The sequence below is a fragment of the Rhinolophus hipposideros genome (assembly GCF_964194185.1).
Source record: "Rhinolophus hipposideros genome assembly, chromosome: 23".
NCBI classification, from domain to species: domain Eukaryota; kingdom Metazoa; phylum Chordata; class Mammalia; order Chiroptera; family Rhinolophidae; genus Rhinolophus; species Rhinolophus hipposideros.
The window spans coordinates 39,578,958-39,716,403 of record NC_138069.1 but is presented as its reverse complement, the minus strand read 5'-3'; the positions used below and the strand labels follow the sequence as shown (position 1 = coordinate 39,716,403).

Genomic DNA, 137,446 nt, shown 5'->3' with positions numbered 1-137,446 from the left:
TCACAGGCAGAGAGCCACCCCTCCCTTGAGACAGATTCTGACAATTCACTTTAGCACCTGTGCAAAGAGCCATGTGGTAGTGGGAAGAGCATGGGGATGGGAGGCGAAAGGCATGCGTTCCACTTGCAGCCCATCCCTGTGGCCTTGAGTAAGCAGCATAGCCTGGCGGGGTCTTAGTTTCCTGCTCTGTCCACAGAGTGTTGGAGCAGGGTCCAGGCTCACATACCCCCATGCCTCTAGGGCCCAGCGGTTAGCACATGAGTGAAGCCACCAGTTTAGCAGGCAGGGAGTGGTGTCACCAGTGTCACCAGTGAGCACAAGTCCATTTAGAACCCGACTACAGTATCGTGTTGTAATGCCACCCCGGGGTTACCAGGTCTGCTGCTTTTCCGAGGCGTTCTGTGAAATCTCCTGCTTTTCCAGTGTTTAAAAACAAATTTGGCTGTGGTGCTGATTGCACAACTCTGTGAACTGTGAAAGCCATTGAATTGTCCGCTTCAGTGGGTAAACTGGATGGTATAGGGATTCCATCTTGGTAAGGCTGTTACAAACTCTCTCAGAAGCTTTCTAAAAGTATTCAGCCTTAAAAACGAATGAAGTACTCATCTGTGCTGCAGCATAGATGAACCTCGAAAACTGTGCAAAGTGAAAGAAGCCAGTCCCCAAAGGCCACCTATGACTCCATTTATATGAAATATCCAGAACAAGCAAAAGCAGATTGGTGGTTGCCAGCGTGGGAGGAGGTGGGGGACGGGAGATGGAGAGTGACTGGTGTTTCCTTCGGGGCTAATGAAAATGTTTGGAACCAGAGAGTGGTGCTTCGTGTACAACATGGTGAATGTACTAAATGCCAATGAACTGTATACGCTTAGGAATGGTTAATTTTATGTAATGTGAATGTCACCTCAATTTTTTAAAGTTTTCTTAAATACTCTGCTAGCCAAATAAAACATATCCGTAGGCTGAACTGGGCCCAGTAGTTGCTGGATTTTATTCTCACTAAGGTCTCCTCTATCTCTCAGATCCCATATTTCCAGAGACCAAAATGTCACCTCCTGTCAGGGCAGCAGTGACTGGCTGACCGAAGTCTACAGCCAAGAGGAAAGAGGTATTCTGTCTCCTCAAGGCAGAACCTCCCAAAGATAATTCGAGGCCAGAAATAAAAGTCTGCTCGAGCTGGCACCAGGCCAGGGTTTGCCTTTTTTTCTAACTGCCCTTTGCCACAAGGAAAGACAACAAATTGCACGTGTGTGACAGCAAATGGACTTTGTTGACGCGGGCCAACTTTAATTTTTGTGAAGTTAATAATTAGGCTGTCATCCCCCCGCTCCAGAGCAATTAGTGGCCAGCAGGAGGGATGAATGGGCTCTATTATCACAGGAAATTATAAATAGAAGAAAGGGCAGTGTGCATGGCAGCCCTGCACAGTGTCACCCCTGCCCTCTCGCACGCACCAGCATCTCCACAAGCCCCACTGTGTTGACTTGCCTCCGGTTGACAGCTTGAATCCTAGCTGCCATCCAAAAGGGCTCTAAATTCTGCCTCTGTCATCTGAGCCTGACTTTTTACGCTGTCCAGAGCAGGGCCGCGCAGCCCAGCTGAGCAGCAGGAGAGCCAGGGAGAGATAAACGCCTTTGTTTCGGTTGCCTCCCGACTCCAGGGTCTGAAGGTGTCTGGTGCTGAGCAGAAGGAACTGGGCTCGGGCTGACAGGCCAAGGTGTTGGGGACACGGAGTGACAGCCTCCTCAGTGGTTCTCCAGGTCAGAGCAGCAGCCCACCAAACCACAGCCATGGTGGGAGGTAGCTCAGGTTCACACTGGAACCCTTCCTCTGCCAGTCTTGGTTCGACCAACAGCTCAGGCAAGTTCATAACCCCCTCTGCAAACTCATCTATCTATCAGATCAGATCGAAACAGTGTTTGGTAGTTCAAGAAGGAAAAGGATCTGTCATTCTAAGGGAAAAGCAGCAGTCCAAACAATGCAGAAAACAATGACAATGATAGTTAACGTTTATATAATGTTGTCAAAGCACCAGGCACTTTTACTATATTAATCCATGTAAGCCTCCCAAACCGCCTTATGAGACAGGTAGTCTTACTGTCCCCATTTCACAGGTTTGTAAACTAAGGCAGCGAAAAGCTAACTTGCCCAAGTCACACAGCAAGGAGGTAAAATCCAAACCCAGAGACTCCAGCTCAAGCCCATGGTATTAACTACTCTCTATGGCTTACCCTCAGTGGATGAGTGAAGCCGACCAGGGGTGGGAGATGAGAAGGAGTGGTGGGGACTGCTTTTTAGCACCCAGAGTAGGCACATACAGGCACCCAATCACTGTCAAACACTCCCCAAACAGAGTAACAGCAGAGCACCCCTGTTCCAACCAGTTTCCATAGCTACCACACCAACGCTGGGTGCTGGATTCAGCCACAGGCATTGGGGGAGCCACTGCGGTGAGGACCAAAGACCCTCCTCCCTCGCTCACACCAGGAATCAGCTGATGAGCTGCGCTTAGGTGGGGACGATTTGGGTGGGATGCCGGTTTGCTGGGACACAACCAATTAGCAAGAGACGACCCCTCGCCATGCCACAAGGGGGCAGACGCTCGGCATCCCCGGGCATCCATCGCCCACCCCCAGCGCAGGGCTGGGGCTGGAGGCTGACAAATTCCCCCAGGTGCCCCAGCCGGCCCTCGCTGCGGGTTCACTCCAGCACCGGTTGTTGGGGTTGGGAGGCCGTAGCTTAAGAAAACAGTGGACCCACCGAAATATCAGTGCCTGCCGTTAGGGGGCAGTTTTAAACAATCGCGGCTGATCAGGTGAGCCCCCGCAGCCTTTAGGAAGAAAGTGGCCCGTGCTGGTGCGGAAAGGTCTCCAGCATACACCCAATGAGAAAAAGCAAAGTGTGGTCCTGCGTGGAGTAAGACCCCAGCTGTGTACTCTTTAAATAAGTATAAATAATTGCACGTATTATTTGTGTGCTGGTCTATGCCAAAGAAAATTCTGAAGGAAACCCAAGCAGCTGCTTGCAGAATACCTTAGAAAGGGGGCTTTTATTTCTTTCTTTTCAGCTTTTCGGTGCTGTTTGAATTACCTTTTTGCCATTGGGATGTATTAATTATTTTTAATTGATAGGGGCTATCTGAAATTTGGGATTTGTGAAGATTTTGTTTTCTTTTCCTTTTTTTTACACGGTCTTAGCTTTTAACTTAATCAGTGCTGTTTATAAAGGGAGGGAGGCAGTTTAGAGCTTGCTGGTCATGCTTCCTGCTTAGCCCCCAGGGCAGGAGGGCCACCTGGCAGGGCCCCAGCTGTTCCCTCTCCAGGGCAGGGTGCTGGCTCCACCCTGCAGCACCCGGGGACACCCTGAGCTCCTGGGAGTCTGTGGGGACAAAGCCCCAGAGAGCAGTTTCCAGGCTCTCGTTCTCACATAGAAAGGTGCTGGCTCAGGTAGTAAATGGCCATCAACTGTGATTGGATGGCCATCAGCTGTGGCTAGTTGGCCGTTAGCTGTAACCAGTGAGCCATTGGCCACTAATATAACTGCCGTGGCTACGCCAGCAAGAGCGGATTGCAGAGAGGCGGATGACGCCGGCGAGACTATAGTGATATGACTCCCCTATCTATGGCTCCGTGGGTGTTCCTTTTTGGCCTCACCATGTCCTGCGTTCTTATGTGGGGAGCGGGAGCAGAGACCCTGCGTGACTCCCCGCATGACAGAGGCCAACACCATTTGGTTTCCCTAGGCCACCTTTGAGGAACCGGGACATGGGGCTGAGGGCCTCGTGCTTCATTCCCAACTATGAAGCCCCCTGGCCTGCTGACATAAGCCATGGAGCTTCCCAGCAGGGCCTGTGAGTGGAGCTCTAGGAGAAGAGCAGGGCCAGGAGCTATGAATGAACTGGTACGACCTGGGGATTTGCCCACCCAACCTGGGCTCAACGCCATCTCAACAGTTTCATGAGCAGATCAGTGGGGCAGGGTGGGGAGGCAGTCAAATGAGCAAGACTTTTAACAGATTTGACTTTGAACCTGGCTCCTACATCTGACAGCTGGGTGACTTTGGGCCAATGACTTGACCTCTCTGAGCCTCAATTGTCTCATTTGTAAAACACCAGTTACAAAAGTATTGTTATAACATGTAGCATCGACATACACCTAACAAAGAGACTGGCATATAGTAAGCAGGGAATGATAAAAACTGAATCCAGTGAAGCTTCCAGCCTGGTGATTGTTGTCTAATTGCCCTGCATCCATCTCTGAACCAGGTCAGTGTCCCCTCAAGATTGCAGAGGGTATCCTGCTCCTGACTCAACCTTCCACATGAAACCAAAGTCCTCCCAGCCCCCCATCGAGGCACAGACCACACCCCCAACCCTGCAGTTCCACATGTTCTCGCTTGAAGGCGACATCGAGCTTCGGATTTCAACCTGCCAGGAAGGACCCACTCTCCCCAATCCTCCAGCCCCAACTGCCACACAACACAGACCAACAGTACCAGACCTCTCTAAACGCGCAGAGCAGTTCTAGAGACAAAGAAAAGACATGCTACTTCTCACCACAGAATAAAGACATGAAACGTGCTAACCCTAAAAGTGGTATCAGCTGAAAATGTTAACGGATTTCAGAAGGGGACAAAATATAAGGCGGGGGGCCTGGAGGGCTACGAGCATTGCTGCAGACTTCTGTATGAGTAATCAAATAATTACAATAGTAGCTAAGTCGATTACAACACATCTACTTGAATGAACATTTGAAATTCTAACGATAAAGTTTATGCAGCAACTTGGGGTAATTACTTAAATGGAAGAGAGAATATAAATTTGTTCTATATTTGTATTATGTCCCTCTAAAAATTATGTATGCTTGTAGGGAAAGAACAAAAAGAAACAGGAATCCATAAAAACAGGAGTTATTGAGTAACAGGACTATGAGTTGTTTTTTCACATATGCTGTTTTTCATTCATGTTGTTTATTCCTTTTAATATTCAAGGCTGTTGATGGGTGTTGGCGGGATGTAGGGGGGTATAACACAGTCCTGACACTTCTGGTCACAGAAGTCACTGAGTGCCCACAGCAGAGACACTCCTGTGGGGTAAGATGCAAATGGTCTCTAGAGAGAAGCTAAGAAAATGTGCAACTGAAGTCAGGGGACAAGCACTGCTCCACAATTCATTAAAACACATTCAAACATAAGAATGCATGCATTTAATACTTTAGCTCTCGTTACTATGGAAAAGCAGAATTTCAACATGAGGGAAGAGAATGGAAGAAAATGGAAGGACATACTCTTTCATACTAATAAGCCCTTATTTGAGCAGTCCTGGTTTATCTACTGCTTGTGTCACCATAATTATAATTTGCCATTTATTAGGTGCCAACCAGTATAGTGGGAACTTTCTATATGTTTTCCCATTTAATGCCCTCAACAACCTCATGAGATAGTAGGTGTTACTTTCCAACTTTATGGATGGAATTTGGAGGCTACAAGAGATCATTTGCTGGAAGTTGTGTGGCTTGTTAGTGGTCAAGCCAGGATTTGAGCCCCGGTGAGTCCCTTCCCAAAGCCTGTGCTCCCTCTACCCCACACAGCCAGACAGAGGACATGGGCTTGGCCTTAACACCTTGCAAGGGGCAAAAGGTTTCACCAGAGACCCTTCTCTTCATCCTAATGGTGACGTGAGTGACATCTGTGTGCCAACAGGTTTTGGCCATTTTTGTTGCTGGGGTGAAAGCAAAGTGCTTGATTGGCGGGAGGGCAAGGGACGGTCATCGGAGCTGCTTAGGGGGCCTGTCGCCACCCTTTGCTTTCCAGTTGCTCCTTCTCTCTGGTTGTGCTGCCTTTCAGAGGACACAGCCCACCCACATAAAGCCTGAGTCCCCACTTACATGGGAAAGCTCCACAATCAAACAGCTCAATTCAAACCACATTTCCTAGAACTCATGTGAGCAGAGCCTGTGCAAATGGTGTTGGACAATCTGCAAATGTGCTTTAGCATAATTTAGACATAATTTGGGGTGGGGTGGGTTTTAGCTGACGTGTGTATGTAGATGGGTACTAACAAGGGACGCACTGTAATTGTGCCTATTTCACAGGTAAGAAAACCGAAGCTCAGAGATAAGAAGGAGCTTTCCCAAGGCCACTTAGCTGGAACATTGCAACAGACTCCAGAGTCCAAGCTCACAGGAGCCCAAGCTCTCAGCCACTATAATATAATGCCTCTCAATCTGCCAGACTGCTTAGGTGCAAAAAAGAACAAAAAACACAGCAGCCTCTCTGAGCCTCAGGCTCTTCACCTGTAAAATGGACTAATAATAATATCTACCTCAGAGGGTTGTTGTAAGAATTAAATCAGTTAATACATCTAAGGAAATACATAGCCTGCACTCAGTAGATCTTAGCTGTTATTTAATCATTGAGATTATGGAGTCCAGACCTGGAAGGACCAAAATGACCTCATCCAACATCCCTATAACAACTTCCAATATCCACTTAAACTGAGGAGCCATCCTTGCTCCATGAGGCAGTTAGTTCTTTCATTAACACGTTCCGGATTAGAAATGTCTTCCTAATGTATTTGGCTAAATCTGGCTCACACAACATACATCCTCCCCCAGGTCTATTTCTGCCCTGGGAAAGAGACAGAATGAAGCCAGTCCCTCTGACTTGGCAGTGCTTCTGAGCGAGGACAAGCCCACTGCCCGCCCACCAGCCCTCTGGAGCCCTCCCCGCTGTGCCCCCCAGGCCTCCACACCACTCAACATCCTTGCCTCTAAAAGCTCAGAACAGTCTCAGGCGTCCAGCTGGGCCCTGCCACTTCCCTGACCTGGGCTAATATTAATGCGACATGGATCCCCTTTCATCTTCCATTGACAGAACGTGGGATAAGGAGAGAAGGCATGAAAAGTAGAAAACTGAACATCAAAAGGGCAGATGTGTTTGCAGCACTTCTCGGTTTCTTAGCTTCTGGCCACCAACTCATTCTCCCTGACAGTGAAAGCTTTCCTGGGGTGAGACTTTTGTCCTGATTCCTGTTCTAGAGGCTTCTGTGCTGTAACTGTTCTGTTGTAGCACACTCAGGCCCTGTGACCAAACTGGGCAAACAAGGATGGGGTCAAAACACATTTCTGTCCACACAGCCAGGTGTCACGTGGGCCAGACCTGTCTGGAGCCCGAGCCTTCCTCCACCAGCATTCATCATTCTCACCGTGTCCACACCGCATCCAGGGCAGGACCAGGCTCTGGGCCAACTTCCCACAGAAGAGGGGTCGGTCTTTTAAGTACCTTTATCTCCCGAGGCTGCAGGGAGCTGGGACCGCTCAGGGAGCCCTTCCCTCACCAAAGGAAGATGTTTGCGCATGGCAGGAAGGATACCTGGAGGGTTGCTTTCTCGTCTCTGAACTTAATGGGGATTCTTTTTAATGTGTGAAAGTGTTCTGTAAAATTAAAGCTTTCTTCCAAGCCTGAAGCTAAGTGCTTTCCGCTTGGTGCATTCATTCTCTGACCATCTTAGTACTTACCACCATATCGCAATGGTCCATTTACTTGTCTAGGTCTCTTCCTAACATGTAAGTTCCTTGAGGGTCAGAACCTAGCAGTGCCCAGATACAGTAGGTGATCAACCACTATTTGTTGAATGAATTGATGAAATGAATGACTCAATTTAGCATTTCCCATCTGATCCACAGACTGTATTTACAGGAAGCTGCACAGCCCTGCTAAAAGGTGCATCGGGAGACTTTCGATTTCAAGAGGACAGAACAAAGATTTGCTTCTTAGAAACCATAGAAGGACAGGAAACATACACAAATGGCATCGTCAATGAAACAAGGCGACACCTGGAACCCTGAACGCCAATGTATAAAACCACAAGTACCTAGAGAAATGTAAACGAAGCAAGTCAGACTCAAGGGGACCCACACGTGTCCTACAAAACCCCCAAAAGCCTCAGGAAGAGGAGGCATCAAGTTCTCTTAGAACACAGAGGTTGAACAGGGTACAAAAATAGGAATTATTTGAAAGATCTCTTTAAAGAGTACACAGAGTGTCCATCAGCTGATGAATAGATAAACAAAATGTGGTCTAGCCACACAAGGGAATATTATTCAGCCATCAAAAGAAATGAAGGATTCATTCGTGCTACAATATAGAAAAACCTTGAGAATATTAAGCGTAAAAGCCAAACACAAAGATCACATATTGTATGACTCTATTTATGTAAAATATCCAGAATAGGCAAATCCCCAGAGAAAGCGAGTATATTAGTGGCTGCCAGAGAATGGGGGCGGCTTCTCTGGGATGATAAAAATGTTCTGGAGTAAGATAGTGATGATGGTTATACAACCTTGTGAGTATACTAAATGAAACCGAATTATACACTTTAAAGGGATACATTTTGTAATGTGAATTATATCTCTCAAAAAAAAAAAAAGAGTACACAGAGCTTCCAGTCCGCTTCTTCCAATTTAAATATGAACTGAGAGGCAGGAATCACCAGAACGTTGAAGACACCAAAACATACAAAGACAAGAAAGAAACTCAGCAAACAGAGATAATGAAAGGCTCATCAGTGGAACTGAAGAAAAAAACTTCAAAGAATGAGAATCAATATTCTCTGAGTGATAAGGGAGGAAAGATATTGCTCCCATGAAACACGAACAGCCTACCACACAAAAGGAAAAGCAAAAACAAAAACGAAAAAACAAGAAATTTCTCAGAATTGTTTGTTTAATTATTTAATTATTGCCAAAATAAGCAAACCCCTTCAATACCACAATTAAAGATCAAGTTAAGTGTATTTCCCTGAAATGCCCTCCCCCAATAAAAAGTCAAAGAGATGGCAATAAGTAAGACAAGATTTAAAAGAAATTAGGAAATAATTCAGGGAGCCTAACATGAAAAAATCCAAGTTCTAGGAGTTCCAGACAATGAGAGCAAATAAAATGGTGAAATAAAAATTTTCACAAAAATTTTTATTTTTATTAAATTTTCATACAAATTTCACAAAATCATAGGACATGAGTCTCTAGATTTTAAAATCCCTCAAAGTTCCCAGCACAATAATAAATGATAAAATAATTATACCAAGGAACATCATTCTGAAATTTCAGAACAGCAGGGATAAAGAAAAGATACTGAAGCATCCACAGAGGAAAAAAAAACAAGTCACATGCAGAGCAAGGAATAAAATGGTAGCCAATGTCTCAACAGCTAGAGAAAAATGGAGAAATGACTTCAAAATCTCAGGAAAATTGAATTTCAACCTCTGTATCTAGCCAGATTATATAAATCAAGTGAAAAGATTAAAATTAAGACATTTTAAGCATATAAGATCTCAAGAATTCACCTCTTGTACACCCTTCTGAGAAAACTGTTGAAGGATATTCTCCAAGAAAACAAGAAAGGCAAAGGATCAAGGGGAAAAGAAACCAACATGAGAGAAAGCAAAGAGATATAATAGGAAGGAATGAAGGGAGGTTTACAGAACTGTTGAAGAGTGGGACACGACTGGTCAGATATTCAAAGAAAATTCAGCAAGCAAAAAAATTATTAAAGAAAGGAAATTTAATCAGCTTCAACAGTGAACAATGCTTACAAAGTCCAAATAATGTAAATATTGAATAAGAATTTTATAAAACACTTAGATAAATTATATTGGAAGGAAAGAAAAAGAGAAGGAATAAGTGAGCTAAAAATCTTCATCTGCCACAATTGGAAGTCAAGCAATAATGATCAAATCAATAGCTCAATATACATATTATTTGGAAATATGGAAGCAAATGCCAGAATGAGTAGTTAAATGGATTAAAAGATGTTGTTTTGGGGAGAAAGGGATCAGCATTATTGGGCAAGATAATTTTGACAAAATTTTTAAAATTATTTCAAGTGCACTGGTCCTAAAGTCAAGACATTGGTTTGACATGCTTCTGCCACTTCAAAGCTCAGTGACCTTGAGTGAAGTATTTCCCTTCTCTGGCCTCAGTGTCTTCTATGTTAATTGTCCCTACTTAATACATAACAAGGATACAATGTCTTCATAGATGGTTACCTGGCTTGAGCAAACAACTAAGATTTAGGAAATCCTATATTAGGGTGTTAATCTTTTTTAATTTTAATACATGCCTGGAAGGGATAATGATTGTCATCCTTGAGATTCCTACTCTGAGAAGCGGGCCTGGGCAGAAAGCACAGAGAGAGGCAGAACACATAATGGGCATATGGAAGGCCAGCGGGACCCTACACATGGCCACACTGAATGGACCGTTTCCCACGGTGAATTCCAGGGCAGAATTCCATGGGGCATCTTCTTGACCCAAGGTGGTAGCTAAGGCCTGGCGTTGTCCACTTTCACCCAGGACAGGGAGTGAGTCTGCAACCTTCCAGGTACAGTGGAGGAAGCCCCACTCACGACGCACTAGGGCCAGGAGCAAATCCCGCTAAGTAACAGGTTGCATTTTTAAGTAGCTTGCTGAGGTCATCTAGTTCAACCCGAGTGAAATACAACACACCTTTGAAAAACCTCTCTATTTCCTGAAAGAAGATCTAACAAGATAAAACCTTCCCATGTCCTCCAGCGGGTGGGGCCGGGGTGGGGGGAGAGGGGCAGAGAAAATGGGAAGAGGGGCAGTGACAAAGATGGGCCAAGTTAAACAGAGCAGGGTCTTTTAGTCCCTCTGCCCTTAAGTTTGGGACTCTCAGACACGTGGTTCTTCTCTAGGCAACCTGAGATGAGGGGCCTTCCGCACTCTTCATATGCATGTTGGGAAGCTACATATGGGGAGGGAGTGGAGCAGGGGTGGGGGACAGGCCAGAGGGTTCCTAGACTCGAAGACTTCAGGGGATTAGGGAAGTGACAGGCGTCCTGTACAGGGAATGCTGCCAAGCCCCCGCCTCCACCTCCCCCAGGCCCGGGTCCAGCCTTGTCCTACTGCTGAGCCCAGCCTCTCCCCACGTCTCAGTTCACAACTCTGGATGTTTGGGGAGGGGACGGAGGCCTTGGCAGGTCTGGTCCCCACCAACTGCCACCTTGCCGGGTGTGAGCAGAACAGCAGGTGTGCCCAGAAGGAAGGGCAGTTTGCCTATGTTGGCATCTGGCAGCCTCACGCTGCAGCTTCATGATATAAATACAGGGAGTGAAAATAGCTAATCCCAGATAACAGCGGTGTAATCACCCAGCGCCCGGCCTGGAATCCCAGAGAATTTGGAGGGAGCAGCTGCGGGGCTGCCCCCATCAGCAGCCCGTTGCCCCTGGGTGGCCTGGGCTGAGAGTGTGAGCCAGAACAAAGCTGGGGAGTGAAGAGCAACTGGAAGAAAGAGGCCTGATGAAAAACACCTCTAATCGCCACTCTGCCAGGGAAGAGCTGATTTTTCTAGAAGCACCATGAAAATTCTGAGCTCGCCGCGATGGGAACCTGTTATTCCTGCTCTCAGTTGAGACATAGGATGATACACACGGAATCATCTAGGGTCTGTTTGGTTTTTTTCTCTAGCTTCTATTATCATCATTGGTATTGGTGTTGTCCCGTCTGGGAGGAGCGGGGCCTTTCCCGCACTCTCCCCGGATTCTGGCACGGAGCTCCAGGGTGGTCACCTGTGTCTGCCAGTGCCCAGTTCCGACATGCTGGCTGTGGGAGGGGTCACACCACTCCTGTGGTGACCACCAACCCTGTGGGAGAAGCTCCTGGGTGAGCTGCCTTTAACCATTTTGTTCAAAGAAGACCTTTAATTAGGGCTTGCTGAGGTAGTGCAAACAGCGCGGGCCTCCTCTGTCCTTTGCAGTGTGCCCCTAGGTTTCTGGCTGTCCGTTGATGGATAGGCAGTCCCCAGCCGCCACTCATGTCTTTCTTCACACTCTCTATGGTGCATCCTGGCTTCCCACTTGAGCCTCTGAAGGGCCCTGGACATGCAAATCCCTTCTGATGGGTCAGAAGGCACTGTCTCACTCAGACACGATGGCAGACAGGGCCCGACAGCCATGCAGTCAGCTTGGGCTGGGCCGCGGTGGAAGGCACTAAAGGGAACAGGTCACAGAGGGGCTCCGGAGCAAGGGTGGGGACTGTGTCCTCGGTGAGTTTCCAAGGCATCTGATTCCTTGAGGAGCCGTCATTACCATCCTTTGCATATCCAGGAAAAGGGGAGAGGAACATTCTGGAGCAAACCAGAAGGAATGGAAAATGGAACCATTTGGCATCTCTATACAGTCCAAGGGCAGCAGTGACAAGATTCCGCTTGACCACTTTCTAAGAGGCCATCCTCTGATTCTCTAGATTGAAGAACCCAGCTTCCTATGAATGATGTTATTTCTGTTTGGAGTTTCGTACCACTTTGTCACACGAGAGCTTCATATAGTCAACTGCTGATGGAAGTCATATAGGCCAGCCACAAATATTTCTGTGAAAAGCAAAACGTGAGCTGCACAAATCTCTGAGCCCCAGGCCGAAGGTGGCAAATGGAGGGCTGGAAGGTTTGTCCACGTTGGAAGCCCCTCAGCCTCCAAGGAGATGGAGAGCCTGTGGAAAGGGGGGTGTGTAAAGTTGAAATGCCACCCCGGGCCACCACAGGAAGCTCAGCCACCAAGATCAAATTTGAAAAGAATATTGATGACACGGGGAAACGCTTTTAATTTCATATTAAGTGGAAAAATCAGGACAGAAATTGCATATGACATGATCTCAGTTATGTCAAATATATGTATAGAAAGATAATGTAAAGCCACATACTTAAAGCTGTCTGTGCTTTCCGCCACTTAGAAAGATTATGTATTTTTTTCTTCTTTCGCATGAACTCATCATGCGATGGGTTTCTCCCCAATTTCTTTCCCTTCTACAGAAGGGACATTGGACCTGACAATCACCTGTGTATTACACAAACCCACGATCTCCTGGATACGATTGCTTAGGTCAAGGCTGAAGTAAGTTTTCAAGTAAAAAAAAAAAAAAGTGAGTCAATTTATATTAGAATATTAAATAAAAAATAATACAGGTATTGCCTAGTTATGACAACTGAAAACTGTACATTAGGGTTTAATTTTTTTAAAAAAATATCCTTGAAAACTATGTACAAATGTCTGACTTTCGGACTTGGTGGGGATAATCCATTTCCACCCTTGAGATTCCTGCCACAAAAGGGGGATCCACACAGAGTCGGAGAGAGTCAACAAGCATTTGGAAGGCCAGCAGACCCCTAAGCAGACAGCAACACTGAGCTCACTAGCCAACCGCGGGCCACTCCACAAGGCTCGATGTGGACTCCCACCTTGGACCCTGTACTGCTCACCCTCTACTGACTCAGAGGCTGAGATCAAGGATGACAGCTGTAGCCATAACTACAGTGCATCCTAACTATGTCTGAAATCTCTCCAAAACGTTTTTCCCTACACATTTAACAGAAAAGGAGAATGAAAAGAGAAGAGCAACGTCATTCATTGAATGCACACTGTGTTCCAAAAGTCGCAGCAAAGACGGGATGTGTTTCACTTAATGCAGCCTTCACAACAGCTCAAAGATGGAGGTCACCTTCTGCATCTCACAGATGAACAAGCTGAGTCTCAGGGCAGTTAAGCAACTCACTCAAGGTCATTCAGCTAGAAGTGGGCTAGCAAAGGTTCGAATAATCAGGTGAATCTGACACCAAAGCCACCGTGTTGGCACCCAACCACGCTGCATCTTGCCTCTGAAAAGATGGCCATATGCACAGAACGCAATGAGGGCCAAGAGGTTGAGAAGGAATGGGAGTTGATATGGACAGGATTCCGGCTGGTTCGCAGTCTTTCTCAGCAGACGGTTCAGCCTTGGGGAAACACAGGAGCCCCCCAGGAGAAAGCCAGGAAGGAACAGAAGTAAAGGCCACAAAGCAAACACCCAGGGCCACTCTGGGATTAGCTACTTGGGCTACTGCCTACCACTCCAGAACTGAATCCCTTCTGGCCAGTATGTAAATGTGGACTCCACTGCACATGAAATGAACAGGACCAGGTCTTCCATCTCCGCCAGACAGGCAACTCCAGCTGTAATCTAATCGCGCCCCTTGAAGCCCCAGCCAGCAATCTCTTTCCCTCACCCTGTCACAAATGCCATCACATTGCATCACAGATTCCCCTCACACGCACAGCCCCGGCAGGACACTGGGACCTGTCTTGGCCACACATCCACAGATCGGCAGGGTCAGCCCTGGTTCTGCCCAGTGCACGAAGGCCAAAATAAGAGTGAGACCCAGAGGGGCCCCTGCGGGTGGCAGGCCCGGCTGGCTGAGGAAGGTCAGGCTTGGTGGTTTTCTCCTGGCTGAGTCCCGGTGCCTTGCTGGTGTACTCTGTGCGTCTGCTCGGGGACAGTTATTAGGGACACAAACTAAAGAAAAAGAAATAATCCAGGAATGCTTCCTACAATATAACTAGTTAGGAAAAGGGATTTAGAAACTGTATAACAAACCCCACCTGATGGTCCAGACTGAAGTTTCCACTGCTGCCCTGAGTAGCGTATCATGAATGGGCTTGATGCTTAGAAAGTCACAGGACTGCCACACACAAACTGCTTTGGGCACCACCACCCTGGGCTGGGACTCAGCTTAGGCCCTCCCTCCCAAAGAGTTCAGATGTCTCTGCAAAGTGGGGTTAGGATCAGGAACAAAGGGCCTTCTGTACCTTGCGTTCATACAGGTTCCCATGTTTCCATGTAGCTTCTCTCCTTTGCTCGTATGTAGTCTGTGAGGCAAGGAGGCCCCGTGTTATCGTCCTCTTTGGACAAATGAGGAAACAGACGCACGTGGGCACCCGCGGTCCTACATGTAATTCATGACATTGCTGAGACCAGAATAAAATCTGGAAGACTGACCTGTAATAGCAAACTAACTGGGTAATTGAGACCCAGCACCATTCTGCTGAGGACAAACAGAAAAGCTGCAGAATAAGCCAACCCTGGAAGAAATGCATGAATTTTCTTGGAATATAAAAGAGAAGAGGGATATTGCAAAGCTCTGTTACTTCCCCTGGGACATTAAAATGGGGTGAGTATTAGCAGAATCAAAGGCGGTTAAGAAAATTACCCTGCCCCTCTTCTCAGTAAATATGAAAATAAATTATGAAAATAATTATTATTATTTAGAATTAGTCCTAAATAGTGATTGTTTTGCCTCAGATGTGAGGATTTGTCACTAAAGCATACAAAGTAAAAATAAACTGAAAGAAAAATCTATATGTGCTTTTTTAAAGAAGCAGTTTCTTTGGGAGAATTTTGTCTGCCAGAATATCTTTTGAGACAGTAAAGGGGTAAATCCACTGAAGTATTAGATTGATGCAAAAGTAATTGTGGTTTACCAGGTTAAAAATAATTGCAAAAACCTCAGTTACTTTGGCACCAACCTAATGTATTGTCAGCTTACTTTGTTGTCATTTTTTTAACACTTGTTTTATGCTTTTAATAAAACGGATGATTGTTCAGAGTAAAAAACAAAACAAATAAACATACAAACAAACCTGCTTAAAGACACCAGAGAGCTGACAAAAGAATGAAGGATTACCAGCGAGGATCCAAGGAGAAAAAGGAGGCCCACAGTGAGTCCACTCTTTGAACTACTTTGAGACCTGGGGGCATTTGCTAATTCCACAAGGGGCAGCTGAGAGATGGAGTGGCACTTTTGACAGCCTCACGGGGCTAAAGGAGCAGAGATGGAATCTGAAGCCCACCAAGCATAGGACTGGGACTTGGTTTGGGTTTTGGAACTCCAAAAGGACGCTTGCTACAGAAAGGGTGACCCAGAAGTAGATGGGCCCTTGCAAAGACCACAGCTCAGCCTCAAGTATTGTAATCAGATCTGAGTAATTCTGGATGGTTGGTGCCTCAGGAGCCTGGCAGAGGCAAACACTGATCTTCTTAGGAGGAAAATACTATCATCGGAGACTTCAAATTAATTCTGCGAGCAAGTTTGCAAACACAATGCCCAAAACACAGAAAAAAATAATAATAAGGCCCAAAGCATACAAAGCAGTATTTTAAAAACATAAAAAATAGAAAAATCGACAAGCAATAAAAATAGATCCACAGAGGCTCTTGACATTGGAGTTATCAATGGCTTTCCAGTACCTCTGCTTACCATGTTCTAGGAAACAGAAAGATAAAGATAAAACTGAGGCTTTGGGCAGAGAACTAAAAACTATTTGAAAAGAACTAAACGGAAATGTTAGAACTGAAAAATACACTAACTACAATTAACAACTCAAAGGATAGTTTTAGTTTGAAAACAACGGTGAACTATTTTAGATTAAAAGAAATGATCAGAATACAATAGGAGAGACAAATGGATAAGCAATACAGAAAACAGGACAAGAGACAGAAAGGACAGAGTAAGATATAACATGTGTTTATTAAGGGCCCAGAGTGAAGAGAGAGGGAATATGGCCGAAGCAATATGTGAAGAGATAACAGCTGAGAATTTTCCAAAAGTGATGAAAGACATCATCATATCACAGACTCAAGAAGCCCTACAAATCCCAAGCAAGACAAATAAAAAGAGATCACACCTCGGCACGTGGTTTTTTACAAGTCCACTGAAAACCAAAGATGAGGAGAAAATCTTAAAGTAGCTAAAGAACCACCTCCCCCCCCCCAAAAAAAAGATGGATTCCCTTAAAAAGGAGCAAGAATTGGGCATACAGCTGACTTTCCATCAGCAACAATGGAAACCGAATGACAATAAGACTGCATCTTCAATTTACTTAAAGAACTCAGGCCCCCTGAAATAAGTCTAGTTCTCTTCTTAGTGCCCTATGCTGCCACCCAAGGTTTCGTTTCCTGGTGGCTCCTACAGCTGAACAAACCTGAGTTCAAATACTAGCTGTTTGTTTTTAAGCCTATGCTTTCTTTCTCCACAACACAGATACCGTGTTTCCCCAAAAATAAGACTAGGTCTTATATTAATTTTCTCTCCAAAAGATGCATTATGTTGCAGGGATGTCATCCTGAAAAATCATGCTACGGCTTATTTTCCGGATAGGTCTTATTTTCTGGGAAATGCGGTAGTAAAATTTAGAAGAAATTTTATATGAACCATCTGGCACTTAGCAGCTGCTTAACAAAATTGAATCTCTGCCCATCATTTTTTTCCTTCCTCTCTAAGACTCTGGTATCCCGTCAAAGATATTGTTGATAAATTTTGTTCCCCTTCTCTATTTCTTTCTTGTACAAGCTCTAATGATTTGCTGAACCCCAGTTATATTACACATAATAAATTTTCCTGGATCGTGGTCTCACACTCCATCTCACTTTCCTCAATGGTTCTCCTTTCTTGGCCTCTTCCCATCCTTCCTGGTCTGGACCACTCAATTCAAGCCCCTGTAAACCCAGGAGGTGGGGCTCTGGCCACCCCACCTCCTGATAGCCACACACATGAGAGTGAGCACCACTCTTTTCCTGCAGTGATGTATCAGATACCTGACTACCTTAGAGTTGGAACATAGCTGTATTCTAGAAGATCGAAAGTGTGAACTTGACCATGGCAAGTTGCTGCAGGAAGACAGTAGTTCCTACTCAATCACATTATCGTGTGACACCAGTTAACACTTAGTAAGAACCTACCATGGGTCAGCCATTGCATTGAGCATAACAGCTGCAGAGATAAGACATAGTGCCTGTCCCCAAGACACTCCCAGTCTACTGCGGAACAAGCCATTTCAACAAGTTCCCAAATACAGTGTGATATAGTTAGGAGGAGGGGAAAACTAGCTTGAGTAAAGACCAGTTCTGAGCCCTCTTTCCTTTTCCTGCTTAATATCACCCATTGCCATGAGCCCCCTTTCCTTTCCCTGCTTAATATCACCCATTGCCATGGTTTTAAACGCAACCTGTACACTGATAGGCTTGATATTATATCTCCAGCCCAGTCCTATCCACTAAACTCCAGACCCAGATGATAAGTGCCCATTAGAAACCTGTATGTCTATCAGAATATAAAACTTAATGCATCTAAAAGAGAGCTATTGACTTCCTGCCTTGTCTCCCTCCCCTAACTCTCACACACACGTATATACACAAACTAATTTTCTTCATGTCTTCCCCATCCTGGAAAATACTAGTTGCCTAAGCCAGGCACATAAGTACTGAAGTGTTACCCTTAGTTCTTCTCTTTACTTTTCCACCCAAATCAATCCACCAGCATGGCAGTGGGCTCTAATTCCAAAACGATCTTATTTCTCTATTTGAATCTGTTCATTTTCTTCCACCAGAATGTCAACGCTGAAACTTTGTTGTCCTTTTGGGTTTTGCTTGATTTATTTTAACTGCTGCATCCCCAGTTTGTGGAACTGTGGCTGTCATTTAACAGGCCTCCAATAAATATGTGTCACCAGCTAAGGATGTTAGGGAGTGTGGTCACAAGGGAGGTAATATATGAGCAGGGTCTTGAAATTTAAGGAGGTGCTCATCTGCTAGTGAAGGAGGAAGGGAACATCCAGAAGAGGGGCCAGGATGAGCAAAGACAGTGGAGCAATTAAAAAAGCAGAGTGTCAGACTCTGAAGTCAGCTATGCTCAGTATAAATTCTAGCTCAGCCCCTAGCTCTGTGACCTTTCAAAAGCAGTTTCCTGATCTGAGTAAAATGGAACTAATGTTAGTATGTTCCTCACAGGGCTGTCCTGAAAATTAAATGAGAATGGGCACAGCACACTATGAGTATGCCATGAATGGTAGTTTTATTAATATTAACACATGGATAGCTTGTAGCAGTTTTAATAATTTGGTATGGCTAGAATGGGAGCTGCATGAGAAGTTTCTGGGAGATGTGACTAGATGGTCAGGTTGAAAGTCAGAGGATCCTCAAAATTATGTAGCAGCAGTGGCCAAGTGCTCACGGCTCTGCAAATTATTCTGCCACTCAAAGCATTAGGGGATCAGCAAACTCTCACCTCAAGACAGTCAGCTAATATCCAATAACTCTTAGGTATGAGACCTGGTCGATTAATTATCTCCTGCTGCATAGAAAATGACCCTAAATCTTGGCAGCTTAAAACAACAATCAACATTTATGATGTCAGACAGTTTCTATGAGTCAAGATTACAGGAATAGCTTAGCTGGGTCTTTCGGGCTCGGGGTCTCTCATGAGATTGGAGTCAGTTACAGCCATCTGAAGGCTTGCCTGGGGCTGGAAGATTTACTTTCAAGGTTGTTGACATGGCTGGCCAGTTGAAGCTGGCTGTTGGCAGGAAGCATTAGTTACTTGCCATGAAGACCACAGGGCTGCTTGAGTGTCCTCACAACATGGCAGCTAGTTTCCCCCAGAGGAAGCAAGCCAAAAGAGGGCAAGGAGGAAGTCACAACATCTCTTATGACCTGTCATCGGAGGGCACAGTCACTTCTGTAATATGCTATTGGTTACCACGTCAGCCCTATTCATTGTGGGAGGGGACTAGGGGCCTCAGTGCTTCTACATGGGCCCTCTTATCCATCCAGAATACCAGAAATCAAGGAGCAATGGGGCCATCTTGGCCAGTTGTCGAGTGGGACTGAATGTCTCCTCACATCCCAATAGATGGAATCAATTAACCATGCTGAAAGAGAAAGTACAAAAATGGAAAGCAGAAGAATAGGAGTGCTAAAGGAATAAAGTAATAATAATAGTACAATAACAATAATAGTTATTTATTGAGTGCTTCCCTCATACTGGACAAAGGCTAAGATCTCCCCACGTTTTATCTCAGATGACACACAATCAGACCGTGGGCCAGATATGGCTGATGGACCATATCTGGCCCACGGTCTGATTGTGTGAATAAAGTCTTAATGGACCACAGCTACACCCATTCGAATATGTACTGCCTATGGCAACTTGCACCTTCAACAGCAGTTGAGTGGTCATAACAGAAACCAGATGGTCTACAAAGCCAAAAATATTTACTAGCTGGCCCTTTACAGAGAAAGTTGATGAAACTGTGTTCTATCTCATTAAAACCAATAAGAACCCCATAAGGTTAAAAAAAATTAATTGTACAACCCATGAGATGGGCACTGGATTTATCAGGGAGACCACTTCATGGATGGTGCAGATGCCTGACCAATACGCTGTGCACCTCATGCTGAAGTTGAACAATGCTGAATGTCAACTATAATTAGATATGCCAAATATATACATACATATACATACATATATGTGTATACATATATGTGTGTATATATATTTTTTTTTCCACAGGATGTGGGGTACAGCATAAGGAATACAGCCACAGGAATTGTAACAACTATACAAGATGTCAGAGGGGTAGTAGATGGGGGCGGGGGGGTGGTTATCACTTTGTGAGGAGCGTAAATGTCTAGTACATTGCTTTGTACACCTGAAAGTAATTTTTAAAATGTGAGGTAAGTGATATGATTGTCCTCATTTTATAGACAACGAAACGGAGGATCAGATAAGTTAAGTGACTTGCCCAAGACCACGTCTGTCATAAGTAACAAAGCAAGGTTTGTATCGGGCAGCCTGACCTCAGGTTCCACTGGCCTAAGGAACCAGAGAGACTGTTTTTTCTGAGGAGCTGTGTGACCCTGAGCAATGACTTAATTTTTTAATGTCTGACAAACTACTTCACGGGCAAGTCAAATGATAAATACAAAAGTGGAATGAAAAAGCAGCAAATGCTTCCACAGAGGGAATTAGTATTCTGAGCATGTGATGCTAAGGCTTACAGAGGAAGACCTCTGGAAGAAACGCGTAGGGAGAAGTATCTCCGTTATTCCTGCAAAACAGACTACTCAACACTTACCGGTCTAAAGCAACCACAGGCTGTCATTTTTCCTGACTTTGTGGTTTGACCAGGGAGTTCCTCTGCTGGTTCTGCCCAAACTCACTCACGGGGCTGTGCTCGGCGAGGGCAGGGGTCCTGATTTAGACACTGGGAATGTCCAGAGACATCATTGGTGGGTGCTGTTTGCCTCTAGTGGGCAGAAATCAGGGACGCTGCAAAACCTCCTGTGGTACACAGAACAGCCCCCACAACAAGGAAGTATCTGGAAGCCAATGTCCAAGGTGCCGAGGTTGAGAAACCCCAGCTAGAGAAGTCACCTGAGCAGGAGAACTCATGACGCTTTCACTCATGTGTCTTGCATTGGTGCTGGCAGTTGACTAGGGGCCTCAGTTCTCCTCAGGGTGGCCTCTCGTCCTCCCCTAGGCTAGACCCACTTCCTTCCATCATGGTCAGAGTTCCAGAAGAGTGAAGGTGGAGGCTGCACCTTGAGACCTGGGCTCTGGAACTCACTCAAGGTTGCCTCCGTCATATTCTATTGGCCAAAGCACGTCACACAGTCACCCAGACTCTGAACACCTCTGCTGGGGAAGAGCAGCAGTCATACTCAAAGGAATGGGAGGAATGGGAGGAATCTGTAACTATTAAACAATCAATTGCAAGAAATAAGAGTAAATAGGTTTCAGCTCAGGAGACAGCTCTAAGCCAGTGGTTCTCAGAGTGTGGTCCCCGGACCTGCAGCAGGAGCGTCACCGGAGAATTTGTGAGAAACGCAAATTCTCAAGTCCTGTCCAATCCAACTGAAACACAGAATGGCAACCAGCAATCGGTGTGTTAACAAGCCCTCCAATGAGTATGATCCTCTCTCAAGCTTAAGGACGCCTGGCCTCAAGGAAGCAACAGGTCAGACACCTACACGTGCCCAGGACACCGGCTGGAATGTTGGTAGAGGGCAAAACAGCTCTCCGCCTATCCTGCCCACCTCTCCCTGGGTCTCCAGTCACTCACCTGTGGACAAAACTCTGTCTTTAATCATGGAGTTTAGTAAAAATAATCCTTACACTCTCAACAGAAATGTATCAGGGATTAACAAGTGGGCAGGAACCGGAGTGGCAGCTACTGCCCAACAGAGCCTGCAGGCCGGGCAGGGAGGGGAGCGCAGGAAATCCAGCACTGGGCGGGACGGAGGCCAGCCCTTCTCGGCAGCTGGACAGGAGGAGCCGGGGACTTTTTTGATTTTGTTTTTGCTACTAAAAATACTAGCAGGAATAAAAATGTTAATATTCAATAAGATAAATAACTGGGGTTTGTTAAGCTAAAAAAAGACAACCAAACTCGCAGAGCCCATTTAGGAATTTTTATCCTCAGCCCAGAAGTTAAATTTACACCATTGATCAAGTAGTAGAATCAGACAAAACCAGTACTGACGCTGACGGACGGCGGAAAGCACATAGCAGCCTATGAAAGCCCTGTGTTCCAGCACCGCCATGCTCTGCAGCCTTTAGGCAAAGCCAGTGCTAAGACAGTCAGGTTCCCGAGCGACCCTCGAGTCTCCACTGATGACTACGCCTCTTGGTGTTTTGGTTTTGTTTGCTCTGGAAATTACGGAGCCAGCTTGTGACCTGTATACTGTCAGCTGAGGGCGCTACCCAGGGGACACTGAAACCCAAGGCTGTCTCCATGCACCAGGGGAGGACTTACTGCACGCACAGAGCCTAGAACTCACAGCCCCTCCCACCTTCCCCTCCAGGGACCCTCCCGCCCAGAGTCAGCTGGGTCCTCAAGGACACTGAAGGACACTGGCCCCTAACAGTGTCAGTTCCAGTCAAGACGAACGTTACTAGATCCCTGATAAACCATGTAGTCCAACAAAGGAACTCAGTCCTTGTTTAGGACAAAAAAGTCTCAGCGGCCTGAGACAGTCACCATCTCCAGGGCAGGTGCTAACTGGGGCTACTGCAGCTTCCTGGGGATACAGGTTGCGGGAGGGGGGGAGGGGGGAGAGGACTTTACTGGCATTCTAAGTCTTTCTGACCACTGGTCCCATCGTAGCATAGGAGGGGCTGCTTTCCAAGGTAGTGGGTCCCTCTCGCTGGAGTCATGGCAGCAAGAGGGAAGACAGTAACAAGCAATTGCTGGGGCACTACAGGGGGAATTGAGGGACCAAATAAACACAGCTGTTTCCAAACAGGACCCACCATGAGGACGGAAGACTCCTGTACACTCTGTCCTTCTATTTTATGAACTGGGATTCTGCATAAAGCGATCACTTGCAACAAGGGGCCAATTGCTTTAAAACAAATGTACGAAAACAATAAACTGAGTCACTGCTAATGTTCCTTCTAACTTTCAGATTCCAAGGTTCTACGTATTAAGTATCTGTGTGCCCAGAGTATTCGATAATCACCCTCCTGGTAGGAATCTCTAAGATATGAATACATTACACTACCCATAAACAGCCCAACTGAATGCTAATTTCGCCTCCCACTGAAAAATTGAAGTCCTTCTTTTTTGATTTGAGCAGGGGTGGCCGAGCTGTTTCACTCTTCGTCACTATGAGAAAATGGTGATGACATCTTTTTGGCCAGATGGAACTGATGGGAGATTTACGGAGCAGCTGAGAACTGTCAAAGCTAGGCCAGGCAGATCCCACAAGACAATGACCATGGCCTTTTCATCAAGGAGCACGTTGCTTTCTGGAATCCACTAACACAAGAGGATATCTACCATATCTACCCAGTCATCAGCAAGATTATCCCAACACCCCACCAGCTGCTGCCACCCAATCCGGAGGCCTCTGCTTCTGCTCTTGAGGGATGGCATGTGACTGCATGGGAACCCTACCCCTCACCCACCATCACACACACACCCCTACCCCAGTCTGGCACCCACAGCCCTCCCAGAGCGGGAAACCTCATCCAATGCCTCTCGGTTACAGAGATTTCAGAAATTAGTCACAGAGAGGAGGGCGGGAAGACAGTAGAGGTTTCCTGAAGGAACCAGTAACAAGATCTGGGGTGTTTCACCTCAAGGTCACAGCAGCTCATCTTGTCCCTGACTGAACACTGAGTGGTCAAAAAGGAAATCAACCTCTGCAAACCCTATGCCGATGTGTCCACTGTACGAAGGGCTCCCGTGAGGCAGGGCCTCTGGCAGGAAGGCCTCCCATTCCCCAAGCCTTTCTCTTTGGAGATTTTGATCCCTCCCCTACCACCCAGTCTCAGAAGACAGTGCCCTCCAATTTTCAGACAGACGGGAAGGAACTAAAGACCAAAGTCCAGCATTTGTTTGAGACAAGGGTTTAGCCTGGTTTCTGTCCTCATCTTGTAAAACACCCACTATTAAGACGCACACTAGGACCCCTTCTATAGCTCTGGTGCCATGTTCTTCTCGGCACAGGACAGTCCCAGCTTGTACCTTGTGTTGTCCTGGAATCATTCCTGGTATCACTGCCTTTCACTCTCAAAAGTCCTCATTTGGACAATCAACCATAGTCACTCCGCCTTTGGCCCAGTCACCACCTATGCTTTTCAGTAAGAATCTGGAAAACTCCAGCTAGCCCAAGAGATGTGGGGATTTTAAAAGGCCAAAGAGATCAAATATATTTCTATGGAAAAGAAAACCAAAGAGCAGTGACGCACATTAGTTTGTAAAGGGAAAACATGGAAATAAGCCAATGTCCATAACAGGAAATGGTTCAATAAATCAAGGCTTGTCAAATGGAATACTATACATCAATTCAAAAGAAAAAAGTGGACCTATATGTACTGACGTGGAAAGATCTCCAAGGCAGATTGGTGAGAGAAAAAAGCAAACAGTTGATCAATGCAATATGCATATGCCAGTTATCTTTTCTTTGTAATTGTACATATATTGGGGTGCCAAAAGAACGTGTGCAAGTGGACACTTTGGTCAACGTTGCTCAAGCAGTAGTTTGCCGTAATCAGAAGTGTCTGGACACTGATGGTAACCACTTCGAGTACCTCTCGTAATTGCAGAAGTCAAACATGACTTGTATTCATCTTTTGTTGTCGGTATTTATTGAGTATTACTATGTTAATACAGTTTTCCTTCCTTAAAATGTGTATACATTTTTTGGCACCCTCTGTGTGTACACACACACACACAATGCATAGAGAAATGCATGTAGAAAAATGCATAGAAAAGTACTAATAGAAACATAATGGTGCTGACAAAAACTGGTGGAAGACAGGAAATCCAAACACTCAGCCCTCGCTCTGCCCCACTCTCGCGGCGACGGCTCGTCTTTCACAGTACTTATGGATGATGCTAAAAACCAGGCCGTGTCTTGGTAAAGACTGCCTTGTCCCGAGTTAGCCCTGCTTCTAGCTCTCCAAATCAGAGAAAGCCCAGGCTGGCGGGCTTGCTGTGGGGATGCTAACAGAGTTTCTCTCTGCTTCTACCATCTAAGAAATGACATTGGACATCTGGGGGGAAGGTCTTCCCTCAAGGTGAAATCTGCTATCTACTCGTCTTGTTATTTTGTTTACTTGCTTTTTATTCCTCCTTTCCAAATAAACCAAAGATGCAATTCACTGTTTTTAAAAGGGGAGGGCAATTTCCTCAAAGGCATATTCTCAATAGCGAACAATTATTGCTTCCACGTATATAACATCTTGATGAGCCCTTGGAACATCTCAACAAGCAGTGAAGTGGACAGGTAGGTGTGATTGTCCCCATTCTATAAAAAGGACAGAAAAAAAAGGACCGGAAGTGGGAGGATTAAGGGGGGGTGCATTGGAGGGAGAAACTAAAGTTTACCTTACCAAGCCCCCGCTCTGTGCTTGGTCAGGAGCTAGGTAGTGTATGCAGGGATCACAATTTCCAGGACAACCCAGAGAAGGTGGTATTGTAACTCTTCCCTCCTTCGCCCCTGAAGGAAGGGGCTGGCACACTCACAAAGCCAGTGAGAGAGTTATCCCCCTGGACCCCTCTGGGCGTGCTCTCCCCCGGCTTCACACAGCAGAGTTTCCTCTGACACGAAATGATTTACTGCTCACTTCACCCCCGCCCCGCCACATTGAGCTGATTAAAAGAAAGGCTCTCTCACAACAGCTAAACAAGCAGATGAATGTTTTCATCAAAGCTAAATGCCCTTTAATAATCTGATGCCCACGTTCTCCCCTGACACCTGGCCGCTGTCAGTCTCCGTGAGGATGAGAAAGACCAAGCAGTCTCCACCTCCCACACCCACAGCAGCCGCCCAGGCCAGGCGCATTCCCTCAGATGGACGCTGTTTGTTCCCTTGATAGTTCTTCCCTCTCTCCCTTCTTCCCTTCCTTTCTCCCTCATCTCTCCCTCACATCTATCTATCTAGCCAGTGACACTCACACCTCCATCCCATCCATCTTTACCTGGAATCTGAGATGGAAATTTCAAGGAAGGCAGCCCTCTGGGTGTCACCAATCTCTATCTATCTATCTATCTATCTATCTATCTATCTGTCAACTATCTATCTAAATCTCTTTTCTTTCTCATTCTCTCTTTCAGTCTCTGCTATCTATCTATCTATCTATCTATCTATCTATCTATCTATCTATCTGTATGCCTTTCCAACTCTCCTCTCTCAATCTCTTTCCATCTCTCTCTCCATCTCCATCTCCACCTCGCCTCTCTCTCCATCTATCTCTCTTCTCTCGCAATCTGTCTTTTCTCCTTCAATCTCCCTTCCTCTCATCAGGTTCTCTAGGAAAAGCAACCAGCAGCGAAGGCAGCAAAGCAGAATGAAGAGCAACAGATGGACCCTTGTGGGGCAGCCTCCCCAAGGTGCAAGAGAAGTGAGAGCGTGGATGAAGCCAGGAGCCGGGCAGCCTGCGGTAACGATCTGCCCAGATGTCCAGGCAGTTGTGGAAAATCTCCTGGTGCCGCTCTGCCTGCCCCTCTTCAGAGGCAGCAGAAGCCTCTTGCCTCTTAGGAGAGCGGGCGGCTCTCACCGCGGAAACCCGAGAAGATTCAGCACACAGACCCCGGCCCAGCTCTCCAGTCCCCTGAGGCTGCTGCCGCCCGGACAACAACATCCCAGAGAAAAGTGAAAGAACAGTTCTGCTGACAATTAAATTCTACCGTGTTTGCTACGTCCAAGGCTTTCCCTTCCCAGGCAGGTCTGAGCTCCCCGATGTCACCTCCCTTTGTCGTCTCCCCTGAGGGCCTGCGGAGGGAGAGACAAGCAGGTGAACTTGAATGGGGACTGAGGGCATGAATCATGGCCACCAAGAGGACCTGTCCTGTGAAGGAGACGCTGTGTATGCATGTGGACTTGCTATCAAGTCACTGCTCGATGTGTTTTATCAACTGGCAAGTATTTGTTGAACCCTGACAACCTGCAAGAAGTGTGCTAAGAATGTATTCTCTGCCCTCAAATGCCTGAAGACACGGCAATGTGTAGGAAGGCATTTCATACACTGAAAACAGCGTACAGGGGCAAGGCCATGCTATTATTCCGGTTACCACATTATTACGGTTTTCTAGTTCAAGCCACAAAATGGTTTCTCACACCCTGTCTGCTCCCACCCCCACATTCCCCAAGCTCCACAACAGCATACAACCACTCTAGAATTTTTTTAAAGGGGACAGGGGTACAAAAAGAGAAAATGCTGAGGCTCTCCCCTCGGTTTCTGACTGTTTGCAGTTTGGAACTCTGGAGGTAGGGGGCGGGGAGCTCACATTGGAGCCAAAATAAAGACACAATCCAGGTGGAAGGCTTGAGATCATCTTGGATCAACGTTCCTATAGCAGGCTTGTCTGCTTTTCTTCCCTTAAGAGCCTTTTGTTCTCCACCCTGGGACAACTCTGTCACCAATACTACTACTGAAGCCACTGTTTATTAAGCACCTACCACCAAGCAAACAGTATGCTAAGCCATTTTGCTTCGACAACATGCTGGTTATCATTGCTGCATAACAATAGACAATGGACCAAAACATAGTGGTATGAAAACAGCCCTTTCGGTATGTTCATTGACTCTCCGGGTCAGGCATTTGGACAGGACACAGCAGGGATGGCTTGTATCTGCTCGGTGACTTCTGGGCCTCAGCTGTGAAAACTGGACCAGCTGGGCACTGGAATCATCTGGAGGCTTCCGCACTCACAGGTCTGGCCCCTAAGCTGGCATGACTAGAAGGCTGGTTCAGTTGGAACTGTCAATCAGTGTGCCTACAGGTTGCCTCTGCCTGTGGCTTGGGCTCCCTCACAGCATGGTGGCCTCAGGGTACCTCGACTTCTTACAGGATCGCTCAGGATCGCTCACGGCTCCAAGAGCAAGTGTTCCAGCAAATAGGAAAGAAGCTACATGGGCTTTTCTGACCCAGGCACAGAGGTCATAGAGTACCCCTTCTACAGTCTTTCATGGGTTGTATTGGTCAAAGCAAACCTGCCCAGATTCAAAGAGCGAGGATAGAGACCCCATTTCTCATGGCGAGGGGTGTCTAGGACTCTGCAGCTATCTTCTACTGCACTATCTTGTTTAATTTCCTACATAATAATCCTTTGAGGAAGTATGAGTATCACCCCCATCTTACACATGAGGACAGTGAGCTTCAGGGAGATTGAACAAGTCAAGCAACCCTACTCCAGGGCCTGAGCTCCAAATTACTGCCCACAGGACTCACTGCCAGGCATTTCTGATGCCCGCCCTTCTTCAGAATGCTTTCCAAATCCCCCAGCCCAAACCCCACGACCTTTCTTTCCTCACCTCTTTCTGTTGCTTTATGTGCTCCAAATTCCTTTCTGTGTTGGAAGTAGCCAGTGACACTCACACCTCCATCCCATCCATCTTTACCTGGAACCTGAGATGAAAATTCCAAGGAAGGCAGCCCTCCAGGTGTGGCCAATCTCTAATGTCAGCTACCTATGGGTTCTTCGCTACAAGGCCAGAGTAGGAATGGCCTTTGTCCTGGGGAATCCCCACTACCTCAGAACAGCTGCGATGGTGGGCTGGCTCTGGTGCACCCAGCTTTCACTCTGCCATTGGCCCCTGGCTGGTTCTAATTGGGAAACAAAACCCCACCAGTATTTGAGTATCTCCTTTCTTTATTATCATCAGGTGCCTTGAAATAAAAATGAAGATTTTAGGAATACAAATGGGGAAAGGGTATAAATATTGGGGGAGTAAAAAGAAATGAAAAAGCGTTACTACTGGTTAATATAAAGAGCTCATGGAAATCAGTAAGAGAAAAACTAAGATCTCTGTAGATAGTCTGATGATGCAAATGGGTGATACATTTAAGAAAGAAAAATACAAATGGGTTGCAAACATTTAAAAGCAACTAAAATACCTAAAAATAATTATAATATGCTGTTCTCCCCTTATATGTTTGCAAGGATTCTTAAAATGAGAATTCCCAAAATGCTTTCCAGAGGATTGTACAAAGTTGTAGTCATGTTTCAAGAGGAGAGGGGCTCTCGGGCCGGCCCGGTGGCGCAGGCGGTTAGAGCTCCGTGCTCCTAACTCCGAAGGCTGCGGGTTCGATTCCCACATGGGCCAGTGGGCTCTCAACAAAAAACAAAAAAATAAATAAATAAATAAAAAAGAGGAGAGGGGCTCTGCCCAAGCTGCCGTGAGCAGGAAAGACCAACAGGAGGCGGAGGACATTTGGCCATTCGTTCAGAGATGGCATTAAGGTATCCTGTGCACATTCTGCTAGTTTCAACCTAGCACCTGCCACCTATGGCCCACCCTGCAAGAAAACACAGCTAGAGTCTCCCCTCCACTGCCACCATACTTTGGCTATTGATAATAATCAAATTCAGCATTTTTAAATTAAGGCTGAGATCATCTGTTAAGGCCCGCAGAGAGAAGGAAGGCCTAGACCAAGGCCTTAAATAAGAAAATTCAGGAATGCCACCTCCTCTACATGAGGGAGAAAGGTGATGACTTCCCTGACTTAATTTCCCCACAGTAACTACTGTTTGCGTCAATGGAGCCTGATCAATGAGAACCCATGTTTTCCCAAGGCCTGGTCCCCTGGCTACATGGCCGTGGGTGGGCCTCTCTCAGCAGTTGGAGTAATCCAGATGATCCTGGGCAAGTTGGAAGGGAGCAAGTCTGTACTGAAGCCAAGAAGTAATTTCCCCCTCCAGCTTCCCAAGAGAAGGGAACCCTGAGGGCCACCGTGAGGCTGGAAATTAAGGGAGGCTGTCTCCCAGTTACCTAGGCTGTTGGTTTTGTGCACGTGTATGGGGTGAGAGGAGGGAGGGCATTGAAAAGGTTTTGTTGTTGTTATTTGGAGTATTTTTCTCAAAAAGAAAAAAAAAGGCCAGATACAACCGGCTTTGAATATAGACAGAGAAAAATGAGGAGACGTGGGTAACAGTGCCTAGATATGGGAGGAGACCCAGGGCCTACCCGCTGGCTGGTCCTCACACCTAAAAGCACTTCTGGGCAGGGCCTGGCCTGCAGATCTCTGAGGCGGGTTCACCACTGGAAGAGAAAGCCAGCAAGTTGGCCACAGGACCTTCGCAGAGGTTGGAAAACTAACCTCGGGTGGCACCTCTCGGCTGAGCCCTGCCCTCAGCCCCAGCTGGAGTCAGCTTGACTCCAACTTGCAACCCGCTGGGGAGCTGATGCTGCCGGAGGCGAGGATAGCAGCCAGATTCGGGGTCCCACTGAAAGTTAGGGCCCAGGAGCTCGCTCCTCCCCCCAACACCAGTCGCCTGGAGATTGGTGAAACGTCACTTTACCGCAGTGCCAGTGCGAAGGGCAACCTGGCACCTGGCAGACGCTCCCCCAAGCCTGTGGCCCTCTCCAGATGATAAACCTGATCTAACCTACTGTCCAGATCGACTATTTCCATGGTTATAAAACGAAAAAAGGAAAAGAAAGGAAAAGCAAAGGCGCACACCTCACCCACCCCCGCGTTCACCAGAAGGCTGCACCAGACGGGCCCATGTCAGCCCGTCTGTGGGTGTCCTCCAGGGCCGGCTGGGAGCTCTAGGCCCCCCGCACCTTCACCCTGGCCCCCGCCTCTCCCCCCCGGCCACCCGGACCCCTGAAGGGGCTGTGGGGCCTGGCGGAGGGCGCCGCGCCTGACCCTAAGCGGAAGGGCCCCAGTCTGGGTCCTAATGCGGGTGGCGTCTCCCTTGACAGGCGGCGTTTGGGGACAACAGCGGGAACGGGAGATAAGGTGACATACCAGAGCAGATTTGGTGCACGCGCTGATACTCCTCGCCGGACAGGAAACGCGGAGCTATTTAAAAGACCCTATCGATTACTTTATCTTTCCCGGAGGAAAGCTTCTTGCCGAGAGACAAAAGATGTCCCCTACCTAGCGATACGAGGCCCCAGCCCTGCACACGCAGCGGAGACCAGCGCAGGCGAGGCCCGATGAGGGCGCAAGCGGAGCAGACACACCGCAGCGCGCGCAAATGCGGAGCCGAGACCCGCTCCGGCGGGGGCGCAAGGGGGGGGCGGGGGGGGGCGGGGGGGGGCACAAGGCCGGCCTCGGGACGGGCTTCAGTACCCTCTGCAAAATACCTGGCCGTGTGCACGTAAGACACACGCAGAGGAAGTGACTGTGCTCTTATCTGCAAAGCGCACCAGTAAGTACATTGAAAGCGGGTTGCTGGCGGCCGTGAACGTATTTCACAGACACACGTGTGCAGTGGAAACGCTCCCCGGGCTCCTTTGAAGGGCTCGAATGGCCACAACTGTCATGTGTGCACGTACAGTGTGGGCGGGTGTCAGGAAAAGCCCCGAGCGCGCTCGCGCCGTGTTTCAATCCCCGCATCTCGCCCGCCTGCGGGGAGCGCGGGACGCGCGGCAGGTCACCCGCTCGCTGACCCTGCGCTTGCCCTGCAGTCGTGCAGCTCTTTGGCCTTCGGGTCTCTGAGCCTTGGCCCGGGGGCCTCGCTCAGGAAATAGACGGAACCCAACGGCCCAGAATCGAATGGTGTTTCCTGTGTAGCCATTTTTCACCTAGGCGTTCGCAAAGCACTGCCCCCCCGGCCGTGGACACTGCGCTTCGGGGTTTGTTTTTTGGTTTTGGTTCTGGTTCCCCCCACACACCCCCTCCACACACCCGCAGAGCAGGCTGGAAGAGAAGAAGAGGAAGGAAGATGCGGGGGAAGGAAGAGTACTGAGCCTAGGAAGGTCCAGCTGCCCGAGGATCAGCCATGTCCAGCCTCCAGTCAACCCTGACCAGGCCGCGGCAACCAGGACGGAAGCCCCAGGGCCGCCGCCGGGTGTCAGCCCGAGCTGGGGGAGCCGCACCGATCTGCGCCCCGGGAGCCCAGCCGCAGCGCTAGGCCCCGCCAGGCCCTGCGCTCCGGGCAAAGGCAGCAGGCAGCCCGCCCTGCCAGGCTTCTCCTAAACCTGCGCGCCCACACCGGAGGGGTTTCCAAACCCCTGGCTCCGGGAGCTGAACACCTACCCGGCAGGTGTGGACCGGGCCTAGAAAATCCAGTTTTTTCTTCCCGGTATTCCTAATCGCTGTCCACCTGACTCAACCGTCACCTGATTTTTCCAGCTTTGACCTTCCCCGATGGGATCCTGAGGGACTGACTCCCGCGTCTGGATTTCCTCTGCGTCTCTGCGCTGTTTCCCTGTTTCCGCGGATGCAGTTTGCAGCCCCAGGAGGAGGCACGTTCGCGCGGTTGGGAGGCTGGGAGGCAGCGGGAGCAGAGAGGAGAAAGCACGAAATGCCCACGAAACGACGACGGGAGTCTGAAAGCGATTCCCTCCGACCTGACAAACCCTAACACGAGTTTTAAAGCGGGTCACACAGATTGATGCAGGATAAATTTGGTTTTAGCAACATACGCCCCCATAACCATGAGAAAGTGGCTTACACAAAGATACAAACATCAAAACTTGGGCAAAAATGCAAATGTAGTTGCTCAGAAAAAAAACGAATACATAAGGAATCTTAAATTTGCAGGAAATGTCCCTAGAAGGACATATTTTTTAAAAGCTGGTGACCACCTGGGTGGGGGTGGGAATTAACCCAGAAGAGGGAAGGAAACCTTTTCGGGTGATGTTTTTTGTATCTTGATTGTGGTGGTCCTTACAGGGGCTTGTCATGCGTCAAGACTCATTGAACTGCACACTTAAACTGTGTTCATTTTGTTCTAGGTATTATATTATGCCTCAATAAAGTTGATTTTAAAAAATAAAGAAACCCAGTAACAATTTTACTTTTAGGGAAGGGAGCTAAGTGCCTGGGGGAGAGGCGTGGCACACTTTACATTGTGTCTCTTTTTTACATGTTTGTTTTGTTTTTCTGTCGTTGTTTTGGTTTTATAGTGTATTACTTATTCAAAACATATAAGTAGGATATTCGGTGATGTGAATATAATACAATGTTAAGAAAACCCACAAAAGCAGGAAAAGAAGAGGCTTGGACATCCCACTGTAAGGATAAGAAAAAGCACGCGTTGTCCAAGCCCAGAAAATTTTTGGAAGGGGAGATATATCTCTAATGATCAGATTTGTTTTATATGGGTTTTGTTCATGTTTAACACATCAACGAAAAATGAGGACCCAGAACTTTTCCGGGGCTTATGTGTGGTGTAGGTGGCTGTCGTCTCCTCCAGGACACACAGGGAAGGCTGGCCACAGGAGCACTTGACAGAAGACCCTAGGAGCCTAGGAGCCGGAGGGAGGGTTTCCTGCCTGCTGCGCCCCGTCTCCTGCGAACAGAGCGCTCTCCTGCTCTGAGCAAAGACTCGGAGGCTACCTGGTAGGGAGAAGGCCAGACCCCGGGTGCTGGACATTGCTGGCAGGTGGCAGTGGGGCTGCCCAGGGGCCTGACCTGAGCTGGAGGGCGGGTCCCTGGTGGCCTGAGAGGACTGAGGCCGCGCTGCCTTCCTAGACCCAGAACTCTAGAGCCCCTCCCGGCCCATCTCCCCTTGGGGCCAGTGGTTGCAAGGGTCCCATCTGTTTGGGGGAACCACGTATGAAATACCTCCACTTGTTGCTCTAAGAGATAGGGAAGAGTCACTTCTACCTTGTTTAGGACAGGCTGCAGATCTGGTTCAGATTCAGAGCTATTTCAGAGAGGTTTTTTGGAAGCTGGCCTTCAAGAGACAGATAGGTGGACAGTGGGCCAGAGGCGGGGGGTGGGGCCAGGAAAATTAAAAACTGCCAGACTCCTCTGCTGGCCTGCGGTGGGGGGGGTTACCGAGCTGGTGGGCCAGCCTCTCCTGCTGCCCCACTGACAGCATCAGACCCACAGCACCTTCAGGCAAAGCAGCGTTGTAAAAGTGTGAACAAGCTCTCTTCCTAGTCTATACACCTTTGATTTTTAAAGTCGAAGATGAGGGGCAGGGCTCAGAAATACGCATTTTTCACATGTATGCCAGGGGATTCGGCCCTAAATATTTCCACAGCCCCAAGAGTCTCTACCCTTCTCTAAGAGCATCACTTCATTACATTTGGGAAATCCTGATTGGGGTTTATGAAAATCTCTTTAAGGCGATATATGCATATGGTAAACAACAACAACGACAGCAAAAAGACAATTGTCTTTAAGCTGTACTATGAAAAGTGTTATGTTTTATTCCTGACCCTCCCCTCCCCCAGTTCTCTTCCCCAAACGTTTATTACCATTTTGTTTTTCCTTAAAAAAAAAAATCCATAGAACCATATATATGTACATAGGCTCATACTTAAAACACAAATTCTGCAGCTTGTTTTGATAGTTAATGTATCTTAAAATGTATCCATAAGAGTATATAGTATAAGTGAAACTAATTCTTTCTCATGGCTGCTAGCATTCTGTTTTATCAATGAGCATTTTTCTAAGCAGTCCCCTAAGATAGACGGATATATTTTTAATGTTTTGATCCTTTAAAAAATTAAAAATTTCAATGAAAAGACTCTTCTCGTGTGCATATACCTATAGACTAGTCCTAAAAGTGGAAACACCTGTTCAAAAGGCTTATGCGTTTTTAATTTTGATAGTACCAAATTGCTCCAGAGATTTACCAATTTATCCTTCCAATCAACACCGTAAAAGAGTGATGAGGCAGAGTAATTATCAAACACTTTGATGTTTGCCAACCTGATAAGTGAAAACATTTGTCTCTGTGTTTTGATTTGCCTTTTTTTCCCCCCTCTTTTTTTCTTTCTTCTTTTCACCAGCAAGGTTCTGCTATTCGTGGCCAATTTTTAAATTGTTTTCTTGGGTCATTTTCTTATTGATTTACAAGAACTCTTTCCATATTGCGGAAATCAGTTTTTTCTTTTCATTATTTCTAGCATTTAACATATGCATGTTGTTTCTCTTTGAATCTATTAATGGTATTTTTTGCTGAGTACAAGTTTATTTTTATGCCATCAGGTTTATATAATTGATCTTTTATGGTTTCTAGGTCTTTAGTTCTCCTCATCCACCCTCCCAAATACAAAATTATTATGTTAATCATCTATAGCACTTTTATGTTTCACTACTTAGGTTAAAATTTGTAATATCTCTGGAATTCAATATATTTGGTGTGAGAATATTCCATTTTCCTTTTCCTAACATCACTTTCACTATATTTTGAATGTGTAATTGCACTTGAATTGAATATGTAATTCCACACTCCCCAAAATAGCACATCACAATTGGCAGGGACCTTAGTTCCCATCTTACCAGTTTCACTTTGTAGGTTAGATAATCAGTTACATGCCTCTCCTCCCTCTCCCCACTGTCCAGGTGAGTCTAGGTAACAACCTGGGGTGTTTCTCAGAACAGCACAGCACAGCTGGCAGAACCAGAACCCAGTACTTGCCCACAGTCCAGTACTCTTTCTGGTACAATTCTGCCTCCTTCAGAGTCTATGCACCTTGGGCTGTGCAACCCAGTACCCAGTGCATGGTGGGCACCCAGTCAATGCGGGTGAAGGGATGCAGGAAATCAGGCCAATAATGACCAAGCTATGGAGTCACTCGGAGGCTGGCTGGAAGTTCCAGCCCACTCTTTTAGCCTTTCCCCTGACTGCCCCGCCCACACTCATAAATATACACACACAAAATCCACCCCGCAGATCTGCCCTCTGCTCTCCCCTTCTGTGGGCCCTAGGCCCTTCCTATGACTGAGCAACTATGGATAAACAGCCCTTAAAGCAGCCCAGGGAACTTCCTGCTGGTCCCAGGTGTCTAGGACAGGCGACCCTGGGGCAAAAGCCAGATAAGTTGCGGCCTTGGCAACATGAAGATGGTATTTCCAGGGCTCTGATCAGACCGCCCAGAAAGCCGGCCAGCTAAATAATTTGTGGGTCCAATATAAAATGAAAATGTGAAGCCTCTTGTTCAAAACCTATCGAAAATTTTCAGACAGCAACAGCAGAGCACAGGGCCCTTCAGGGAAGGACAGGGTTAATTACAGGGGAGGGGAGAGAAGAGTTCTCCTTAGGACTCTAAAGTTTCAGATTTTAGGTAAAGTGGGCTGGGGGGGGGGGTCATTCATAATTGCCAAAAGGTGGAAATAAACCAAATGTTTCATCAACGAATGAATATAGACACAAAAATATGGTCTATCCAGACAATAGAATATTATTCAGCCATGAAAAGGAATGAAGAACTGATACATGCTACTATGTGGATGAACCTTAAAAACAATACACTAAGTGACAGAAGACAGTCACAAAAGACCTCATAGTATGTGATTCCATTCGTCTGAAGTGTTCAGAATAGGCAAATCTATAGCGGCAGGAAGTAGATTGATTAGGGCCGGGGGAGATGGGAGATGTGGGAGAGGGTTGCGGTTGATGGCTAAAGCCTACAGGTCTCTTTTGGGGGTGATGAAAATGTCCTAAAAATCAATTGTGTGATAGTCACACCACTGTGAAATATACTAAAAATCATTGAATTGAATACTTTAAATGGCTGGGTTGCGTGGTATGTTAATTGCATCTATTATATCTTAATAAAGCTGTTACCAAAAGAAGAAAGGGGAAGGAAGAGGAGCTGGTGGAGGGGGATGGAGGAGGAGGAATCTTAAATTTCTGCTTCTTTCTTTCTCTCAAACGAACCTTATGCGGGAAGCCTGCCTGGCTCTCGCCGGTTTGGGGGAGCCCAGCGTTCCGAATCCAGCAGCCCGGTCTGGTTCTCCAGCTTCGTTGGGGGTTGGGGGGGTGTCTTGCTCCCTCACCGGTTGGCGCGGCTCTAGGAGGCAGCGCCGGGCAACCAAGGGAAACACTCACAACTCTGTAGTCAGTCGTATGTTCAAGACCTGACAATGTCACTTCCCATCTGTCTGACTTCGCGTGAGTCTCTTCACCTCTCTGAGCCTCTTTCCCCTCCACTGAGCGAAGGAGATTAGCCGGTCAGGGAGGACGTAGGGGACAGCGTGTGGCTGCCCCAGGGAACGCTCAAGACGCGGCGCCGCGAGGAGGATGTGGTCCCGGCGGAGCCACAGAGCAAGGCGCGACCCAGGACAGGAAAAACCCGGTCCTCGGAGGCCTCCCGACGCCCAGGAGCCCAGGGCGAGGGCGCCGTCCCGAGTCGCCCCTGCCCCCAGCCCCGGGCCCGGAAGGCAGCCCGAGCGGGAGCCGGGCCGGGAGCCGGGAGCCGGGCCGCAGCCACCGCCTCATCCATCAGCGGGACGAAGAGCAGAGGCGCGCTCTCGGCCCTCTGTTTGCTTTCTCGCCAATTATTGCCGCGCCGCAGCCCCTTTGTTGATACAGTAGTCCGAAAAAGTGCTAATGTTCATTTATCAGGGGGCCCGCCCGGGACTCCCACGAGTTGTGATTCTTCCCAAAATATAAACATGGGGCGAGCGTCCCAGACAGAAACCCCCATCTGTTTCCCCGGCGCGGGCCGAGAGCGAGGCCTTGTTGAAGATAAAGCCGCGGATAACGCCGCCTGTCTCCAATGGACGTCTCCCCGGCGCATTAATGACATTCCCGGTGATAGTTCCAGCTTATCTTTCAATTAATCATATATACCTTTCGCGGCCGGCCCTGCTGATTGCAGGAACCCGGGGCTGGCTCGGGCTGCGCCGATTGCTTTCCAATTAATAATATTTTATGTGCGCAGAAGGCGCTAGAGTCATCCTGGAATTTGGCTCATCGTAAAGCACCAACTCTTTAAAAGGCAAGGAAATAGACGGATAGATTTTCAACCTCTCGTCTCTGCCTCCTTTTGTCTCTCTTGGCCGTTCTCTGGACTGAAGGCTGTTTGTTTGTCCTGCTGCTTTGGCCAAAGCTCGGCTTAGAGAGGAGACGGCCCACATAGATCCGCCGCCCTTGGGAAGGAGGATGTGTCCCTGGAGGGGCTGGAGAATCCAATTCCGACTCCCCCCACCCCCAATTATTGCAACTTCTATTTAAAGAAAACAATTTTTTTTCTTGTTTACTCACTCAGACACAGGACTGTAAATACAAGCTAGAGACTGCTCTTGGACACGTGTCTGCGGAGCCCAGCGTAGGTTGCCCCAATTTCGATTTTGCCTCTACTTATCCGTCTTTTCCGTTTCCTCTCTCCCGCAATGCTAAGGCCTGTTTCAGAGCCAGGGGAAATTATTACGGTATTCACAGGGGGTGCAGGGGGTGGAGAAGTAGCTGATTTTGTCCAAGGAGGGAGGGTCTTCCTCCCTCCCCTTTTCATGACACCTGACCCACAGGTCTGTTGGCCCCGGGAACCCCCATTCCAAAATAGTGATAAATCTTCATCGCCTTGATTTGCAGAGGAAATGCTATTTTTTTTCTACCTACAGAACTATCTCTTAAGAAAAAAAAAAGAAACTGAAAACCAGGGATCCCGGAGGCAGCCTCAGTGCCCCCCATTAAATGGTAATATTTCAGGCGTCGGCTCACACTAATCTTTCAAACTGTCATCGCGAGCCGCCCGGCCAGCCCATTCACTTAGCAGAGCTCCCAGGACCCTCACTCTGAGCTCTTTTCAGCGACATGTTTAATTGAATCGGATGTGGCTCGTTTGCCAGACGTCACCGCCTGGGCGATAGGCATCCTCTCCCACTCCCCAAAAACAATCTTCAAAGGCGAGGCGGGTCGGTTCATTGCAATGACTGTACCATTGGCCAAAAGCCTGGCGAGCAAGGGCCACAGAGAGGCCACTGCTGTGCAGACCCGTCGAGGAACAAGTCGGGTTGGGAGGCTGGGAGGTGGGCGAGCGCAGAGCGTTCCTGGGCCTTGAGAGCTCCCACAGTTGGAAAAGGGCATCTTTTCTCAAACCAAGCTAACGGTCCTAGAACCGCGAATCATCCCTGGCTCCACATCTCGAAGTGAGACTCGGCCGCGGTGGCCGGGCCTGGTGCTGGCGGCTGGCGCCTGGGAGCTGGGGTCGCAGGGCTCCGAGCGTCGGGGACCGCGCGCCTATGCGCTCGTGCTCGGATGGAGGCTCCGCTCTCCCCCTCCCCAGCGTGCAGGCCACAGGAACGTGGGTTTGACGAGAGGCTGGGAAGGTCCCGACGTTGGGCCTACGCTTGACTCCACTTGCGACCTTGCTGGCAGCGCGGCCGGTCAGCTCACTGTCCGGCTTGAGCAGCCTAAGGTTCTCGTTCTGGACAAACTCCACCTTCTCCCCCTGCTTTGTGCGTTTCCGCGGAGCCCTGGGTGCGCGTTTTGGAGCCTGGCTCGGAGCAGGGTCCTTAGCTTGCCTCGGGCCCTGAGCCGCCTTGCTTCTACTCCAAATGCTTCTCCCCTAGTCCTCCACCCGCCCTCTGCAGGGAGCGGAGCCCTCCAAGTCACCGCTCAGCGAGTCCTCGCACCGCCCGTGCCTCCCCCCGCACAAGGTTGGGTCGTAGAAAATCGACGCCTTTTCCCTGACAAGCCTCGCTATCCCGGAGACAGGGTAAGGCAGCGACCTTCACCTGAGGCCATTCTGCCTGCCGGATCCTCTCTGCAATTGTACACAAAATAGAGCGCCTTTCTGCAGGGCTCTGGGGGTGCGGGGAAAGCCTGAAGCTTTCATTAGATCTCCCAAGGTACCCAGAGGATGAGGCCGGTCGGCATAATCTGGCCAGGTAACTTGCCTCCTGAAGCACTGGTACATTTGTTCTACAGAAGGTCCCTACTTTACTGACTCTGGGCTAAAAATTAATACCCCTGCTGCCCCTACCCTTCTCCCATGCGCCTGGCCCAGCCATCCCCAGGGTGATGCATTCGGAGCTGGCTCAGAGACCTCAGAGAAATCCTGGCCACACTGGGCTCATAGGAGCCCCCTACCCTGAAAGCTAAGCCTTGGCTGGGGCCTGGGGCCCTGGGGCTGGCAGAGGCCCGGGGGTAGGGGAAGGAGGGAGGCAGGGATGGCGGATCCCAGAATGGGAGAAACTAGGGGGAGGGAGCTAGGGTGCTCTAGAAGATAGCTTTCCTCTAGGAAGCTGTTTACCAACAGAGGTTTGGGATTTGTTTCATTAATATGGGGAGGGTCATCTCTCTGGGAGGAAGGAGACTGGCAGTGAGGGGCGCCCCCAAAGTTGTGTGTGTAAAAGTCCCATCACTGTAGGACCTGGACAACCCACCCCACCACCACCCACCTTGTCTTCCTTTCTGCTTGACTCACCCAGGAGCCCCCAGGGCCTGGGGTCCCGGGAAAGGGGAGACAACAGGAGCATGACTGGCCCTGTAAACCAAGCCAAACAGAACCTCCAAGTTGTCCAGCAGCTCCCCCTTCTTCCATCACCCCAGTACAACACCCCCTTCTCTTATTCAGACTCTTCCCAGTCAGAACACCTTCAGTAATAAAAATTTTAAGACTCCTGGAAATGAATCCCCTCCCCAGTGCTCCACCCAATCCTTCACTCTCCTATTCTGTTTTGGGTGCTGACAAACATTTCTTCAAATCCCCGATTCTGGCCGTATTCGGATAAGAACCGGGTGGGTCCCTATGAATGCGTCGTGGTGCGGTTTTTAAGCTAAACTGTGGGGAAATCTCAGGCTGCAGGAGCAAAAGGAGAGCCAAGTGTGTCGCGGCCCCTTTAAAAAGCTGAGCAGGATTTTTTTTTTTTTTTTTTTGAGCCGAATGACTATATTAGGTGACACGAAACTGCTCATCGCTCCTGTCAACACGGCCCCCGGCCCAATGGCAGGCTGAGCCCCCCTCCTCCGTCCGGGTCCCGCCTCTCCTGCCCCTGGGCTCCTCGCTACCTGCCTCCGGGCCACAACCCGAGAGGGAAGGCGGGTGCGCGGGCAGCGGGCGGGCAGCGGGCGGCGGGCACCATGCAGAGCGGCTGCCAGGGGCCGTGGGCAGCGCTGCTCTCCGCCGCCCACCTGGTGCTGTGAGAGGCGCGCTGCCACCATGTTCCCCAGCCCTGCGCTCACGCCCACACCGTTCTCGGTCAAAGACATCCTGAACCTGGAGCAGCAGCAGCGCAGCCTGGCCGCCGGGGAGCTCTCGGCGCGCCTGGAGGCCACCCTGGCGCCTGCCTCCTGCATGCTGGCCGCCTTCAAGCCCGAGGCCTACGCGGGGCCGGAGGCCGCGCCGCCCGGCCTCCCGGACCTGCGCGCGGAGCTGGGCCCCGCGCCCTCGCCCGCCAAGGGTGCGCCCACCTTCCCAGCCGCCCCGGCCTTCTACCCGCGCGCCTACGGCGACCCCGACCCCGCCAAGGACCTTCGGGCCGAAAAGAAAGGTGAGGCGGAAACACAAGACTCTTTTCCCTCCTGGGTCACTTTTGTCCCCAAACCCCCCGCTGCCAAAAACTCTGGCCTGAGTGGAGGAGACCCGCGGGCCTGGGCGGAGGGCCGAGCTCGGGGTCTCCGAGTGTGAGAAGCGACGTTGTCACTGGGCCCCCCACACCCCGCGTCCGCGTCCGCAGGTTCAGGGAAAATGCTGGATTGAGACGATTAGAAACGAGAGACAAAGAAATTGTCGTTGTTGTTGGCCCAACAAAGCCTCAGGCGGCAGCGGCCCTGCTCCGAGATCTGTTACGAAGTGGAGCGATCGGTTTGCGGTAGACAGAACAGAGGGAGGAAGAGAGAGTCTCTGTATCAGGGTTGTTGGGGTACTTTTTAAATCTTTTTTGGGTCTTTTTGAGGATCTGAGAAAAACGCTAACCAGAAATGACAACGCGGCACACTAGACATGCTTTTTGCGCAGAATGGAAGGCGCGCACAGGACCGGCCGTAGCCCAACGGCAACCCGCGTTTCTGGGGCTTTTCCTTCTTTGTTCCAGGACAGTGAACCTTTAAGTACTAGGAACTCGGTTTAAAAGTGGGATACGGCGGACTCTCGGGAATCTGACTTAGTAGCTGTATTTTTCCAATACAGTTTTGGACACGGCCAGCTCCGAGAGGTAGTCTCCTGCAAAAAGTTAGAAAATTCCGCGTCTAAAGGCGCGGGGCAGCGGAGAAGGCCGGGGAAGGCGGTGGGATTGCGGCGCACACCATCCCAGGGACTAGTGAGGGCGGGCAGGGAGGCTGGCCCGCCGGAAAGGGGGCGCACTGGGGGCACCTTGGCCCGATGCAGGGTCCCCGGAACCGGGGAGGCCGAGGGCGCTGGGCGAATGGGCCACTGCGAGCCCAGAAAAGATCTTTCTGAGAGTCGAGGGGCGTTTGTGCAGAAGCGGAGGGAAGGCCCGGGAACAGCTGCCCGCCCGCACCGCGGGCTGAAACGCTCGCTACCAATTCCAATGTGAGCCTGCGGCTTCGCAGGTTCCCAGGCCGCCCGCCCACCGCGTGGCTCCCTGGGCTCTGCGCAAACCCGGCGCCCGCTGCGGAGAGCCTTGGATCCCCAAACCAACCCCTCTTGGCCTTCGGTATCTTCGGTTCCTAAATTGTGAGACAACGTGACTGACCCTGAGGTGGGCCTTGGTCTCCCTTCACTTAACTTCTCACACTAAAGCAGCTTTAATCTAATCCACCCCGTGCTGCATCTGGTTATATTTTCTTTGCGTAAAAGAAAGTATAAATCTGAACTTATAAATCACTGTCCATCTCCTGCAGCCGAATGGGAACTACCCAAGGGCAGAGGCCGCTGTTGTTTTGTCCTCCAGTGCCCAGAGCCATGCCTGGCACATAGTAGGCGTCGGATAAATGCTGACTGCAGAGCGCAAACGGAGCCTTCCGTGGCGCCCCGTGCGCGGGGCCCAGGGAGACACGGCCGAGGTGGTGTCCCCGGCCAGGACGGGCGGCACTGACCAGGGCGCATTACCGCCGGCGCTCGTGGCGGGAGCCGCTCTGACCCAGGTCTCTGCCCCTCTGTCCCCAGAGCTGTGCGCGCTGCAGAAGGCGGCGGAACTGGATAAGGCCGAGACCGACCTCGCGGAGCGACCCCGGGCGCGACGGCGAAGGAAGCCGCGCGTGCTCTTCTCGCAGGCGCAGGTCTACGAGCTGGAGCGCCGCTTCAAGCAGCAGAGGTACCTGTCGGCCCCCGAGCGCGACCAGCTGGCCAGCGTGCTGAAGCTCACCTCCACGCAGGTCAAGATCTGGTTCCAGAACCGGCGCTACAAGTGTAAGCGCCAGCGGCAGGACCAGACTCTGGAGCTGGTGGGGCTGCCCCCGCCGCCGCCGCCGCCCGCGCGCAGGATCGCGGTGCCGGTGCTGGTGCGCGACGGCAAACCCTGCCTCGGGGACTCGGCGGCGTCCTACGCGCCCGCCTACGGCGTGGGCCTCAACCCCTACGGCTACAACGCCTACCCCGCCTACCCGGGCTACGGCGGCGCGGCCTGCAGCCCCGGCTACAGCTGCTCGGCGGCCTACCCCGCGGGGCCCTCCCCGGCGCAGGCGGCCACCGCGGCCGCGGCCAACAGCAATTTCGTGAACTTCGGCGTCGGGGACTTGAACGCGGTGCAGAGCCCCGGGATTCCACAGGGCAACGCGGCAGTGTCCACGCTGCACGGCATCCGAGCCTGGTAGGGAAGGGACCTACCTGGGGCGCCCCGGCGGACCCCGTCTCTAGCGAGGGGTGCTGACCCTCGAGGGGAGGGACGGAGGGCCCCGGCCGCGTTTCTGCAGCCCTCGGATTGCACAGTCACTCCCGCAGAGGCGGCGGCGGGGCTTTTCCCGCCCCGCGTGCCTTTGTCCCCACACGGGGGAGTCTGTGGCCGAGTTGCAGTGAGTGGTCCCGCAGCCTGGCGCCCGAGCTGTGGCCCCAGAGCGCACCCCCAACCAGCCGAACACAGGCCCGTTGGGACTGGGAGCCCGTGCGGGCGCCGGGATGCCAGGACCGAGACCCGGCTCCTTTCCCCAGCGTGGGCCAGGCGCCCTGCCGCCGCCCACCCTCCGTATTTATGTTTTTACCTGTCGCTGTAAGAAATGAGAATCCCCTTCCCATTAAAGAGAGTGCGCTGACCCCGCACGTGTGCTTCTTTCAGCTTGCCGCGCTCCAGAAAGGATTCCGGAGGGCAGAGGCCTTTCTGCCGCTGGTCTTGAGTACAGGGCGTAGACATTCACTGAGCAAATCGATAATAAACCATGCTCGGTCCCTTAGTGGGCACTTTCTGGAGTTGTCTCTTATAATCTTCAATAAAATGGAGAAAGGGGGGTGCGTCCTATTTTAAAGTTTAGCGGACTGAGAGTCCTGGAGAGGTTTAATGACTCTCCTCAGGCAAGCAGCCAGTACTGGTAAAACTGAGGTTCGAGTCCCGGTCTCTCTTTAGAGACCAAAGGCACCTGCCCCCAGCTCCCAACTGCACCCCCGTGAACCTTACTATGTGCCGGGTACTGTTCCTGGTGCTGGAATTAAATAGCGAGCAAAGGGACCTGGGCCCTAGGCGAGAGGAGGGCACCGTAACTCATCCTGCTTAGAAAAATGCCTTAGCCCATTTTATAGGGAAAGCTGAGGACCAACGTCCTTGCCACGCTTCCGGGAAATCCCCAGCCCAGCGGTATTCTGGGTGGAAGCGCCTGAGGTCCCCAGGCCTGAATCTCACCAGCTGATGGTTTGGGCTGAGCTCAGAGCCCAGATCCAAATGCTGTACAGGATTTACAAGTGAGAAAACTGAGGCTCAGCTCAATCAAGCTAAAAACCCACTCGCTGTGGGACCTGCCCATTGCACGCATCCTCCTTTCCATCTGGAAAATGGGAATAACAAAAATACCTTGCTCTGAGCCCACCACTCCACAGGGGCTCAGGCCTGACTTCCAGCTCCCACATCCACAGCCCCAGCGCCGGGTGGAACTGGCGGGAGGGAGCCGGGGCTTTGTGTTCCTGAGGAATATGGGTTTTCTGCGGTTTTGCTGGGAAGCGTGGGGCTGAACACTGGGGGTGTGGATGTCAGGTGGGGAGCTCCCGGTCACAACCGAAATATTACTTGTGGCGTTCTGGGACCAGTCGCCCCATCGCGGCTTGTTCTGGTCCTGCCACCGGGGAACAGGAACCATCCCGCTGGTGCAGCGCCGCTGGTGCCTGTTCAATGGGCAGTTCCGGTAAGTGCTGCCCCAGCCTCCCACGGGAGAGGGGGAGATGGCAGGAGATTCTAAGGGGTACCGCTTGCCGAGAGCCACTCAGGGCATGGGGTAGAGGGTGCCCGCAGTCTGCAACGATCTGTGATGGGAAGGAAGGGGGAAGAGCTGAGCTCAGGGCTTGGCTCTAGGCCCGGACTTGAATTCCCTCTGCTAGAAGGTCCAAGGCGGCCTGGCAAGGGCCACGGGGACGGGGCTGTGTTCGGCACAGCCAGGGCAATTGGCCTCCTGGGCCTAGCACTGGGCTGCGAGCCTGGTGTGTGAGTTAAGAGCTCTCTGACCATCTCAGTGATGGCGCTGTGGTTCCATCTCATGGAAGGGCACACTGAGGCTCCCCCACGTCACCAGACCAGCTCTTAAGCCAGCCAGCCGCTCTCCTTCCCGGCATCCCCGACTTGAAGTCTTAGCAGGCAGCCTAACTCATACCACCGCGGGGATCCCTCTACCTGGCACTCATCAACCTTGAAGCTCTTAATCAGATCAGTGTATTTGCCCACATCCCCCTGGGGTCCTGCCCACCTGTGGGTCTTTTTCATCTTACACTAGCCTGCGGTAATATTAGACATAATATTTCTTTCACTGACCTTATACCACGAAGTTTTCTCTGATGCCTTCCTCTTCGTTGTCCTTCAGGGACCAGCTGGGTGATCACAAGGTCTCTCACCAACGAAAATCAATGGCTGGCTGGCAGTTGGGCGTGCCAGATACCAGGATTCCGGCTACATGCTGTACAGGGGCTCTCTAATCTAATTCATCATAATCTGCAAACCAGGAAACTGAGGTTCCATCATTGGTCAAGGTCATACATTTTCTGACTATGGGAAGCGCACCCGCCAAATACTGAAGGGCTGGGGGCCTGTTTAAGAAACGAGAGCCTTTGTCTCTCTCCTAAAGATGCAGAGGGAACTTCTCCCGGCCACTGCGCCCCGCTGACGCCACGCTCTCACCAGTGGGGTGAGGCTCTCAGGCTTGACCTCCAGGCTCATTATGAGACCGTCTGTAGTGCGCGGCGCTCTGGTAAGCGGCCAGACGACTGTTGCCCAGCCGAGGGTGCTGGGTCCCGGAGCCCGAGCGCTAGGGGCACAGGGTCAGAAGTATCCTTTACTAAGGTCACGCCCACGTGGACAGAGCGATCCCTTCCTAAATCAGACCGGTAATATTTGTTTGGTTTTTCAATTATTATGTAAGCGACGGGTGCAGAGTGAGAAACTTAAACCAGTACAGAAAAATGAGAAAAACTACAATTGCGAGCGCCTCCCAGGAGGCAAAATGCGGAGATTGGGGTGACGCTGTAGGGCTCCGAGTGCATGGACGCCAGCGGGCACATAGGAAACCAGTTATATTTAATTAATTTTAAAAAATAAAACAAGCGCACAGAACGGTTTAAAAAAATAAGGAGACATAAACTGTGACGTTAAAAAGAAAAAAGCTGGCCCCCGCAGCTGGGGTGGCGCCCTGCAAGCTGGCAGAGAGCCGCGGGCAGGGGTCCCCAGAATGAGAGGCCATATCCATCCCGCCAGGCCACCGCAGCCCTCCCCACCACGCCCCAATGTCCTCTCACTTCCTTGTATTATTTCCAGCCAGCAGACGCAGGATTTGCCAAATCAGAATAGCTTCTTATTTTGTATAGATTTCCCTTTAAATTGATCCCATGTGTGTATCTCAATACTTGTATTTAAAAGAATGCACAAAACCTGCAGACCCGGAACTTGACAGCAGCCAGAACCCTGCCCTGCTTGTTGGCAAACATACCCTTCCTTTGTTGGGGTCCTTTGCCTCCCCCAGGAAGTATTCCAGGCTCAGGCCAGCACCTCCCATGTCTTGGTAACTTCCCCCCTAGACTGGGCTCCTGGAGAAAGGGGCCAGTGGCTTCAGTTTCACTCATCACTCTCTGAGCATACTGCATTCCAGGCACTGTCCTGAGCTCTTTACAAAGTGAACCCGTCTAGTAATCTTTCACTCCTGAGTTCTGCTGAAGAAATAGATGAATCAATCTTAGGCCCAGAGAGAAGGAGTAACTTGCTCAAGGTCATACAGCTGGTCAGTGCCAGAGCTTAGTTTAAAAGCCAGGCAGTCTGGAGTCTGAGAGCACAGTACCCTCCCACTTCCAGCTCAAAGAGTAGGCACCAAGTCAAATATAATGAATTTGTCAATTGATTAAAGAGTACAGTAATAATACTAGCTAACAATTCTGTGAAGATATCTATGTGTGAGGCATAACACTCCTAGGAGGTAGGGACAATCACTCTTCACGTTGAGGAAAGAAAACAGAGCAAAGAGAAGTGACCCACACAAGACCTCACAATGGGGAGGCATGGCAGCTGGGATTCCAGGGGGGCAGTTTCTCAGGAGAGCATACGAGAGAGGAGAGCGGAGTGGGAAGCGAGTGGCCTGACAGGCTGGTCACTCAGAGCCCACAGGGGCTCCCACCCTGCTGCCACAGCTGCTTGGAATAACAGTACAGGTCACTGCCTAACATCTGTTCGTGCTTACTTTGTGCCAGGCCAGGGCTAAGTGCTGACTCTGCAAATCTCATTCTGTCATTTCCCAAGGAGGAAATGGAAACCCAAAGAAGTTGTGGACACTGCCTACCTGAATGTTCTGGTAGTGGGGACTGGTGAGGGCTGTGCTTGAATCCAGGTGGTTCCCCCAGAGCCCCGGCTCTTCGAATCACTCTCAATGGTTCTCAAACTTGCCCGAAGACAGAAACGGCTGGAGGCTGGGACAAACCCAAACTCCAGTCTGCCCTGGCGCCCTTGAATGGGACTCCATAGGGATGGGGCCAGCAAAACTGAGTTTGTAACCAGGTGATCTCATCATCTGGCGAGGTGGAGAACCGCAACTCACAGAGGCCCCAGGCCCTTCAGGCTCCGGCTCTAGGGGCCCGGGAGCAAGTGGAGTCAGATTTCCCCTCTCCCGGCCCTGCTCTTCCATCTCAGGGTCTCTGTGTGTTTGCTGTGATCCAGTGGCTACAACAGAAGCCAGGCAGCCCAGGGGACGCTGGGAGAGGGGAGGCGGGCAGTGGAAAGAAAGCAGAGGGGTAGAGGTTGGGTGAGGTTCCCTGGACAGCTGTCTCAGGTGGACCATGATGTCACCCCAGGGGCTCATGCAGCCCAGTGCCGGCCAGTGTTGCCTAAGAGAGAAGAGGAATTTGGGGGGATTGCTCAGAGACGTTCATCTGTTCTGCCCAGATCCTAAGCTCTACCCTGGGGTCCCACAGGCAGGGGCATAGGGGCGTAACAGCCCCCCTGGGGGTTTACAGAGTGCCAGGCTTTCCACTGGCCCTCTGTCTACATGAGGTCATCAAAGCCTCGTAATCACTTCATCGTGGACTCCACTTTACAGAGGAAGGTGAGGCTTACAAAGGTTTTTTCATTTGCCCTATTCACAATTAGGAAGCAGCCAAGATGAGTTTCAACACCAAATTCTCTTCTTTCCAGTACACCCCCAACTATCCGTACCCCACCCAAACTCCAACTTGCAGAAACATCATTTGCAGCCCTGGCTCACATTAGCTGTGTCCCTCCCCCCTAACTGGTTTCCTCTGTCCTCAGCTTTTTCGGGGAGCTTTGTCACACAAGCCTGGCACACTCCTACCTCAGGACCTTTCTTTGCACTTGTTCCCTTTGCTTGGCCTGACCTTCCCCCCAGATATCTGCCTGGCGAATGCGTCATCTGTTTCAAGTCTTGACTCAACTGTCACCTTACCATGATATCCACCCTGATTATTTTATTTAATATTGCACCCCTCTACATACTCTGCCAAGCCCTTTATTTCCTCCTTTAGCCCTTCTCACCTTTTAATATACTGTTTTGCTCAGTGATATACCCCAAGCATCTAAAAGAGTGCCTGGCACTTGTAGATACTGTAAAATGTGCTGAATGAATGAATATAAATCACCCAAAAGGGAAAACTAGGCAAGAGAAATGAACAGGAATTTCACAGACCAGGAAGCACAAATGGCCCCAACTTATATAAATGTAGTCAATCTATTCATTAGTTAGCAAAACAAAAAGTCATGATGAGATGCTCTAATTCACCCACCAGACTAGCAAAAACTAGAGTTGTCAGTACCAGAAATTGGGAGAGGAGGCATCTATGGGGACTCTTCCCCTGGAAGAGGTATGACTAAGTACAAAGACTTTCGCAGACAGCCTGGCACAACGGAGTGAAGTTGAATATAAGCCTCTTAGATCCAGTAATCCAACTTCTAGGACTAAAGCCCAGGGACAGTGTATGTGTGCACTTGGAGATGTGTAATTAAGTGCAAAGCAGCCTGCTACACAATAGTATAGACCGGAAACAACTCAAACACCTACCAACAGTTGGATGGGGAAATAAGTTGTAGGAGATTCGCACAGTGGAATATTATACAGCAGTGAAAAATGAAGGTTCTTCCACCACACTCGCCAACATGAATCCATCTCAGAGGTGAATCAATGCTCAAAAGTGAGCAAAAGAAGAGTCATTGAAGTATAGAGACCATGAAGTTCTGTTTAAATAAAGATCAAAATGGGCAAAACAAAGTGTATTTGTTACGATGTGCACACAGATGTCAAAACTATAAAGAAACGCAAGTGAATGAATAACTCAAAATTCAGGTAAAGGTTGCCTCTGGAGAAGAGAAAATGGACAGCAGTGGGTGGGGATTGGGAGGGTGTGGTCATGGCCTATCTCTTTGCCTAGAAGAAGGGGACTCATGAGTTCATTGTATTTTTCTATAAAGTATACACATATATGCTCTTTACGCCATTACAGTACCATTCCAAGTGTGTTTTTAAAAAGTCACATATACTTATAAATTAGAATGCACGACAGATGATTATTTTAGATTATCTCATAACCATTGTTTTCCAACTGTGAAATATTATTTAATCTGCTGCACGCAGAGCCCTTTAAGTCGTATGCCCATGTGGGTCTCCTGACAACTCTGTGAGATTCCAGGTATCACAGAAACTGAGGAAACAGAGGTGAAGTGAACCACAAGAGGCAGCCAGCTTGTAGGGGCCTGACTGAAAACTGGAAGTTACATTTCTCACTCCATCACACCAAACCAGGGGAGGAAGTAGGAGGGGTGGGAAGAAAATACACTAAAACCTGCCTGGCCAATGGTAATCTCGAATTCTATACCAGGCCGGCTACCTTAGGACCTCACATAATTCAAGCCTGGTTTACAATAGGATTAAATGGAAAGTACAATTCACACAACGTCAAGTTTTTGCACTTAAAGGGAAATGATCACTTTCGGTATTGCACCACTTCAAAAAGAATATGACTCAAATTGATATACAATATAAAATATAAACTCTGATTTCTCTTGATTGTAAGTCTTTTACAATGATTATCAGAAACAAAGTCGAAGTTTTAAAATGTAAATATATATGGAGAGAGCAATATGTGGAGGCCCTTTCACTGAGCAGCCTGGAATCTATGAGCTAGAGGTCAAGGCCAGAGCGGGGGAAATCGCCACATTATCCTTCCCAGCAATACTGGTGCTTTGGCTCATTGTCTCCATCGATGGGTGACATTCCTCAGTGGAAGCTCCAGGAGCGCTGGGAGTTTGGAATTCTCAGTGCCTTGAACAGTTCTTAGCGTAACATGGACTAAATATTGACCTCTATGTGCTTTATGTTCATTCTGAGTTTCCTAACCTTGGCCATCATACTACGATGCTCCCAGGCCCCTCCCCCAGGGACTCAGATTCAGTTTGTCCTTCAGGTGAGACCTGGGAAATCAGACTGATCCCAGGGTCTGGGCAACACTGCTTATTGTCCTGTGCTGAAACCTGAATGAATATTTGGGGGCTTCCAGGAACCGAGTTTCTAAGAAGTGGTTAAAAACAAAACAAAACAAAACCCACAACACTGTACTCTCTTTCTCTAAGTATTCATTATCCAAACCACTTCACCTAGGTCTTAGAGAAAAACGAAAGACTTCAGAAAATAAAAATAATCACTAAAGAACTGACCACTTTAAAAAGTAGGCCTCATTTAAACAGCAATTCCATGTCTAGATGCCTACTCTAGAGAAATTCTTACAGGTCTCAGGAGAAACACAGCCATTCAATCAAGTCATTTGTCTCAAGTAGCCTTGAGTGGCAGCCCAGTCAGCCCAGTGCAACTTTATAAGGCCATTCAGTTGTACAACGAAATAATAAATATCCCAAGAGATGTGGGATTTTAATTTTAAATTGGGCAAAGGGCTGGAATAGACATTTCTCCAAAGAAGATATGCAAAAGGACCAACAAGCACATGAAAAGATACTCAACATCATTAGGCATTAGGGAAATGCAAATCAAAACCACAATGAGCTACCACTATACATCCACTAGGGTGGCTACTATAAAAAAAAAAAAAAAGAAAATAACAAGTGTTGGTGATGATGTGGAGCACTAGGAACCCCTGAGAATTACTGATGGGAATATAAAATGGTGCAGGCACTGTGGAAAACAGTATGGCGATTCTTCCCCACACCCACCCAAAAAGAAAGAAACATGGAATAATCATATGATTGAGCAATTCTACATGTGGGTAAACATTTAAAAAAAGCAAAAGCAGGGACTCAAATAGATATGTGTGCAGTCACGTTCCTAGTAGCAGTATTCACAATAGCTAAGGGTTGGAAGCAACCCAAGGGTCTACTGGCAGACGCATGACTAAACAAAATGTGGTATACACATACAGTGAAATAGTATTCAGCCCTAAAGAGGATGGAAGTTTTGACACAGGCTACAACATGGATCAACCTTGACAACATTATGCTCAGTGAAATAAGCCACACACACACACAAAAATACTATATGATTCCACTTACATGACGTCCCTAGAGGAGACAGAAAGCAGAATGGTGATTGGGGAGAGTGGAGTGGGAGTTAGTGTTTGATGGGTACAGAGTTTTAGTTTGGAAAGATGAGAAATTTCTGGAGGTGGATGGTGGTGATGGTTGCACAATAATGTGAATGTGCTTACTGCCACTGAACTGTACACATAAAAATGGTTAAAACTGTAAATTTTATGTTATGTATATTTTATCACAATTTCAAAAGATTAAGTCCCAAAATTTAAAGAAAAAAGGAAGAAAAAGAAAAAATGCAGACTTTCTGGAAGCTGAGGTCTGCAGCTTCCAGAGGAAAGTGTTATTCCATTTACAGCCACGGCAACAGGCAGATGAGGTCCTGGCAGAGTGAGCCCAGTTAACTGAAGAGAGAAACAAATCAAGGAGTGAGGATAGGAAAGATGGTTCCAAGGAGAAAGACAGACTCTCCGGGGATTAAGAGTGACCTTGGGAGATCCGAGATGGCGGAGTAGACCAACACTGTGCCTGCTTCCTTCCACGAACAAATTAAAATTACAACTAAATTATAGAGCAATCAACCTGGAGAAGCAGCTGAAGCCTGGCTGAACAGAAGTTTTATACCCAAGGATATAAAGAAGAAGCTATGTCGAGACTGGTAGGAGGGGCGGAGCCGCAGAACTGGCTAACCTCAAACCTTCATGTGGCAGTTGAGAACCAGGAGGGACATCTCGGCTGCAGAGGTTCCCCCCAGAGGAGCAGGGGACCCTGGGGGACCCCACACCAGCCTCTCCAGCCCAGAGTACAGGTGCCAGGAAGCCCCTACAGCATCTAGCTGTGAAAAATAGTGGGGGTTCCGACCATCTGGGTGGGCTGGGAGGCGGCGGGAAACACAGGTGTCCTCCTAAAAAGCCCGCGCACAGATTCACTCGTTCGCAGGCCTCACCTTGGATTCCAGCGGAGGGACAGTAACTCAGGGGGTGTTGGAGGCATATGGAGGGGCGCGCAGTTGTGGTGTTTCAGGAGGAGGGCTGGAGGACAGTTGGCCTTTTCTCTGTGAGGGATCCTCTTCTCCTGCAGCAGGCAGGCTGGCTTTCCTGGTCTTTCCTGTGCTGAGCCCACCCCCTACACAAACGGCCAAATCTGAATCTGATTGGCCTGGTGAGCCCCACCCGGACTCACTGGGATCCCACCCCACACAGGTGTGTTGCATTTTCTTGCTTCTAGACTGTAAACACTGCGGGGGCAGGGACCGTGCAATCCTGGCAGACGCTTCCTAGGAAGCATCAGACTGCTCTGGCGACATCACGTTGACCCTCACATTAACCCAATGGTAGACACTGTCATTACCTTTGTTTTATAGATAAGGCCAAAGTCTTAGCTCACAGGACACAGAGAATAAGGGGCAAAGCCAGGACTGAACTTGGGACCCAGGCAGGCTGGTCCAGAGCCCATCTTTTTATTCATTGGATTCTACTGCTTATATTTGATTCACCACTGCATGGCACACAGTAGGTGCTCAATAAATATGTGGCATGTGAATAGATGTTATCCAGAGGAGCAGTCACAGGCCTGAAAAGGTGGTGTGTCCTTATTAAAAGAGTGGTACGGCTGCAGAGAGCACAGCTGCATTGGTTAAAACCAAACACCTGGATGAAAATCAAAAAGTGACAACACAAAACTATTTGGGGCCATCTATGGCTCAACTGTCCATCTGTTCCCTGTGCCACCCTGTTCCCATTAAGTGTAAAGCTTGTTAGAACTGAAACCAAGCCCCTCCTTAATAGTTTACAGATGAGGAGAGAGCCACACAGCCTCACTGGAGAATGAGGGCTTTTAAAATTGACAGCGTTTCCCCTCAAGGAAATGAGAATTGTTTGGTCCTTCAGGAAACATCTTCAAAGCCAGAGAACCTGGTTTCAGCACAGCATTTGGCAGAAGCTAATGGTGCCCCGACTCTCACCATCCAGCTGGCTAGGCCGTCTTCTTCCCCGCGTGGGATCAGGGACCGGCTTCCCGCAGCTGTCCAGGCTGTGGGCTGAAATCAAGAGGCTGGAATGACTCCCGTCCGCTCTTTCATCCACAGCCGCTGGGGCCTGCGGTCCAGAGTCAAGTGTGGGGTGAGCCACAGGGGCTTTCGCAGGGGAGGCCTCGCAGCCATTAGCTCCCATGCTCAAACACTTGCTCCTTTTTATGTTCCTAATCTTTTTACCAGAAACACTGAGCATTCTGTTCTGAGCTGTACTAGGAAACTCACCTTGTCAGGGGGCATTGGACGTCAGGGGTTTTCAGCATCACAACAGTCAGGCTGAGCTCTGTGGAGACTTTGCAGCATGGGCAGACGGGGTTAGGACAGCCAGAGGAAAAGAGAGACGGCAGAGCACGATGATGGGGGAACACCAGAAGTCGGCAAGCAGGAACCAGAACGTTCCATTAGATGAAGAAAAACTCCTGGGACCTGTCAAATGTCTTTGCTGTTTGGGAGGCAACCTGACGGGGTACCACAAAAGTGGGGCACTGCTCTTATGAAGAAAAGATGCTTTCCCCTAGATTCAGGACGATGAACCTGGACCACAATGTCTGGCTGTCATTAACACTGACCATCTCTCGTGGGATTATGAGCGTCTGTTTTCTCTCTTCTTTCTGAATTTTTACTATGATCAGATATTTCCTTGGAAAGCTAAAAAACATATATTTTATGTCGATAAACCAAAACAATGTCTGGCTGTCCCTGCACATAGCCCCAGAACAACCCTAACAAGTGCTCAATCAACACAGTATTTGGTAAATGTCCTTCCCTTGCGGGCCAAGGTCAGCCCCTGAGCCGGGGGACCCCTACCCCAGCCTAGTCTCTTGGAGCTGTTTGCAATCAGAATGTCCCTGGGTCACTCTGTCCCTGAGAGCCACTGACCTGAGAGTCAGTGTCCCGGCCTGTCACTTAACCTTCAGGATTTCTTATCCTCAAATGAGGGCGAAAAGACTTACCAGGCAGATTGTGGGCAATGAGTGACCTGATCTGTGGGCAAATACCCATCCAGTGTCCAGCATATGCAAAGCAACTAAAAGCAATCAAAAGTCATGGATTGAACTGGAAACCTGAACTCAAGCGAGCCTATCACTCAAGTCCCGCCTTCACAGTTTCTACAATGTTCATTCACCGCTCCCATGGTTATTTACTTCATATTTTCTGTTAAGTTCACTTTAATCGACTCACGGCTTTTACTCGCCTACTCCTGAACAATAATATCTGTGAAATCACAGCTTTGATATGCCAGATGTATTTCCCAAAGATCCACCAAAATAAGTGCAAAACTATTGAAAACAAAATGTTTTCTGTGTACCATCTAGAACGGTCTCTCACGCCCCCTCCCCCAGACCTGCAAATCACACCATGGGAAATGCTGCCTTACCCCAAGCCGAACTCCTGTCCAGCTTCCAAACTGGGTTGCCCGTGCTCTGGTGACAACACATCAGGGTGAGGCTCAGGGATGAGGTTCCCGAGAGAAGTCACAGAGCCTTGGTCTGACCTGTCCTCTCTGTCTTCTCTGTGTACGTAATTTTCACGAATATTGATGTAATGGCTGGAAAGTTTATACCAGGAGCTCAGAAAAATGTCTCGCTGCTTCTCTGCACCATAACAAGGAGACAGGTTCTGTGCTGGTCCAGACTGACGTCTCTTTTGTCTCACATCAGTTTGGTCTCAGGTGGCCTAGTGTGTGCTGGGGCCAGTTACTTAACTTCTCTGGACCACAGTGCTCTCATCTGTGAAATGGGACTATCGGCACCTACATCACAGAGTTGTTAAGACAATTAATGACAAAATAGAAGTAAAGCTCTTAGCACAGTGCCTGGCACATAGTAGGTGCTCATTCAATATTAGCTCTTACTATTATCATGTGTTGAGAGCCTATTCTGTGTCCCTACCCCTGTGCCAGGGCTAGGAATCCAGCAATCAACACATGTTCCACTGGAGCCCATGGTGTGAAGATGACATGTGGTAGAGCTCTTTCTTATCCCATATATTCACTGTCATCCCACAATCTCATGGACAGAGAGTACATTCCTGGCCCCTGACTCTGGGCTCAGCCATATAACTTGCCTTTGCCAACAGGATGTCAGCAAATGAAACGGCAGCCAAGGCTGGAGGGTTGGCTTGTGTCCCCGTGTGTCTGTTTTCACCGTGAGCAGAGCAAGCCAGGGCTCGCCTGCTGGCTGATGGAGGAGGGGACACACGCATGGAGTGGAGAGGGCCAGCAAGACCAGCCCACCCGCAGCCTACGTCAGCTGGTCCACGAGAGCCACAGAGCTCATCCACTGCTTACTGCCACTGCAGTTCACCAACTTCTTTTGTTATGCAGCCAAACATTGCGATCATGACTAACTGATACAGAGAGAAAGAATTATAAGTAGCGAGTGTGCGACGATACAGCAAATGCGATGATGGCAGAATACCAATTACAGGAGCCGGAATATGAACCCAGGCAGCCTGACTGAAGAACCTCAGCCTGCAGCCTCTGTGGCTCCCTTCTCCTCCCTTGCCCATCCCCTGACGCCCCCGTCCAGGGCTTGGTAAACATTTTGCCAGTGAGTTGACCCAGTGGAGCTCAGGGGCCATCTCTACATGTGTCTCACTCTGAGGCCTTGTCAACCTTCACTGGTTACCTGCAGATCCTCACCCTGAATCTTAGGAAAGGCTCCTGAGGGCTTTGCTTACTGGGGTAAACGCCTGCACTTGGCCAGGATGAGGCCTGTTCCCGTCCCTAAATGTCCGCTCAGCAGCAGTCCCCATCCTCTAATCCCCACGGAACTCAGCCTTGGTGGGCGGACCGGCCACCTCCTATAGCCACAAGGAAGCAGGGCCCATGACTGACCAGTCCTGGGACAAGAAGTTCTGTGGGACCTGTTGTAGGGGGAGTAGAGGGAGGTGCAGGGAGGTCTCCTTCTGGAAGGGGCCGCAGGGTAGTGGCAGAAGCACTGGTTTTAGCACCCACTCACCTACGTTTTTATCCCAGCTCTGCCATCGTGAGACCTTGGGTGCCTTTCTCCTCCTCACTGAGTCTTGATTCCCCGGACTGTAAAATGGAGCTAATAAAGCCCCCACGCCATGTTGTTGGGGGTATAGAATGGGATAATGCAGGTTCTCCACAAATGTCAGCTCCCTTTCCCACTTTTCATGGGCCTCTGTCTCAATCAAGAGACTGGGCTTAAGGCGGTTTCAGTCTGAGGTCCCAAAGCTGGGACTCCTCCCTCACCGGGCGGGTGCAGTTGGAGGTGGGGTGGCAGTGTGGGTAGAGCCCGGCTTCGGACACAGACAGCCCTGGGTACTTACCAGCTCGTGACCTTGGTCAAGACACTTCCCCGTGCCTCAGGTTCTGCTTGTGCGTCCCTGGGGTGCCAAGGTCCTACCTCATGGAGCTGCTGCGAGCACACACTGAGGCAGGGAAGCTCTCACTCAGTGACAGTTAGTAAAGAATTTCATGACCACTGACTGGGCTTTGTATAATGTGGACTGAACAGAAACATACTCTCATGTTTGCTGTGCCTGTTCCCGGGCCAGCAGCCATCCAGTATGACTGCTTCTTGCAAGAGGATTTGCTGACTGTACATGTCACTCTGCTGTCACTGGACCCTGGTGATATTGGCCACCTTGGAGAGTAGAAAGGAAAGGTGTAGTGGGCAAGCCAGGCCTGGAAAGGGGCGGGTTAAGAAGCCTTGCTTGGTCGTGTTTGATCACCACACAGTTGGAAGGAGGGGGCCGAGGTCCCTGCCCTCGGGCTGTTCTATATTTACCACCCACTAGTGTCTCCATGGGCCCGGTGTGCGCTGATCCCTGCCCAGCCTCCCTGGCTCCCAGGGCCACCGTTATCACTGGACACGGACGCCTTATCTCCCAGAAGGCTCAAGCGGCAATTTGCTTTCAGGTTGAAACCTCCACAAGTCAATTTTCAAATGCTATGTGACAGCCTGTGGCTGCGGCCACCTCCCTGGTCCCCTGGACTTTGGTCTCTGCCCCTCCACAGTGGTTCAAAGGGAGCTTTCTGAATCCTTTTCCCTCCAACAAGTCACCATTCATTCATTCATTCATGCATGCATGCACTAGAGCAGGGCTGTCCAAACTGTGGCCCCCTGGCCAACTGCGGCCCACAATCCATTGTTAATTGGCCCACAGCAAATTCCAAAAATATATTTAGTTTACTTAAATAAACCAGGTGAGGGAGGCAATGCGTACTTCACCTCGAGTGAGTGGCCCGGCTGTTTGTGTATTTTACCGCCTATGGCCCTTGGTGAAAAACGATGAAAAAAGTTTGGACACCCCTGCACTAGATCGATGTTTATTGAAACATTGTGCTGGGGGCTGGGAATGTGGTTAATAAGATATAGAAGTTCCCTGTCCTTCTTGGAGCTTATAGTGAATAAAATACTGACATGAGGAAGTGAGGGCTGCCATATGAAGAGACAGGCAGAAAGATGATAAAAAGGGGGGACCACCTTTAGACCGGGCAGTAAACTTATGGTGTAGTTGATGCACTGTGGTTCCCACAGGTCCCCCAGGGCGGAGGAGGGTGGGTGCCCCACTAGTCACCTGGCGAATCCCCCCAGGTTTGGTTCTCAGCCTCATGTTGCTGGCTCAGAGGTTTAGAGCAGCTTCGTGGGAGCGGATCCTTATCCCAGGGGTGCACTTATGTTATCCAAGCTGTACTGATTGAATCGTGTCCCCCATAAAGATATGTGGAGTCCTAACCCCCAGCACTTCAGAATGTGACCTTATTTGAAAACAGGGTCGTTGCTAATGGAATTAGTTAAGATGAGGTCATTAGGGTGAACTTCATCCAATGTCACTGGTGTCCTCACAAAGAGGAAGAACTGGACACAGCGACAGATGTGCACAGAGGGAATACTGTAAAGACACAGAAGGAGAGGACAGCCGTGTGACGATGCAGGCAAAGCTTGGAGTGATGCATTCACAGCCAGGAAATGTCCAAACCTGCCTGCAATCACCAGAAGCTAAAAGAACAAGGAAGGAGGTTCCCCTGGAGCCGTCAGAGGGAGCACGGCCCTGCAGAAACCTTGACTTCAGACTTCGAGCCGTCAGAAAAGTGACGATAATTTTCTGTTGTTTTAAGCCACTTACGCATGCAGCAAATACCTTTTGAGCAACTACTACGTGAGGACACTTTGCTGGGTCCTGGGGACACATCTGGAGGCCTGGGGGCCAGGAGGCGTGCTGGTGCAGGGCCTGGGCCAGAGGTGGCAGGAAAGGTGTTTGTGGGCGAGACTGGAAGCAGAGGCGGGGGAGGGGAGGACCCACTCCTCCCTGATGGACAGAGCTGGGGGCGCTGTGAGGCGAGGCCTCTGGGGGAGCCCCTCCCCGTCCTCTTTCCTGACATGACCCCAGCTTGCTTCTCCAGATGGGAGCAATACAACAGCAAAGGCTTCTGCTTCAGAAACTACCGTCCCGTTCAACAGCTGGTCCTCCCTGAGACTGCCCCACATGACATCAGCTGGAGTTTGGGGTGTCCCTAAAACTCTTCATTCATATTTACCAAGGTGTTTCGGCTCAATCCAGATGTCACAAAGGGCTCACTCCAGGGCCATCAGGTGGGTGTTCCGTTTGCAAGGCAGTGTTTTTGCTCCAGGTTCCTCCAGGCGCCCTTCTCACACCTTTATTGCATGCCTTGCCCAAGTGAAAGCATCTGAGGTTAAGATCTCTGGCTTACTCAGATTACTGTTCATGTTCCAGTTGTCCGTTGCTGTGTAACAAACACCCCAAACTTCGTGGCACAAAACAACCACTTAGCTCTTCTGTGGGTCAAGAATTCAGAGGCGGCTCTGTGTGGGTGACTCATCCCAACTCCATGATGTCTGGGGCCCCCGCTGAGAGATGGACTGGCTGGGGACTGGAAGCATCAGGAGTTTCCTTCTCACTGGCCCGGCGCCCGGGCTGAGATGAGTCAAAGGCTGGCCTCAGCTGGAACTGACAACCCAGGCACCTACACGGGCTTCTCCACATGGCCTGGGCTTCCTCATAGCATGCTGCCCTCAGAGTAACTGAACTTCTGCCATGGCCGCTCAGTTCTCCAAGGGCAACGGTTCCAAAGAAGCAGATGGAAGCTGTACAGGCTTGTGTCCCCTAACCTTGGAAGTCATACAGACTGACCTCCACTGTAGGGCATCGCTCAAAGCTGTTCCAAGCCCATGGACTTTCAAGAAGGACATGGAGCCTCTGGACATACACAGATTCCTCCTCCACAGGAGAGGAAGGGTCAAACACTCTGCAACCACCTTTCAAAACCACCTGAGCCAATTACATCCATTAGGTAGGAGACCAGATGTTCCTCGCGTCTAGGTTTTGGGGTACACCTCACTTGACTGGACGTGCCGGCCGTCCCCTCAAACACAGGATGAGGCCAAACCCACCGGCAGGGACATCACAGCCCTTCATAGCCTGTCCCAGCCTGCATGCCAGACATCTCTTCCTGGCACCTGAGATTTCCCCTGGGACTGGTACATTACTCTCACACAGGGTGCCACCCACTGGCCAGCCACGGGCCTGAGAACCTGTGATGCTCAGAGGGCGACTCTTTCCCAACTCCCAAAGGTGCCATCGAGGCAGGCGGCATCCTGGAATTATTCCTCCAAAGGCTCAGATCCCCAAAGAAATGCAGAAACCCACGTGACTCTCTGGATTCTCGCCTGAGGACACTGTCCCCTCATTCTCTGCTAACGACTCAGCCATCTGTCTTCTTCCCCTGAACTCTGCTCCGCTGGAAGCTACACAGATGCCCCAGCTGGGGCTTCAAAGCCGGGTGGATTGACTGGCCCTAAGCACAGGAATCAGAGCTGCTCGCATTTTCCTAGTGTTCCCGCCCAAATTCATAACTATTCATGGGCACGGACAGCTGAACCATGTCTGCTGCCTTGAAAGGGCCGCCTTTGAAGCCAGCAGTGGGGCACTGAACAAGGGGGAGACAGGGGACCACGGGGGCCACACCTGGAAGGGCCACTCTGTTAAAAGGACCCGTACACACTGCCAGGAGGGCAAGAGGAGAGACAGGAAGAATGCACTCCTGCCGTCAGTGACCTCTGGTCCCCAACAAAATGGATGACCGTGGGAGCAGAGGGGACTAAGCGTCCGGAAACGAAGCCACTTCTCATTTCAGTTGACGAGCTGCAGCCAGACCTCTTCCTAGTCGACAGTGATAACTAGAAGGAAAAGGCCCCTCACTCTTTGGAAGCAGTGGGAGTTCTTTCCTTCCTCCATCCCTCCCTTCATTCATTCACTCATTCATTTGTTCTTTCCATCATTCAACACATAGTCACTGAGAGCCTTTACTGGGCTCAGTGCTGGAGGTGACCAGGTGACGAGGACAACACACCCACCTCCCACCCCCAGCCTCCAGATCATGAGAACAGCCTGAGTTCACATCCAAGAGGTAGAAAGCAGTTTTACCAAAATGGTAATGTTTTTGTGGCAAACTGCCGTAAACAAGAGGGGTTTCAGGCATGCCTCTGTAGGGCTTCGGAAAAAAATTCGCCACCCCTTCATATTATGTATCTCCAATTAAAAAAACAAATCACAAAGGCTAGGAAACATATTTCATGGGAAATTTGAATGACATCTTTTCAAAAATCCAAATGAGAATTTCTTTTTCCAAATGGAACCTTCACCACCGGCTTCAAGCTCACGGCCACCTGTGATCCCCGCTTCAATGATGAAAGCTTTGAATTCTAAACAGTCATCATTGCCAAGAAATGTTGCTTTCACAAGTAAGTAGTTAAAAAAAGGTTTAGGAAGTTTTGTTTTGCCACTTCAAAAATGTACATTAAAACTACATTTTAAGAATCTCTTTTTTCTTTTTTTTGGCAAGTATAATGTAGGAACTTGTTGGGATTTTGACTCCAGTCTCATTTCTTCATATAGTGTGTCAAAATAATGATGAAGAGCCAAACAATAGAACACTCAGGCTTGGTGAGGACGGTTGCCTGCAGGTGGCACGGTTGCCCCTAAAGGGACCCATCAGCCACACCGGCAGAAGTGTCTGTGTGAAGCCGAGACTCAAGCCAGCAGCCCGGAGCTGGGCCTGCCGTGGCACCTGCTCCCATCGTCCTCTCTCCCTGCGTCAGTTCCTACTGCTTCTGAGCACCTGGACACAAGGCCCACCAGCCTCATGGCCCTTGCCAAGTCAGGCAGCAGGGCACTTTGCGGCTGGCTACCGCCATGGATGTCCAGGTGGCAGCATCCCCTTGGCTGCACCCCGCACGCTGCCCAGATCAACACAGGCCACTGAGACTGACAGTGCTCCAGAGACAGACAGTGGCACCACTGGGCCAGCACTGGGCCCCGCCTGCTCCCCTGGGCCTCCCTGAAGTTCGGCTCACAGTCCAGGGGCTCCAGTTGCCCACTCTGCCAGGCTGCCCCAAGGATGGGGGTGTCAGTGTCTGTCTCAGGTACACCTGCGTTTCAAGAGAAGCACACCTGTGTGGCGGGAACAGCTCACATGCTCTGGCATAGAGAGCAAAGCAGAGCACCTCCAAGGAAGCAAACTTTTGCCAGTCTCACTGAAGCCCTGTGTAAGGTTGCACGTGATAGAAGCCCAAGTAAAAGAAGGTCATTTTTGGCTGACCTAAGTAGGAAAACCGGAGATAGTCTAGCTTCAGGTGTGGCTGGATCCAGGGGCTCAAATTATGTCAAAAGGATGCTGTGCCCTTGTCCACTGTCTCTCAGCTCTTCTCTTGGCCAGGCCCCCCAGCAGCTCCAGGATCCCTTCCTATGAGCTTATTGGCCCCAAAGAGAATGCTTCTTTCCAGAGAATTCCAGCAAATATTCCAGGACTAATGCTAGGTGGCCTCGCCTTGGTCATGTGAACAAATCAGTGAGCCAATCATTCTGACCCTCACTGTCCAGGTCACATCTCCAACCCTGGCATTGGGGGTGGGTCAGCTCCACTTTAGCCATGTGAACTGAAGCGGGGAAGGGCAGTTCTCCAAAGGAAAACCAGGGAGCTATTCCCAGGTGAGAATGAATGTAGGGTAGGCAGACAGAGCAGACAAATGCCCAACACAGGACATTTGCCCCTCACCCCTCAAACCAAGGGAAGAGGGACATCACTGCCCTGCTCAAGGGACGGGAGTGGGCTCCTTCTCCCAGACTGCCCCTTGCACAAGCAAATCCCGTACGCACATCTGTGCTTAGCTAGGCCCATTTCCTTACCCCTTCAGCTCTGCTCACCCGTTTCTACCAGTTACATCACTACTAAAAGACAAGAGAAGCAAAGCACTTTTGAGTGTGTTAAAACGCATAAAGGAAAACATTAACCTCGTGAGTGGGGTCTTTCAAGTGAGAAGGAACTGGGTGTATTTTGGTTGGAGGGTTGATAAAATCCTGGATCACTAATGTTATCTGCTCAGGAATCCCTCTGCTATTTGCTTTCAAGGTTTCTTGTTCAGAAAATGGTTAATAATTTGGTCAATGGCTGATGCATTCTTTAGGCCCTGAGGTTACACGACCACATTTGTTCCTGACAGTGGCGGATGGCAACCCTATGCTTGCTGGGTACAAGTGTTTGAAGTCAAGGTGACGTGAAGTAACATGAGCAGCGCGGCTGAAAGATGGCTGTAAACATTATCCTGAAAGCTCACCTTCCGATGTAAATCCATTTTCCAGAAGTAAGATGTTTGCAGTCTCTTTTCTGATCTGGGCTGAGTCAGTGCTGTGAACACACGAGTACAAATTTCTGTTTGAGTCCCGCTTTCAATTCCTTTGGGGAAATGTCCAGAAGTAGGTTTGCTGGGTCATACGTAATTCTCTGTTTAATTTTTTAAGGAAGTGCCATACTGCCTTCCCCAGTAAATCCCTTTGTATTGCTTTGCAAAATGTAAGTCTCCTTTCTCAGCAGCCCCTTCAAGCAGTCTCTCTCTTGCCCATCTCGTCCACATTTCTTGACGGAATGGTCCACGTTCACTACCCGCCTGTGCAAGCTGCCGTCCGCCCTCCCACCCACTGAAACCGCTCTGGGCCGGTCATCAGGGCCCAGGTTTTTCCTCAGACCTCAGCCGCCTGGGCCTGCCTCACCCTCGACACCATGGCCCCTTCTTTCCTTCTCTGCACTTGCCTTCCGGGCCCCTCACTCCCAGCTTCCTCTCCAGTGTTTCTCTCTATGATTCTCTCCTGCTGGTTCCTGTTCACCCAGTGCCCTGGGCATCCCTGTGGGCCAGAGTCAAACACAGAGCCCCCTCCCTCCCTTCCCTTCTCACTCTGAAAGAGACCTCATCTGCCCAGAAGGCATTTACGGGGCACATGTATGTGGACATCCCGGGGTCTGTCCTTTCCCACCTCCCTGACCGCGACCCGACTCTGAGCTCTGCACTCCCCGAGCACTGCGGTCTTTCCACATGAACCTGGTGGAAGCGACCAGAACGGACTGAGGCCCCCCTGATGCCGGAAAAGGTGTGGGGAGCATGACACAGCCTCTCAGCCCGCCCAACAGCCTGCAAGGTAGGTACTTTCAACCTGTCCAGTTTGGTTTGTTTTACATTTTTTGCTTATTAATTAATTTAATCTAATGGCTCATGAACATGTTACCATTGTAAACTGCTGAATAACACAAAGGCATACAGAGTCATAAAAAAAGTCCCCTTGTCCCACCCCCCCCAGCTGCCTCCTTAGAAATAGCTCCACCAATCCCTTCCATTCTGTGTTCACACATGCACACACATATCCAGATAAAAACATGTAGCTTTGTTTCAAATGTGGATGATTTTTCATAAATGCCTTTTGAGTTTGGTTCTGCAGAGTCCTTTGTGCACTTACCATTGTGTCCTAGAGGGCTCCCCACCACTACAGACGTCCCCTCACAGCTTCTTACTCTGCCTTGGACCCCAGGGTGTGGACGTAGCCAAAGGCATCTAAGGACTCCCCAGTGTGTCCAGGAACGGACACCTGTAAAGATTTCTTTGGACTAACACGTAGGAGAGGAATTCCTTGTTGAAAACAACGCACATTCTGTATCTCAATACTTTTTGCCAAATCGCCCTTCTCAGAAGCTCCATCAGCTATCCTCGCCTACAGGAGAACGGGGGTGGCAGCTGTGGCCAGCTGAAGGTTCGCTGTGGTGGCTTGTAGAAATGTTTACCCCAGGTTCACTGGCTGAGTGGAAACCTGGCTGTGATGACCCTGTAGGGAAGGCTGGGGCAGTGTGTCCCATCAGCTCTGCGGGGTCACAGTCCACTAACAGTGTTCAAATGGGCTGGGTATATATAGTACGTCAAACACCCCACCAAATGCAGTGAAAACGTCTTCGTAAAAAGTACAACAACTGGTGTTTAAGAAAACAAGTAGATCAGCTGAAGAAAAGTGTGTCACCTAAGAAACCTAGAAGAGAGGTAGGAGTGACACATAATAAATTCACGACAAAACAAACAAACAAATGAGGAAAATGTCGTATGTTTTGGATACTCTATGGCATTATTTTACGTTGAACGCAGACTCACTTTATGTGTGTTTAATGTTTAAATGCTTGATAGCATGCAGAAACGTTTGATGGGTTGTGTCCAAGTCTCCAAGGCACACTGTGCGTTGGTAGTGATAGTTGGGGAGATGGGGTGGGATCTGGATGGACTGGTAATGCAGTGGGGTCTTTCCCATTTAAAGAAAAGATCGGAGAGCCTGTTGCTGTCTGAAATTCACGACCCAGCATACTTCAGGATTGGGACGATGCTTGTGCCCATTCACCCCTCACCTTTGCCAACATGAATAATCAGCGGTCTTTTTCAGTGTGCTGCTCTAGCGGGCAAGACAGGGTAACCCGTTCTAGTTTCGTGTTGGAGGCTTCGAGTTGAGGTGGAGCCTTTCATCCTTCATTGGCTGTTTGTGTTTCCTGGCTCCTTTGGGGCTTCTGGGTTCACAGACCATCCTGCCTTGTACAGACAGACTCCTCTCTGGGCCATGCCCCCAAACTCCCAGCAACGCACTGCCCACCAGGCTCACCTTTCAGGGGTTCCCAGGGACCCGGACAGGCTCTCCGACAAGCAGCTTCCAGAATTGGCCCACAGGGCAGTTATGCCCATTCTGAGGGCTGTCTGGGTTTCTAAGCTTGGTGAGCCTCTCTCTGGGCTCCCACTGCCTCCCTCCCAACAGACAAGCTCCATCCCGGTGGGCTTGCCCAGGGGAGTGTCCCATAAAACACCAGCTGGCATGGCCACGCTGAGGGGATGCGGCACAAGGGACACGACCAAGGGTACAGGCCAGTCGCCAGGGCCTTTGGGAGAGTTTTCTATACTACCGATGCCACTTGTCATTTGGAAATGCTGTAAGGAGCTGAGAGCCAGGCTCAGCCAGCATGGACCGACTATCTCAGCTATGCCATAGACCCCGACTTTGGTCAGCTTCACTACTGAATGGCAGTCATGGCTGGTGTCTGTAAACTCAGGGGCCCCTCTGAGCAGAGGGCTGGGAGGAGGAACCCCGAGCTCCAGACAGTGCTGGCTTTCTGACTGGCTAAGTGTCTTTCTCCAGAACAGGTCAGAGAAGATAATGACATTTCAGGGTCTCCTGCTCATTAGTGTTCTCGGATGAGAGCAAGTCCCTAATCATGGAACCAAACACGCATACACTTATAATTGAGCAAAAATTTAAAATAAGGAGGAGTGGTGGCGGGGAGGGGGGTCCACACGGTGTGGGGGCTGTAAATGATAAACGTCTAAGTATTACTTTGTCTTGTGCACCTGAAACTAATAAAAAAAATTATTTAAAAAAAGACAAAAGGGGTAAGTATGTATGGAAAGTACCAACAGATGTAACCAAATTAGAATATTTCTAATGGTTCGAAACCAACCTCCACTTTGCACGCACACCCACACTTTATTATAACTATCTATTCTCTTATCTGGAGTAGAATGAAAAGTGTTATTTCCTCTGGTTAAGGTTGACTCAGCCTTGTACAGAGCACTGCTCTCTGGGTTTGTTTGTTTTTTTTAATTTTCATGGTCTAGTAAGAGATGAAGTTATTATGAGATAATGCAGCATTTTGATGAGTCAGCTCTGAGTTTCAATATGAAACATGTTAAGATTCCAGTATACAAATTAGCTGATATTTGCACCACTCTATGTATGTGTATACATAACATTTTTAATGTACTTAATATGAATTTAAAACATTGATATTAAATAAGGGAACTCACTTCCAAAAGAAAAGGTATTATGAGAAATACCATTGATATCCTAATAATAAAAAAAATATATAGGAGGATACAAATATTAAATTTCCTACATGGAGAAAAAAAAGATTTTAAATAATACAAAAAACTTACCCTTAGATTTACTAAACCACTTCTAGTTTGCAAAATGTCCTTATATCCATTTTTTCATTTAATCCTCCCCCAAACCCTGAGTTTTTAGTCTCTTTTTAAAGCTGAGAGGAGCTGAGTCCCAGAGAAGTTTAGGAACTTGCTCAATATCACACAGCTCAGAAATGGCAGAGTCCGAGAACATGAATGGCTGCAGCCGCTGTGGAAAACAGTCTGGCAGTGCCTCAAAGCATCAAATCTAGAATTATCATGTGACCCAGCAACTCCACTCCTAGGTATATACCCAAGAGAAATGAAACCAAGTCTCCACAAAAAATTTTACATAAATGTTCGTAACACAATCACAAGAGCCAAAAAAAGGGTGGCAACAACCCAAAATGACCATCAACAGACAAATGGATAAACAAAATGTGGTCCAACCACACACTGGAATATTATTCAGCCATAGAAAGGAATGCCGTTCTGATACCTGCTACATCGATGAACCTTGAAAATATTACGCCAAGTGAAAGAAGCCAGTCACAAAAGACCATATACTATATGATTTCCATTATAAGAAAGCCTAGAATAAAGAGAGCTCTAGAGATAGAAAACAGATTAGTGGTTGTTTAGGGCTGGGGTGGGAGTGGGAACTTGGGTTTGTTTCTGGACCTTTCTGGGCCTCCATTGCGTCAACTGTAATCACATTACGTGTTGGTAGAATTCCTGGATTGAGTGACATAATGCACAGTACCTGGCATAGCAAGCCCTGAGTAAGTTTATTAACATCATCATCACCTACTGGACTCAAACACCTCACCCATAATGCTTTTGTTCTCATTATAATTGTTTACCGTTAGTTTTCATTTTGCCTACCATTTGCTGTTTCTAAGCAGTCTAAAGGGGTTATCACTTGGGGCTCCCCAGGGCCCCTGGGGCCCCATCTAGGACACTTACCACCTGCTAGCGTACCTGTTTGGCTCCAGGTCTGTCTCCGACGGGCAACGGGCTCCCTAAGGCAGGTGGACTTCCTCTTCTGTCCAGCACCCAGCACAGACTGTAGCCAGAGCACTCACTCGATACGATTCTGGAATGGATTGGGTGGCAGTGGCGGGGGGGGGGGGGGCGCGGTGAGGTCTTTCAGGAAGGCAGCCAGGAGCCTGCGGAGTCCAACAACGCACACCCCCTTGGTCCTCTAATCCACTGGTTCTCCACCTGTTCAGGTGGCAGCAGAGAAGAGCATGGAAGAGGCAGCTCTGGCAAACCAGGAACAGCTTTCTTAGAAACTGTGCAAATTCTGTCCGAAGCACTCATGTTTTTCATACTTGTCAAACTGTCGGATGAAGATGGATTGGCCATTACCTCACATTTCAGTCCGTATTCATTTGCTACTTTATGGATTCAAGTTATCCAGGAGCACTCTGCCAGCAAACAAGATTACAGGTGGAGAAGAGCGAAGGTTTCACAATAATAAAAAAGAGGACATTTTCCATTGAGCTCATTCATGGACGTGTTTTGATGGGTTGGGAAAGTCGGCCAGTTTGCCTGGCCTGCTTGGTTCTGCTCTCAGCCCTTTGTCACTCAGAAACTCTACGCCAACCTGGGGTCCTGATTCCTTCCCAACCCAGGCTCCCTCCTCTTGGCCTAAGCACCATCTCCCCAAAATAAAGCCCCACAGGAAAGGGTAGTGAGGCCCCTGTGCTTTGGTTTGGGAGGAATGAGTGGCCATACGGGTTGTGGTGGGAGAGGTGTGCGAGCTTTGTCCTTTTATCCTCCCAGCACCTCTAAGGGGTCAATGTCATCGGCTGTTCCTGTGTCCTGATGAGGAAAGGACAGAGGGGCGAGCCCTGCCCCGGCCACATGTCCGGGAAGGGGACAAGTAGAACCCAGGCCTCTCTGCCACCAAAGGCCACACTTTGACCACTGGGCACCTCGGTCCACTGAAAATGAAAGTTCCCAATACCTCGGGCCCTGGGCTTTGCTGCTGGGGGCTGAGGGAGGGGGGTTGATAACACCCCCTCCCCTCACCCCAGCCTACAGCCCTTCATTCCGGACAATGTGGCTGAGACTCCTATCTGGTATCTCTTAGATTAGCCCCCAGCTATTTTTATTCTGCCCTTGCTTCGGGAAGAAACACAGCTTGGGCAAACCCTCAAGCAGGGCCCCAGGGGAGGCCATCATCAGCTAAGAAAACATAGCTTATTTTACATTTTACTCTCTGGTTTTCCTTAGAAGCATCTCCACCTTGAGTCACTGGGCCTCCAGCAGGGCCTTCTTAGGTCCCTAAATTCACCAACCCATTGTGCTTTCAGAACAATGTTGACTGGTATCTGTTGAATGAAGTCTCACTTCCCGGGACAGTGAGAAGAGACGTCAGGGAGAGGGGCTTGGTGAAGGGAGAGGGGACCCTGGGGGGGCAGTGGGAGGTGTAAGGGGAGCGGGGAAGCCTGGGCTGTGTGTGGAGGGGGAGGTCAGGGACCGGCAGAGGTGGACAAGTCCAGAGGCTCCTGAATGGAGATGAGGGAGGGGTCCCCCGCTCACATGAGGAGTCCACTGTGGAGACACAACTGTGGAAGCACTGCTGATAACCACGGATGAGCCTGCCTTTGAGAGAACATCTAGAGGGAGAAGAGAGAAGACCTCAGCCAGCACTTCAGGCTGAAAAGAAGATGAAGGAAGAAGATGAAGAAGGAAGAGCAAGCAGTAGTCGCAAGAGGGCTAGAGGCAACTGAGGAGCGTGGTGTCACCAAGCGGGAGGTGCCTGGGGGAAAGGTGGGGGCGACCTCCTCCTGCTGAGCAGCCCGGAGGTAACAGATGACCTCAGCAAGGCTTGTTTGGGGGCGAGTGATGGCAGTAGCAGAAGCCCAACTGCAGTAGACGGGGAGTGGGAGGTGAGGAAGCAGAGATTTGCACAGAAGCTGGGCGGTAAAGAGGAGAAGAAACAGCGGTGGCTCAAGGGGAAGCAAGCTCTTCGGCGTCGTGTCCCAGAGGATCCCCCTCCCTGCAGATCCCCTATGGCACCCAGGGCACAGGCAGGGCTGTCCTCCTGGGTTTTCCGGAAGGACAGGGGCCCTCGTATTAACGTGTAGTCCTCAGGTGCCTCCCACACAGCGGCAACTCGACAAACATTCATGCTTTTGATGACGATGATGAAAGCTACAGATTCTTGAAGATAAAAAAATCTTTTGTTTGGGGGATTAAAATCACCAACTCCCCAAGAAGTCTGACTAGTACGAGCGCCTCCTCGGGCTCTGGGCATTCCTTCTCAGTCATTTGCTGGTTCTTCTCTCTGTCTTTACTTCTTTTTTATATATACTCAAATCTCTGGGTGAGCCCATCCAACCTCGTGGCTTTAAATTCCATCTATATGCCAGAGCCTTCCACATGTACACCCCTAGCCCCGATTGGGGTCCCAAACTCCAGATTACATCGCCTCCTGCCTACCTGGCATCTCGACGTGGGTGTCTGACAGATATCTGAAACCTGATACGTCCAAAACCTAACTCCTCATCTTCCTCCTTTGGTAACTTAGGCCAGAAATCTTGTGTTTTGCTCTCATTCCTTCAAGAATGATGTCCGTTCCTTCAGGAAACCCAATCCAGTTGTTTCTATCTTCAAAATAAATCCAGAATATGACTACCTCTCTCCACGTCTTCTGCTGTCAGCCAGGTACAAGCCACCATCATCTGCCACCTGGATGGCTGCAATGTCCTCCTAACTGGTCTCTCTCTGCTCTACCCTTGTCCCCTTCACTTTGTTATCAACCCATAGTCAGATCAAGTCACCCCTCTGCTCAGAGCCGCCCCTGGCTCCCCATGTCACTCAGAATACAAGGCCACTCCTTCTAGGGACCTACACGGCTTTTTGTGACGTTGCCCCGTGTCTCTCTGACCTGCAGTGTTACTTCTCCTGCACTTCTCACACTCTGCTCCAGCCACGCGGCTTTCCTTGCTATTCCCCAAATACGCCAGTCATGCTCCAGTTCTGCACCCACATGTCATGTGTGTGTTTTTCCCACACCATCAAGCAAGTCTCGGCCACCAGCTGGGTGTCCTACAATTGAACTCAATTCTAACACTGTCCGCCTAGAGAGAGCTTCAGATCCCACAGGTTCAGGGCTCAGTCCCACAAGACTGCCCTCTCCCTCCACTTTAGATGCCAATAGTAAGTTCAGGTTGTCACCTGTGCTTGCGACCAACAGGCAACAGACTGGAGGCCCCTTCCTTGGGTTCAATTAATTTGCTAGAGCAGCTCACAGAATTCAGAGATATTACTTACTAGATCACTGGTTTATTATAAAAGGATATAACTCAGGAAGAGATGGAAGAGATGCATGGAGCAAGGGATAGGGAAGGGATGTAGACGTCCGTGTCCTCTCCAAGCTCACTCTCCTGACACTGTCCCTGAACGTCCACATGTTCATCAACCCAGTTCTCTGAACCTTGTCCTTTTGGGTTTCTATGGAGGCTTCCTTACAAAGGCATGACTGATTCAATCAAGGGCCATTGGTGATTGAGCTCCATTTCCGGTCCCTCTCCCCTCCCCAGAGGTCGGAGGTGGGACTGAAAGTTCCAACCCTCTAATCACAAGGTTGGCTTCTCTGGCAACCAGCCCCCTTCAACAGATCTGATTCGACTTGTTCTCTAGAAAGGACCCTTGGCTGCAGAGTAGAAGAGGAACTACGAGGTGGTACAAAACCAGGGCAAGAAACACAGTGGTATTGAAGGATCTCAATTCCAAATGTGAAGCCTCCAAAAAAACATTTCGATGTGGACCCAAAATTTTTACCTAAATGAAGGACAGTTGCCTTTTGTATCCCAAAAGGGTTATATACACATGCAGGAGAAAGAATACAACTGAAACTTAAAGACGCAAAGAATTAACACAGCTCAAGTGACTACAACAACTCTACAGTTGTGTGTTTTCTAGAGATTCAGAAAGTGATGGGGTAAGTTGAACTGTTTGGTAAGATGTTAAGTTTCTGCCTTCCTGCATCTCCTCTATATGAATTTTTATAAACGAGTTCTACAATGAAGGGAAAACAGCAGCCCACCCCGGGGTGGGGTCCTAAAGCTGCCTCATTAACATCGGACATATTTACCACTCTCCTCACTGAGAATTCCAAAGGTTTTAGGGGCTCTGGACCAGGAACAGCACCAAGACTGAACATACATTTCTTATTACAAATCACAGTATCATAGATGCGTCCACCGTAGGCCTTTGCTCTAGCTGGTCCCTGCATGGAGCCCTCTTCTCTTGGCTGTCCACTTATTAAGAGTGTGTGTGTGTCCCCTCAAGTCAGTGAGGCCACCTCTGACCACGCCTATATACTAGATCCCTATTAGCCTTCTCCACTCCCCCCCAAACACTTACCTTCTAACACAATGAATGTTTGTATGTTAATTGTTTATCATCTGCCCCTTGTCCCCCCCAGACTGTAAGTTCCATGATGATAGGAAGTCTGCTTTGTTCTCTATGTACCCCAAACACAGTGCCTGACACAGAGTAGGTGCTGAGTCAAGACCTGAATGAAAGCTCTCTTGACAGGCTGCTCTATACTTGTAATTCCTGCACTGTCAACTACTTAAAATGTAGCCCACAAGCTTGCCTTACTGTTTAACAGTGAAAATTAAAGTCATTTAGGAAATGTCTTCCAAAAACAAGACATATAAGCTTTGTACATTAAAAAACAAACAAAAAAAACAAAAAACAAGAACAAACCTGGTATCGGTTAAAGAATAAATCCGTAAGAGCATTTCACGTGGACGACTGCGTTCGGCCAGACCACGGAGTGAACGTGAGCACTGCCCCCTCCTGGTGGGACGTGGAGATGGCCGCCTCCTGCACAGCCAGCCCGCCTGGACGACTTTTAACCTGGTGGCTGACTGGGGTTGCGAGATAAATGTTATCCATGACATTTCAGAATGGGTCAAAGTCAACACTATTTTCAGAAGGAGGCAAGTAAAGAGGAGTAGAGGGTCAAAGGGAGAATTTTTAGGGAGTACAGAGCCCACACATTTCCACATTGTAAGGAGGATGTTGACAATTAGCGGGAAGCAGTCAAGAAAAATGTTAAGACAAGAAAATCCTAAGTTGATAACATCCATCTGCTGTCCTTACAGCTGGAATCTGAGCGGGAATTTCCCATCTGTGCTTTATTCTCAGCTTTAATTTGACTATAAATAAGACACATGCGTGCCCCATTTGCACCGAGTGTCTTCTGGGGCCAGAAATTGTTTAAGGATGACGCATATGATGTGTACACACACACACACTTTCACTCAGAACCTACTCATTAAACCAGTTGGTCTGGGGTGTGCAGCCAATCTCTATAACTTGGTCCCATGACGATCTGGCGCTTCAGAACTGAGGCCTTACCTGACCCCTTCCGCTCAAACACATCTAAACAACTAGCTTTCCCTGAGGCCCCTGCTGTTTGCTGCAGGAAACCTGGGGGCCCAGGGTCCTGGAGGTGGCGCCTTGGGAAACCCACTGCTCGGTCAGACAGAAGCTGTTCCTTTCTGGTCTCATTTGATTATCAAGTCCACTCCACGAGCATCTACCTGGACTATTGTGACCACTGTACAGGTGGGAAGATTGAGGCTTAGTGACAAGGGTAACTAGCCCATGCTCATGTGGTCCATTAGTAGTAGAGCGAAGACTCAAAACCCAGTCTTTGAAACCAAGCTTCAAAGTCCACACTCTGTCCGCATTACCCGTCCCAGGGCCTCCGGGGCTATAAATAGTGGGGGAGGCTGGGATTCATGTGCGACGACGTTAGCCAGGCCTATGGCACAGACACTACCATCTCTAGCCCGGCCTATCCTGGCCCTACCCCCTTGGCCTCAACAGAACTCAGGCCCAGACAGGCTTCAGCTTATCACTAGCCTCACTCTCTTTGGTTATATTTAGCTCTGGACCTCAAAAAGAAAGGCGTGGGCCAGCAGAGACACTGCACACCCCAGGCCAGGCTGCTGTGCACAGAAAGAGGTTGTCTGCCTCAGCTTTTTGGATGGCGGGTGGGCCACCTGCAGTGGGGGTTGTTGGCATGCTCCTTCCTTAGCGCGTGTGGGATCTTGTGGGATCTTGTTCATCTTGCTCCTTCGGAGAGGGACCACAGCTGCTTTATCGATGCATTTGTACCAGTCAGCAGTGTCTATCATACACTGCATGTGGCTGTGGCTTCCTACTTCTTTGTTGGATGAACAAGTAAATGATCTACGCTCGTGTCCTACAGCTCCGGACAGCAAACAGAAGCACGCAGGTTCCTGGGGGGATACCTTGTAAACACACATGCACTTCACTGTACTGAATGCAGTCAAGTTTATTCAAGGAATGGACATGAGTTTTCATCATCCTTCTTCCCCACGCTCTCTTCCCTCCAGCAGGTGCGTGTGAAGGCCACAGCAGGAGAGGGAGCCAGAGCAGGATCATCAAATCCCTGAGGGTGGCCTGAGTGCCCAACGGCAGCCACCCACAGTGTACGCTGGTTCTTAAGAGTTCTTGTGTCCCTGTAGGTGTCCTGATGACAGGTCTCCGACCCCTTGCTCTGCTCACCCTTTACAGGGAAACCACCTGCAAAGCCCTGGGGGACTCTCCATCCAGCCTGCTGAGCAGTTGGAGCCGACTGGGGGAGGGGGGCCGGAGCTCAGGAGCGTGACTGGATCCTGACACTGGAGCTTAAAGGGCAGAAGCTGGCAGCTCTCAGATCTTACAAAAATGGAAAGAGCCGCTTTTTTATGATATAGAGAACCGTAGCAAGAAAAAGGGCCAGGGCAAGGAAAATGAGAAGCTTGTCCGTCAGTTCTCGGCGATTATATTTTGTGATGAGCTTCCGTCCCAGCTGGATGGTCCCGGACATAGACTTGAATTCTTCATTGGCATCCAGGATCGTCCGGGAAGAATTGGCTGAAACATAAGAGGGAGGGAGCCTGACTCAGAGACTACAGAGTAGAGAATGCAAAGACGGCTGGGCTGGCTGGGTGCCTGGCGAACAACACGGCACTCGGAAGCAAGTTCCTTGAGCCAGGAGAGAACGCAGAATTGTAAGCTGCGTTCTATTTGTAAGCTGAGGTTCTAGTGGACAAGCCGGCAGCCAATACAGTGAGCGTGTCTCCGGCCAATGATTCCCAAAGTGGCCTGGCCTCTGGGGTTTACCAAGAGCCCTGGATGAAAAGCAGACTCCCAGGCCCCTCTGCTAACCCTGCTGGCACCCTTTCACACGAGCCCCTGGGAGAGCTCCTGCTGGGGAAACGTTTCAATGGGGATGTACTACAGAAACCAAAAGAGAAATGAGAGCAGCATGTCCCACTCTGGGTAAAACCACACTGTCACACAGTGAGGAGCCACACAAGTTAGCCAGCTTCGGGGGGAGGCAGAAAGGGAGGGGCCTGGGACAGGTGCCACGCCAGACTTCCTACTGTAGGCCTGGCTTTACCTAGCGTCTGTATGGCTTCCTCGCTCTGCTGGACCTGCTGGGACATCATCCTGCTGATCCCCATGAGGTTCTCTGTGATGCTGCTGGACGTCTGGGCCAGGCTCTCTTTGGCGGTTTTCCTAGAAGTCCAGAGTGGGAGGAGGGAGTCAATAAAAGCCAGGCTACAAGAAAGCCCCACACGCAGATGAGATCCCATTTTTAATCTATCAAATGAATAGACGCTTTTTAAATGTTCATGGTCAGTGCTGGCAAGGGTGTGCTGAGACCACACTCCCGAAGACCACCAGCGGGCACGTACACTGGTGCTTCCTTCTGGAACAGAGAGAGATACCTTTGCCGTAAGCGGTCTCCTCCCTGGAGAAGTTCTGCTTTCTCTACATTGTCGATAGCCATTTTGCAAGTGAGGTTTGCTTTCCTCCATGAGGCCTGATTGCTGGAATCAGAAGGGTCATGCGTGAGTTTCTGTTGACTCCACCCGGCTGCCAGTCAGCTCAAGTCACAGCAGTCCTTCCTTCAGGCAGGGAGTGATGGGCAAAGGCACCCAGGTGTGGCCCACAGTGCCCATCCCCATCTCCCGCCACTTCCTCCCCTTGGTTGCCCCAGCAACTGCTCCAGCTCTGGCCTCAACCCTCTCATCTGGACCCTGGCCGCCTCCAGGACGTTCCCTCTCCCCCCTCCCCCCCCGGGGCATCCAGAGGGAGCAGTGTAGCCAGGGCACAGCTCTGTTTATAGCCCGGAAAGGCTCCAGATGTCAGGGGAACCTCCAAGCCCCGCCCCCTATGCTGAGCATGAGGCCCGGTCACCTCTCATACTTTACAGTTCTGCACTGTGTGCTGGTTGGTCCTGTTTCGAGAACCATGTCTACGCGCCTTTGTATCACCAGAACAACAGTTTCTGGCCCATTAGTTATTCAGGCAGTGTATGTTTTAAGAAGTAGAAAATCACACAAAGACAGTTTTCCTCATTATTTCTCCAAGGTCTGCTGTTCTTTACATACCACGGACAAACTGTGGACCCCATGAACACACCGCCTCAGCAGGGCCTGAGGAGACGTGGTTTATTTACATTCTTTACCCGCCCTGCCTGCGAGAGACAAGTCCAATTTGTGGGCAGCCCCCTGGCGTTAGCAGCACAGCCTCTGTCCAGGACTATAAAGGTAACTGGGACCCCCAGAGAAGCACACTCAATCTAGAACTCTTATGCAGCTGGCTCAAGTCAACTGCACTAACCCCTGAAATACTTAAAAAGTCAAGCGTGGAGTACAGGAACTAATGGGGCGGTTTTCTAACAGCAGCCCTCCGTGGAAAGTCTTCAGATGAGCTCTCTGCCCCCTGATCAGCAGCTGCTCTGCCATGTCACACCTGATATTTAAAAGGAATCAGTCACGTTTTCAGACTGCTAGCGAGGGAGTTCTGCTGGGCCCTGCAATGCAGAGGTGAACAAGCGACAGTGCCTGACCTCACGGGGCTCCCATTTCTCGGGAAGCAAGACACGCCAGCAAATATTTATGTTCGGTGTGACAAGCACGATCACCCCGCCAGTGCAAGCACTGCGCACACAACCGCCAAAGCACGATTTTACTGCTTTCTCTCCTGCACCTTGCAATTCCACACCACGAACGGCCATTCTCAACTTTAAACCCATGCTGAATTGGTTCTGTCCGCCATTACTTACCATATACTTCATAGGAGGGGCGCTCTTTACTCAGTGTGTATAATCTGATGCTCTTGGTGGCCATGGAAGCAAAAGTCATCATGACACAAAGTATCACTACTAAGCCAAGCACTTGAACACTGGTCGCCACTCACACCCCTCCCTACCTAACTAGCTGCCACCATGCCCACGTCTTTGTCAGTCCATCTGCTCCTGGGGGCTATCAACACAGCTGCTGTCAGCCAGGAAGATGCTGGAGCATTCCTCAAATCAGAAGCAAAGCCACAAATACGGATGTGGCAGAGTTTGACCAATTAATAAGGGCGAAGAGAATGCCTAAGAGGAGAGTGGCCAAGCCGGGGCTTTAAACAAGAAACGATGTGGCTACCAGAGGATTGGATAAGATGATGGAGCCCTCAAATATTTTTGCAATAAAACCCCTCTTATCATTATGGTGCAAAAAGTCAAACGTGAAGGGACGGGTACCGTCTCATGCCATCAGACAATTTTGTTGGCAAAGTCTCCCAATTCAACACCAAGAAATAGCACAATAGCGCAAATACATAATCAAGTAGTAGCACATAGCCGCAATGATAACCTCAATTTTTTTTTTTAATATAACATAAGCTTGTTTGCATTGTTGGTTTCATTTTTTAAGATAAAGTCCCACTCAAAATTTCTTAAATTTTGATCCATCTTAAACAGGTTCACTTTTAAAAGGTAGACTTTTTCTGGCATCTCCTTAGATAAAAAGGACCTGTATTACAATAGCAACCTTTTTTTTTTTTGTAGTTTTGTTTTAAAAACATGAAATACAGTGTAATGTTAAATATGCTTTTGTAAACTATGGCCACTTCCACCTACCCAGTAGCCCCTGCCTGCCCCTCCCTTTGGGAATTACTGATCCAGAGAGAACCTTCAGTCTGTGTATAAATGAAACAATTAAGTTACTAAACCCAGGTTAGGCAAACCCAGGCCCAAACCTCCCAGGAAGCAGGTGGCACAGCAGGTGGCGCAGCAGAGGCCAAGGGCAGGAGGCCAGGCCCCGCCTACCTGAGCATGTGCTTTTTGTGACTCTCCACTTCCTGGAGCAGAACCTGCTTCTCCGACTCTCTGTCTTGCTCTTTAGCCGACTGCTCAAGCTCCTTTGGAAGAAAATAGCTCTATATTAAAATGATTTTATGAGCCAGTATAAAAGCTAGAGAGCACATCTATTTCTAGTGACGTCATACGACAGTACTTGTACACCCTCCTTGAACAGAACACCTAGGAACAACAGGTAACATGGAACAAACATCCTCATAGCTGGTTTGCAAGAAAGTAGGGAAAATCCCAAGACCCCAAAGTGAGGAGGGAATGAAGAGCCAGTGAGGTCAGCCCGGGAGCGGTGCGTGGCTGCCCTGGAGTGGGGGTGCGCTCCTGTAATGCAGCGCATGCCTGAAATGAAAAGGAACAGAAATTATTGAACAGGATCCACCCCTCAGCTCGCAGACCTCATGGGCACAGCAAACTGCTAGATGCTTCTAAATGCTCACTCCCAATCTCAGCCCCTATTTTACTACAGACCGGTGGTACACATTCTGCTGGTGTTAAAGCCCATGTAGGGACAGAAAATGAAGCCCAGGCCACCTGAGGCCAGGAATCAGACTGAGAACACCACAAAGCAGGACCCACACAGGGCTACACCCTCAATGAACAGGTGAACGAGGAAAACATCTGTCAACCAGCACAGAGACAACACGGAAGCTTGTCCTTTTTTGCTGTGGGCTCTGGCTAGAGGGATATGAAACACCTCCCCTGAGAATTTATAACCAGGAAGCTACCCTCATGCTGACCTGGGGTTCAAATTCATCCTCCCTGAGTGGTTCGAGAACCTCCATGAGGAGAAATTAACATGAAAAGTGCTCCCAGGCACGTGATCATCCCAGGAGATCTGGCAAAAGCAAACGCAAAAACCTCCGGAGACTTAGCTTCACGCCAGGCTGCTACACGCACAGATAAGGTCTGCTGGAGAGGACTGCACACAGCCGGAACGCTGAAACCAACGGTCCACCACAGCGAGGGGCCGCAGACGGAAGAGCCAGCAGCCCGAGACCCCCAGATCGTCAGACACGGAATTGCCGACAGACTATCATTAAAGATGGCCCCACAGCTCAGCTCTCAAGTCATGTTTTTTTGTTTACAGATTAAAAGCAAGTTCCAGTTTCAATCAAGCTACTGATGCTAAAACAACACTGTATTCGTTCATTTCTATACTAATTATGTATATACTAATTTGCATTTTGCAGACGCTGGGCAAGAACAAGTGTCTGTGTCCACCATTTCAGTAGCTCGGAGGTGACTTCCAAGTTATGGCCCCAGATATTGCTGAGGTAGAAGAAAAAGGATGTGAACTGGAAAAGTTCCGCAAATGTACTTAGTTAATTTGCATAATTATTTGCTTAAAATCTAGATTTCTTACTAGAATATGAAGTCTGAAAAAGCAGTGCTGTATCTAGTGTTCACTAAATTTACCCCTTGTGCCTGATACGTATTAGGCACCAAATCCTCCAAGGAAAGAATGGATGTATGGGAAGAAGGGAGGCGAAGGAGGGAGGGAAAAATGTACAGTTTCCTCGTGAAAGGTTGCGTGGAAGTTCTCTCTCACAGAAACCCAGGGATAGTTCTGGAAGAAAAGGGGTAAAACAGTTCGCACACAAAGACACTCACACAGATATTTCCACAGTCACTGCCCAGCACTTACTATGTACAGGACACCATATCCTGAGGCTATGGGGCCAATTATTCTCCTAGCATCATCACACAATCTTGTTGCAAATATATAAAGAGGATGTAAGATCTGAAAAAAATCAAACAAATAGATATCTTGTATGTATTTCCAGGTATGAATGTTTAGGAAATACAAATTAAAGCTGGGATGAGGTTACTCATTCACTGTCCACGTGCTCATAGGGCCTCGATTGGTGCCAGAAGGAGCTGATGATGGGGGGCGGGGGATGGACATAATAAATATGTAAATGTACTGGGGAGGTAATTTTCATTAGTGAAGGAAATAAACACTGGGTGAGCAGGCACTTAACAGAAAGAACAAAGAAATACTTGGTGGGTATGGTTGGAGAGTTGAAGTCATGTGAGTTGAAGAAAGAAAGGTCTTTTAGGAAATAAATTAGCTTTAAAAAGCAAAAAAAAAAGAAAAGAAAAAAGAAAAAAAGGGCAATCCAAATAAATGTCCTTTGATAGAGGACTAACTAAAAAAAAATATGGCTATGAAGAAAGAAAGATGAAGCTCCCTAATACTGATATGGAAAGATTTCCAATACATATTGTTAAGTTTTAAAAGGCAGTGTTTTTATATGTTACCTTTTAGATGAGAAATGGGAAAGAAATAACGTTATTTGCCTTTTTTAGTCTCTGAGTAGAGAAAACTATGGAAAGATACATAAGTAACAAACAAAGGTGGTTGGTTACTTGTTTGGAGAACGCAAAAGGGGCATAACTGAGACTTCACTGTATGCCAATATTTACACACATACACATACATATGTATAAACCATGTGAAAGCAACACCCTTTCAAAAAAATTAAAATGATTAAATCAGTGCTAGAGATGGAGGCAGAAAAGACACTACGTTCAGTGACACTGCTGAAATTCTAAAGTGAACTCCTATGACAAAAACTGTGTATTTTCAAAACTGGGCTTGAAAAACACACAGGACATAGACATACTGTTTCTCAGGGTCTAAACGGCCAGTTCTTCTACCAGCTTTGGAACAGACTGTCTTCTTCTGTTAAGGAACAACAGTTGCTGGCTGGCATTTGGGGCCATGCGATATGAAAAGCACAAGTCTTTAAACCTCAGTACCATATGCAGCCAGAGTAGGTGCGCAAGACTCACCCAGAGATGGGCAGATCCACGCCCCCCATTTTACCCTCACCGAAACGGAGGGTAAAACCCTCCGTTTTACCCTCACAGAGGCAGAAACACCCGTACTATTCAAACTGGTACCTCTCCCTTTGTTGTCTTTTGAGATGGCACCTATACCACAGTTAAATTCAAGAGTGTTATATGTGCATATGCTGTGATTGGTCACTACAGAAAACAGAAAGGAAGGGGCTGGGCAAAGCGGCAGCCTGAGAAAAACAACAACCCAGCAGACAATGGTGATGGATTGGAGAGAGTGGGAGAGAAAAGAAAGCAGTTCAAGTGACCTCAGAGTTTTCAAGTTGAAAAATTCCAAGCAAAGACGACGGTGTCCCTGCCCTCCACTTAGCACAGCTGGCAGTGCTCTGCACTCCCAGTTCCTCATTTTCACCTGGACAGCAGCTTAGTACAGTGACTCTCACTGTCTGGACGTCTCCTCAAGAACCTGAACAGCAGCGGTGAGTCCCAGGACCAAGCCCCCTTGATAGTACCCCACTCTCAGCATCTCAGTTCTGCAGCCACTCACCTGGATTCTGTGCCGTAACTGTTGAAACTTCTCTTTCACTTTAGTATTCAATTCAGTCAGTGCACTTAATGGTCCTGAACAATCTCGAATATCCTAGGAGACATCGAAGAGGTGAGGGGCCTTTCTCAAGGCAATGAAATGAAATGATGCTGTCTGTACAGTGAGAGAGCTAGCGTAGACCACCACTAAGGTAGGCCCACGGACGTGATCTCTGCTCTTACCTCTGCGACACAAGAACATCATTTACATTTTTCTCCTCCCTCTTTAAATTAATTTTGAGTAGGTAATATAAAAGAATACAAAGAAACACAACTCTGTCTTGACTTATTAGTTCCTAAAGTTTAACAAAATGCCACCCGACCGGTAGGAAAGGCTTAACGCAGCTTGCGTGTTCAATTAAAATGCACAGCCAAAAGTGATACCATAACTTTAGAGCTTTCCAACTTGAAAATCAGGGTGCTAAATTCCTGGCCTCATAGGACGAGACTGACTTCAATCTGATTCTACAAACCACCTACTGTAAATCACTGTTTATACACATATTCTAGGGGAGACTTAGAATTTGTTTCTGAACATTCAGAATTACGGGAGTCAGGTTTTAGAGCAGGCCCTACAGCCGGACTATGCGAATTCAGATTCTTGCTGCAGCGATTTACTATGTAACCTTGAAAAAGTCACTTGAGTTGTCTGGGCTGGTTTCCTCCTCAACACATTACCTAACTCATAGACCATGGGTGTATGTAAGGTGCTTGGCAGAGGGGCTGGAACACAGTGAGAGTGCAATGAATGCAGTGAATCGCGCTATCATCAACCTTTCTCATCAGCGTCTAGAATTGGTCCGTTTCTTAGCTTATGAATGGGAGAAGGAAGTTCAAGAAGTTTAAATGTTTATATCAAGTTTCCTCATTTGTTCTCCGGCTTACTCATTAAATCACAATTCCTGGCACCATATGCAAAACCACTAATTCGGTTTACTTTGCATCTGGTTTCCGTGGGGAGCCCTACTTTCCTTCACTTTTGGCCTTAGCTCGATGCAAACTCGGAGCCCACGCCTCATGTTTAGTAACATTGGTTGGCAATGGAAACGACTTGCTTCAAACCCGGGTTCACAACTCTTGGTTTCTTTTGCTAACCTCAGGGAACCATTTCTACATTCCTAACTCTCGCCTCTGCCGTGGTTTACTGTACAGCTTTCTGCCTCTAAATGGCGTGAGCCAAAGCTCCTTCAGTCCCCTGAGCAGGGACGACGTCCCTTCTGAAGGCTGCCTTTCCCCGTGCAGGTCCCGGGTTTGCTACCACCTGCCTGCTGATGCGGCGTTGGCACTCGACTCGATCCCCCCATTTCCAGAATCACAACTGCAGCGGAGGTTACATTCAGTCCACCCGCGCCAAGTGGTCTCGGGTGGCACGGGGCACGGGAGCCGGCGGGGCTGGCCGGCAGGGGGCAGGCCTAGGGCCTCCGGGACGCTACCAAAAAGTGGGGCGGGGCCAAGCAGGGTGCTCGGCGGGTGGCGAGGTGGTCCTGGGCGAGGCGACCGCCAGGGGTGCGGACGGGAGGGACCCCGCAAAGGGGAAGCCTGGTCGGGGAGGGGGACACGGGGTGTCCCGGGGGAGGGCGAGCCAGCGGCCCCCGGATGGCAGCTCAAGGCCCACGGTCACGGGGAAGGGATCACAGGGGTCCAGAGAGCAGGGAGCCGGCCTCAGAGCTACCTAGGAGTGCTCGGGGCCCGTCGTGAGTCGTCCCCCAGCTGCGGCCCCGACCAAGGGAGGCGGCGGAGCTCCCCGGACAGCAGCGGGGCTCGGGTTCAGGGCGGCTGGAGCCCAGCAGGGGTCCCGCGGATCAGTACCTGGATGAGCGCCTTCACCTCCAAGTCGAATTTGACAATCTCTTGGTTGCAGATCCGGACGTGGACATCCTGGGCAGCCGCCATGCTGGAGACGCCGACTACGGGCCGCGGCGGTGGCCAAGTGCAAACGCGTTTCGGCCTCTGGGTCTGGCGGCAGCGCCCCCTAGAGACCGGCCCGCGGCGAGCGAGAGTGGCGGCGCCGAGTCGGGGGACTCGTCCTTGACACGGGGGGGGGGGGGGAGGGGGGGCGGGGGGGAACCGGCCTCGATTCTTGGAGTGGTCCTAATAACACGGAGAGGAAGACAAGAGGGAGTATCAAGAACGCTGTCGCGGGGGCCTCTCCCCACCTTCCGCCTGTCTGCCACTGTGATGGTTACAGACTTTTTTTGCATTAGAGAGAAAGAAAAAAAAAAAGACTGGAAGGAAAGTATCGATTAGGATGTCTCCGGAAGGTGGCATTTTAACAATGTTTTTATATTTATTGAAACTTTCTTGTATTTTCCTATTTCACAGTGTACCCACTTCACGTCTCTGTGCCTCAGTTTCCTCAGAGGCCGTCTGGTGGAATCGCAGGGTGGGCTGAGGATTAAACAAGACATGAAAAGCACCACGCACAGTGTAGTCATGCGACACGTGGTAAGAACACAGTGCACCTTGCCGCCTATTATTACACTTTGGGAGCACTTCCTCTGTACCAGGTACTGGTACTGAGTGCTTTATGGGTAGCATCGAACTTCACTCGCGTAACAACCCCATGAGATAGAATTACCCCATTTTACACACGAGGAAATAGGCAAAGAGAATAATAACTTTGCCCGGCGCAAATGGAATTGCCGGGTCCAAGGATACGTGCATTTAAAAATTCTGCGACATGCGACCAAACTGCTCTTCCCAGAGGTCGTATCAGCTTATACTCCCACTAGCGTGTGGTACAAATGCCTGCTTTCCCACGGCCTTGCCAACATAATGTGTTACACTGGGATTTCTGCCAATTTGATTAAGTGAAAAACGCCATCTTTTATTTTGCATGTTTCTTATCACGAATGAGGTTGAGGACTATTTGTATTGACTTATTGTTGGCTCATTTCTCTATTGGGTTGTTGGTCTTTTTCATATCAGTTTCCAGGAGCTTTTTGTGTATTAGGAGGATTAAGCCATTAGCCATGAGCTTTTTTCTTGCTTAGAGAATTTTGAGTTGGCTTATGGTGTTTTTTTGGCCTTAAAGTTTTAAATTTTTTGCTTTATTTTTGTTCCACATAGAATTTACCAGTCTTTATGACTCCTGGATTTGGAATCCAAGTTAAAAAGGCCTTTCCCACCCACAGGAACTGTTTTTATGATTTTTTTTCTTTTTTTTATTTTACATTAGATCTTTACCCATTTTGAAAAGTATGTTGGCTTATGATGTGAGGTGTAGAGCCAACTTAATTTTTTCCAGAGGGTTACCCAGTTTTTCCAACAATATTTTCTGAAGAATCTTTTTCTCACAGGTTCAGGATGCCACATTTACTAAATTCTTATGTTTGAATCTATTTCTGTCGTTAGCCTGTCCATTCATGCACCAAAATGACACTTTCAATTATAGTTTTATGTGTTTCAGTATGTTGGGATTGAACACCCCCTTTTCCTTCCCCAGCATCTCCCACCTATTATTTTCCTCATGTGAACTTAGTTTTGTTTTTAACCCTATTGGGATGGCATTACATTTTTTAATTTAACTTAGGAGAACTGACAGCTTTGTTCTCTTGAACAGTTTCTTAGACTGTTCCTGTTCAAGAACTTGGTCTATCTTTGTTATTTGTTCAAGTTTTCTGTGTCCTTAGTATCTTCAAGTTTTCTTTAGACCTCATTCAGTTAAGTTCATTCCTGGCAATGTTAAAATTAAAACCTTTTATAAATAAATTAATTAAAAAAAAAAATTAAAACCTTTTAAAGAAACTGAAGTTGACATTTTTCGGGTCATACGTTGTGGATCCCCAAACAAAAGCTCCCTATTCGACAGTGAAGAAGCCCGAAGTCTGCAAGTGACAGATCTGCCCATGTGAGCTCGGCACCTTTCACATCATGCTTCTTGCTGGAAATACCTGTGCAATCAACAGTTCCCAATTGCATCTCTCAGCAATTAAAGAAGAAAACACATCTCCCCATTTCTCTACCCTCCGACATATTCCATTCTAACAAAAAGACCCAATTCTAAGCCCGCCAGCTAGCGGCCATCTTTGAGAGATAGGTTTGCAATTTGGTGACCCACTGCTAAACTGCCAACGCTGTTTTGTTCTCCTCCCCTTTACCCACTGATCCTGAGACTAGCTTTTGGTTATTAAATATGTTAGGTTTTGACTTTAGTCCTTTCTGGTTTTCAGATTCTTAAGCCCATTATCTCCATCCTACACAGACATCCATCCAAATATTGCCTGTGACTCGGCCTTAGAGATGAGTATGAATTGTTTCCGAGTGCAGCAAACAGACGGAGTTTGAATTGGAGCTCTGTTATCATATGCTGGGTCTGGGGTGAGAGCCCTTATCTGAGTCTAGTTGATGACCACCCACTTCACTGGGCAATTGAGAGCAGGAGCCGAGTTCTCTGACAGGACAGCACCGAGCAGCGACTTCGTGAATGCCACCCTGGCCATCTAGGACTTTCTCACGCCTTCTTGCTGTTCTGAACCTTCCAGCTGGGACATTAATAAAAGATTTCCCAACTAATGTTTTTGTGGCTAAGGCGCTTTCCTGGCTCTGAAATCAATGTTGCTGAGCAGGGACAACTGAATGACCCATCTAACTGGGTGACACAGGAGGTTTAGTTGCCTAAGGACTAGACAGACCTGGCTCACCCAGCTCCTTCAAGTTCCTAGACCACGAAAGAGGCTCCTGTGAAGAGTGGTCTTGAGGTCAAGTCCTGAAGCACAACCAGTCCATGGGAGGCCATGTCCACTTTGCTTCCTGACGGCCTCAGTGTCACTCAAGGGAAGCAAAAAGGGCTCCTCTTCACGGGTCCAGGCATGTAAGGAACACAAGCCTGTCAATTCTTCTCTAACATAACCCACTGGATGTGGTATCTGCGTCCTTGCAAATAACTCGGCGGTAACACACCTGGAGTCCTTTGCATATGTAACAGCTCTTGTGTTGTTCTGTGGTCCTGTTCGCAGGCCACCTCCCTCAGTAGACTGGAAGTCTCTAGTCTCCTAAGAGCCCAGTACCTACCACAAGTCTTAGCAGAAGGAACAAGTCTGTTTGTTGGCTAAAGGAACTCTCTGCTACAGTGGTCTCCTGACTAAAGGCTCTATGTATGTTCAGCCTAGCTTGAGGACTTAGTTGGAATTATTAAACGCACAAAAACCTACAGATGTTTGAACGAAGAAGAAACTTAATATTTAATTTCCCTCAAAGAAATCACTTGCCCAAAGAATCAGAGGAGAAATAACTATAAACTAAACTATGCTCTAAACTATGAAGAATGCAAGTGTTTTTATCAACAAATAATTCTACATAATAGCTAAGTTTTGCTAAATTACTGGAAGAATCAGCCCAAAATGTCAAAAAAAAAAAAAAAGTTAGCTCTTTGTACACTACACCAAGAGAAGGGGGAGGGTGTGATCCATAGTTCATTGCTGTCTTTAGTTTGGAATTTCTTTGCAGTGGATTTTCTGGAAGAGGAGTTGATGGTTACCTCGGTAAGCAACAGAAAAGCAAGAGACAGAAGGGCAAAAACAGAGGCAAACAATTCAAGAGCTTTTCTTTTCATCTTTTTTTATTTTAAATTACAAAGGATGTTGCATACACTGATGAATCTGTATCTGACTAGAAGTGCTGAGGGCTTGGAAGATGACAGAAAACAAAGGCAACAGCTGAATTGCCTTTTCTTCTGAAAAGAAAAACTGCACAACTATTAACCAACATTTAATAGAATAATTTTTTAACAGCTCATGCGTCAACAAGATAAAATTCTTTCTAGACAAAAGACAAGACTGAATCCAATAAAAAGTTTCATAGCTCCAGTTGAGGGGGGTGGGGAAACAAAACTACAGAATATTTATGATAGCGTTACAAACAGGATCCTACACAGCTATGCGAGAGAGGTTGCCACATTGTATGAACAAATGCTTTGAATTCTTGCCCTTCCGCTCTTGTGACTTATGTGCGGTCAGCCCTCGTATCACTGTTAACCACAAACTCTAGTGATAGGACAAATCCTAGGGAAAGAAGGTTAAAAAAAAAAAAAGCAGGCAGTGGAGTACAGTGTCATAAAAATGTGGTCAAAAGGCAGATACAGTACACACATACACATTTCTGTTATTTGGTTCTGAAAAAAAATAGGGCGAAGGGCAAGACACAGTAATCAGTCCCGCTCCCGTCCCCCCAGAATTCAACGACACCATTGTGTTTACAGTTACGAAAGGCAAACCTAGTTCACCTGAACTTGGCACACCGAAATACCCAACTCGGATGTTCTTGAGTAGTCACCAAGTCTGCAATTCCAAAATACTGTCTGGAAGTAGTTTTAAGGTTCTATTCCCTCACTACTACCCCCAAATCTCTCTTTTCGAAACAAAAAAAAATGGCAATTTGGCATAATTCAATTGCTAGGTGTAGTTTCTACAATTTCAGTCAGTTTACTAAGCATGAGGATTATGCTTCAACACATAACCCCACTTGCCTATGGAAGTGTAAAACTTTCAGTAGTACATTTTCATCATCTTTCCCTAACACGCTTATTCCTTAAAACGAAACAACCATTCCTACAGCTGACATTGTTACATCCCATTGTGTTTGAAATATTAAAAAAACATGGAGTCATCTTCTCATAATGCCCTTATTAAGATTACAAAGATTACAAAAGAATCCACAAGTATTACGGCACTGTGTGAGACTTATTTGTCATGATTCGAGGGAAGAACAAGACTGCAGTTCTGTGCAAAGTTGTGGAAATGGCCTCAGTTCCACGGGAAATGGTATTCCACAATAGACTTCACTAGAAGGATAATTGAAACCTTTTACTTTAACACTGAAAGCATAATTCAATGCATTCTCAAAATTCAAGTTTCAAGATTTGGAGAGATGCTAACATTCTGTTACATAATTGACTATAGAAAATACTTAAACAGAATTTCAGGAAGACTATATAAAGGGAACATAAATTTGTTACTTCCTGTTGAAGGCAACTTGAATTCGTCTCTTAGAAAGTTAACTAAATCTTAGCAGCTAAAATAGTTTTAAATATATGGAATAAAGAAAAGCACATCCATTCTTGACATTTTGGTGAATAAACTAACAGCTTTATTAATGAAGGCAAACATCAGATAATTGTATGAATATTATATATAAAAAAAGAAATCCAAACTAACAGCATTGTGTTTCAAAATTACTGTACTTCTGTTTCTTTTAAAGAGACTTGTCATCTGTTTTATAAAACAAACAAAATGGGTACTCTTCTCCTAAAAAATTCTGGAAAAATGAAATAGTCAATTTCAAGCTGATGAACTGAACACCTCTCTTTAAATGCAGACTATTGCTAAGGAGCAAATAAAGTCAAGCATCAGAAAGAAGATGTCTGACAAATGCATGAACATCAGAAAAAAAGGGATGTAGTAAAATTACTGCTACTCTTTCCCCCTCATATTCAAAGACCATTCAAAACTGGTCTTCCATACAAACATAAAATAACTATAAAGAGAGGGAACTTGAAACCAGACCCATCTGAAATCCTTCATGATGTTTTTATGATAGCTCTGATTCTCTTACTAAAAAGGTCAAAGTGAAAGATTTAGGAAGTGGAAGAGAATGAAGACGTTTTGTTTTAATGTACAAGTAAGGCACAATATAAAGCCACATCATAATGTGTCATGAAGGATCTAGGAAAGGACAAGAATCATACATGGTACAGTAGAACAAGCGGTCATATTGACTGAAAAAGTGTGGCACCCAATTCAAAACTCAGACAAGATCTTATTAACAAGAACAACTGGACAGCATGCTTTCATGTGGAGACAAACTCTATAAAGAATCCAGTGTATCTGAAACGAGGAAGAACGTTTTTTGTTTTTTTGTCTTTTTTGTTTTGTTTTGTTTTTAAGTCATAGTAGTACTAGAGTCAACGTTTATATAATTGCTTTTGGAACAATGGGGTTTATTTGAGGTGAATTCACAATGCCTTCACTTAAAGTAAGATTCTGGACTTCATTATGAACTATCTGTATACCATGTATGAACACAGAAAACCTTTAGAGTGCTCTTCTCTAATGATCTTCACCCAAAAATACATGCCACAATTTCAAAAACAGAACATGTACATTTGTTGGGGTTTTTACATTACCCTTATAAGATTTGCTTGTGTGATACACTAAACATATATATTTTAATGACAATAGAGGAAGCAGATTATTACTGGCATTAAAGTACAACCATTTCTAGACGGTTTTAAATGCCACAGAGTCCCCTGGTTAAAATGTAAAGCTGCACAGCTTGCCTATGTCATCTTTATGATAAAGTTAAAACAGCAAGAGGATTTAACTTTCACTCTACATTTTACCGCCAGGTTTTTATTTAGATCAAGTATCGCTGCAGCATTCTGACCAGCCCAGATTTAGCAGCAAATGGCAGGAATCATATAAAATGCAAATTTTTTTTAACAAAGTGCTTTTCTAAGATATACATACATATATAAATAGGTACAAAATAAAGTGTCAACATTAAAAAGCTCAACTATTTAAAAGCTTTTAACTATTTAACTTAAGTAGTACATATAAAACACTGAAATGCAAGGATATGTAATCTACTAAACAGATTCAAAGTCTTTTTTGAAATGCAAGACCAAAAAATCAAATTCTGGTTTGCAGACAGGAAAAAAGTATCAAAAACCAGAATTCCTAACAGAGCAGCTAGAAAGGGGCAATTTTATAAACCTCGTCAGCTGAATCTATCATGAAGTGATTTTCACCTGATTGCGAAACTGCCATATTTTCGAATACGTTTTAATTTGCCAAACACACTGTCAAAACCTCATATAATTCCAAATTACAAACCTGTGCTTTGCCTTCTCCCACCTAAAAATGAAAACTTTAAACAATGAACTTACAGTCTATTCAACCATCAGATCTGAGCTTATCATCTGTTCAGTGTGAATGCATTAACTAGGTACATTTCCACCAAGCACACTAGGAAATCTGGTGCATCACAGATCCCGATGTCAAAGAAGCATATAGGCATTGTTCACTTGTTTGATTCTAACTGTGTGTTAGAATCAAACCTTTATAAGCGATAGCTTCATGGGCTATTGCTTACAAATGGGGGAGCGGGGGGGAGAATATGTTAAAAGGAAATACACTATATAGACAAAATACAATTAAAGGAAAAATTCTCCAAGGGGTAATGGGGAAATAATTGGAGAAATAGATATTTTCCCAGCATCTAGGTCTGAAATTTTTGGTATTTTTTTCTGGCTAGATAGGATTTTTTTTTTTAATTATAGTTTTTATAGTTTCAGAGTTCAAACCACAAGATTTGAGAATAAAACAGTAAAAGAGACAGGAGGAAAAAATCTGTGGGGAAGGTTTATAATGCTGCCTTGATACAAGAAATTTCTCATCAAGAGGTAAAGCTTTAACATAGTTAAAACACTGACTAATGAAGCTGTTTTATGTGAGCAAAAAAGAGCACCTAAAAACTAAATGTGTTAATATTTCTCGGTTCTAGAAACTAGAAGAAAAATAAGTCACATGTAGGTTTGAAGAAGCTAGTTTGAAAATACCTGTACAAAAATATAAAAATCTATAAATTTTTTTGTTTTTGTTTTAAGCTTGTGTTGATCTTTGAAAATATTACATGCACAATAATACATCAATTGGAAAAGTGGCAACTAAAGAATTAGATATTTTTAGCTTTTCTTTGTCTTTACATATATATACATACATAATACAATAAAAATAATCTGTATTTTGGTTGTTTGGTGGAAGTATACTACAATAAGCTAAATAAACTTTTTAAAATTTCAAGGTCAAAAACTATTTTATCAATAGCTTACTAAAATGAAATATATTAAAATTTCCTACAATAAGTGCAGAAATAAAAAGATTTACAGACACCTAAATGGCCACCAACTTATCTACTATGGAAGCGAACTAGAGGAACAGCAAAATAATATTTGTATGTGTGGATGCTCCTTCTGTAGATAATTGGACCCAAACAGAAATAAAATTCACAGTTCAGTAAGATCCCTAACCCTGACCTTTTCTTTTTTTTTCTCCTTTTATTCATACATTCATACAGTATCATGTAAGCTGTGCAAAACTTTACTTAGACTGGCAGTTTGCCATATATCAGTTGCATTTGTCTTTGGTACAAAAAATAAAACAATCGCAATAATGTGCAAGTATTTGTCTTTTTCCGGTCAAGTACCGAAATATGAGTTTTCTAGAGCCATCTTTTTTTGTTTGTTTTTTGTTTTGTTTTTTATACAATACACAGACTCTGTGGCATATATCTACATTTCAACATAGTCCTATATACATTCAAAAATTTGAAAAAGAGTTGGAACAAAAAAACATTTAAACCCCATAATTTTTCCATCTATATATCTTGTTTATCCTTATTAGGGTTTTCATCATACAAAATATTACCAGTTTTATAGTTTCCCCAAAATACAAGGCACAAAGAATATGCTTTTTTTCTTACTTGCACAGACATTATATATATATTTATATATATATTTATATATACCATATTGAGCTCAGAAAATGAACATCTAATATGGCACACGGGCGTGAGTGCTGGGTTGTGCCATGTACAAGTGAGATTAATGGTTGTGGAAAATGAGAACAAAAAGCAATAATTCTAAAAACAATCTAAACTGACTGTTTAAAAAAAAATGCTTCCTCAATTTTTTTTGTGTGGTTCAGAGCATAAACCTGCCACAATATTTGGCATTTACTAATATCGTCACTCCTCCAACATGTTTTGCTGTAACAGATTTTTGCACTCTGTATCTAAACATTTACTTAAAAGAACGCGTTTCAATTCTGATGCCAGTAGCAGTTGTAACCATGGTTTATGCTCTGAAAATGCAATAATCAAATACTTTGGGTCATGCTTCACTTAATGCTACTTAGTTCTTAAAACAATGTAACCTAATTGTAAATGTTTACATAATGCTAAACTGACATGCAAAACAGAATGAAAATTTACAATGAAGAACATGACAAACTCAGAAACTTCTGACCAGTGGCCCAATGAGGCTGATTACACTTTTGATGATGGTATCCTTAGTCCTACAAGGCCTCCGGTGGGATTGCCTTCTGCGGTCTTCTCTAACACTTGGTTAACAAATTCTGAGGTTTGCCCAGCAACTGGGAGACCTGAGGAAAGGAATAAAAGGCACACTTAGATACAGAAATGGAGAGGGCCCGAATGGAAGGTGAGGACGGAGCAGGAAAATCGGAAGGTCAGGGTGGCCCCCAGAGTGACACTGACCTCAGAGAAGCACTCTGCTCATTGCTACTGCAGTCCAGAAAATAATTCTACCCTCTAGATTAGAGCCTACGATTTTAAGATTAGAAGAGTCAAACCAAAAATAACCATGAAGAACAGTTAAGCAACATTTTAAGTGGGGTAGGTGACAAGTAATAACAGCCCGAAAAAAAATGCAGAGCTTGCAAATTATTAGAGGATACATACAAAAATGAAACTATAATAATGATCAGACAGTGAATGACATAAAAAGGAAAAAGAAAGACATATGAATAGGTCATAACAGATCTTTTGATGACAGAACTAAAACCAAACGTGTATCAAGAATAAATATGAGCTAAACTCACCTGTTAAAGACAAACTCCCAGACTGACTAACAAAGAAAACCCAACTATGTATTATATATAAAAATCTAAGAGTGAATTTTATGGTATGTAAATAAAAAATTAATTAAATCAAAATGTTTTTTTAAAAGAGATGTATCTAATATAAACTGATTCAGAAAGATTGAAAATAAAAGGGTAGGCAAAGGGATACGAAGCAAACATACATAATAAGAAAGCTGCATGCATGATTGTAGTATCAGACAAGATTGAATTCAAGGAAAAGGCTGTAAACAAGACAAAAGAAACATGCCTCATGATGATAAAGACTATAATCTATTATAAAGATTGAGCAGTAATGAATGCTATTCAAACATCCCAGCATTCAAAAGCAAAAACAGAGAAAATATTGGCAGAAACTGAAACACAAGAGGAGGTCTTTCTCAGTTCTACAGAGAGTAAATGGGCACCCCCCACAAAAATAAAAAGGAAAAGAAGACAAGACCTAATTAAGAATATCTAACTGACATTTATTAGAGTTTTAATATAGAACAGAAAATATACCTTCTTTTCAAATGCCCACAAAACATTTAAAATTGTAATCATGTATCAGGTAGCTAAAAAAAAATAAATCTCAATAAATCATAAAAAATAGAATGATAAAACTAGAAAATAATGCCTACTTTTTGGAAAATTTTAAACCTCTCTCAAACAATTCCTAGATCAAAGACTAAATCAAACCTAAAATTTCAAAGTATTCAAAAAACAATTAAAATATGACATCAGAATTTATGAAATACAGCTAAAGTAGCACTTGGAAGACATTTTAAAAGCTTTTAATTGTATTAATGAACAAAAAAGGGGAAAAAAAGAAATGAATTAAGCATTTAACTGAAGAAATTAGAAGAACTGATAAATTCAAGAGCTGGTTCTTTGGGGGGGAATTAGATATACTATAACTGACTCAAGAAATAAAGAACACAAGAGATATTAAATAAGAAATGAAAATGGAGCACTAGCCACTGATACAGAGGAAATTAAAAAACAAAGACAATTTTAATAAATTTTATGGCCTGGAGGAAAGTGGATAGTTTTCTAGGAATTTTTAAATTATCAAAACTGAGTTCAGAAGATATTGTAATCTGACAAATTATCATAGGGCACACAGAAGAAGTTTTCAGAGTTAGTCACAAAAAATACACTGTGCCAGATTGAAGTTTCAAAGAGTATTCTACCAAACCTTTCAGAAAAAGAAACTCCAACGTATTTTAAACTGCTCCGGGGGAATTCTGGGAAGACGGTTATATTGCAGCATAGATTTTTATCTCCTCAATTCCTCACATAAAACAGAGCAATTAAATAGCAAAACCATAAACCCATTGAAAACTTGAACAAGTGACAAAGTATCTCCATGAACCCAAAATTCAAAAGGGTAGGAACAAACTACAAAAAGCTAGAAGACCTACATAGTATTAACAAGGTTGTGTGGATGAGTCAAAAGGAAGTAATGGACCCGAGAACAAAAGAAGTCTAAAATAGCCAATAGGTTCCTCACTGAAGGTACAGGAGGCCAAGGAGAACACCTGAAGCTGTGCGAGGTTTTGTCCAATCGAACAGTGAGTACAGAGTGCAAGTTGCCCACGGTAAGAGGTGAAGGGACTGGAGCAACCTAGCCTCTGTGAACTCAGAAAAATGACCAGCCAGGACTCCCTTGCAGGTCAGGAGTCAGAATTGGTAAGAACCAAAACTGAGCAAGACAGAACAATAAATAGGAAAGAAAAAGATGTCCCGATAAAATGGGGGAGGGGTGCAGAACAAGAAATCTCCAAAAGCAAGCTGCCATGTGCACCAGTGTGATAAGGCTGGCCATGTCACAAGTCCCTCTTCTTGCCCTCACCTGACTGTGGCCTACTGACATTCCAATGCACCAAAGAAACCCCTTCACATCCTCTGCGTTGGCACTCCATCTTGACCCCCATTAAAGCACCTGCCCTGGTTCATGCGTTTCTCTCTCTGTCTCCTCCCCACCCGCACGGTCCGCTGCCTGCTGCTCCCTTAGCACTCCCTCCAGGTGGTCCCACGGTGGCATGCAGTGACTTTGTCTCTCTAGGATAAATTTTCTTTTCCTGCTCCTTTCCTGTGTCCTCTCCTTTGGCTGGATGTGAATGACCATCTCAGGACAAATACAATAAACATTTTTTGTTTACATTAAGTGAAAACAAGATTCTGTGAAGTTTGAAGTTAGAAAAGCTATCCCAAACCAAACTTTCTTTTGAAAATTCAAAAAAACTAATTTCACATACACATGATCAACAGAAAAGTATCAAGGTGAAAATCCAAAAAAAAAAAATCACTGTAAGCCAAAGAAAATAAGAAGATTCCTACAAACACCAAAAGTGTGTCTAAAAGAGATGAATGACCACAAAATGGATGAAAACTATATCCACTATTATTTCTAAATTAACTAAAAGACATTAAAGGAAATGCTATAAGATATGAAAGAACATAATCAGAAATAGAAAATTTCAGAAATAAGGTAACAGAACTCAGAAAAAAATTGGAAAAAAAAAAATTCTTGAAATTAAGGCAAAACTAAAAGGAACACAAGAGCAGCAAATAAACATAAAACACAATGCTTTTAAGAGAAACAGGTGAAAGGGAGAAAGGATTTTAACATGAAAAAGCAATTAAAAGATAAAAAAGATTTGAGAAAAATTTAATATACTTCAGAGAATACTGAAGATGGGCAAAGAAAATCCAGCCCACAAATAATGAGTCCCTAAAGAAGAAAACCAAAGCAAGGGAATAGACCAAGTACTAACCAGATTGGAAGCTACATACTGAAAGAGCACAGTGACATATGAGAAGAGAATATCAACCTAAAATGACTAACTCCAAGACACAGTCTAGTAAAATTACTGAAATTTAAAGAAAAAGAAAAAAATTCTGTCGACACCCAGGCAAAAATAGCAAATGACTTATAAGGAGGGAAAAAAAAGCAATTATTAACTTTTCAATAGCAACATTTAACACCAGAGAAAAAGACAGAACTACATTTAAAATACTCAAAGAAAGAAAATATGAGTCAAGGATGACTTTTAGATATAAAGGGAATACACACACTTAGCTACAAACAAGGCCTTTAAATTAAAAGGTAAGAAGGTAAAAATATTTTTTTCTTATAATACTAAATTCCTCCCTCTACCTAACAAAGGTAGACTGAGAATGATTTCAAAGAACAAGAAAGAAAAGACAGAAATGCCCTGAAAAGACTACATATTAAAATAGCACCAATCCATCTGAACAAAAAATCAAGCAAACTCACCATTACTATTCCGTTTTGCTTAATATTTGCTTAATATTTGAATTAATCTACATAAAGGTAAGAAGGGGTTGCTTAAGAAAATATTAATATTTGGGATCTACTCTTCACCTAAGATTTTTTCCAATGTAAGTATAGTTTTGTTCATGATAAACTTTTGAACTTTCATTGTGTTAATTTTTCATACAAATATATTATTCTTAGTTTTTATTTCTTATATACTTTATTTTTATATGAATTTATGACTCTACTCTTGAATAAAGTAATTCCACAAATAACTGCATATTCATTTCACTGTTCTATCAATATACCCAGTCACTATTTACAAATAATTTTTCAAAGCTTAGCAAAAGGAATTATTAACTATTAATAAGCAATAATCACTGAAATGCCATACTTTTTGGAATACTCAAATAAGAAAATATACCTATTTTCTTAGCAAGTTATATTACAAATAATCCCAGGTTAAGCTATGTTGTGAGTGTGCAATTTAGGCATTGTACTGATTTTAATTGGTTTAGTCATGAAAAACATCTTCAATTTGCTAAAATGTGAATGATGTATTTCAGGAACAATGTGGAAATAAAATTTTTGAAAAAAATCCAAATGAATGTTTAAGATGTAATATGGAAACATGAACTAATCCTCACTGAGTATTGAGAATTTATGTGTTCAGCAGTGTGTCAAGTGCTTTATTTATATGCACTCTTCCCATTCAATCCGCACAACTATCCACATTTTAAAGATGGACAAAATTAGGTTGAGGGAAGTGAAGTCACTTCCTTAGGGTTCTCAAATAGTAAGTGGCAGGGCCAGGATTTGAATCTAGAACTGATTCCAAACATTCTAAATGACTTTAAACGCTACAAGAGCTTTTGTTTTCTGAAAACATAATCTTAATTTCTAGATATGACCAGTAAGGTATTGCTAGAGTCACAGAGAAACCACTAGTGTTTGGTTTTTTTGGGGTTTTTTTTGGTTTTTTGTTTTTGATAAAAAAGACAGAAAAAAAGGCATGCAGAACCTAAAATATCTTAAGAAAATTTTTCAAGACTAAAGATAAAAATATGCAAAAGTATCAAATGTTATACAGAATATCAAGAAAAAGAAATCCGCAGCTAAGCCTACTGGATAAGGCAATTAGAGGGCCACCTGAGAACTACATGGTTCAGAAACTATAATAGAGATGAGTGTTAGATGACAGGGCCAACTGATGACATGTGGGTACAGTGTAAGCAATGCAACTAGGAGAACTTACTTCTACTGCTAGTTCTCCCACTTATTGGTTATATGACTGACTTCCAATCCTTGATTTGTAAAAGCAGGATAATAATACCTTCTTCATAGAATTGTGGAAGTAAATGATTAAACAACCTTAACAGACAGGTCCTAGATCATAGTAAGTATTCAAAAAATGTTAGCTGGTATCCTTTCCTAAGAAATCCCTTTCCCCCCCAGGATTCCTTGTATCTTCTTCTTTGACCTTCAAACATTAAAGCTGTCAAATTTCATGAAACCGGTGGGTCAAAATCTATATGCATTGCTAATTGTACTACTAATGATTCTACATTGCACTTTACATTCAGTATGAACACAATGCTACCAAGAGAAACTAACAATTTCAAAGAAACGTACTAAGTGCATGGAGGTATTTGATATGTATGTATTTTCAATGAAAGAAAATGCAATCGTTTTGATAGCTATGAGAAGTATTTCTGTCTAGAAATAAACTACTCTTGCTCACTCCCTCCATCTAAGCATCCGATTTCTTCATAGCATTTACCACAATTTGCTATTATTTGTTTTTCTGTTTATGCTTTCTCTTCCATTTTTAAACTAAAAGCTTCATAAGAGTAGCAATCAAGTCTCTGTTATACACCCCTATATCCCCCAATACCAGGTACATAGTAGGCACTGAAAAAAATTGTGGAAGGAGTGGATTTATAATAACTGGAAGTCAAAAAAAATTGTCTTAGCAGAAATGTAAAAAAATTCCAAGATATTTACAATTTTAAAAAATAAAGCAAATTATGTTTGTTCTTCTAAAATTCAGGTAAATAACTAATTAAGGATTAAAAAGTGAGCTCTCATTCTTTTAAGTGACCTGATTTAATACATGATCAGCATCCTGGGGAAAAACGAACTAGAAGAAAATTCTCAGGTAACTAAAGTTTACAACTCAACACAATGACTATGTAAGAACCAGTTACAACAGATAGTCTCGGAACAAATATTGTCAAACAAAGAATACATAACCGGCTGACGCCATTTCATGATGCTTCAGGGTTTTCATGGACTGCATCCTGCTGCGATGCCTTTGAGATGCTCCCCATCTGTAAGTGATTTGCTCCCCTGGCACCTAAGCTCCTGGCCTCTAGCCTTCTCAGGTCTCTGCCTATATTAGCTCTCTAGCCTCCCTGTCAGGTATTGCTCCGCCTGACTTCGGGATGCCCACCCTACTTCTCTGTTCTTCCCCACCTTGTATAATCTATACTGGGATGGAAAACCAGACAGCCAGTTTGTTAGAATCCAGTGAAATGCGTTAGCGTCAAGCAAATGGGTAAGTACCTCCACTAAAGTATAAACTGTAGGCCTGACAGCTGAGGGATCTTTATCTTCCCCCGAGAAAGTTAAAGTTGCTAGAAGTTTATCTTCCCTAAGGGTTAAAATTGTTCAGAGACGAGGGCTAAATAAAACACTGTGGTAACCAGCAGTATACGAGATGTTTATGAATGCTGAATCTCAAAAGACAAAAAAACTACTTGTAAAGGAGAATAACTACAATGAGAGCACTTGGCAGTTTTCCCTTGTCCCCTTGAATTATATATCTTATACTACATATTATTATTTGTTATTAATTTATCCAAGATTCTTCTTACCAAGAGTATCTTTAATGAGGATTTCAAGCTTCTGCCCCATGTTGGGTCCTCTCTCCTCTCTTGGACTCTGTACCCGGTTTACAATCTCTTGCTTGATGGAGTTGATTACAAACAATAAATTATCTGTAAGACAGAACAAGGCACTTGGAACGTGTCACCAACATAGAAGAATTTGCTTTTAATTATGTAATAACAAATAGTAAATTAAAAATGGAGAATGTGTAAGAAAACAGTAAGCAGTGGTGGTTATAAGCTTTCTTATTTAAAGAGACTAATATCAAATGATGTACCACTTTTGATAACACACTGTAGATGTGTGTCAATGTCCACTATCCTATAAGCAACTTGCCTTACTTGTCCTCATAGCTTTAAGACCGATGACAGTGTCCGGTATATCGAATTATAAGATCTTAGTAAATGTTTATTACATAAATCAAACAAAGTCCTTCAAAGACAAAAGCTTTAAAAACAAATTTCCCCACCTTAAGAAGCTTAAAGAGAAAGAGGAAAATTAACCATAAGTAAATAGAAGGAGGGAAATAATAAAGATAACAGCAGAAATCAATGAAACAGAACACAAATACATAAGAGAAAGTTAACAAAACTAAAAGCTGGTTCTTTCAAAAGATCAACAAAACTGATACTCCCCTATGGCCCCCATCCCAGCTAGACTGATCAATCACCTGTATCTGGAATGAAAAAGAGGTTATCACTTCAGAATCCAGAACCATTAAAAGGATAATAAGAAAATGCCAAGAAATTTAGTAACCTGGATGTAATGGGCAAATTTCCTGAAAATGCAACTTAAAATTGACACAAGATATGGAAAATCCAAATAGCCTATTTCTAGTAAAGGAATTGAATTTATAAAAAAATATTCCCAAAAGAAAACCCAGAGGTTTTTAATGGCAAATTCTGTCAAATATACAAGGAAGTAATAAGTCAACTCTAACCCATTTTTAAGAGGAAGAAAGATCATGGCCCAATTCATTCTATAAGGCCAGTATAGCCCAAATATCAAAACCTGACAAAGACATTACAAGAAAAGAAAATTACAGACAAATATCCCTCTTCAGTATAGACACAAAAATACTTAAAATATTAAAAACAGACATATTTGAACAGAATCTTATAAAATATTTGCAATAGACTCTAATATAAAAAGGAAAATACACCATAACCATGTGGAATTTATTCTAAGAATGCAAGGTTCACTTAATAGTCAAAAATCAGTTAATGTATTCACCATATTAACAGGTGAGTATGTGATATATTACCAGAAAAAAGAAAGAGAACAAGATGATTGTCCCAATAAATGCAAGCGCCCCTTTACCCCCGCCCAAACTATGTATATGACAATACTCAACACCCATTCATGATAAATAAAACTAGGAAAAGAAGAGAACTTACTCAAAATGATAGAGGTCATCTCATCCACAAAACAGCCTACAGCCAACATCATACACAAAGGTGAAAGGTTTTCCCCCTGAGATTGCAAACAAGGCAATCACCACTTCTATTAATATCTGAGACATTGCAATAAGGCAAGAAAAAGAAATAAAAGGTATAAAGATCAGAATGGAAGAAATAAATCCATCCCTATTTTAAATGATGATTGCTTAAATAGAAAATCCCAAGGCTTCTACATACCTACTACTGGAACTAATAAATTTTGCAAGATAACAAGATAAGGGAGTAATACATAAAATCCATTTTCTATGCATTTATAAGCAGCAAAGAGTTTGAAAATAAAATTTCAAAAATGATTCCATTTACAGCAGTAGCAAAAAATAAAAATGCTCAGGAATCAATCTTGCAAAAGACATTCAAGCACTCTACACTGAAAACTATATAACCAAGGTAGAGAGAAATTAAAGAAGACTTAACTAGACGAAAAGATACCGAGTTCGTAGATTGGAAGACTCCATTTTGTTAAGATGGTAATTCTCTCCAAATCGATCTACAGATTCAAATCAATCCCAATCAAATTTCAGTAAGCTCTTTTGTAAGAAGTGATAAAACTGATTCTAAAATTTATATGGTCATACACGGACCTAGCATAGCCAAAACAACTCTGAAAGAAAAGAACACAATTAGAGGACTAACAAGGATTAATACTACCTTACTTTAAGATTTACTATAAAATACAGTAATCAAGATAGTTTGTATTTAGGTAGACAAATAGATCAATGGAACAGAATGCAGAGTCCAGGAGTAGACCCATACATACATGATCAATTGATTTAACAATGGTACAAAAGCAATCAATAGGGAAAGGAAGCTCTTTTCAATGAATGGCACTTATCAACTGGATTGTCATACGGAAAAAAATGAACATCAACTCTTACTCCACACCATACATAACATTTAGCCTAAAATTTATCATAAACCTAAATATATAACCTAAAACTATACAAATTCTAGGAGAAAACATTTAAGAAAATACTTGCAATTTTGGAGTTGGCCAAATTTCTTAGAACACAAAAAATATGCAACACAAAAAGAAAAATTGACAAATTGAGCTTATTCATTAAAACTTTTGTTCTTTGAAAGATGTCAATGAGCAAACAAAAAGATAAGCCAAAAACTAAAATATTTTAAATAAATATATCAAAGAACTTGTATCTAGAACAACAAACTTTTAGAAGACAAATAAATGTTTAAAATGGCAAAATATTTGAACGGACATTTCACACACACACACAAAATATATGAATAGCCAATAAGCACAGGAAAGATGTTTGATGTCATTAATTAAAGAAATGCAAACAGGCCATAATGAGATACTGCCACACTCCCATTAAGTTGGTTGAAATTAACAAAACTGACCCTACTAAGCATTGGCAAGGGTATGTATGGATCAACTAGAACCCTCCTACACTGTTTTTGAGAGGTACAATGGAAACAGCCACTTTGGGAAATAGTTTGGGGTTTTCTTACAAAGTTAAATATATATACCATCTATACCATGATCCAGCCAATCTACTCCTAGGTATTTAACCAAGAGAAATTAAAACATATGTTCACCCAAACACTTGTATAGGAATATTCACAGCAGCTATTTATAGCCAAAACTAGAAACAACCCAGTATCCATCAACTGAACAGATAAATAAATTATAGTGTATCCAATACAACGGAATACTACTCAGCAATGAAAAGGACCTAACTATTGATACACATAACAACATGGAGAAATTTTAAAATAATTATGCCAGGTGAAAGTAGCCAGGCAGAAAAAGAGAACATATACTAGGAGCCCATTAATATAGAATTTTAGAAAACCCAAATTAATCTATAGTGACAGAGCATAGATTGTGGCTGCCTGGGGATAGGAGTAGATAGAGGGGTAGCTTACAAAGGGGCCTAGGAAACTTTTGGGAGTGATCAAAATGTTCATTATGTTGATTGGTTTCACATGTATATACATATGTCCAAACTAATCAAATTACACTCTTCAAATATGTATAGTTATTATACTTCAATTATACCTCAAAAAAGCTGGGAGGGGGACAACAGATTTTCAATTTCAACATAGAGATCCTACGGCCTAAAATTTCTACGTCCTCAGAGACGCCTTTGAAATCAGTGATTTGTTATTCCTCATCTAGTAATACTGAGAAGAGACCAATCTAGACTGATGTTGAAGAAGAAAGTGAGAAATACCAGGGGTGGGCAGTTTAAAACTACATGCAGGGATGTTATATGTAAAATGTGTCACTAAACAAGGAAAGCATAGCTGATTCCCTATATCAAATGAAACACGAAATGTATGCTGCTTCTGTAAGAGGGAACACCATTTACTCAAATGTAAGTAAGGACATTTATAGGCAGACTGGACTTATGAGGAACAATGAGGTTCCCCTACCCTCAACAGGGAAAAGTAAATAAGGCCACGTTTGAAACAGAAGAAAAAAAAAGAACACTATGAAAATCAAAATTAAAACAGAGCAGAACAGTTCCTCTCAAACCTGGGTAGTGTCCATCCAGTACACTGGGGGCGGGGACGGTAGGCAAAGGGCTCTTACCACCACAAACCTCTGTTAGAAAAAGAGAGGTATCTGGTTCCCAGAAACTGAGGCCAAACATTAAATCTACACACAGATCCCTCCTGCGCTGATTCCATGTTTATCCAAGAAACTTCCAATTTTAATTTTCCTATCTAACTTGTTCAGGGACAAAATACGTCAGACAGGGTGATGGTTATATGTCCACTTAATAAATAGTTCTATTTCTCATTCTGAGTCAACAAATGTACATTTGATTAACAGAACCGCTTCTTGTGAGCCTCGGTATGAGGAACCAGTAGGAGGAGGAGGTTTGGTAGGATAGAGAGGATGAGCAGTATAGCCCTGGGGCCCTGAAGCTAGTCCTTGGAACAGTGCTAGTTGGTAACAAATTAAAAAGGACAACAGAGTACATTTTTCACAAAGCTAATTTTATGCTATGCTGAGATTATGCCTGTCTCAATTTTTAAATGCTAAAATAGCCTTCCTTGTATGAAATTACAGTAACTGCAGATGACATTCTTTTTAATGTCCTCACCTGGCAAAATATAAAGTTGGCAACCTTATAGTTCCCAAGTCCCAAAATCTTGTTCAAATGTCACTGATCTGTGACTCACGAATTCTAGAAACCACTAGGTTAACAGATAGTAAGTGTTCCACAAGGCAGGACAGAGTGACTCTCAGGTATTTAGAGCAATCCAGGGTACCATTCCCTTGAGAGATATACCAGAAACTCTGGGAATAATTTCCAAAATTCCATGTGACAAACTATAAAACAGCATCTCACTGGTTCTGAGATGGCTTCTGAACCAACAGTTGAGGCTGTTCTTGCTCTTTCCTCAAGATTGCAGAAGAAAAGACAGTAAGACAGAAGATATATAAGTGAATGAGAAGATCCCCTTCCTCCGTGCTGACTGGTAAGAAACTGCTACTATTTAAAGACAGGCCTTTGTTTACATGAAAACACCAGAGGCTTTAAGTTAACTTTGGTAACAAGACAATTTTAAGGGAGCCATAAAAACTCAATCTCAGATAGAACACATTCAGAAACACACGTACTCCTGACCCTTACCAACTCCCCAATTGTTCCCCACCCCAGAATATATTCACATCAGACACAAAACGTGTGTGTATATAAAAATGCAAAAATATATAGCCACACAGATGTACGCACTCGTAATTATGGATAAATACATTAACTGAACAACACAGACATAGATGCCAACGTGTGTCCAAAGAAACACAGACCCCGAAGGCTCCCCGTGGCTCACCGTATCTCCCTGCAGTGTGAGCCAGCCGGGTTTTAAAAGAAACATGAATAATGCCCATGGCATTGCAATCATTTTATATAAATATACTCACAGAGCTCAAGATCAAAGGGTTTCAACAGCAAGAAGGAATAATAAGAAATGGGTATATTTCCATTCCAATAAACCAACTATTGTTTTATCTAATTCATTTACCTTGATTAGGGTTCCTGAGTGGCCTTTAATAAATAAAACCATCAGTTCATTTTCTAAGTTGTACACTTCACAGTTGGAAATCCTCTTTTTGCCCTCACAAATGAAAACAAGATAATCGAGATAAAGGATTGAGAAAAAACTGCACAAGGTTTATGAGCACCTATGTGCCAGACATCATGCTGGATGTAAGAAAATCTCTAAAAACAAATAATAATGGATTATTTTGCCACTGTTTCATTTTTAGATACAACTAGCCCAAGAACTACACAGTGAAGAGGACAATTTTACAGACAAAGGAACATGCAAAGGAACATGATGTCAAGTTTAAGAGACAGTAACGGAGCAAGGGGGAAGGAGGGGAGGTTCTTACTACAGATCAAAACCAGAGCTTTCGCAGCCTCCAGGATGCTGTGAAGGGTTCCAGGTGTGAGAATGGGCCGCTCAGCCCAGAAGCACCTCTTCCTATGAGTAGCCTACTCTGTGATATTCCAGGATGCCTTAGAGATGATCATTTTCTCCATGTGCCATGATGTGAAATACTGGGAAGCACTAATCTAAACCAGCAGTTCCCACATATGCGCTAGGATGGTTGTGTTAAGAGTAACTGGGGTGGTGTTAAAAATATAAATCCCTTGGTTCTACTTGCATAGATTCCAATTCAGAGGACCTGAGGAGAAGCCCAGGAATCTGTATGTTAACATGTACGGAGATGATTCCAATGAGCAATAAAATTTGTAAACCAGAGCTCTAAACTATCCACTCACAGGTTAAAATAAACACGAGTCAATAGATCTGGCTAACTCAGCACCAGCACTGTAAAACGGAAGTGAGAAACGACTGTATTCAAAGTGCACGAGCTATTCAGGGAAGACGAGACCTGGCTTGGGGAGCTACAGACGGACACTCACACTGGGAGGAGCACGTGAATGAGGAAGAGCAGAGCTTAATGAATGCGTGAACTTGAAAAGGAGGCTGGCCTAAAATCGGACAGAATAAAGGGAAAGCACACAACAAAACCAAAAAGAGAGTGGTCAGCAAAGTAACAGGAGGTTAATCAAATTCTTAAAAGTTTAGGTTTACCATATTCTGTGTTGAGGCCCCATAATTTCACTTTATTAGCTTCATACTGGGCTTTTTTCTTTAACCGACAAGCCCTGTGAAAGGAAGGAGCAATTAGTTCACTTTTTTTTAAGTGAACATTCAGAATATACTTCTCTTTGCTGCTGTCAGACATTTTCTAATAGCAACCAAAAACCACTGCCTACTGATGTTTATAATAAGTAACTCGGTTACCAAAAAACACAATATAATCATTTATCCAAACTGATTTTTAAAAATTTTAAGCACATATTCAAAAATAAAGCTCTGACCAGTGCACCGAAATAAACAAACAAAACCTGACAATAACAATTGTAGAAGATGTGAAGTAAGTGAAACCCTCATATGTTGCAGGTGGGGATGTAAATTACTGTGGAAAACAGTAATTTTTAAAAATCTTACTTTATTACTTTGGAAATAGCTATTTTGGCAGTTTCTTATAAAATTAAATATATAGTCCTGGGTATTTACCCAAGAGAAATGAGAAAGAGAAATGAAAACTTAGGTTCACATAAACACCTGTAAGCGAGTGTTTATGGTGGCTTCTTTCATAACTGCCAAAAACTAGAAACAACCAAAGTCCTTCAACTGGTGAATGGATACACTGCAGTATACCCCTACCGAGGAATATCAGTCAGCAATAAAAGGAACAAACTATTACTCCTCACAACCACATGGACAAATCGCAAATGCATCACATTCAAAGAACTTGGACTCAAAAGGCTACATATAGTCGGATTCCACCTACATAACATTCTAGAAAATGCAAATCTGCAGGGACAGATAGATACCAGGTCAGTGCTTGTGAGGGCTTCCGGGTAGGAGAAGGGGTTTATCTTTACAAAGAGGCATGAGGAAATTTTTTAAGATGATGAAAACGTTCAATACCTTAATTGTGGTGGTGGTTATATGATTGGATATGTTTGTCAAAACTCATAGAAGTGTACATTAAAAGGGATGAATTTTAATTACTACAGAACAAATACAAAACAAAGCTAAAATGGTAAAATTTTTCATTGTTATACTACGATGGACTTGAGTCCATTCACCTCTCTCCTTTAAAAACTTTTTCCATCAAGCATAAATACTGTTTTACTTTCAAAGGAAAACTTATAAGACTCTCATTGTAGTCTTTATAAAAGTATTTTTCTGAATAAATGGCTGAGGGTCGGATGAGCTTCTCTAAGCGCTCAGGGAACGTCTAAGCTCCCCTTGTAGACATTACTCACACGAGTGAACCTGATTAGCATTTACCTGGAAGCCAGTTTATTTTTTTCCTTCCGTGACCTTGGCCGCGCTGTTAAGGGAAGCTCACTGACTGGAGTCAGATCGCTGATCACCTGGTTCAGTTTTCGTAGCTCACTGCCGATCTGCAATAGTTTCTTAGGATTCGGAGTCAGGTCTTCGACGTCAGTTCTCCGTGACTTCTTTACTGCATATTTTCCTATAGATGGTTTCAAGTAAGTTCAATTAGATCATTTTATTTAAGATACACATTCTACAGCCATATTTTAAAATCACAGTTCTCTCCCCCTACCTCCTTTGCTTTTTCAGAAGTCTCAGAATGTTAACCACCTGGAAGAGCTAATCTCCTCTCCTCCCCACGTGTGACTCTAAGAAATGAGTGTAACGTGGCAGCTCCAGCCTTTTCCAAGTCTTTCTCCACCTTAAGGTTTCCAGCCCTAGTATGAGATTTTTAGTTACGTGCATGTCAGTAATAAGCACCTCAAACGTTGGGGCTGGAGCGCAAGTTCACCTGCACACACTAATCAGGGCTAGGGTATAACAGACAGTCAGAAAAAGAGTTTGAAGATTTTACCCAAACCAAGATGTTTTGATGCTATGATTGAAAATTTGTCACATGTATACGTCTATTCTTGTGTTGGACTCAAAAGTCCAACAAGTAAGGCTTGCCTTTGTTGAAAGCTCTTCTTCGGTTAGTTTGATAAATAACATTGCAAAAGACTCCAGGGGTCCTACCCTGTCACAGCAGGCTCTGTCCTCAGAACTACAACACACAAAACAACTTGTCTAGTACTCTCCACATGCTACCTGGACCTATTTATTGGACCTGTCTTTTCATTTCTAGTAGAAAATTGATCTGAAGGCAAAAACCAGGTTTTTATTCAGTGAGAGACAGTAGAGTACAGACCTGGGTGCTAGTGGAAAGGGAAAACGAGTCACAAATATACTTCTGACAATTCCAGTGTCAAAAATGCTTAGCAACTTAAATCTGTAGCGTGAGTGATTACTAAACTATATATTGAGCACCAAACTTACTAGTGCCCTGCCATTGGGATTGATGTAAAAATATGGAACAGACTTTGGATTAATGTAAAAATAACATTTATACAGAAGAAATTCTATTTAATTCCATCTGCCGGGGTTCCCATTTTGAAATGTAACCTACCTAAGATACAAGTTTCTCCCAACTCCTACTTTCCCACGCTTCTCTCTCTTTTTCTTAAAACTATTCTTCCTTTCTTTTCCTCCCCCTCCTCTTTTTTCCCCCACCACTGTTTTGATCCCAATCTCTTTTTCCCCAACCCTTCTGGTTTATAGCAACTGTTGACAGGTCAGGATTCAGCAGTCTCCTGACCATTTCCTGGGTAGAATAAGTAGAATGAGAAGCGACTAGAAATGAAATTGTTATTACACAGGCCTTTCTCCCTGTTTAGGTGATGGCTCTCAAGACTGGTAAAAGTTATTTGTGAGTGAACAGCAAACAAAGCAGCTCTACTGTTCCCCTCTCCAGTTTCCTAGGAAGGGCTGAACGCCTACAAACAATGATTAAGCATTATGGTTTAGTATCTCTATTTCAACTGATACAAAATATTTGACTGCCACCCCCTCTTACCATGATGCAAGCCATTTTTCTGATACATGTTACTTGGCAAGGTGTCTCGGTTCCATTCAGACGGCCTCAGCATCCTCTCTTGCTGCGATGGTGTGAGCTGTTCACTGTACTCCCAGAAGTACCTTCTCTTACCTCTCTTCCGAGAGGATATTGATGTCATCTCCTTCAAGTCTTCCACGGAATCATTTTCATAGCCTTAAAGGAAAGAGAGCCGCCCCCCCCCAACTTTTAAGTTCCATAAATGTCAATAAACCAATCAGGACAAACAAACAAAAAACCCTTCTATTTGTCACTTGATACATTTCCTTTCATCTGAACACGTCATGGTTTATTATTGTCATGTCAAAGATAATAAACCAGGTCCATAATGTAACTTTTAATATAGAAATCTCATAAGACATTCAGAGATAAAAAAAATATAGATAATCACACTATTTATCTTCCTGGGGTTTCTCTTTGGTTTTTGTAAGTTAGTATATGACACACTTGTTTGTATAATGAAATATAGCTATAGAAATGTCAAAAGCACCATTAGATAAAAGTACTTGGCCACTATACTGAGATTTTAAAATGTCTCCTTTCTAATATTTATGCATCTGAAACATCCCCAGACAGAAGACTGTATCTCTTTCTGGAATGGTATCCTACTAAGCAGAATCTGTGAGGCAGCAGTGGTTTTCGTCCTACCTCCCACCCTACCCCTTTTGTAAAAGTATAAAAATGAAAGTTTTCACCATCAAATTAAATTTTCACTATCAAATTAAAAACTCATTTGCTTAGTCTAACTAATATTTTACTGAAAGGAATTTGCATTTACTTCACTTTTTAAGAAGTTATTTTCCTTGCTAATGAGAAGTTTCAGAAAATACTTCATTCTGAGCTGCTAGAACTACTGGTCAGACCCAATACAGGATGACCTGTGTGTCTCAAACACCCGCAGAGAACGCCCATCTTAGGTGTACTCCATGTATTTAGTGCTAGGTACATGAGGTAGTGCGGATGGGCCGTGCCCAGGGTGTACATAGCCCTACACCTAGCTAGTCAGAAAAAACTGGGCAGTACTGGCCAAGCAAAAATAACCACTTTCCCTCCTAAAAAACATGACTCCTCTGGAACTGACACTAAGAAAATGATGACATCTGTGAGTCTGGGAAAAACATTAGGATTTTACCAGGTTTTCTTCAAATTCAGAATTAAGAATATGATTCCATTTATATTACCTTATGGAAAAGGCAAAACTACAGGGACAAAGTGGTTGCCAGGAGTTGGGGGTGTAGGGAGAGGCTGACTATAAAGGAACATGAGGGAAATGGGGGGGGATTAAATTATTCCGTATCTTGCTTGTGGGGTGGCGGTTACATGACTGCATGTACTTGTCAAAACTCACAGAAGTGTACACTTAAAAGGGGTGAACCCATCCACACAACTCTATATTTGACAGGCTCCCTCAGCTAGCAACTTGTATGCATATATTTCACTTACACAGACTTCATTTGAGACTTATAAGAACCTGGTATAAGAGGTTATTAACCCAATTTACACAAAGAAACATGCTCATGGAGGGTACAAGTGATTTGGCAGAGCCTGGGACTGGCTTAGGTCCCCTGATTCAAGGAGTCTAGCTCCTACTGGGCTTCCCACTTTCCCTGTGCCTATCCAGTTAAAGGTCTAAACGGATTTTTTTTCACATACATTCCACGTTAAATTCAAAGACTCATGAAGATTTCTATTTCTTCTGTCCCACCCAAATTAGTTACCAGTTTTATTTGTTTATGTATATTCCAAAAATGCTTTTTCCAAAAAAAAAAGTATTTAAGGGTGGTCAATTTTCTCTGACCTAATATTTTAATATTTTCTACTAGTATACACCATAAATTCACCCTAACACACACACACACACACACACACACACACACACCCCCCACAATGGATTTGTTAGTTAAGGTCATCTACTTTTCAACACAGAGACTACCACAATCTAGTAGAATGCAGAAAAATTACCTTCCTAGATCCTCGTTCTAGCATTTAAGGTAACTACTGTTTCCCAAAGTATGTTTTGAGGAACACTATACTACAAGATACGCCTTCACCCCCAAGTGAGGTCTATGGTCAGGTAGGTTTCAGCAAGCTCTCACGCGGCATCTGTCTCTTGCCAAGTCACAGCACACATCAGCAGATCAGAAGACAGAAATCCTAACAGCAAGTAAACCTATTCAGCTCTAAGTTCCATGAAGACAGGGACCATGCCTAGTCTGTCCACCTCTGTATGGCCAATCCCTACCATACCTAACACACACAGTGCCTGACACAGAAGGAGATACTCATAAAAAAAAGTGTGTGTTTTTAACAAATCAGTGACTTGTTTACTGCAGCCTTTCCCAAGGAGGCGTTTCCCTACGTTTGATGGATCACCAAACTGATCTAACTCATTCCTTCCGGACATGATTATGCAAAGAAGTCAAAAAGGCTTCTTTATTGCCTAGAATGCCAGACACACGTCTGTGGTTAGTGACGACTACTGCCATGAAGCTGATAAAGTCAATTGTGAAACTGTTTAGGAGGGATTACAAAATAAACTCATTCTGCGGGCCCAATTCTTAGTCTTACAACCATGTAATCCATGACCCCAAGCAGTTGTAGCATGTCCACAGAACAGGCTCTAGTAAAACTTGGGAGCCAGTCCAGAATAAGGACTGAAACTCCATTTTACACCTTTCCCGGAGCTTTGTAGGCTCAGGCACTGTTTTAGGGAACTGCCAAGAACCAGCATCAAGGGACCCAGTCATCACAAAAGGGCCTTTGTAAACTGCTGTGAATTAAACCAATCAACCCATTCTACAACTAGCACTCTGAAGAAACTCTAACTATCCCCACTTTTCTGCTTCAAAGAATTTCCTCCTGCTCTTCTCACCAACAATTCACTTTCGCATTCCTGAAGTTGCTTATTTAGCTCTTTCTTTAAAGAAAAAGGGAAATTTTCATTAGCAAATGTGAATAGAGCCCAAATTACAACCACAAAATTGTGCTTAAAGAATGTCATTCATTCAAGTTTGTGAGAATTGCCCAAGTAATACTAACCAAAGAGGTTTTTTACTTCAAGTCAACTGAAGTGAGTAAATGAAATGCCATCCAAACGTTCAGCATTGTTACACAGTGCCAAAGGGCGGGGGGAGGTCGTGCGGAGCAGAGCACCAGCTAATCCATCTCTGCTTTACAGCAGTGCTGGTTGCTTAACACCAGCAAGAGAATGTGGCATGACAAGACACCAACTGTACCACTGGTTCCCTTCCTCTCATAGTCAAAAGGCTGAGAAAATGGAAATGAGGGTCAGCCTGTCAAGAGGTCTCTCTTCATGGGCCTATTCATCTCTCAACACATTTATCCAGCTGAAACCAAGTCGAAAGATCAAGAATGAATTTAAAGTGGAGTTCCAAGTCAAAGAAAAGCAGAACTACAACCAGAAGTGGGCGAGGCAGTATAGTCCTCGCCTGGTTGGTGATGGTGGGATTCCCTTACTCCTGATTTGTACACTCCTGTGAGTACCAACTAATAAACTGCCTTGGTTATTATCCATCTCCTGTCTGTCTCACCCTTCCGCTACCCTCCTATCCAAGCCTATACACAGACTCAACCAATCGGCTGACGTGCTAGACTTAAGGACTACTCACAGATGGCACTCTGCTCTGCCCATGGGAGGAAACGAAGTAACCTAGCACCAGTTACAGAGACAACTTTCCTTGAAACATCTCAAGGCAGATTATATTAATTTGTTGAGAGAAAACATTGCCCGCTAAGTAGAAAAGACAATTGTTCTACGTAGACTATACAGAGTTCTAAAGTAAACCAAAGAAAAAGCAAAAATCCTTTTCCTCCACATTAAACATAAAGTACCTTTTCCTTACTTGCAACTCCACCCAAGTCAAACAACTGGTTCTACCAAATACCTAAATCGAAGCCTTTGTGTAACAGAAAGATGGCAGTAGAAGGGGCCTTTCAGCAGTAATAGTGCTCCAGCGCCTACAAAACAGCTACTACGCCTTAAAAACCTTTCCAAAAACTACCTACCAATGTTTACACTGCTGGAATCTCCAGCAATCATCACAACAAAAGGGAATAGGGGACTCGGTGACAATTTATAAGGTGTTCTTTTTGTAAATTAGTGTTCTATGTACATGTTACAGTATCAATGTTATTTCTGAAAAAAAATACCTTTTGCTTAAACTTGAAGGTCTCCTCTTCTTTGTGCATTTTAAACTGTGTGCCACTTGGCAACACCGGTTTCATAAATCAACTGCACGAGCCAACAGTGGCAATAGCCCAAGCATGTAAATGCTGAAATGAACCAGTTCCCCACAGGTTTCGTGTTCTTTCTCCCTTTTATTTGTAAGCACTGTATATAAAGACAGCAGAGTCTCCTTCGTGCTCATTCAATTATAGCATGTCTTTTTCTTAAATGGAAAAATGCTGTGCAAATGACAGACGCAGCAGAAACAAAGCAACGGCTCTGTCACATTATCCATTCCGCAGGCTTTGTTGGTTATGGGCGTGAGTAACACAAACCATCCTCCCTGGGCTCACGCCGGGGCTCCTCACCTACCTCCACTGCAACAGGGGGACATGTGCACCAACAGGAATGTTTTTTAAGCCAATCAATTCTTGGCATCTTTGCACAGCTGCTCAAGAGAGGGACAAATCGGGTCACTTAACATAAAATAAATTGAGAAGCAGCTCTCGAGGAATCAGCGTATGAACCACTATAGGAGCAAGGGAGACTGTTTTAGAACTGTCTGAATAGGAAAAAGCAATTCCATATCCAAGCCAACATACTAAGTCTTTTAATCCCCAAACCAAGACAAAGAAAACATCCGCAGCAGAACCTTCTACTTCCCGAGAGCAGGAGAAAGGGCAGCCTGGGCAGCCTGCGAGCATTACAATACCTGGTTCCGAGAAGGTGTCACTGATGTCGTCATCCTTGTCGTCTTCATAGTCCTCTTCTTCCTCCTCCTCCTCCTCGTTTTCGGACAGTTCGTGCTCGCTGCCAAAGCCCTCGTCGTGGTCCTCGTCCTCATCCTCCTCCTCCTCCTCCTCTTCCTCAGGATTGCACTTGCTTGGCTGCTCCCCCAAGTTGTCGGAGACAAAAAGGGAGTAATTGTGCTCTTCTTTTTTCTGGGATGAATCTGAGACCGATGTGCTGGCAGACAGGCTGCTAGTCTCCCCTGCCGCTGCTGACGCAGGGCCCTCCTGGGGCAGGGGACTGAGTAACAGTTCCTGGGTTTCTTTAAAAGGCAAAGCCGGAGTGGCATGACCCTGCAGAGGCTGCGTGCCCTTCTTGTCTGGCCTCTTCGCCAGCGCCCCGCAGGAGCAGGTGTTCTCCTGGGCTGCGTCCGCGCGGGCCTGGCTCAAGGCCGGCCGGCTCTGCGGCGGCGGCGGCGGCTGCACAGGGCTCATCTTTACTTTTGCCTTTTTCACATAGTCCTTACATTCAACATGAACGTTCACCTTCTCGGCGTGATACATGTTGGTCTTCACCAGGATTTGTGTGCTTGACGTGGGTTTACTTGCTTTCTGGACACAGTCTGACAAAGGGACCTCAGCCTGAAGAGTCTTAGAAGAACAAACGGGGGCAGCTGCTCTGCTTGCGATCTTTTTACCAGGGAATGAAGAGGGCAAGGGACTTTGTTTGACACTGAAAAGTGAATCTGGGTAATAAAGGGAATCAGAAACAGACTGGGAGTCCTCGCTATTAAGCTGGGCCAAAGTTGGAGTTTTACTTATGACCTCTTCATCTTGGTAAGGGCTAGAAAAGTCATCGAGACCCAAATAATCCACTTCTTTTGTTCCCCAGATGTCACAGCTGGTTAGTTTGGTGTACTTCGTTAAATCTTCACAGTACGTATCCCACTGTTCCCAGTTTGAGGTTAAAGCGCCCTCGTTATCCAGGACATCTGTGAAAGACTCCAGATTTTCAATGTCTTTGCACTCCTCCAAAGAAAGGAAGTTGTCTCTCGGATTCTGTTGGTAGTTCATCTCTCTGTCCTGAGAAAGGTTTAAAAAAAATTACACACTGTATTTTAGGAAAGAAATATTCACCTCCATCCACTTCCACATATCAAATTGATGAATTAGTACCCCACCTCTGGTCTGTTTTAGTTTAAGATAAAGGCTCCTCAACTTGATACTTTACCATTCCATATGGCATCATTTCCTCGGACAAGAAACAAAAGAGGGAAAATATGTCCCCCGAGGGGCTTAGGTATGGTCCAAATAGCAAGGGCTCTTGTACTTGACTGTAAACACTTTTCCTGAAGAAAAGTTTACATTTCCTGATCTTTGACTTAGAAGGATTTGGAGATCTCCTTAGAAACAAGCTTCAATTACAAAGCAAATAATGAAGATTTTACCTTCATCACAGAAGAATCTGTCTTCTTGAGAAAACTTAAATATATATAGAGAGAGTTGGAACTCAGCCACAGAAGGGTAAGACCTTTGGTAAGACCTTGTAACAACTCTTGGCCATGGGGAATAAAATACTCATGAATAGAGATGTAATTTTTAAAATGTGAGTAAGACTATGCAGCCACTAAAAAGAATGCAGTTAGGCTCTAATGTACTAACATGAAAGGCTGCTTACCATGTATTTTTAGGTTAAAAAAGGTTATAGAATACTGTACCTATAAATATGCCATCCTATTAAAAATATTCATATGATTACATACGCATAGAAAAACTCTGTCAGTAGTAGTTACCCTTGGAGAGAAGGTTTGCAGGGTGGAAGCCCAGGAAGAAAATAAGGAAGTTTTCAGTTTCCCAGTTTGTTTTTGTTGTTTTCATTGTTGCATTACTTTAGGGTTTTTTGTTTTGTTTTTGTTTTTGCTTGTGTTTGTGTGTGTGTGTATTAACAGCTTTATTGAAGTATAATTTACATACTATAAAATTCACCTGTGTTAAGTATACAATTCAATGATAGTAAATTAACGAATTTCTTGTGTTCTTAGTTTTCCAGTTTTTAGATGCTTCTGTGTTGCTTAAGTTGTACGTAATTACAATTATTTTTTAAATGTTTCTCTTAGGAATTGTAAGTGTCTATCTACCTCCAGAACAAACGATAAGTATATCTAGGTATTGCTTAAAATTGCTGTATTTGTCTCACATTCTGTGTCACGTGCCTTGCTCAATGTTATCAGCCTACATTTTTCAGTTGAAAAGTCCTTTAGCATTAGGCATATTAAAAAAGACAGCTTCCCATCCTCATCATAAAAAAACCAGACTTAAAGATATTTAGATAACCTTTCCTTTTACTATTTTCAATGGGTTCATACATCCTTCTAAAATCATTAGACTGATAGTCACAAGAACCAAATCTGTCCTAATCACATCCTTTTTTCTTTTAGTCACTTATAAATACAAACTCTACCACAACCCTTTAACCCCAAATCGAAGCAGAATCCAGGAAAATGTTACTTACCAGTTCATACATGAAATCTGGATCTGAACTGTTTGCTAAGAGATCTGTGCTCATCAGCGTCTGTTCCGAAAACGTGTGGCTTCGAAAGGCGTCCCCAAAAGGCGGATCCATCCCGCTTACACTGGGCTACAACAGGGTGGTGTGAATTTCAGAACATTAACGACTACTTCAAGACCAATTGATTACATGTATGTCCCACCCCCATGTCTACTAACATCATTTTCAGAAAACAACTCTGTGTTTTTTTCTATTGTTTAGTACATTTAAGAGATTTAACTAGCATTAAAGTGTGGGCTTGTATTAGGAAAATAAGATGCTTAAACACAGAAAAAGAAATCGAGTGCCAACTGTTAATAACAAACACCTAACTTCTAAAAACTAAAGCTTATTTAACCACCAGAGTCAGCATACACACTAATGTGTACTTTTATTTGGAGATACATATACACTCTTCAAATCCATCTCTATCTACACTCTCTTTTCTAATTCTCTGAAGTGGAGAATTTCTTGGGTTTCACAAAGGAAGCAGGTCAGTCTAGCTCTGTACTCCTAAGTGAGTCCATTGTCTTATTTCCCAAAACAAGCTGGAAGACAATTTGAGCATCTCTAGTCCAACAAATGCCTCCAGGAACGCGGTGGAGATAGGATCAGCCAAATAGCACAAATCCCCTGGGTGAGACCAGAAACTTGGGCGTGCGCTCAGGAGCCTTAATCCTGATCCCTGACAAGGGTACAATTCATTCTATAATAAATAAGAAAGGAAAACAGACTTGGCACCCAGACTTCCTCCATCCCCCTTTTCCATTTCAACATCTCTACAAATCACTCCAGAGTGAAGGCGGGGCTCACACTCCTAACTAAACTGGCCCAAACAGGGAACGGCCTCCCTGTGAAATCCAACTTGCACGAAAAAAGAAGATGGGAAAGAATAAAAATCCTTTCTTTGCCTTTTTGTTCTTCTGCAAGTTTCTGCCAAAACTTTAAAAAATGGCATTAGTCTATGTACTTGTATTTTTCTATTCATATACCTTCTACCTACCACGGACTATCACACACACTCTCATATCATGTGTTTGTTTGTTTTTTCATTCTATTTCATTCTTTTCTTTCTCTGATTTTCTCCAATCCTACCAGGCTGCAAGCTCAAAATAGGTGTTTTATAGCCCTACATTCAAGTATCAGTAGACAGAAAATTATAAATGTCTAATGACTATGTTGCACACCTGAAACTAATGTAGTATTATATGTCAACTGTAATTGAATTTTTTTCCCAATTTTTTTAAAATAGCAAATTAAACCCTGAGCGGGAAAGAATGCTAAATGAGTATGTGTAGGCCACTTGGCAGGGAGTGTGGGGTGGAGGTAGGCCACCTGTCTTTTTAATAGCAGTGAGCAACTCCCCTTTCTTTGCCTCCGCTGCCTGCCTCCAAGTCACCAAACAGTTCCATCCAGTTGATGATTTCCTGCGCTCACAACATACATAGTTCTGCCTAGCCTGACATAAAACCACCTAAGAATCCCTGTCCTCTCATTATTTCTAGATTGTTCCCCAGCCCTGACCACAAAGAGATGAGGGCTAAGAGGTAACCACTGGAGGAGGAAGGGCAGAAGTTTGGGACTAACTTCTTGCAAAGTGGGGACTAAGAGGGCTTTCATTTATTGTTTCAGTGATTGCCTCAAAACAGAACTGATCGATTCAAAGTAGCAGTATAAACAGATACAATCATTCTTAAGACATGTTTCGTGGGAGGTATAGATATGTGTGTGTATGGGTGTATGTGTACGTGTATGAAAGACAGAGGTTGAAGTCCCTCACCATTTCTTCTTAATTACTTTTAAATTCAACAAGCATGAACGAAAAGGAACTACTGGGAAATAAGGAGAAAATGAGAAGATGGAAATAGGGTTTGTGTGGCAGTTTAATTGTCAGGAGAGTTGGTTTAGCCCTTATAGAGTCAGCAGATCTGTCCACTTTTAACCAACTTTTCATTTACTGTGTTCCCTGTATCAAGCTCATTAAACTTAAAAACTGTAGCAGAGGAGGAAACAGAAGCAGTGGAAGGAAGGATATGTATTCAAAACTAGCTCAAATCTGAAGTAAGATGTCTTAAAAAGGTAGTATGTCAAATTGTGTTAAGAATCAGAGAACTGCAATAAACATAGGGATGCATATATTTTTTCAAATGTAATCAATAATGTAAAGATTATGTAGGGTGTCAGATGGGCACTTGTCTTATTAGGGAAACCACTTCAGAGACGGTGTAGATGCCTGACCACTGCTCTGTACACCTGAGGCTGAAGCTGAATAATACGGAATGTCAAATATAATTTAATATACATACAGCCACAGGAATTGTAACAGCTATACAAGATGTCAGAGGGGTAGTAGATTGGGGCGGGGGGGTAGTTATCACTTTGTGAGGGGTATGAATGTCTAACTATTACATTGTTTTGTACACCTGAAACTAATAAAAAAAAAATCAGGGAACTTACAGAACCAATGGTATTGACTTTCTGTGGTGGGAAAATGTAACGCCTTGCACCTACTCCGTATGATTTACCTGAGGCATTTCCAAGCCCAGATCCTGTGAGTCCGATCCCAAACTTCTTTTTTTTCTCGTTTGTAAATTCCTTTCCAGCTTTACTTTTAATTTCAAGACCAAAGATGATTTTCACAATCAGTGGCAGGTTTCCCCAGAATGCCTTCAATTCAACTGCTTGGATCACTGCTTTTGTTTTTTTTTTAAATAATTTTGTGTGAATCTGTGGAACAAAAACACAAAGTAACTTCACTGAAAATCATTCAAAACAAGCTGACCTTTCAAAAACCAAACATTAACAAAGAATACTTTAAAGGAGTACAAAAATCAAGTGATTACAATATCAAGTAATTGGTCCTAGTACCAACTATTCTATAATTCACCGTTTTTCCCTTTATTTATTTCTAAAACAGGACTGGTCAATAAGCAATTTGCCACATTAAAAAAAAGAAAAAAAAACCTGAAAATTAACATAGGCCCATTTTTCTTGTGATCTGACAGATGTGTTATACTTAACGTTAAAGTAAAGCTCCCATTTACTTTATGTTGCCTATGAGAGAACAATGTCTCACCATTTAATTCCATCTATTGTGTAATCATTACTGCTAAATTAATCAACATCTTAAATTACTCAAAAAGCTACAAGAGCAATGAACACACAGTGGTGCATGATGGAATTTAACATGTCCTCTACATTAAACAAAATCACATTCGTAATGGTATACACATCATTCTTTGAGTTATAAGTGAAAGCTGTCCTTGAAGTAAGAATTATCCCAGTAAGTTTTTAAAAGGGTACGCTAAGGGGGAAACAACAAAGGCTGCTTTGCAATGGTTTTAAGGGTTAAATTAAACAATGATTGCAAATCACTTAGCACAGGGTCTTGACTGTGGGAGAGACCTACATGTTAGCTCCCTTTTCCCTCCTCTGTGAAGGCCTTAATAGAAACTAAATAGCTATATCCATTTCATCATCTTTTCATAGATCAGTGGTCCTCAAAGTGTGACCCCAGGACCAGCAGCGTCAGCATGAACCTGGAAATCTGTTAGAAGTACAAAAGCTTGGGCCCCAGCCCAGACCTACTAAAGCAAAAACTCTGGGAGTGGGGCCCAGCTGTGTGTTTTAACAAAGCCCTCCAGGTGACTCGGACCCTCTCTAAAAGCTGAGAACCACTGCCTACACTGAACTCCTTGTTCTCATTCAGTCTATGTCCAGTATCATTTCTCAGAGTAATGTGAAGAGTCAATTTGAGCTGAGTGGCCGTCTGTAGTCAACACATTCTCTGGGCTAGAAGGTTAGAGTGGCACATTATTTCAATTTCAAAGATCCCTTGCTGAACATATAAGAGATAGTCAACAAGGGATGCAATCATTGTTCCACTTAATTAGATTAATAAACTGACGACCACTTGTATTTCCTGGATCTTCACTGGGCTTTCCCCTCTGGTGGGTTGTCGTTCCGAGCTCTCTGTTCTAGCCTAGGAAACACCATCATCCAGGGCCCAGCCTGGGCCTAGAAATAGAATTAACTACTGCTACAGTCTAAGTGGATCGACCCCAGCTCTGGCCGAGCTTCTCCTGATGTGGCCTCATGCCTTGGTCCTACTGCTGATATGTAATCTCAGTCCTGACTGACTCTTCCTCTGATTCCGTGACAAACAAGGTCAGCTGTCTTTTCTAGATCTAGTACTTAGAGCCCAAAAAGGTATATGATTCAAGTGATGCATTCAACAAAGTGTCCCAGTGTAATTCTGGTCTATAACCTGGATCTGGGGGGAAAGTTTGCTTCTCTGTAAAACCCCAAACTGACCCTTACTGGCAATAGGGTTGAGGACTCGAAAAGAGATTGAGTTCTATTCAACATCTATCTATTTGCATCCACTAAAGATACCATCTACCAACAGTTTGGTTTATCAGGAAAATACTGAACAAACAAACAAACAAACAAAAAAGCCAAAAGCTATCTGTAGCTCTCTCTTGAAAACTATACGAGTACAACATTGGGTGGGTCAACCTTTCTAAGCCTCATTCTTCTCATTTCTCTGGCTACCAAATTTTCCATGCCAGAACACTTCCACTCAAGTATAAATATTTATTTAAAATTGTATTTAGACACTTGGCCTCAAAGCAAACTTCAGTCAATGCAGTTAGCAAAAAGAACACTTATTTGAGAGACAGGAGACCTGGATTCCAGTTTTGATCCCATAATTAAAACTAAACAGACTTATGAACTGGAGCAAATTACTTAGATTATTGCCGTAGCTCCCAGACTGAGGGATTACAATTATTCTCCCTTAACTATGTAATAGGAATGTTATGAGAATGAAATGAGATATTAAATTAGGGTGTAGTACTAAATCTGAAAGGTGATTAATATCAACAGATATATTTTGCCAATGCTTTCTTGTGTCCCATAGCTAGTCCAGCTCAGAAACTCAACATCTGTGACAGCTATTGACAGCGAGGCTGAATGTTTTTAAGACACCCATTCCCGAGAGAGGGTATCCACCATGTAAAGGGCTGAGCTCATTCACCTGGGATAGTTCAAGGTCCTCAGTTTCTTCTAGGGTCTCAGGGAGCAGTGAACAGAAATGGGGGAGGGCCAACTCTACCCCCCTAAGCAGTGGGATCTCTTTTCACTGATAAACTCTTCTGGTCTCTAAAACTAGTGACCCAACTTCACAACAAACTATCCTCATCCCCAACGTTTTGCACCCATTTCCCAGAAACGCTTGTTCGGTACCATTCCAAACATACTGAGAAACAACCATGAACAAAATCCCCCACCTGAAAGTGGAAGAAAATATAACTAATAAAGGCTTCTACAGCAATTACCGCATTACCCGGACTCTTGCATAAGATATACCGCTCCGAAACTATCCCTTACACCAGAGAGCCATCTACACGGGTATGTTAGTGCTTAGATGGCTAAGGAACCTGAGGAGGAAGGTGTAACAACTTGCTTTTCAGGGTGCCTTGACACTTCTTTGGGCTCCCGAATATTCCTCTTTTCCTCAAAGCTTTGATACTAATGTACATAAATAGCAATAACTAATTTCCTACTGTGTGACCTGTGGAATATTTGCTCCAAGGAATGTCAGTTAGATGGTTATTCACAAAAAGGGTTGTTGACGTTTGGAAAACACTGTATTAAACAAAACTGTTATACTGCATTTATGCAGAACTTCTTGGAAACTTTAAGGTGTAAGGCGCATTACCGAGCACCAAGAGATGAATAAAACATGTCATTTCCCAAACTTATTTGATCATAAAATCCTCCACTCTGCCCTCAAGCTGACCTGAAGACTAGTGTTTCTTACCAAAACAAAACAAAAACAAACAAAAAAACTAGGGGAAAGGCTAAATTATTTCCCCTTACTTCCTTTTATTCACAGCTCTGGCTCACCAGTTCCCACCAGTTTTGTTTCTCAAGGGAGAGAAGACTGTGGTCCATCAGAAATAATATTTACCAATAGATTTTCTATCAGGGCTCCTTCAAAACGACTGAATAGCTCCTAGGCACAGGAAGATACTCTGGTAACAGAGAACCAGCTCTCTGAAGCAGTGAGATGGGGCAAATGATTGACTGATAAGCAGCAATGGTACCACTTGAAGACACCAGAGCTTCAATCTCTTTCACAGCCCTTTCCACTGGGTCCTCCTCTTGGTTTTCTTGGTTCTCTGTTTGCAAGTATGCTGAGGCTTATTATGCACATCAGGCAAGGCAAGAGGTAAAGACAGATGACAAGGTCAAAGAACTTCTTACAAAGGCTCTTCTCTGGGACTGCTCAAATCATTCATCCAAATGTTCAGAGCCAAACCCAAGAGCTGACTGGTGTGCCCCAGGCAGTTCACACACATCCAAGAGCTACTCAATTGTGCCCTTTTGAATCTGAGAGTTTCATCTGATCCCTGAGAGTCCACTACAGAAAAAGGTTGACATCAAGAGAAACAGAAACCTCTTTATAAATGTAAATGTCTTAGGAGTAGCAGATACTGTACCTGATGGCTGCAATCCTCGCAGCTCCTGCTTGACCTGACATTGGCTTAGGTCCTGCTCCCTCTCAGTAACTCGAGGAAACTGGTCCCTCACAATGGTAAGCAGCACTCTGAGTCATCCAACGTGCATCAGAGTAGATGCTCAAAACATTTTAACACACCATCAGGACGGTTATTATCCAAAGAAACGAAAAATAACAAGTCTTGCTGAGGATATTGGTGAGAATATGGAAAAACTGGAACCCTTGTGCACTGCTGGTTGGAATGTAACATAGTGCAGCTGGGAAACAGTTTAGCCATTCCTCAGAAAGTTACATAGACTTACTATTAGGTTGGTGCAAAACTAATTGTGGTTTTTGCAATTATTTTCAACCTTTTAAACTGCAATGACTTTAACATCAACTTAATATCATGATCCAGCAATACATGTCTGGATATGCACCCAAAAGAACTGAAAGCAGAGAGTTAAATACATGTACACCCACGCCCAACGCTATTCACAATGGCCCAAAGGTGCAAACAACCCTGGGGGCCACCAACAGATGAATACAAAAGCAAAATGTGGTACATACATACACCAAAATATTATTCAGCCATCAAAATGAAATTCTGATACACGCTACATCATGGGTGAACCTTGAAAACATTATGCCAAGTGAAATAAACCAGACACAAAAGGACAAATATTATATGAGTTCACTGACACGAGGTGCCAGAATAGGCAAATTCAGAAAGATAAAAAGGAGAATAGAGTTACCAGGGGCTGGGAGAGCTAGTGTTTAATGGATACAGAGTTTCTATTTGTGATGATGAGAATGTTCTAGAAATAGACAGTGGTGATAGTTACACAAGATTGCCAATGCAATTAATGCCACTGAATTGTACACTTAAAAATGGTTTAAGTGGAAAATTTGATGTTTATTTTACCAAAATTAAAAATATTTTTAAAAATTTGTGGTAAGAAATGCCAACACATTTATGCTGTTACATAATTAATATATCGTGGTTTATTTTGATCTTTCCTGACCTTTGCTGGTTCACGCTCAACATTCACGTTGTCTTTAAACTGTACCAGATCCACAATGAGGCAGTAACTGCCCTGACCCCTAATTTAAATAAATCATTTCTTTTGAGGCTTAATCCCCAACTAAAGTTAAAGGGAAGAAAGGGAAAAGAGGGGAGAGAAGGGGGGAGATGGAGGGAGAAAGGAAGGACCACTGACTTGGTCATTTCAAAGTCTATCCCATGCGTACACCCCAGAAGACCCCTTGTTTGGCAAGACGGTCCATTGGTTTGCCCAGGCTCCTCAGCAGACCAGACCCACCCACTACAGATCCCATCCATTCTGCTACACTTCGTACGTCCCACTCAATAAGTCCTCTCCGTTTGAAAACTATTCAGCAAAAGACAAGCTGAACAGTCCTTCCCATGCTTACTAAACCAAGCGACTACCTGTTTTATGGTGCAGCAGAAACCAGAGAGCCCCAAATCTCCACACCACTGAGGAAGCAGAGGCAGCCTATGCAAAGCACACAGTGGAGGAAAGGTGAGGCCACGTTCTCCCGGTATTATGTAATATAAACGCTGTGAATACAACTGCCAGTGAATAGCTATTCTCTACCCTTCAACAGCAGTTATCCAAACTCCAAAATTTAGAAAACAGGCAAGTAAACTTGAAACTAGATGGTGATAGTTTATGAGGAATTATTAGCACAAGACCCCCACTATTTATTTTCCAAATCCTAATGCCGCTGGTCTTTAAGGAGGGAAGATAAGGGAAAGAGGAGAGAAATGAGGGCAAAAACATCTCTTTTCCCTCAGATTGGGTGAGGAATGGGCATTTTCCTAGCCAAGCAGTACTTACCATGCATGACCTTATAAACAGAAGTGATTCTTCTGCCATACCACCCAGTGAATTCTGTCCCTGGGTCAATGCAATCGTCGCCTTTTATCCTCACACTCCAAGAGTTTACAGAATATGGGGGATGAGTTAGGTTTGCCACAAAAATTAAAGTAATTGAAACCACATTTTACTGAGAACCCAGAGGAGCTAAGAAAAGGTACTAAATCTCAAAAGTGATCTCTTCTTGGAGTGCTCTCTTGGAAGAAGACACAAGACAGCTCACAATTTTATTCAATTCCTTTCAAAGGTTTCACCCAACTTTAATCTTTGAGCTACAGAAACAACATATGGGAGCTTAATTAAAACACTTCGAGAACCAATAAGGAACACCATTAAAGCAGGTTTTTGGATCAATGTGAGTTGAACGGAAAGAGCTACTTTTTATTTCTGGAAACTATCAACTACAAGATATCAGGGGTTTCTGCAGCCTTGACACCCACCAATTAAGTTGTTCAGGGCACAAGAATAAGAGCATGGGACAATTTTAGACAGAAGCAAAGAATGCATTTCTAACCCCAGTCAGACTTGGTTACCACTGGCAACAAAATATTCAGTTTATATTTGTGTAGCTGTTTACAGATCACAAAGCATATTGCTACACCGTCCTTTCATAAAACAACTTGGTGAAGTAGTTAGAGGAAGTATTAGCATCATTACAACCCCCCACCCTTTGTCCAACCATTTTTACATTAGTAAAAAAAGTTCAGCAAGAATAAGAGATTTGTCCAAGGTCATTCAGTAAATGGATGCCTCTATTCAAACTTATCATCAGAAACCATCTCCACCCTCAGTGCCTCAAAGACCATTTCTAGAGGACATACAAATCTGCATTTTCATCCTAAACACGCAAGCACGAACCCTACCATCTGAGACACAGGTGTTTCCATGTTCGCTCACATGCCGCGACCTCGGACAGAACATGCCACCTCCCCATCCAAACACTGGCTGTTCTGTCAGTAGTTCCATTGCTCTCAGACATCCAGGCATGGAACACTGATCTTAGCCTGGACTCTTTTCCTCATCCTCCCACTCAAGTTTAAATCATGCCTGTTCTCTTTAACACAGATCAACTGACAACTTCCCTTGTAGTGAGCACACATGCATGTTTGATTTGGCCCTTCCCACTTTCTCAACCTTACTTGGACCTCATCATTTTATGTTTACCATTCCAATATTTGCCTACAGATCTTCCTGCCTCCAGCCTCTCCCTCTCCAGTTCTTCTGCCCCATTATAACATTATAAATTATTCTCCCTAAACCACCACATAACAGCACTGTGCTCCTAAGTTTGCAGCAACTCCAAAGCGTCTCTTGGATAATGCTCAAGATCCTCAGACACAATGACACTATCTTCCCAACCCCATCTTCCACTACTCTTCTATAACACTAATATTTGCTTGATCTTTCAATTTCCCCCAAATCCGTGAGGTAATTACAATCCCACTCCACTCCACTAAGGAGCTCCAACAGTGAGACTCTGGCCTTGTATGCCTTTGCTCACAACGTTTTCCCTCTTCCTCATCCTCCCCAACCCTTTGCCTCCACTACCAGATTGTAAAACCTCGGAGAATGACCATTACATCTCCTGTCTATGTCACCACAGTGCACGCCAAAAGCAACACCTTGCCCAGCACACACATCCAGACAAAGCTGCCTGACAATGAACGAGAAATCTCAAGATAACAGGCCCTTCTGAATAAGGAGAGGGGGTGTGAGGTTCTTCATAGACAAAGAGGACATTACAAAGAAGTCAGTCATTTAATATATATTTATTGAGCATCTTTTACGTGCTCTGAAGTATCATGTAGTAGCTTGATAATTTGTGTCTTGGACTACTGTGGTATCATATGGCAAAAATATTTAAAACCGTACTCCTGAACTTTCTTCTAAATTTCCAGGAAGAGTGCTGTTTGAATTTCAGTTAATTTTAAAGACCTGAGATAATTCTAGTTTAGGGAGGAGATCGCAGAGAAAGGACAAGGATTAAAACTTATTTAAACCAAATGAACCCAGGACTGGATTGATATGTTACTCTGGTCTCTCTCTCTCTCTCTCTCTCCCTCTCTCTCTCCCTCTTTCTCTCCCACCGTCCCTCCCCCCCACACACACTTTTAATTAAAACAAAGTATGTAATGCAAGTTGAGGTTGGAATTTTAAAGAACCATTTCATTTTCTGAGCTGTTCAGCAGCAGCGTAAAAGCAGACAGTGTTGAAGGAAAGACCACCCTTGGGCCATAACAACAAGATTCCAGGGAAATATCCATCACAGGACATACCCTAACTTTGGTTCTGTTATGAAGGATCTGGGCTCTTCTACCTCCTTTCTCAGATTTGACACTTCTCAAAAGTAGCATGAATATAGAGACAATTTTGAAATTCCCTTCCAATTCCTTCCTACTCTGTGAAATGGGCACCGGACTACAGAACAGCTGGTACAGAGGTTACGGCACAGGGTTACAAAGAGATGATGAATATAGTTTTGAGGTCATGTCTTTCAACACTGAGAATGGCTGGCTGCCTCTGTGATTCTAATCCTCCTAAAAGACTTCCTCTACGAGAAGCAAACTCTAGATTCAAGATAAAAGGTTTTCCTTTATCATTGAATATTTGGAACTTCATTCCAGAGTCTCCCTTGCCTTCTTTTATTTGTAAATACAGGAATTCCCCTTCTTACTTTGCGAGAATATTGTGCTTCACAATAATATGTAAAGTGTCTAGCCCTGGCACAAAACAAACAATAAATGGTGGCTGATTTTATTTTCAGATTCCTTCCTTGGTATAAGATTTTCCTGGGTTGTTGCTGCTAACTGAAGTTATGAACCCAAACTCAACTCAATCTCTGATTGTCTAAATTCCACACTTAATTATCACAAAAACCCAACTGCCTGGAACGAGGGTGAATAAGGGATACGCAGGCAACACAGGTCATTTAACACCCTGGCCCTGGCTTTATGAGGGTGAACGTCAATTATGCTGGTTTAATCAACAAAAGGATCTTTGGGTTCACAAAGGAATTCACAAAGCTGCAAACCAGTAACCTCTATAGACCATAAAGAATCGGCGGATATATTACAAGGGGAAAGGGCTTCTTCAGAGAGATTATTGCACTTATTGTTCAAACAATTACATATGATTTATCTCTTTTTATAGTTATACTGGCTTCACCATAGTTATACTGGCTTCACCATAGATTTTGGGCAACTCAGGGAATGGACTTATAGAAAATTTATCTTTATATTTATAATACCTTACAGTTTCTAATAAACACACATGCAGTTTGATCTATGCCATACTTGTCTCAATAGGGTTCTGAATAAATCAAACAAAGGAAGCTGACTATTTCAACTGCTGGGAAAACACAGCTTTGACTAGAATCAGCAGCTATCAGACAAGTACAAAGTGTAACAAGAACCTGGTCCGACCCTCCTATCAGACACTCAGAATTCTTATATCCCTCCAATCTGTGGAAAGAATAAAATTCATTTACAGTAACTCATACATTTTAACTTGGGAGTTTGGACAACCAGCAAATTATTATGCTAATATATGACACAGTCCTGACAAGTTCACTTTATCAGGTGTTAAAACAAAAAGACAAAATTAGCTGATTTAAGATTTAAAGCAAAAGTCTCAAACTGTACTGCAGTCACAAATCAATGCCTACATATGGATTTTATTCAGCCCACATGTTAATGTTTCCAAAAAATAAATTTTAATTGTCAGCATTTAAATTGGAAATTTCATATAAAGTTTCTTAATCCTGTTACCAAATGCCACTCTCTTAGGGGAAAAAAAATTAGACGTGACAACATTGGACACAGATTCCCAACAAAATCACTTCAACTGAAATCCGAGTTATCCCTTTAAACTGGCCTGTGCTCTCCAGTTTGCTCCAATCTCCAGCCAGTCCCATTTTACAGATTGGGAATCTAAGCTTAGAGATTCTCAAAACCACAGAGCTAGCAAAAAGTTTGTGAATATAGCTAACTCCAGGACTTGCACTCTTAACCATTCTGCAACATGACCTCCAAATAAAAGGTAGTTAATGTTAAAAGAGATATTTAAAAGACCTGTACATGAAGTTTATACCTGCTTTGTTCACAACAGCCTAAAATCTGTTCACAACAGATCAGAACAGATTAAAATCTGTTCACAACAAATTTAGGCTGTTCACAACTGCCTAAAATCAAATAGCCAAATATCCAATGGACAAAGTGTGGTACATCTATACATAACAAGTATTCAACTGTTACTCAAAAAGACATGAATAAATCTCAAAAGCATTAAGTAAAAGCAGCCAGACTCAAAAGACAACAGATCCTATGACTGCATTTATATGAAATTCCAAAAAGACAAAACCATAGGGATAGAGAGTAAAATTTGAAAACTCGGGGTCAGGGGTGAAGAGGAGCATGAGGAAACTTTTCTCAGTGATGGAAATGTACCGTATCATGACTGCAGAGGTGCTTAGATGACTGCATACATTTGTCACAACTGAAAATTGGATACATTTTATGTAAGTTACACCTCAATAAAGCTGCTCTGAAAAAGAAGTGTTTAGAAAATTCCATAAAAGCACTGAGAAGAGTCTAACCATCTCCACCTGGGAAAGTTTGGGAAAGCTTCGGGAAAAGGTGAGCTTTGAATTGGGATCTCATCATAGAACCATTTTAAGGTGCATAAGAAGCAGAAAACACGGTATATAAGCAGTCATATTCTGCACTGTCATTTATGGGAAGTAGAATCTATGACTACAAAGGAAAATGCTTCATAAAAGGAAAGAGATGGATTGAGATGGATAATTAGTATTTGAATAGGTATCAAAGACAAGTTGATCCTACAAGATTTCCCAAGAGGGAATCACCTCAGACATATATTGTTGTTCATATGCAAAAGAAGCAGATAGTGTGAAAGAAGTTTTGTTTTTAAATAAAGCAAAAGGAAAAGGAAGAATCAAAACGGGGGAAAAGCACCCAAAGGGAATAAAGGTAGGAATGAAGACAAGGAGGTGAAATAAAGACTAGGGGCACACTGGGTCAGAATCAAAGGTACCTTGGTACCGACAGATTAGAAGAGAGAAGGGAAGCGTGTCAGAACTTGATGAGGGATTAAAAGTAAACGTAAAAACTGGGGGAAAAGACCAACCAAAGTCAGAGCTACAGAGAAAAGAGCTAGAGACTTGACAACAGGCCCAGGAGAATTAGTGGACAAGGGGAAAGCAAGAAAGTTCTTTTCTCCTAAATTTTGCAAAGTAGTCTCCTCTCTTGCTTCCATCTGCTCCTTCCCACCCCCAATCTCCCCACCCCCTTCGATGAAGCCCTCTCATACCCAACCCCATCCCACCCGCTTTGCACACTTTTTATACCTCCTCAACTTAACGAGAATGCTTCCTTCACTGGTCTTCAAAACCCAGTTCAAATGCCACCTTTTCTGTGGAGCTTCTCCAACTTTCCCAGGCAGAGTTAGTAGTCCCTCTTCCTTATTTTCAGAACATGTTGTTCTGAACATTATCACAATGTTGAGCTGCAATGTCTGTCTCCTCTACTAGTCTACGGGCAACTCCAAAAGAGGGTTCAATAGTAAGAAGGAAAACGCTTACTAAACAGCAGTTCCAAAAACTGCCAAGCCCACCACATCTTACACAACACGAGTAGGACGCTAGGAGCCTTGCTGTTTGAAGGGATTCTACAAGTCAATCTTTTGAACAAGAGTACATCCAGGGGGGTGGGTGATGAGGGTAAAGGGGATCAAATATATGGTGATGGAAGGAGAACTGACTCTGGGTGGTGAACACACAATGGGATTTATGGACGATGTAATACAGAATTGTACACCTGAAATCTATGTAAATTCACTAACAATTGTCACCCCAATAAAATTAATTAAAAAAAAAAAAAAAAAGAGTACATCCACCCTACCCCTAGTTCTTCCCCAAACCATCCGGGACTTTGTTTGAAGTCTGATTTCTGTAATGCTTTTAATTTTCTCGGTGAATGGCAAACACAATTGAGAAGACAAATTGCATCAGAAATGGCGTGTAGCAAAGGAGTAACTCCTCTAGAAAAGGAGCACCTTAAACTCTCAAAGGCAGAAGACTTTACTGAAGAAAATAAGCATACAACAAGAATCTGAAGAAAACTGGAGCAGGACAAGAAGTCAGCAAGCTCATGACTTTCATGGGAAACTATCAAAGTCAGCAATACCCAAAGATAAATGACAACATGACTTTGTAACAAAAGGTGTGAAAGTGGTTTTGGTGTTAAAAGGACAGAATGACAGGCTGATCAGTTGCTGGGAATAAGAAAGGAGTGACTCATTTAGAAAGTTGTTTAGGGAAGAGTGTTCCAGTATAGATTCTGGAAGAAATGTCATGAACTGGTGAAAAGGCAAACAAGGCTTGGCTGGCGATGGAATGGGGTGGTACTGCAGTCACAAAGAACCACTGCATTCCCCTGCATCAAACTCGAAGTCTAGCCCTCCCCACCGTGGTGAATCAGAATTATTAGCAAGAATGATTTTATAACAGTGCTTCCTTCCAAAAGGGGACCCTGATATACAGATGAACAAGTATCCCAAACCGCTAAGAAATGAGATTCCTCTCACATTTGCCAAGTGTGCCAAGAGCCAAACACAAATCCAAAGGACAAAGGACAAGGTTTTTTTGTGCCTGGAAGGAGTATTCAACAAAGCTAACCAATGGAATTTATCTGACAAAAAAGTTAAAAGCATTCAAGGGATTTTTTGACATCACCAAAATAGCCTCTATCTAAACTTTGTTAAAAAGGGTCAGTTTTTAAATGAAGGCTTTCTGTTTGAGCAGATGGTGATTAATTCCTCCCTTCCAACTAAGAAAAGCCCAACATCTCTACTAACAGCAGATTGGCTTTATTACCTTCCAGATAAACATTTTTTAGCATCATTTATTTAAACAGTTCAGAAGCACTAAAAAGTGTTCAGAGACACAGGGGATATAGAAATAAGAGGCCGACTCTAACCTTAAGGAGCTCACCTGTTAAACGGGTAGATAAATACTCTAGAGTAAGGCAAGTGCTAAAAACATTAGCACTAAGAAGCAATAAAGCCAAGAGAAAATCGAATCCAGATTTGAGAGGTGGATCCAAGCAGCCCAAAGTATTAGCATATTCAAAGTGCAAGAGCTTGAGAACACAACAACAATTTCTCAATATCCCTCTGTGAGATAAAAAATATCATTAATCTTGACCATTACAAATTAATAAACTGAGTTACCCACAGTCACCAAGCCAAACAGTAGGTTAACTAGAACTAGAAACTAGACGATACAGTTTTAGGAGGTTAAAATATGTTCTCCTTTCTAAACTTTCAGACTTGCACTTGAAATCCAGTTCACATCAAAAAAACCGGGATAATATCACATTAAAACAAAGAAGAAAGCTGACAAAATTAAGGATTTGCCTGTGTGACATTTTCAGGTTAAGGCATTTCTGCTTCAGTGGGCAGTCAGCATTACTTGACATTTTCCAAGGAGGTGTGGTGCAACCTGTATCTTTCTGGGTCTGATTTGAAAAAGTATCCTACCCTACTTAGGTAATTCTATAAACATCTCAGGCACTGGCATAATCAATGTGGCTTCCAAATGAATTGTTTAGATAGATAGATAGATAGATAGATAGATAGATAGATAGATAGATAGATAGATAGACATATATATATATACACACGCACGTATAAACACGTATATATACACATATATGTACGTATATATGAGCTAGGTGTGTTGACTAATCACTTGACTAACATCTTGAAACAGCTGTACGAGGTTTTGTAAGGAATGATATGATAAATGCACTTTTCAACTCAATGGGACCATACCCTTGAATATGTTAAGGTTCTTAGGTATCATATCTTAAAGCCAAAGTTTTTTCATTCTGAAAGCATTTCTTAAATAGAACTTAATATTCCAACATTCATTTGAAATGTATTTTCAGGAAAACATCTATTTGCAAATGAAATAAAAACATAGAATACAAGGCTGTCACGTGCTCTAATTCTAAAAATTCTTCAAGGCAGGAGAGATATACCCGACGCACATGCTCAAATATTAGTGTGTGTTTATGTTCTGCAATATGTGAACATCGAAGTCCTCAGAACCCAGTGACTGATGTCAGGAAACAGGGCTTGACCAACTAACTACAGCCTTCAACCACGGGCTGCTCTGGTAAATAAAGTTTTATTGGAATATAGCCCCAAATATATTATCTATGGTTGTTTTCATGCTACAGTTTGCAGAGCTGAGTCATTGTGACAGAAACTATACAGACCACAAAAACCTAAACATTTAAGATTTGACCCTGTACAGAGGAAGCCTGTTGACCCCTACCTTAAAATCGGAACCAATGGTGTGACAAATTTATGTCCAGACTAAGGGTCTATCTACCATGGAAGATGAACTGAAATATAGTGAAAAAGATTTCTGCCCAAAAAACATCCAAGTAGAAACTCACATGGAACAACTGCTGATTCAAAGTCATAAAACTGTCAATCTTTACTAAAAAAATAAACTTTAAAAGCAACCATAAGAAAAACTTTAAAAGCGATTGGTCCTCTTAATCTTTTAAAAACCGCACTGCATTAATAGAATCAACATAAAAGTTCATCGTAGCTATACTGTCACTTGTACTTAGTTAACCACCACCAGGAACCATACTAGTTATTCCTTTACTCCTTACGCTAACATCCAAGAACCCACACACAATGAATGAACTAATAAACTAACTAGGACAAAGTCTTTGTAAAAGTTTTGTTTCCCTTGCCATGACAGACAGAGACTGGAATGGCAAGTGGAGCACACAAGAATCTCTTCTTCTGGATGGATTTAGCCTCTTCTTTGCTTACCAGCTTAAAAACCCCAAAGATGCTAGATCAGTCATATAAAAGAATTGCACCCAAATAAGTTCTCGTGGATCTATTAGCCATTCTTAGAATAAGAGGCAAAAAAATAAGTGAATATTTTTATTTGCTGTTAAAGTTACATTTAAGTACTGACGTCTACCACCTACACAGGGATTATATTTTTACGTATCACTCTTAACAGAACTGTGAATCAACCATGTCAAATTAATAGAGAAATTGATAAATCATTTACCAATTATTTTTTCTCGTTAACAAAATAGTAGACAATGCAAATATCTAAATAATACAGTCAACTCTTGAACAGCGCTTGCATGATGCAGCTGAGGCATGTTCCTACCCCTAAGCGCTTAACCCAAGATGCATCATCACCAACAGCCTGGTACCTTTGACAATACCAATGCAGTCACAGGTTGTAAGTCGATGGTAAATAACATAAAGTTAAAGTAAGCATTTAATAAGGCCAACAGGATGCCAAAACAATTCAAGTACCATTAGTGATTCTGTAACTATTCAAACCATTTCCCCCTTCTTCCGTGGTGTGTCTCCTAACTCTTTTGGATTTAAAAAGACAACTGGAAAAATTATTTAAAGTGCAATCAAGTGACAGTTTACCACAGAGAACAAGATTTACCCAGAAGTCTCATTTTCTGCTTTTTAGAAAGTCAGATCTTGATCCTATTTCTCACCTGCAGGTTATTCGCAAGACAAAGTCCTAAAGAACCTTCAAACCTAACGTAATTTTCACATTACGTTCATTTACACGCGCTACCAATGTGAAGGGGGCAAATTACGACTAGGGGCTGGGGGTGAGAGGCTGATCTTTAAAAGGTATCTTGGTGAAAAAATGGAAACCCCGACAAGCCCTTAACTTTGTCTATTTTCCTAGTCCTGGTTTTCTCGCTGCAAAATCCAGAAAAGCAGAACTTCCTCCTCCCTGTCTGACTCCATCTGAGGCCTGGTGTAGAAATTCAGACCTCTAGTTATCCGAGTACCTGCTTAAGGTAGTCGTAAAGCTCAAGTCCGCTCAGAAACAGCGAGAGGTTTACTATCTTGATTTAGAGGGCAATTACAGGGTTTGGCAGCCGGCTTGTCAGGAAGCGGAGGGCCGAGCAAGAGGGAGAATCCAGAGACTGAGCTCCATCCAGTCCCAGGAACCACCCCCAGGGGCGGCGGGACTGCCCTCGGTACTTCCCTGCCTCCTCTGCTCGGGTGGGGAGAGCGGCGGGTCGGGGTGAGGCTCCCCTGAGCTACTTCCTGGTCCGATCGGACTCGCCTTCGGACACCCGGAGCGCCCCCAGCCCGGCTCCCTCGCCCTTTGCCCTGTCTCCTCCCCTCTCAGGGACCCACCACCACGGGTCCCCTCCCATCTAACATGGCCGCCCCACCCGGCCCACCCCCGACACAGCCTAACCAATTGGGGGACCGCGGCACCGCCCCCCCTACGCCCATTGGCGAGGCTGCCCCCGTCTGCCTGCCCTATTGGACGGCAAGGCCTGCCACTCCGCGTCGAGGGCCCCGCCTCCGAGCAGCTTCAAGCTGCTCTGAGAAGACATATAAACAAATCCCGGGAGGGAGGCCCCTCTTGCCTATCGCTGGGGCGGGGACGGGAAGGGGGAGCAACTACTCCCGAGACACCCCTGCCTGGACCCTCCTACCCCCAGCCAGAGCCTCCCTGTCTCCTGCCAGCCCGGTTCCAACCTTTGTGGCTCCGGCCCTTACTCACACGCCCCTCTCTCTCCTCCTCCCCCGCCAGCCTCGCTTCCCCTCCCTTCCCCGGCCCCTCCCACCCGCTCGCTTCTCTGACAGGCCGGTTGCAGGCAGCCACGGCCCCGGGCTCTGAGGCAGCGGTGAAGGAGCTGGCGGCCCGGCAGGGCGGACGCCCGGTGCTGCCCATCCCTGGCCTAGCCTGCCTCCCGCCTGTGGGTCCCCTGTACCGCCGCCCCGCGCTTTTATATAACTGTCCCGGGCCGAGGGTGGGGGAGGGGGCCTGGAGCCCCCGTGACCGGCAGGCGACAGCCTGCGGCCCGCGCGCCCCCAGACTCGGCCCTGGTCCCGGCCCCCGCCCCGTGCCGGCCCGGCTCAGAGCCCCGGCGCTGCTGCCTCCTAGGCCAGCGGCCCTCCTCCGCCCCCCGCCTGGCTCGTCCCGCAGCCCAAGCCCTTGCGGGCTACGGGCTGCAGGCAGCGGCGCTCACCTGTGGGTGTGGGGTGGCTCAGGGGCTGGGTCCGGTTCCGCTGCAGGGGCCGCGGCCCCTCTCCATGCTGCCTCGGGTTTGTTTTGTTTATGTCCTTCCTGACGGGTTCCCGGAAATCGCGTGACTCGCCCCCCTCACGTGGGCCGCGGCGAGGAGGAGGAGGGAGGCGGGGGCCCGCCGGCATCCGGCCAATCGCAAAGCGTTCTACAGCCCGGCCAATGAGGAGCTCGGCTCAGCAGGGCACCCCTGTCACATGACGCCGGAGGGGCGGGTTGCCGGGAAAAACCAGGAAGAGGGGGGCGGAGCGTGGACTCGGCGCCCGCCACTGCAGCGTGGGCGGGGGCCGCCTCGGATATCCAGCCTCACGCACGTTGTAGAGGATGTTCGTTTACAGAGGCTTTCACGTCCAGCGTTTTGTCCGATCGCTCAGCTACGCGGTTGGGCCTGAAGTGTCCGTGTGCCCATTTTACAGTTCAATGAAACTTGAAGGGAACTACGGGAACAGGGCATTAATTACAAGGGGATATCGACTTTCTGTTTTATAAATATCCTTCCCATCTGAACTTAATTCACTGAGAGACTGACTAATCGTTCAACTAGTATTCACTCAACTAATTCATTCAACTAACAGTCATTGTGCCCAGACACGGGGATAATCAGATTGCGTGCACCCGTAAGAGAGAGAAGAACTTCACACAAACTACACTACTAGAAGCGCTTGGATAAAAAAAAAGCGTAACACGTGGGCTTGAAGTTTTCTTGTGCTTCCTAATCCTATTAATGGCAATAGCGACCCTTTATTATTGAAGGGGTACTATGTGGGGGACTTATTGCCTCACTTAGTTATCCCTACAAGCACATGCGATGGCAATACACCAACTTTCAGACGGAAATTAAGGCTCAGAGGGGTTAAGTTAAACCGAAGGTCAGGCGGCTAGTAAATGACCCAGCTATCACAGCCTGTGTTTCCAGACTGCTTTTCTACTTCTGAGCACAGAGCAGAAATCTGATTTTAGTAAGCATAGGGAGTGTAGGATTAGGGGACTGAAATGCTTGGCCAGGTTCCTTCAGGGTGCCAGTTTTCTCGTAGGAGTAACTGACTTTGAACACGTAGCTCTTCTTTGCATTGATCTAAGGCAGTAGTATAATGTCAACGTCAAAGCAATGGACTTTGGAGTGCGAAAGACTTCTATAACAAGCTTCAAACGGACAGGGACTCCGCGTGTTGTTTACCCTCTACCTTTATCCAGGTTTGTCCTCTACCTGGCACATAGGCAGCCATTAAATACTGGCTGAATAACAACCTGGATTTGGATCCCTGCTCTCTACCACATGTGAACCAGCACAAATTATTTGATTTCTGCAAAGGCTCTTCTATAATACGTACCTCATGGGGCTGATGTGAGAATTCAGTGAAAAAATTCATATAAGCTCTTACCCATAGTACATTACGTATAGTGAACAATTAATGAATGGTAGTACTATTACGAGATTGTTTCAAACACATCCTAGAAGATCTACTGTAGATGAAATAGCAAGTAAGGATAACTCTAGACTTGAGCA

At 45.3% G+C, this 137,446-nt stretch overlaps 3 protein-coding genes across 4 annotated transcripts; 1 reads left to right on the top strand and 2 right to left on the bottom strand.

The window, feature by feature from the left end:
• Positions 1 to 40,779: 40,779 nt before the first annotated feature.
• Positions 40,780 to 46,374, top strand: NKX2-5 (NK2 homeobox 5). Its single transcript, XM_081035570.1, has 2 exons — positions 40,780 to 41,247; positions 42,825 to 46,374. The coding sequence occupies exons 1-2, from the start codon at positions 40,917 to 40,919 to the stop codon at positions 43,469 to 43,471; spliced, it is 978 nt and encodes a 325-aa protein (XP_080891696.1). The 5' UTR covers positions 40,780 to 40,916; the 3' UTR covers positions 43,472 to 46,374.
• Positions 46,375 to 71,814: 25,440 nt separating this feature from the next.
• Positions 71,815 to 83,585, bottom strand: BNIP1 (BCL2 interacting protein 1). 2 transcript variants are annotated; one of them, XM_081035904.1, is made up of 7 exons: positions 83,483 to 83,585; positions 81,636 to 81,728; positions 79,932 to 80,027; positions 78,242 to 78,333; positions 75,867 to 75,968; positions 75,536 to 75,654; positions 73,217 to 75,006 (listed from the first exon to the last, which is right to left on the bottom strand). In XM_081035904.1, the coding sequence occupies exons 1-7, from the start codon at positions 83,564 to 83,566 to the stop codon at positions 74,810 to 74,812; spliced, it is 783 nt and encodes a 260-aa protein (XP_080892030.1). In that variant the 5' UTR covers positions 83,567 to 83,585; the 3' UTR covers positions 73,217 to 74,809. The 2 variants fall into 2 exon arrangements, with proteins under 2 accessions (XP_080892031.1, XP_080892030.1); XM_081035905.1 differs by lacking the exon at positions 79,932 to 80,027 and having other exon boundaries at positions 71,815 to 75,006.
• An 8,782-nt stretch (positions 83,586 to 92,367) lies between these two features.
• CREBRF (CREB3 regulatory factor) lies at positions 92,368 to 136,376 on the bottom strand. Its single transcript, XM_081035802.1, has 9 exons — positions 135,884 to 136,376; positions 118,919 to 119,120; positions 116,358 to 116,483; positions 113,830 to 114,928; positions 108,893 to 109,087; positions 107,290 to 107,479; positions 106,018 to 106,091; positions 99,469 to 99,591; positions 92,368 to 92,832 (listed from the first exon to the last, which is right to left on the bottom strand). The coding sequence occupies exons 2-9, from the start codon at positions 118,925 to 118,927 to the stop codon at positions 92,717 to 92,719; spliced, it is 1,932 nt and encodes a 643-aa protein (XP_080891928.1). The 5' UTR covers positions 118,928 to 119,120; positions 135,884 to 136,376; the 3' UTR covers positions 92,368 to 92,716.
• Between the last annotated feature and the right edge of the window lie 1,070 nt (positions 136,377 to 137,446).

Bases quoted from the DNA above. Each gene is read 5' to 3' on its own strand.
- NKX2-5 (XM_081035570.1), top strand. From the start codon at position 40,917: ATGTTCCCCAGCCCTGCGCTCACGCCCACACCGTTCTCGGTCAAAGAC. The intron at 41,248-42,824 runs GTGAGGCGGAAA...CTCTGTCCCCAG, and splicing joins CCTTCGGGCCGAAAAGAAAG to AGCTGTGCGCGCTGCAGAAG.
- BNIP1 (XM_081035904.1), bottom strand. From the start codon at position 83,566: ATGGCGGCTGCCCAGGATGTCCACGTCCGGATCTGCAACCAAGAGATT. The intron at 81,729-83,482 runs GTACTGATCCGC...GATGTCTCCTAG, and splicing joins AGGTGAAGGCGCTCATCCAG to GATATTCGAGATTGTTCAGG. The intron at 80,028-81,635 runs GTGAGTGGCTGC...GATTTTTTTCAG, and splicing joins AGTTACGGCACAGAATCCAG to ATCTTACATCCTCTTTATAT.
- CREBRF (XM_081035802.1), bottom strand. The intron at 107,480-108,892 runs GTAAGAGGGGGT...AACCATCTATAG, and splicing joins GAAAAATGGCTTGCATCATG to GAAAATATGCAGTAAAGAAG. The intron at 99,592-106,017 runs GTAAACCTAAAC...TCTGTCTTACAG, and splicing joins GGGCCTCAACACAGAATATG to ATAATTTATTGTTTGTAATC.